Below are 135,781 nucleotides of genomic sequence, written 5' to 3'. Positions count from 1 at the left end.
GGGGGGGGGAGAAGAAAGGAAAAAGGAGGAGGAGGAGCCCGAGGGCTGAGGGAGAGATAGGAAGGGGAGGAGACAGCAAGGGCTAACAAAAATGGGAGAATTCAATGTTCATGCCATCAGGATGCAGACTCCCCAAGCGGAATATGAGGTGCTATTCCTCCAATTTCCAGTGGTGCTCGCTCTGGCCATGGAGGAGATCCAGGACAGAGAAGTCGGATATGGAATGGAAGGGGGAGTTGAAATGCTGAGCCACTGGGAGGTCAGGTTGGCTAATGCGGACAGAATTCAATGTTCATGCCATTTTTGAGGAGGTTGGTGAAAAGTTATGTGACAGCTAACATCATAAAATGCGACGGATATGACTGAATGCAATGGCCAACCTGGAAAACCAAGAGGAAAAAATAAATTAAATTCTCTGAAAGATTGCGCAAAACATATTTTTCCCATAGTAGAGATGCTCATCTATGCGAAACAGCATTCAAAGTTCCAAAAATTTAAGTTTTATAATCGTATTTCCAGAAACTTAAAAGGAGACAGTTACTGCAGAATCACCCAACTATGGGCACGCAAATGGGCCCCAGCTATGCCTGCCTCTTTGTGGGATATGTCGAACAATCCTTGTTCAAGGCATACTGTGGCCCACTCCCCGAACTCTACCTCCGCTACATTGACGACTGCATTGGTGCTATCTCCTGCACTCATGCAGAACTCACTGATTTCATCCATTTCACCACTAACTTCCATCCGGCACTCAAATTCACCTGGACCATTTCCGACATCTCCCTACCATTTCTAGACCTCACTAATTCCATCGCAGGTAACAGACTACTGACTGATATCTAATACAAACCCACTGACTCCCATGGCTATCTGGACTACACTTCTTCCCACCCTGCTTCCTGTAAGGACTCCATCCCCTCCTACCAATTCCTCCGTCTATGCCGCATCTGCACCCAGGATGAGGTGTTCCACACCAGGGCATTGGAGATGTCCTCATTCTTTAGGGAACGGAGGTTCCCCTCTTGTACTATAGATGAGACTCTCACCAGGGTCTCCTCTATATTCCGTAGCTCCGCTCTCACTCCCCATTCTCCACTCGTAACAAGGACAGAGTCCCCCTTGTCCTCGTCTTCCATCACATACATCAGATAATCCTCTGACATTTTCGTCACATCCAACGGGATCCCACCACTGGCCACATCTTCCCATCTCCTCCCCTTTCGGCTTTCCACAGAGACTGCTCCCTCCCCTGGTACTTTCTCTTGCGGCCGCAGGAAATGCTGCACTTGTCGCTTTACCTTCCCCCTTGACTCCATCCAAGGACCCAAGCAGATTTTCCAGGTGAGGCAGAGGTTGACCTGCACCTCCTCCAGCCTCATCTATTGCATCAGCTAGGTGTCAACACTTCCGCTCAGTTCGCATTTTTATTTCAAAATATACTTTATTCGAGAAATAAATATATACAATACATGATCCATACAAAACTCCATCTGACGTTCTCGGAGGCTGTACATACATTTAATACAGTTTCCCCAAATCACAATTTTACCCCACACCGTTGCCACTCATGTGGCCCACTGGCATGGAATCCCTTCCCTTATTTTGAGGGCATCTCCACCACATTCTGCCCCCCATGTCCAGCAGCGGAAGGATCCTAGACTGTGGTCCTCCCCCACCGAGCCTTGGCGTTGGCTGCACCAAGCTTCAGTGCATCCCTCAGCATGTACTCCTGCAGTCTGCAGCGGGCCAGTCGGCAACATTCCCCGACGAACATCTTGCTCTGCTGGGTGGTGAACAACGCTCAGGCAGACCAAAGAGCGTCTTTCACCGAGTTGATGACCTTCCAGCAGCACTCGATGTCAGTCTCCGAATGCGTCCCTGGGAACAGTCTGTAAATCACAGAGTCCTCTGTGACGGAGCTGTTCGGAATAAACCATGACAGGGACCCCCGCAGACTCTCTTTGCGAATCCACACTCTGCAAAGCGGTCAGCAACCGTCTCCTCTCCATAGCAGCCGTGCCGAGGGCAGCGTGCGCTGGTAGTGAGGTTCCGATGGTGCAGGAAGGATCTAACTGGGAGGCCTCCCCTCACCGCCAGCCAAGCCAGGTCTTGGTGCTTGTTGGTGAGTTCTGGTGATGAGGCATTTCCCCAGACAAGTGGGCAGTCTGCTCTGGGATCCACGCCACAGGATCCATGGAGACATTTCCCTGCAGTGCCTGCAGGACGTTCCGTGCTGACCACTGCCCGATGGACTTGTGGTCAAAGGTGTTGGTCCGGAAGAACCTTTCCACGTGGCATCTGCGCCAGGCCCATCCTTCGCAACACCGGGGACAGGTGGAACCTCAGCAGGTAGTGACACTTGGTGCCCACATGCCTTGGCTCTACGCTCTGACTGATGCAGCCACACACGAAGGTGGCCATCAGGGTGAGGGCGACGTTGGGCACGCTTTTACTTCCGTTGTCTGCAAACGTGCATTGTGGCCCGTCGCACCTGGTCCATCCTCGACCCCCAGATGAACTGGAAGGGTCCGGTCTTGTGGCATAGGAGGGAGGGACAGGCTACACTTGCGCCAAGTACAGCAGCCTCGAGAGCACCTCACACCTGATGACCACATTTTTCCCCGTTATAGAGAGGGAGTGCTGCTTCCACAGCTCCAGCTTCTTCCCCACCTTGGCTATCCACTCCAGCCAATTCTTGTCACATGCCTCAGCCCCCCCGAACCAGATCCCCAGCACCTTCAAGAAGTCAGGCTTGATGGTGAAGGGGATGGAAGATTGGTAGGGACATTTGCTAAAGAGCATGGCCTCGCTCTTCCTGCGGTTCACCCTGGCTCCCGTGGCCGACTCAAACTGGTCGCAGACGCTAATCAATCTGCGGACCGACCATGGATCCGAGCAGAAGACGGCGACATCGTCCATGTACAGGGATGTTTTGACTTGAATGCCCCCACTGCCTGGCAATGTCACTCCTATTATGCTTGCCTCCTTCCTGATGGACTCGGCAAAAGGTTCAATACAACAGACAAACAAGAGAGGGGAGAGAAAGCAACTCTGCCAAACTCCAGACCTGACAGGGAAGCTGTATGATAACCACCCATTGATTTGGACTGCACTTCAGGAATCGGTGTAGAGCAGTTGGATCTAATTCCTGATTCCCTCCCCAAAGATCATTTTGGAGAGCACGTCCCTCATGTACATGTGCGATATCCTGTCGAAGGCCTTCTCCTGGTCCAAGCTGACTAGGCAGGCATCCACCCGTCTGTCCTGCACGTAGGCAATGGTATCTCTCAGCAGCAGCAGGCTGTCTGAGATTTTCCAGCCAGGTACAGCACAGTCCCAGAGCAGACTTGACCCGGTTGGCAATGGCCCTTTACAGGATCTTATAATCAACATTCAACAATGTGTAGGTATGTTACAATACTTACCTTCAGCGGCGCTGCAGTTCTGCTACTGGCCGTGTGCGCAACTTTGGTGCCTTTGAGGGGGGGGGGGGGGGATTAAAATGCCGTTTTCTCCTGCATGTCCGAGATATATTTTCTCAGGCTGCCAGCTGATGCTGAAAAATCGTTCTGACTTGCGTACTCGGAGGTTTTTAAAAAAAATCGCGGGACAATTTAATTGCTGGAGTAAAATAAAAAAGCGACTTCTAACGCTGTCAACGCCGACAACGGGACGGATCTCAGGAGACAAAATATAAGCTAAGTCGTTTATTTTACATATAAACTTGCTTCTTAGGATGACTTTAATCAAAATTTCCTTGGCGAAAATGTGATTATGGCCTCAAATGAACTGGCAGTGTTTTTCCTGCCAATATGGGGTTCAAATTCACCGCAAATGCAATGTTCCAAACAATCTCGTTCCACAAAAACCACTCGCAAGATGATTTAAATGGCCATTAATTTACGGGAATTAAACATTAAATTCCTTCCATTTGGCCTATAAATTCATGACAATGAGATTTAAAAATCATGTATTATTGTGAATTATTTTGTGAATGTTATTTGGACACTTAGGCTATTTAAAAATGTTAACCTTTTCTTAAGAAATGGATAGATGTTTAGATCTAGTAATTGAATTTTGTAATTAGCTACAATTAGGTAACTAACTAATTACATGCTTTAATTTCAGGTCATCCAAGTAAGATTGTTTCATATTTGTTTCAGAATGCTTCAATCTATAATAACTGAAAATTTATTTCAGTTCTCTTAATTTTTAAGAAGTTATGGGCTTTAGACTGTCCTCGATCACATCTTTTGTGTTAAGTCAATTTAAAAGCAATAGGGAACAAGATGCTAATTTCCGAGTATGAAAATGGCCATAACTTTTTTAATACTGAAGATATGAAAGTAAATTAGGTGTCAAATTAAACTTCTTTTTACAGGGCTGCCAACATTGGGTGTGAGAAATTGCGAGAGACCAAGCCCGAGGGAGCATAGCGATCGGAGGGGGGGTGTGATAGGAGGGTGTCCCCCTCCCATTGGTACGGAACTTTTGCATTTTTCAGCTTGAAATTGTGCAATATGGTGCATACTGTAGCGAGTCTTTTAACTTACACTTGAATGCAATATATATACTTTAAATTAGATTGGAGCGTTTTTGAAAGGGGGGAGGCTGAGAAATCACTGATCACTGGCCTTGGGGGTACCCGGTGAGGGAGTGGAGCAACCGAGTGGGGAGAGGGTGTGGAAGAAGGGTGTCCCCCTTCCCAGGGTAGGAACATTTTGAAATTTAATGTATTAAAATCATGTTTTAGTGCATTGTAGAAGTATGATTTCAATGTTTTTTGTATGAAGTATTTTTAAGAGGTAACTTTTTAAGGGGTAAATTTATCCACACAAAGGGTGATGGGTGTATGGAACAAGCTGACAGAGGAGGTAGTTGAGGCAGGGACCATCCCAACATTTAAGAAAAAGTTAGACTGATACATGGATAGGACAGGTTTGGAGGTATGGACCAAAAGCAGGTAGCATAGCTGGGACATGTTGGCGGGTGTGGTCAAGTTGTGCCGAAGGGCCTGTTTTCACACTGTATCACTCTATGACTACATTATACCTCCACCATGCATGAATGCTTCAAAATCAAGTGATCGAGTTTTATTGCCATATACTCAAGCATAGAAACATAGAAAATAGGTGCAGGAATAGGCCATCGGCCCTTCGAGCCAGCACTGCCATTCAATATGATCATGGCTATTCATCTAAAATCAGTACCTCTTTCCTGTTTTTTCCCCATATCCCTTGATGTCGTTAGCCCCAATAACTAAATGTAACTCTCTCTTGAAAACATCCAGTGAATTGGCCTGCACTGCCTTTGGTGGCAGAGAATTCCACAGATTCACAACTCTCTGTGTAAAGTTTGCCCTCATCTCAGTCCTAACTGGCCCCCCCTTTATTCTTAAACTGTGACCCCTCGTTCTGAACTCCCCCAACATCGGGAACATTTTTCCTGCAGTTACAGTAAGTGAAAATCTAGCAGGCAAACAGGATGCTTTCTCCAACCACCCCCATTTGAAGTCCACTCTCTTCCACCGTTTCTACCCAGTGCTTGGTACTTACTTCCAGCAGACACAGGTTGTCCTCCAGGATACACCGAGCCTCAGCCTGATCCATGCCGGTCACCTGGGCGAATTTGGCACAGAGACTCTCATGGCAGCGGCGCAATGCTTCCGACGCCTTGCACTGAGGGTACTCCATGGCCGGAGCTGCAGTGAACGACTCGCCAGCCCGGCAAACACTCGCCATCCCCGCTCCCCGTCCGCATCTGTCCCCGCCGCTGCTTCTGCTTCCAACACCCGCGGCCCATGCAGTTGATATGAGTTTCGAAATTTTCGTTGATCACAGAATTTCTCACAACAGAGCGAGAGAAATTTGTGATCAGCGTGAGAATTTGGTGAAATGAGTGATTCTCACGCTCAATGCATGGGAGTTGGCAGCCCTGACTCTATCCCCCTCTCTCCACCCTCACCCCCTCTCTCCACCCTCTCCCCCTCTCTCTCCCTCCCCCTCTCTCTCTCTCCCCTCTCTCTCCCTCTCTCTCTCCCTCTCTACTCTCCCTCTCTCTCTCCCCCTCTCTCCTCTCTCTGTCCCCCTCTCTTTCCTCTCTCTCCCACTCTCTCCCTCACCTCTCTCTCCACCTTTCTCTCCCCTCTCTCTCCCTCCCACCTCACCCTCATCCCTTTATCTCTCCCCTCTCTCTCTCTCCCCCTCTCTTCCGCTCTCTCTCCTCTCAACCCCCCTCTCCCCCTCTATCTCTCCCCTCCCCCTCTCTTTCCACCTTCTCTCTCTCCCTCTCTGTCTCTCCCACTCACCCCCTCTCCCTCTTTCCCTCTTCCCCCTCTCTCTTTTACCACCCCTTCCTCTTCCCCCTCTCTCTCCCATTCTCCTACCCTCTCCTCCCTCTGTCTCTCTTCCCTCTTTCTTCCCTCTCACCCTCTCTCTCTTCCCCCCTTCCCACCTCACTATCCCCCCTCTCTCCCCTCTCCCCCCTCTCTCTCCCCTCTCCCCGCCCCTCCATCTTCTCTCACTCCATTCACGCCCCCTCTGTCTCTCCCGTCTCTCTCTCCCCACTGTCTCCCTGTCTCCTTCCCCTCTCTCTCTCTCTCTCCACCTCCCTTTGAGAGCCTGTCCCTTCGGGACAGAGACTCGCGGAAGCAGCGCTTCCGACGCCTCCGACGGCCCAGGACTCTCGCACTGTCTGGAGTGCTCCATGGCCGGAGCTGCAGCGAGCGACTCGTCAGCCCCGCAAACACTCACCAGTCCCGGCTCCCCGTATCTGTTCCCGCCACTGGTTCTGCTCCCATCCCTCCCTCAGCCCCGGCTCTCCAACACCCGCGGACCATGCAGTTTATCCGAGTTTTGAAATTTTCAATGATCACCGAATTTCTCACCACAGAGCGTGAGAAATTTCTGATCAGCGTGAGGACGTGAGAGTTTGCCTGAGGGCGTGATTCTCACGCTCAAAGCGTGAGAGTTGGCAGCCCTGTTTTTATGCTTTATCTGATGGGATAAATTGCAGACTTGATTTTAAAAATCTCAACATTTTGTAACATTGCTACAATGTGATGTGTCTCCAATTCGTTATATCCTTCATCTCCCCCGTCTGCTTGTAGATTAGGGTGATGCTGCCCTTCCGCATAAAGTCTAACATGTTGCCAGCTAGAAGCATGTCATTTTACACTTCCAGCAGGTCCGGGCCCACCCAATCCCACAGGGCCGAATACACCTCGGCCGGTAAGCCATCGCTTCCGGGAGTTTTACTCAAGTCAAAGGAACGGATGGAGCTAGTCAGCTCCCCTAGGGTCAGTGGTTGGTCCAGGTTCTCCAGCTAGCTGTCCTCCAAGACCTCCGTGATAGAGGACAGGAAGTTCTGGGAGGCAGTGCTCTCTGTGGCCTTTCTGTCTTACAAATCCGTTTAAAAGGATTTGCTGATCCTCAGCATGTCCGTCTGCAAGGATGTTACCGAGCTGTCCTCCTCCCTAAGGCTGTTCATCACAGAGCTCCCCCTGTGAACCTTATGGAAGAAGAAGCGTGAGCACGTCTCATCCTGCTCCACGTGGCGGACCCTGGATCGAACTTAGATGATTCAGAGGTAAAGAGCCGAGCTTGCCGGCCCTTCAACACTCTAAGTTCCTCCCTCACATCCACCCCTCTCGACTGCAGAAGGAGCAGTTGCTGCAAATCTGTCTGGAGTTGACACAATTCCCTCTGTCTTGCTCTCTGAACCCCTTTAAATATGCAGAACCTCTTGATGTCCTTGGTTGCTTCCCACCAGTGTGTCGGGGAGTCAAAGAGGGTCCTCACAGTTCTCCAACATGCCTAGTCCTTTGTTAGCTCCTCAATGTTCTCTGGGGTCAACAGCATCACATTTAACTTCCACGTCCCTCTGCCTGCCTTCCGGTCCTCCCGTAGGTGACAGGAAGCCTGAAGGATGCAGTGGTCGGTGTGTCTGACCATGACGGCCTTCAATGTGAAGAGGAAGTCTATCTGGGACGGGACTGAACCATCCGATCTCGACCAGGTGAACCATAATTGGGACCCGCCTGCAGCGTCACTGAAGGCGTCGTGCAGCTTTGCGTCTTTGACTATCTCCAGCAGGAGCATGGAGGTGCTGTCCAGTCTGTTGTCGACACTGCCGGATTGTCCAGCCGCATCGATGATGCAGTTGAAGTCACCGGCCAGAGCGAGCGGCCGGGACGTGGCCAGCAGCGGTGGGAGCTGCTGGAGAACGGCCAGTCGCTCACTCCGCACGGGTGAGGCATACACATTAATTAGCCGGAGCGGAGAGCCCCGGTACATTACATCCACCACAAGGAGATGCCTCCCAACCACCTCCCTGACCTCAGTGATGGCGGAGCTCCCACTCCGCAGCAAGATTCCAAGACCAGAAGCGCGATTCACTGCCCCCCGACCATAACGACCGTCCATGGGGCCACCATCGCGACTACCTCCAGCAGCAGTGGTAGCCCGCACTCCTGCAGAAAAGTCACATCCGCCTTGACCTTGGCCAGGTACTGCAAGGCGTTTCTACATCGCGCAGTGTTCTTCACACTGCGCACGTTTAGTGATGCCAGTTTTAGCTCCATTGTCCTTTAGTGTCACTGACCCTCATCTTGTCCCCTCATGCCCACCGCTTTGGTGAATTGCAGCACCTTTCACTGGCTTGTATTCGCTGGAGTTTAGAAGGATGAGGGGGTGTCTTATAGAAACATATAAAATTATAAAAGGACTGGACAAGCTAGATGCAGGAAAATGTTGGGCGAGTCCAGAACCAGGGGCCACAGTCTTAGAATAAAGGGGAGGTCATTTAAGACTGAGGTAAGAAAAAACTTTTCACCCAGAGAGTTATGAATTTATGGAATTCCCTGCCACAGAGAGCAGTGGAGGCCAAGTCACTGGATGGATTTAAGAGAGAGTTAGATAGAGCTCTAGGGGCTAGTGGAGTCAAGGGATATGGGGAGAAGGCAGGCACGGGTTATTGATAGGGGACGATCAGCCATGATCACAATGAATGGCGGTGCTGGCTCGAAGGGCCGAATGGCCTTCTCCTGCACGTAATTTCTATGTTTTCTATGTTTCTATGTGTTTCTTCCTCTTCACCACCTGCCATTCCTCCTGCTGTTCCCCGTCTTCCATCAACTCTCCCTCCTGGACAGGGGGCTGGGGGTCCATGTCCGGCGGTTGGGGGCTCGAGGTGGTCGGGCTGTCCTCATCCCTGTTCTCTCTATCTGCTGGGGTCTTGGCAGTGGTGGAGGGCATCTCGCCCACCCTGAGGGTGTTGGCAATAGCCCCTCTTATCACCTGTGCGTAGGTGCAGGCTCTTTTAGGGCAGGTGACCTGCCTCCCCGCACAGGTTGCAGTTCTTGCTGACTTGGCAGTCTTTTGCTCGTGGCCCTCCAGCTTGCAGTACTTGCAGCCAACTGCACTGCATTGGGCCGCCACATGCCCAGGTTTGTTGCATTTCCTGCACAGCCTTGGTTGCCCCGCATAGGTCATGTACCCTCGGTTCCCTCCGATAGCGAACACCGAGGGAGGGTGGATGATGGCTCCCTTCTCGTCCACCCTCAGCTTCACCTTGACTTGCCGCTTGCTCATCCAGATCCCGAACAGGTCCTTCACATCCGCACAGTTCCCTGCTCCGAGCAAGGAAGGTGAGGACATCCAACGTGGGCACATGTGGATTAAACATGTGCACCGTGATCATCCGTTCCTTCTGGATGGGGAGGATGAAGAGCGGCTGCACCTTCAGCAGCGACAGCGGAACTTTGTTCCCCTTCTCCCGGATGTCTTGCATCAGCTTCTGCCATCCCGTCGGATACTTGAAGGTAACCTCAAAGTATCCATTACCCGGGAAGTCCTGGAGATAATAATAATAATAATAATGGATGGGATTTATATAGCGCCTTTCTAGAATACTCAAGGCGCTTTACATCGCATTATTCATACACTCCTCAGTCACACTCGGTGGTGGTGAGCTACTTCTGTAGCCACAGCTGCCATGGGGCAGACTGACGGAAGCGTGGCTGCTAATCTGCGCCTACGGCCCCTCCGACCACCATCAATCACTCACACACATTCACACACAGGCAAAGGTGGGTGAAGTGTCTTGCCCAAGGACACAACGACAGTATGCACTCCAAGCGGGATTCGAACCGGCTACCTTCCGGTTGCCAGCCGAACACTTAGCCCATTGTGCCATCTGACGTCCTTGGCCTCGAATTTGCAAGCCTCCAACAAGACCTTCCTCACGAACAGGTCCCGCTGCTGCCATTGTGACTGGATGAGGTGTTAGGCTGGTTACCCAACCAGCATGGATCCACCTCTAGGCCAGCAACTGACAGACTCCTCATCACCGATGTGACCTCCAATTTCGATCAGTGATCCACGACCCTTGTCCCGGGAGGACCGCCAGAACTGTTCTGATAAGAACAGACAGTCTCTTTTACTCAAGTAGCAACAGATGCTACACTTGATCCATCCTGGGAGAACCGCCTTTGTGATCACGGTCTCTCCCCTGCCAGTTCACATTGACCAACCTGATCTCCCGGTGGCTCAGCACTTCAACTCCCCCTCCCATTTTGAATCCAACCTTTCTGTCCTGGGCCTCCTCCATGGCCAGAGTGAGTCCCACCGCAAATAGGAGGAGCAGCATCACATATTTCGCTTGAGTAGTTTACACCCCAGCGGTATGAACATTGACTTCTCCAATTTCAGATAGTCCTTGCTTTCTCCCTCCTTCCCCTCCCCTTCCCAGCTCTCCCACAGCCTACTGTCTCCGCCTCTTCCTTTCTTCTTCCCGCCCCCCCCCCCCGCCTCCACATCAGTCTGAAGAAGGGTCTCGACCTGAAACGTCACCTATTCCATCGCCCCATAGATGCTGCCTCACCCACTGAGTTTCTTCAGCATTTTTGTCTACCTTCGATGTTTCCAGCATCTGCAGTTCTTTCTTAAACACGTAAGCACATTGAATTGTTACCTTTTCCATTTATGCTGCTTAACCTAACTGCCTTAAAAATTCCAATAATTTCTATTGATGTTTCAGACAGAAATCTGGAATGTATTTCCCAAGGGAAGGCAGGAACTCTGTCAACATTTAATGAGTACTTGAAACATCATGGGATTTGGCCTCTGGCCTAGTGCTGGAAATGGGATAAATAGAGACAAGCTGGTATGGTCATAGTGGACATAGTGCCTGTTTCTGTGTTGGGTGACTCTTCGAATCTTTCCAGAATCTTTGCATCAGCAAGTTTAGATATATTATAGTAAATTAATAGTCGGCTGATCCAGAAGATTAAGGCACATGAGATCCATGTGACTTGGTAGATTAGATTCAAAATTGGCTTGGCTGTGGAAGACAGAGAATAGTGGTGGTGTGATGATGGTGGAGGTAATGATTGTTTAGGGTAGTTGGTGGTCTATCCATGCTTTCCTTCAAACTCAAGTCTGTTCTGGCAACATCCTTGTGAATCTTTTCTGCACCCTCTCTCGCTCAATCACGACCTTCCCAGAGGATGGCATCCAAAACAGCACACAATATTCCAGGTGTGGTCTAACCAACCTCTTGTACAGCAATCAGGCAGAAGTTATCTTTTGCCTTCTTTGCTAATTAATCCAACATTCTTGTTGACTAAAACTCTTGCTTTTCCAAATGCAGGTAGATCCTGACCCTTAGAATCTCTTCAAGCTCTCTTGCTCCTAATAGAAACATAGAAACATAGAAATTAGGTGCAGGAGTAGGCCATTCGGCCCTTCGAGCCTGCACCGCCATTCAATATGATCATGGCTGATCATCCAACTCAGTATCCCGTACCTGCCTTCTCTCCATACCCTCTGATCCCCTTAGCCACAAGGGCCACATCTAACTCCCTCTTAAATATAGCCAATGAACTGGCCTTGACTACCCTCTGTGGCAGGGAGTTCCAGAGATTCACCACTCTCTGTGTGAAAAAGGTTCTTCTCATCTCGGTTTTAAAGGATTTCCCCCTTATCCTTAAGCTGTGACCCCTTGTCCTGGACTTCCCCAACATCGGGAGCAATCTTCCTGCATCTAGCCTGTCCAACCCCTTAAGAATTTTGTAAGTTTCTATAAGATCCCCTCTCAATCTCCTAAATTCTAGGAGAGGGAAATCCCCTCTCAATCTCCTAATGTGTGGGTATATTCACCCTGAGAGTTAAAAATCTAATGAAGAATCTTCCACATTAAACATTTCACTCCATTGCTCTTTCCACAAATTCTGCTTGATCTGAGGGGTGATTGCAGTATTTTCAGTATTTTTCTTTCGGACACTGAGTTAATGTTTCAGATATCTGACCATTTCATCGGAACACAGTAGGTCATGAGCATCATGATCTTTCCTTGAAGATTTTCCCCCCTGAATCTCCTTGTTGCAAGGAGTTTAAAAGAGAACACAAAGTACTGGCGTAACTCAGCGGATCAGGCAGTGTCTGTGGAGGGAATGGTTTTGGATTGGATCTATCTTAAGATTGATTGGGATAGGGTGGCGATCGCTGGAAAAGGCATGGATGGACACAAAATGTTGGAGTAACTCAGCAGGACTGACAACATCTCTGGATAGAAGGAATGGGTGACGTTTCGGGTCGAGACCCTTCTTCAGATTGTCAGGGGAGAGAGAAAATCAGAGACGAGGAAATGTAAGATGTGAAACCGAGATACAGGGGATGGAGATCAAGGAGAAGGTAGAATAGATCCTCTTCTTCTTCTTATCGAGTACACACACAAGATTTGAAGTTGTTCAGCCAGAGATGAACACACTTCTCGGCATCTGCATACAATGGTGTCTGTCTTGTCGTTTCTTGTGCTTCTTGTGCGTGGTGGTGGTGGTGGTGGTGGTGGAAAGATTGGTGGAAACAGGGCCGTGACGTGAATGCTCTTTCCTTGACCCCAATAGATCATTGTTAGCTAGGAAAATGTAACAACAAAGCAAACATAAATAAAAGGCATGGGTCAGGACAAAGTCTGGCAAATGATAAAGAGATACAAGGAAGTGCAGATGCTGGTTTATACTAAAAAGATGCAAAATGCTGGAGAAACCCAGCAGGTCAGCATCTATGGAGAACATGAATAGATTATATTTTGGGTTTGGGGCCCTTCTTAAGACTGATTCCTGTTTCACATTCTCCTGAGATGCTGCCTGACCAGCTAAGTTACTCCAGCACTGTGTCTTTCTCTCAAAGTGATAGGTGGATACAGATGAGGGGGGGGACAGATGGGTGGAGTAAGTGCCAAAGCCTAAGAGGTTGAAAAGACAGAGACTTCTTCTTCTTTAACTGGCAGAAGGGTGAAGTGACAAAGGCTAGAGGTTTAAAGCACCCGCTTCTCCTTCACCTTAATACTATGCATGTTTAACCTTTTTTTTAAATTTCAAAATAGACTTTATTCAAGTAATAAATATATACAATACATGAATCGTGCGAAAAATTCATCCGACATTTTCGGAGGCTATACAAATAGTTCAATACAGTCTATACATTTCTCAAATTTCACAAATGTTTAACCATCGTATGGGCGGATATCCACCCACCTGCTCGCTCCAACTCGAGTGGGCTCGCGGGTCTGGGGCTGATGCTCTATCATCTTTGCTAGGCTGAGGGTTTGGGGCAAAGATCATAATATCTTTGAAGAAGGGTTTCGGCCCGAAACGTTGCCTATTTCCTTCGCTCCATAGATGTTACTGCACCCACTGAGTTTCTCCAGCATTTTGTGTACCTTCATAATATCTTTGGTTTGGGGATCGATGTGAGTGTGTGCACGCTGGCTTGGAGTCGGGACGTGGTGTGTGCTGCCGGTGCTGGCTCGAAGGGCCAAATGGCCTACTCCTGCACCTATTGTCGATTGCGTGCGCGCACGCTAGCGGGTCTGGGACATGCGTCGGCGCGAGTGCGCGCACGCTGGCTGGTGTGGGGCGGCGTGAGTGCGCGCACGCTGGCTGGTGTGGGGCGGCGTGAGTGCGCGCACGCTGGCTGGTGTGGGGCGGCGTGAGTGCGAGCACGCTGGCTGGTGTGGGGCGGCGTGAGTGCGCGCACGCTGGCTGGTGTGGGGCGGCGTGAGTGCGCGCACGCTGGCTGGTGTGGGGCGGCGTGAGTGCGCGCACGCTGGCTGGTGTGGGCCGGCGTGAGTGCGCGCACGCTGGCTGGTGTGGGGCGGCGTGAGTGCGCGCACGCTGGCTGGTGTGGGGCGGCGTGAGTGCGCGCACGCTGGCTGGTGTGGGGCGGCGTGAATGCGCGCACGCGGGCTGGTGTGGGGCGGCGTGAGTGCGAGCACGCTGGCTGGTGTGGGGCGGCGTGAGTGCGCGCACGCTGGCTGGTGTGGGGCGGCGTGAGTGCGCGCACGCTGGCTGGTGTGGGGCGGCGTGAGTGCGCGCACGCTGGCTGGTGTGGGCTGACGTCCCGCAGAGGGGAGAGGGAGGGGGGGGGAAGGGGGAGGGGGAAGAGGGTGGGAAAAAAAATCGGATAAAATAAGCGTCGGGCGCCATCAGGCAGCAACTCGGTGTTCCTGTGAGCCGACAATGGCCAAACTCGAGCAAGTGCTGATACTAGAACCGCCCATCGAGCTCAAATTCAAAGGTGACGGCGACGAACTTTTATTTATATAATTTTAAATTATTTATAATGATGTGAAATGCATTTAGTGAGCGGTTCGCGGCGTTGGGCTTGTCGCTCTGGCGTTTATTTGCAGCTGTTATTACTTTTCTCCTATCTTCTTGCTGGCCGACAGCCGGGGGCGGGTGAGGGGGAGGTGGGGTGCTGTCCAAGCTCGGGCCTCAGCTCCAGCTCCAGCCCCGGGCCGCAGCCAGCGTGTGAGCCGCCGGCTCTGACTCAGTCCCGCCGGGAGCCGCCATTTTGGCCTTGCCGAGTGGGCCTAGTCCGTGTGCCCGGCGCCGCGGTGCCTCGTACACAGGAGCTCCCGGCTCCAGAGGGGCTCCGCTCCCCGCCCCAACGGGATGGCCTGTCAGGAGCTGGGGGTTTGGGGGAGCTGGCCCGTTTGTGATGCGGAGCGGCTGCGGGCACAAGTGGGGACACCAAGTGCATTTACCCCCGTCCTTCACCCATCTCTTGCACAAATACCCCCACCCCCTCCTTTTTATTTCCAGACCCATCTCTCAATTTATCTCCATGGGGTGTTGGAAATATCTAGGTGATTTCAACCTTGAAATGCTTTATTGAAAATAAAATCCGTGCAACTGCATGGTGAGAATAATCGAGAGTTCGTTCATTTTGGTGCATTATTTGCGTGAATGTTTTGTGGGATCATACCTACTCCGCGGTAGAAATACTAAAGGTTTAAATATTTCGATTGATTTTCCTTTTCCAGTTTGTGAAAAAATATTCTTAATATCTCGGAGTGTGTCGAGCCAATCGATTGGATGCCTTAAGTATGGTCGCCTTAATGGAGTAAGGTTCTCTGCTGAAGCTGGAAACAGTTTGTGTTACAGAGTCTGGAGGCTTCGTAGGGTCAGGGTAAAAATAGTCTTGTCAAAATTTTATTTTCAAGACGCTATGCCAAAATTGGGCCATGGCTAATTGATGAGGAGAAACTCAGTACTACACATTCTATTTGGCTGCCTTAATAAGACATGACACTGGCGGTCTCATGAACTGTACACCATGGTAATGCCTAGCTCCGCCCAAAGTGCCAACGAGGCTGTTGGAAACGCAACTGAGCTGCAATCCATGCCCTTTGACACCAGGTGGATTATATTTCTTCTCAATATCACTAGGCTTCATTCCAAAGAACTGATCCAATACACGCATTTTGTGCTCTTGTAAATTAATTACAGACAGGATTTAAGTTTTAATGTTTAAATTTGTGCGACTAACTTGGAAGGAAAAGTTAGGGAAGATATGTGTCATGTGTAACATTATAAATTTTGGATAAGAAAACCCATCAATATTAAAGATGCAAAGGAGATTTATGCTGATTTGCTAGTAGCTATTTACTCCCATATTTATTCTGTCTCTTATGTAATTTTGAAATTTTACACTTTCATTTATATTTATTTTAAGAGTGCATCTCTTGTGTGATTTAAATCACTATTTGGCTAAACAGTTTGATAATTGTAGCACTGCAGATTTCACATAAATGTGCATCTTGACCTATATTAAAATTATATTTCTAATTCTATTGCCACTAAACTGGACTGTATGTACGAAAGTAATTTCACTGTGCGTTTGCACATGTGACAATAAAAGCACTATAGAAGGATTAGTGGTGGAACGCAGGATTTGTGTTGCTGGAATTTGGAATTTCCTTATGAAACTCCCTGCCTTTCCATCTCTTGTTCAAGGAATATATTTTAAAGAAGCAGTTAATACCAAGGGACAGAAAGTAGGAGGCTAATATGGTAATGATTGGAATGTTTAAGTTCTCCATGGAGTTTGAAAGTTTAAGTTTCGCGATTATATGTATTGTGAACAACCCTTGTGATTGAAAGGATATTGGATGCGATGGCAAAGTTATGAATAGTTCATTCATGTAGTTTATGTTGCTTGGATGATGTAACAAATACGGAAAGCAGTTAGGATGGGAACTGAATGAGATAATTTTGGTTCGGATCTTTATTTACAAAGTATTGCAACTCAAGCAAGAGACGATGGACTCGTATAATTTTTGAAAGCTATATCACTGAAAATTTATTTTCCCAGCTCACTGCTGTTGTATCCTTGATTCAGCTTGATTTTGAAACTGTTAACTACACCTTTTTGTTAATTTTAGATTAGAGACTTGTCACTGAAGAGACGTGTGTATTACACTTTGGATTAATGCATGTATATCTTGACTCATTCAAGCTTTGGTTACGAATTTACCTATTGTGCATGTCACCATCAAGTAAATATCTATCCCCAACTGCTTTTGAGATATCAACCAATAGAAGGAATCCTTACAAAGCAGTTAAGTAAAGAGATCTAGGATATTGAAACAAGGGTAATATGATTCCCTTGTTATTTTCCATCTTCATTTGGAGTGCACTGGAAAAACTGAACCTGCACAGAACTTTGAAATAGGTCTACTCAAAAATTCCCCCTCCTTTGAGTGAAGAAATTTCACAATCTCAGCTGTAAATGGCATATCCCATCTTCTGTGACTGATTGTTCAAAAGGGAACTGCAGATGCTGGAATATCGAAGGTACACAAACTTGCTGGAGGAACTCAGCGGGTGCAGCAGCATCTATGGAGCGAAGGAAATAGGCGACGTTTCGGGCCGAAACCCTTCTTCAGACTGATGGGGGGTGGGGAAAGAAAGAAGGAAAAAGGGAGGAGGAGGAGCCCGAGGGCGGGCGGATGGGAGGGTGGGAGGAGACAGCTAGAGGGTGAAGGAAGGGGAGGGGACAGCACAGGCTAGCCAAATTGGGGGAATTCAATGTTGATGCCATAAGGGCGCAAGGACCCCAATTTGGCTAGCCTGTGCTGTCCCCTCCCCTTCCTTCACCCTCTAGCTGTCTCCTCCCACCCTCCCATCCGCCCGCCCTCGGGCTCCTCCTCCTCCCTTTTTCCTTCTTTCTTTCCCCACCCCCCATCAGTCTGAAGAAGGGTTTCGGCCCGAAACGTCGCCTATTTCCTTCGCTCCATAGATGCTGCTGCACCCGCTGAGTTCCTCCAGCAAGTTTGTGTACCTTCTGTGACTGATTATTGGTTCTAGGCTCTCCAGTCTTCCCCGTAAAAAAAGTTTCAGTGGGATTGCCTTCTTTCATTCTTCTAAATGTTAAGAGTGAACTGATTTGCCATAATGCTGAGAGGGGTCAAGGAAAGAGAGTTCACGTCGCGGCCCTGTTTTCACCAATCTTTCCACCACCATGCACAAGAAGTGCAAGACAGACACCATTGTATGCAGATGCCGAGAAGTGTATTCAGCTCTGGATGAACAACTTCTAATCGTGTCTTTGGCTCGATAAGACAAATTTATTTTCTGAGAACTATTTTCTGCACACTGTACCTTTCCCTTCGCTCTATTGAATGAGGTTGACGATTATATTTATGGTATATCTGATCTGTTTGGATAGCATGCAAAATAATGTTTTTCACTACCTCAGGACATGTGATAATAATAAATAGAATACAAACATAGTCTAATCATATCCTACCGGCTTAATCTGCAAACTTAGTCTAAGCGGTCCAGTCTGAAGAAGGGTTCCAACCTGAAATGGCACCTGTTAATTTTCTCCAGAGATGCTGCCTGACCTGCTGGGTTGTTCTAGACCTTTGTGTCTATCTTATTCTACTCAATCTCTCTTCAGTTTTACTATCTGGAATTAGTCCAGTGAAATTGTAGTAAGCACCGCCTTTTTACGGAGGCCGAAACTGTATGTAATGCTCTAGCCAAACGTCTCTGCAAGATTCTGCTCAACTGTAGAGGACGTTGTTAGTTGATGTATCCTTGTGATGAAGGCTTGCCTGTTATTTGCCTTTCTAATTGTCTGCTGAACCATCAAAGTGGCATCCAGTAACTTTTGTACAACGGCATTTGATTCTCTTTGAACATAACTTTGGTTTCAATCTCAAATGTTGCTTTGTTTTGTGTGCTCAAGTGGATGACCTTGCATTTTCCATATCATAAATTGAAGGATTAAGAAATAAATAGGACACATTTAATGCTACACCATGTGCAGTAAAATTGGATTGAGAGTGATAGAAGTTTAAATAGTTTTTAAAACGTCACCATCTTCAATTGACTACTGAAAGGATGAGAATCTACATTCATATAGTTAAATTTCAGTACCAGATTGTATTTGACAATAAACAATCAGCATACGGTTAAAATCGTACCATTGGTTACATCGGCAAGTTTTTACTTACTTCAGTTTTGCAACATTCAGTGCATGCAAATATGAGGGAGATTTTCTAGTACAGGTGCACAACCTTTTATCCGAAAGCCTTGGGACCAGACACTTTTCGTAATTCGGAATTTGTCGGCCTTCGGAATGGAAATTTTTTAGCGTAGATTTTAATGGCTGGCTCAGTGGTAGAGTGCTCGGCTCATATCCGCAAGGTCGTGAGTTTGCGCCTTGATCCCGGCAGTTCCTCGGTCGCGAGTTTGAGTCTTCAATGTAGTTTTTTCTTGCAGAATAAATGTCTGTATGAAATGCAGTGTGTTGAAAGAATTCCTGAATTTGTAAATGTGACCGCAGCATTGAATCACCTCTCGCACTCATGTCACCCTAGCGGGGCTACATGCCCTTAGGCGGCCAAAGGTGACATTTTCACACTCTTATATCCGTGTGCAGCAGAGGCGACGTGCGTTTGGCGCCAAACGTGAGCTTTGGTGTGCAGATGACATCCTGGAAAAAAATGTCCGGTTTCTTCCAGGTAGGCGATATACCCTCCTGGGCAATATACCCTCCACTTCTCTTTTATGAAGGGGATTTAGTTCCCCTTTCTTCCAGGACCGACCGGAGGTTCCGCTGTCACCTCTGCGGGCCGCCCTCGGTGAACGTCCTGTCTCCCTGTCCCTGGGATAGTAGGGGGCGATCAAACAGCACAATACCCCCTCCCCCTCCAACTCCAGAGGAATCCGCTCCCCGATGGGCCGCTACGGCGACAAGTGGCAGTTCGCCCACAGCCCGAGCTGCGCGACCCCAAGAACAAGACGTACCTTGCACACCATCAGCTTCTGCCCATACGGGGAGCGTGTTCCTCTGGAGTTGGAGCGGGGCTGGGCTGGAGTTGCTGATCTGGGATCTCCGTGCTTGCAGTGGGTCTGGGGGTTGGTGTCCCGATGAGGGGGCACAGCTCGGGCTGTGGGCGAACTGCCACTTGTCGCCGTAGCGGCCCATCGGGGAGCGGCTTCTGGTGGTCCTGACGTCTCCGGCCAGTTTGCAGATTTCCTCTGGAGTTGGAACGGGGCTGGTCTGCTGCTGGCTGTGGGTCTCTGGGATCTCCGTGCTTGCAGTGGGCCTGGGGGTCGGTGTCCCGTTGGTCCTGACGTCTCCAGTGACTGGCATCGCCGACGTGAAGACAGTGCAAAGCCCCCGCGCCGGTGCAATGGGCGGGGAGCTGGAGAGGGGAGGGAAGGGGTCACACACATGGCCGGGAAGCAGAGGGGTGTAGGTGGGGTGAATTTGAAGGGAGCGACAATCTGCTGCTGCCTGCCCGCTGAGTTAAAAAGTTCCCACGCAAGACTTACGATACACTGTATCGTGAGTCTACCGTGGGAACTTTTTAACTCAGCGGACAGGCAGCAGCATATTGTCAATTATTAACCCTCCCGCGCAATATACCCTCACCTTCTCTTTTATGAATGGGGATTTAGTTCCCCTTTCTAAATTGGGAGGACCGACCGGAGGTTCCGCTGTCACCTCTGCGGGCCGCCCTCGGTGAACGTTTTCAAGGACCCTTCTTCAAGGACCGAAAAAATGTCCGCTATTCGGAGGTTTTCGTTATTTGGATCTTCGGATAAAAGGTTGTGCACCTGTAATGGAGTGGTACGATAACAGCATCTCTTTTACATTTGCATTTAACTTGCTCATTTGTTCTTGTAATGCATTAGTTCGGGTTAGTGACATTTAGTTATTTTGATAGCAAAATCTGATATTGTGCTTGTGTATGATGACCAACTAGATTAGAGCGATTACAGATAGATGCCAAAGGCAATTGGTCAGAAAACAAATCTAGAGCTGAGAATGCTTTAGATCCATTTTGAGCAGTGCTCGAGGAAAATGGTGAAAACCATGCCAAATCCAGCAGAGAAAATTAAAGTAACTGCAGATAACAAGTAGAAATGTGTGGCACTTAACCAGCGACCTTTGTGATGGTGTTTGGATAGAAATCTGATTTGGAAAAATAAGCAGTTAGAAAGTTGTGAAGTGGGCACAGAATTCAAAAGTGAACTCTTGAAGACTTTGGAGAGGAAAGTTGGGTGAAGGAATGGGAATTTGGAATATAGGCATTTTGATGACTGGGTTTGAAAGGGAAACATACCTGAAATGGGGAACCAGTTATAATATCAGCCAGTGTGGATAAGCAGTGGAGACACTGGGAGATCGTGTGGTTGCAATAAAATATCTGGAAATGGGGATAGCTCTTTTGGATGAGATGAGGCTGGTGAGAACATGCAGAAGATTCTTGAGAAACCTGCCCTGAGCTTGTTTGTTAGTTTTTGGGAGGAAGTGCAGGAGGTTGCCACATGCATAGGGAGTTACTGACAAAAGACATTGAACTTGGTAGTAGTGAGGAGAGAAATAGTTAAGGTGATGGGTTTAAGGAAACATTTGATGTAGAGGGTAGACAAAAATGCTGGAGAAACTCAGCGGGTGAGGCAGCATCTATGGAGCGAAGGAAATAGGCAAAGTTTCGGGTCGAGACTGGATATGGAATGATTTCATATCTTTGATTCTGAATTTTACTGAATGTGCAAAAACACTAAACTAATTGTGTCCATGGTACATGTAAATCATCTTGAATTTGAGCAATTAAAGATCAGGAGTGGTTGGGACCGAGAAGACTGAAGTTCACTGAAGCTGTAGATCGTTATTTTTGTGTAGTATGCTATTGGAAATTGGATCAATTCAAATTGGCTGCTGGCTGCATTTATTATCAATGAACATTGGAAATGTAATAATTCAGCTTTAGGTTATGACTCGGTAAACAGTTGATTTTCTGTAAGTAAATGTTATTATGTAAACTTAAAGATACAATTTGGCCACACCGTTTGTATTCCGTTAAACACTTAATATTTATACGTGGGAGAAAATAAATTATGCATGGACAGATTTCTTTCTTGGGTTTTAAATTCACCAAAGCTATCACATAATCGGAAACAGTTTGCTGAATACTTGATTGCCTAATTCAAATCATTAAGACTTTATAACCATTTTACACATGAGCTATTCTACAAGAAGTATAATAAATATTAAATACATATTAATGCTCGTGCTTTGATATACAGTGCATATTATACAGCTTTTTCCTCAGTTTTTTGGAGAATTGCTTATTTTTTCTAATGAGATTACTAACAATTAGGATAGGTTTGAGGGGAAAAAAGATGGGTAACCATGTTTTCTTTTTGAGGCTTCATAATATTTCAAATGGATATTGCAGCACATTGTAGAAGAAAATAAGATTGGAAATGATATTTGTATGCAAGCTAAGCAGAGTTGTATCTGCCTCCTGTGTTCTTGCCCATCAATTTGAGGCATTTGAGCAAAGTAATATATTACTAAGCTGGCTATTCTTTTCAGAGGAGAAATAAATTAATGTACAGAATATCATGCAAGTTAAATAAAATCAGACTTGCTTAGTCATCAGAATTAGTGTGCTGAAATACTGTTTTACACGTCATCAGTCTGTTATAGAACAGCACATCCTCTGAAAATAACACATGAATTGGGAATAGGCCAATTTATTTCTTCCCGTAACTTGCTCTGCAGTTTCTTAAGTTAGTCACCCAGGATTGAGGGTAACTTGTACAACTCAGTTCTGAGATCACTGAACTCTGTAGGAATCACGGGTGGATCTGGAGGTACTAAATGTAGTGGGTGGATAGTTTGTGTGCACTGCTACTACTCTATGTTTAGCTTTTGTATGTTCCCAGTACATTGAATTTGGGGTCCTTTTTGCCACCCATTTCCATTTTGAACAGGAATTTCATATAATCAGTCTGCCACTGCACAATGTAAACTTATGCTCATTTGTTTGTGGGTGATCTATCTGGCTCTGCAAATATTCAAGGCACTGCTTTCACTACTTTTTTAGGAGGAGCTTTCTGAAGGTACACAAAAATGCTGGAGAAACTCAGCGGGTGCAGCAGCATCTATGGAGCGAAGGAAATAGGCAACGTTTCGGGCCGAAACCCTTCTTCAGAGCTTTCAGAATATTGTTTTTGTTTGAGGCGGAATCACAAATCACTTCCTCTTATTAATTGGGGAATCCCTTGCTCCCATAACAAGAAATATCTCTCTCTATCAAAAAAAAAAAAGACACAAGGTATTGTAGTATCTCAATGGGTCAGGCAGCATCTCTGGAAACCATGAATCGGTGATGTTTTGGGCCGGGTCCAGAAATGCTGCCTCATCCGCTGTTACTCCATTTTTTCTTTTTTTTTGTAAGCTAGCACCTGCAGTTCCTTGTGAAGGGTCCCAACTAGAAACGTCACCTATCTATGTTCTTCAAGATGCTGCTTCACCTTCTGCGTTATTCCACCACTTTGTCTTTTTTAATAATCTAGAATCTGCAGTTCCTTGTGTATACATTCTGTTAAAGGCCCTTTGAACCTTGCCTTCATTGTAATCGAGTCCCCTCTCTTCAAACTCCTGTCCTACCTTTCCTTGGAAGACAGTCTGGCCATTCTAAATATTAGGCTAGTAAATCTGTTTTTAGCAGCTCGTAGGCCTGCAAAAACCTGCCTTGGGTGAGGCAGAATCTCTGGAAATGCTAGTACAGGTGCACAACCTTTTATCCGAAGATCCAAATAACGAAAACCTCCGAATAGCGGACATTTTTTCGGTCCTTGAAGAAAGGTCCTTGAAAACGTTCACCGAGGGCGGCCCGCAGAGGTGACAGCGGAACCTCCGGTCGGTCCTCCAACAAAGGGGAACTAAATCCCCATTCATAAAAGAGAAGGTGAGAGTATATTGGGTGAGTGTATATTGCGCGGGAGGGTAGGAATCATTGTAAATCATTGCTTAAATGTTAGTCAGTTAGTTTGGTGGGCTTTTGGGGGGAACTTTAATTCTTAGTCCCCTACCTGGTCGGAGAAGCGGGGAGCGGGCAATGCCTTACCGGGTCGCCGTGCAGTAAGCTCCGGACCGCTGTGCCGCGGCTCCCAACATCGTGGAGCTGGGGCTGTGGCCGGCTGCGCTGGATTTGGATTTGTAGCGCCGCGCAGCCAGGGGTAGAGTTCGCCGTGGTCGGAGCTACAACCGGCGCCGCCCGTGGCCGGACCACCGCAGCCCCAGCTCCACGATGTTGGGAGCCGCGGCCCACAGCGGTCCGGGCTGCGGTGGTCCAGCCACGGGCGGCGCCGGTTGTAGCTCCGACCACGGCGAACTCTACCCCTGGCTGCGCGGCGCTACAAATCCAAATCCAGCACAGCCGGCCACAGCCCCAGCTCTGTGATGTGGGAGCCGCGGCACAGTACTGCACGGCGACCCGGAAAGGCATTGCCCGCTCCCCGCCTCTCTGACCAGGTAGGGGACTAAGAATTAAAGTTCCCCCCTTCACCCCCACCACATAAAATCCCTCCAAACTTACTGACTAACATTTAAGCAATGATTTACAATGATTCCCCGGTCTCCGGGGAGGAGGCAGCCGCTCCAGACTTTCCAAGCCGCCAGCGCTACCTACCTAATCTACGCTAAAAATCTTCCATTCCGAAACCCGAAAATGTCCGATATCCGAAATGTGTCTGGTCCCAAGGCTTTCGGATAAAAGGTTGTGCACCTGTAGTGTATTTGCATCTTTTAAATTAGGACCTCAAATGTTAAACTGAGTTCTTTTGTCAATCTAAAGTCAACTTGACTCAAACGCATGTAGCTGTTGAAATCAATTATTTATTCAGCTGAGACTAGTCTCTGAACCTTCCAACACAGAGCTGATGCTCTGGGGCGGGTCCAGAGAGGAGTAACTTTGATAGAACTCATGTCATTTATATAGGTATTAGACATTTCAGATACAGAGGGTATGGCAAGCTAGTAACCAATCATCTTAGTCCTTCTGGTGATTTACAACATCAGTCACATGATCCCCCTCCCCTGGCCTCATTACAACCTTTGTTTGCCTGTGGTATAACTTTGTTTTAGAATTATTTAATTTCAACACAGCAAAACCCCAGTAGGCTCAATTATCAAATACCACTCCTCAAAATATAAGATACATATGTAATACAATGATCACACAAGTCATACACACTTTCCATACCAAGAAGAAAGATATTTCTATAAATCCAAACAAAGTCTAATGTTTACAGTCCTACTTAAGACACTACATTTCATAAATTGGTTCACTACAATTTTACACAGTTTGAAATACTATTACCTATGTTTTTAAAACATTAATTATATAAGTTTTCTGAATTACATTTTCTAAGTTCAAAACCCCCAATCTCCCAACCAAGCATACATGGGTCGTAAATCTGTCAACTTAATTAATAAGTGTTTGGTGCAAGGATACAACTCAATTCTAATTTGTAGCCCCTTTCCTGCTATCTGGAAGCTGGATTTCCAATCTCATGTACAAGGGAGATTTACAACTCAAACCATTACATCAGAATTACATCTGCTTCTTCGACTTTCTATAAACATATCCATCAATCTAATTCTCTTCCTCTCCAAGCAACTACTCCCCTTCATATACATCCTACCCCTTATCCCAATCTCATTATAATTTAACATAGCCACGGCTAACTACAGGGACTATTATCTCTCAGCCTTGAATTCTGTCTCAAACTCAGCATAAACCTCACAGCTCAAGAATGTGCCATATAGAAAGAGCAGTTGACTTCTGGCCTAAGAAGAGGCCCCTATTCAGCTATCCATTCTTCAACACAAAGTCATATCAAATACAATTTCCTCCAGTGTTATAATAACAATAAAGTAAGCTATGCAGGTTCAGGTTTCTATGCTTTGATTCATCTTTCCCTGTGTGTATGTTTCATTGTACTTTATTTCATTAGGAGACATATTTCTGAATATCTTAAGCTTTTGTTTTACAAATTACCTAGCTTATATAAAAGTCACTATCCGAGCAGTTCTATTATATAATATTTCCTCACAATGCTGTGCAAGTACTCCAGAAGTGGTCTTACCTCTGAAACTAAAGCGTAACCTTTTGCATTCAGTTCCCTTAACAATAAGTCCCAAACTTTTTTTAGCTTTCTCAATTACTTGCATACTACTGTCTTGTGATTCCCTCATTAGGGCCCTGATCATTGATGTCTCAAGACTCTCACCCTGCAATCTCATTTCCTACATTGTACCGAGTGTCAGACTTTTGTTGATTTTTTTTTTTAATGTCCTTCACTTCATAACTAAATTTTCTACTTATTGTGTTGCAAATTTAGTAACCTTGCCTTCAGTGTATTCATCCAAGACATTTACAGGTGCTCTCCAGGATATAGCAGTTATTTTCTTGTGAACTGTTTGTAACCTACACAGCTTGAAACTTGGGTAATGTAACTGGGAACCAAATTCTCCTTAGCTGGGAACCAAATTCTCCCATGGCAGAAGATGCCTGCAGCCCTGTGGTAGCAAGCAAATCCATTCCACCTGTCTTCCAAATGCTCATGCATATGTACGGGCTGTACAGAAATTGGGAAGGACCTATATATATGAAACTTAGAAAAGGGTTAAGATCTTGCATTGATCCGTGTGGCATACTGTTAGTTGCACCTTGCTGGGAAACTACACCCTTGCCTATTGTGTAAGAAAGAACTGCAGATGCTGGTTTAAATTGAAGGTAGACACAAAATGCTGGAGGAACTCAGCGGGACAGGCAGCATGTTTGCCTACTGTCCAACTAATTTATCAATGTAACTTTTAACCCAGTGATATGACCACTGAATACTCTGATCTAGGGTACCACCTGGGTGTGCACCCATTGCCCCACCCCCCCCTCCCCCACTTTCCAACTATAATCCAGGATGGATGATGTTTAGGGTCTGGCCTGTTCTTCAGACTGATGTAATATGAAGAGAAAGCTGGAAAAGAGAGGTGGGGTTGGGGCAAAGTCTGCCAAGTGATAGGTGGATATGGGGAGGGGGATTGGTAGTTTGTTGGAGATAATGACAAAGGCGAGAGATAAAGGGGAGAAAAGAAAGTGGCAGATAAGAAAAGAGTAAGGCCATTTTCTTATCTGTCTGCTTTGATCTTGCTTTCACACCTTACTATTCCATAGCTCTGGACCCCCTCTTCCCTGGCTGTCTGAAGTATGGTCTTGACCTGAAACGTCACCCATTCCTTCTCTCCAGAGATGCTGCCTGTTCTGCTGATTTACTCCATCAATTTGTGTAAAGCCAGAGGGAGGGGATATGGGTGGAACGGGACAGGGGGAGGGGAAATATGGGATCTGATATGAATGGACGGAGGAGAGAAAAGGAACAGGGTATTCTGGGTATTGGGAGAAATGGGAGGGCACTGGGGTGGGTCCGACTTGGAACATTGTCCATCCATTTCTTCTACTGATGCTGCCTGACCTGCTGATTAACTCCAGCATTTTAATTTTTGTATAGGATGGTGGTCGATTTGTACACAGCAAGATTATTGGAAAGGATTCGTATATCTTCAGGGAGCTTTTAATGGAAAGAGTCATCTGTTGGTTCAGACCCAACATGTATGTGTGCATTGCAGTTTTTATTTTTGTCTCAATTTATTAAGGAACAGAAGTTATACTCAATCAGCATGTGAATCTTTTGCAACATTTTAGTACCGCAAGGGATGTTTGCAAATAAAAGATCAGTTGTCTGCTTTAATCTGTCAAGGGCTTAAAAGAATAGGTTATGCCTCCTTATGGAAAGATCATGCAGTATTATAGAAATAGCAAGACGTGTCCACTATCTCCTGACCTTCACAACTTGTAACTGAAGTGGATTTTGCGGTTTGAAATGGTTTATAATATTATTGGACATGGGCTAAAGATATTTCCATTTGGATTAGTTGAAAGTGTTTATAATATTGTAGAGGGATATTGGAGCGCCGACAGAACAATTATACAATGGTTGTTTCATGGGGCAGGTTGTGATTTAAAAAAAAAAAAAAATCTTCTTTTTTTTTTTCTCTCTCGAGTGCTAGATCTTTGGTTAAAAACCTAGGTAATGTAAACTTTGATACCATGATGATTCAGATTTTAACAGATGATTCGCCGGTTACAAATGCTAGTTTTATGGAAAGCCCGACACGCAAATAACTTCCCATACTATTCAAACGCCCAACATGCATTCCCCTGAATGGCAGAGCTAGTTCCTCTCTCCACTTAGTTTTTATCCTTATGAGTCTTTTACATGCTTTGATGCCAGAATGTCTACAATATTCTAGAGGTATGGTTATCAGATTGAGTTTTTTGCTGTTTATTTTCAGACGTGAAAAATAGGGACTTGTGGACATATGTAAAAATTGAACCTGTTTGTTACTCCAGGAAAGCTTGCATCTGCTTTGTCAAATATAATATGGAAGCAAAAGAAAAATAACTAGTTGCTATGGTCCAGTGGCCAGAAATATACCCGCTGCCTCTAATAGCAGTGCTTTTATTAACTTTTGGAGTCACAAGACTGCAGATGTTGTAATCAATAGCAAAAACCAAACTACTGGAGGAACTTAGCGGGTCAGGCAGTATCTGTGGAGCATGAGATACAGTTGACGTTTCGTGTCAAGACCCTGCTGTCATTTTGTTGTTGTAATGTGGTTTTTGTGAAGACTGGGTACAAATAATACCACTATCGGTACTTCCTGTACATGTTCAAATCTCCGCTTCTCTTGTGTTCCCTGTTGTTTCCTTACTACCTGCTGCGCCCTGGTATTTATTTGTCTTCAATGTGTAACTGTGAATTAATTTGACTTGATTTTTGTTTGTAACGTGGTCGTTTCAGCTCCCTGCTGTTGCCAAGCAACGTGTGCTTAACCCTATGTGACAACAAGAAAACTCCATTCAGAATCTTGTGCATCGCCTACCACAGGAAGGACACATTTTCAATGCTAGGAGGCTTTTCTGTTTTAAGCACATGGCCTCACCTTTGATTTGTTTATGTTTAGAGATACAGCTTGGAAATAGGCCCTCCAGCCCACCGAGTCCACGCTGACCATCAATTATGCGTATACTAGTTTTATCTCATCCCACTTTTGTGTCCTACACATGGGCAATTGACAGGATTAACCTAATAACCTGCACGTCTTTGAATGTAGGAGAAAACCAGAGTACCCAGAGAAAACCCACGGGGTCATAAGTAGAATGTACAAATTTTGCCCCATAGTCAGGATCGAGCCTGGGTCTCTGGTGGTACGAGGCAGCAGTTCTATTGCAGTGCCACTGTGCTGCCCTTTGGTGGTTTATGTCTTAAAAAGCTGCCCTGACAGGCAAAAGCTATAATTGTTTTTCTGAATATTTTATGGTAAGTTAGGTAATCATTGCATAAATGTTTTTTATGTGCTGTCAAGATATTACACAACAGATAATGTTCAATTTATTTCAACAATTTAGTTCTTTTTTAAAGAAACCAATATTAATGTATCCCTAGGCTTGGAAAATATATCCATCACTGGTTTTAATTCAAAAGAACTCATTAGAATTATTGCCAGGATGTTAGTGAGATGAAAATGGTGAATGCTGGATCTTTCAGCAGGCCAGTCAGCATCTGTGAAAAGAGAAACGGTTAACATTTCAAGTCGTGGTCTTTCATGAAATATGGCAAACAGGAGAAAGCTCAAAGGGCAACTTGCTAAGATATCAAGTACAGGCAAATAATAAAATGAGGGAATGGCAAGGAGTGTGGAAATGAGATGAATGACATTTTTCCTTTTTTCTTGGTGACAGTTATCTGGATTAGTATCTTGAGAATTTTGAACAGTTTAGGCTTTGTGGAGCATGTTATCTGTACTAACTATTCTTAAACTCTACCTGTTGGAAATGTTTCCATTTTGGTTTGATATCTTCCATTTGGTTTGGTATCTTCCAGGCGTGAGAGAAAGTGCTGCAATTCATTTGAAGGAATGGAATTTGATTTAAGGAAATTGAATTATCATTGGATTGTAGCAAATGCTGTATTAATATGGATGTGGCACCAATAATTGACAGCATAATTTGTAGGCGTTGATATGTGCAGGACGAGTAAAATAAATTGTATGAAGAGCACTTTTAACAGGCTGAGGTGCATTTGAAGTAGTTGCTTGAAAGTAAATTTCATGCCAGAGCAATTGAAATCATTCGAGGCAGAGTCACTGATGGGTCAGACCAATATGTTCTCAATAAAAGAGAATATCAAGTATCTAGATGCTCATTATATCAGCCAGGTAACTAACTGTATGCAAAATTAGTGTCTACTTCTATTATGTGTAAAACAGAAAAATAGGACAGCCAAAACAGAATGACCTTTATCTATATGCACATAGCATTTTGTAACAGCAGAGGTGACCTAATAGTCCAAAAAGGAATAAATAATTAAAATCTAACAAATATAGCAGAGATATGGCTGCAAAATTAGCAAATATTCCAAGATTTTAAGCTGGAAAGAGTGCAGAGAAGAGTTAAGAGGATGTTGCCAGGACTTGAAGGCCTGAGCTATATGAAAATGATGGGCAGACAGGGATTTCATTCCTTGGAGCGAAGCAGGCCGAAGGGTACTGTTGGGTGGATAAAATCATGAGGGGATAGATATGTGGAATGAATAGTCTTTTTCCCAGGGTAGGGGAATAAAGAACAAGAGGGGAAAGATTTTTAGGAATCTGCGGGGCAACATGTTGGTAGGTATGTGAAACAAGCAGCCAGAATAAGTTGTTGAGGCTGATACAATAACATCTAAAATACATTTAAAATGGCACATGGATAAGAAAGGTTTAGAGGGATACTAGACTAAGTGGGACCCGTTGGGTACCATTCTCACACGGGAGGGCTGGTCCATCAACGCAATGCACTGGATTCTTCCCACAACCCCTCAAACACCACCCCTCCCCCATCCACCCTTAACGACCCTCCGGCGGCGCAGCCATTCCCTCCCATTGGGTTCCCATTGTGACGTAGAACACGCAGGTATTACTGCGCAGGTGCAGTTGACGGGCACGGCAAGTGGAAAAGGGATTTATTATATCTTAAAATGTGATTAACTCTTAAATTATAACAACAATTTAAATGTTAAAGAGGTGATTTATTCAGTCAATTCTTTCTTGTTGTGTCTCTTGTTGCTTTCTGCAGCCGGGGAGGGGCTTCAGGCGGGGGCCGGTGGGGGAGCGTCCTGCAGCCTGGGGAGGGGCTCGGCATCAGGCGGGGCTGTTGGGGGCCGGTGTGGGAGGGGGAGGGGGACGGCTTTATTAATTTATGAAATTAATTAATTAAAGCCAAGTGGTGATGTGGGTTGTGCAGAGGATGCCCGAGGACTTCTGGGGGTAAGGACTGAGTGAATGGGGAAGAAGATGACAGACAGAATATAATGTGGAGAATATGTCCTTTAATGAGATCATTCATAAAATAAAGACATAGTATTTTGTTGTAAATACTGAAATATTCAGTGGTGCAGCTGGTAGCCTCTCGGATGTGGTGACCAAGATTCAAATCTGGCCATCAGTGTGATGTATGGAGTTTGCATGTTGTCCCTGTGAATGTTTTCCCTCTGGTGCACTGGATTCTTCCCACATGTCAAAGATGCATGGGTTAGAAGATTAGTTGTGTTGCGAGTGGTAGAACCTGCGAGAAGTTGATGTAATGAGGGGTGAATAAAACTTGAAATGGTATAAATGAGTGGTTGGCACAGAAATGTTGTGCCAAATGGCCTGTGTTTGTGCTGTATAATTCCGACAACTGGTGGTATTCAATGGGACCTAGAAGTTCTGGTGCCCTCATTACTGAAAAGTTAGCATGTAGGTACAACAAAGAGTTAGAAAGGGAAATGGTATTTTGTTATGTCTTGCAAAAGCATTTGAGTACAACAGAAACATTTAGCTTTAATTATGTGGAGCCCTAAGGTACCACTTATGAATGAAAGAGAGGTGTGAAGGTTCTCCTGATTGATCCTTGACATTCTCATTATTTATTGTAGGTTTACAAGAATGAACAACGATCATAATGAAACTTTTTAAGGGGCTTGATAGGTAAGCTGTAACAATTATGGTTTCCCTGTCTGGGAGGTCACCGCTTCAAAAAGTTGGTGAATATTTGGAAATGTTATTCATGACACCTGGAGCCTCAGTGATTGAGTATATAAAATTGACATTGATATTTTAGATATTGAATTGATCAAAGGTGTGTGGTTAGTGCAGGAAAATGGTCCCTATGCAAACATTTATTTTAATCTTATAGAAACAAAGAAGATGGGTGCAAGAGTAGGCTATTTGACCCTTTGATCAATATGATCATGGCTGATCATCCAAAATCAGTACCCCGTTCCTGTTTTTCCCCCCATTGGTCAGACCAGGCATGATGGGCCAAATGCCCAACTTCTAGTTTTTTTTTAAAGATTAATCTGTAAATATGTGAAGAGAAAAAAAGGAAAGAGAAGACACTTTTAGGCCCAAATTATAGCCTAACCATTTTGCATCTATCATCATTAAAGAGGGAGATGACACAGACTTTGGCATGGAGGAAGAGCAAAATCCTAAACACTTGAAGGGATACATATCTGGTATTTTATTCACATTTGAATAAAATATATCATAAATTCTTAAGTCAGGGTGGAAATAGAAAGTTCAGGCTATTAGAAAAGTGACTGCTTTGGGGGAAGTGAAAGGAAGATAAAGTGAATATAGATCGGTATGCCTTAAACTGGTGGAATTTTGCAGTTCCTGTGGTGGTGGTGGTGGGGTGGGGGGGGGGGGGGAAGAGATCAATGCCAAAATTGGCAGTGCATTTGAACATAAAGATGGTTATAGTCTGCATGAGCAAGCCTGAAGGGAAGTGAGTCGATGCATTTGAGGAGAGCAAACAAAGCAAGGTATCACTTAAATTGCCGGCTATTGAAGATTCAAGCTAACCTTTAGGTTTCAGGCAGTTGATCCTAAATGGAGCTAGGATGTTTAGGCACTTAAAAAACACTGAAATAGGCAGGAAAAAATACATAATAAAATTACAAAAAAGGCACGATAAAGGCATTTATTGACCTAAAAAAGCATTTATTTCCACCACCAAAATATGGTTAAAAATGATAATATGAAGGTATACTACATTAAATGACCAAAGTTGCCTGGATGCACATAATTGCTAGCATTTATTTGAAATTATCTGGTGTTAAATTATGCCGTCTGTCAGACAGAATATGCTTCATTGTGAAAAACCTCTGTCTACCTCAGCTGAGGTCACTGGTGCATACCCGAAACTCTATATTCATGTCAATATCTTGTGCATTATAACTACCTTTGAGAACTTTAGCTATGTTTTGTATTTCTTCAAGATCATTGTTAGTTAAAATCACTCTCTCACATTTTCCTTGCATATCTTTACCTACATCGCCAGGAACTTTACCTACATCGTCAGTTACTTTGTTGAAAACCTGTAAGTTATTCACTAATGTTTTGCCACGTTCCTCAAGGGAAGTGATAGCTTGTGGGAAGTTTGCAAAATTAGAAGCAATAAACACAGAAGCAAAATTAGAAGCAATAAACAATTTCTTTCAAATTTGTAGCATCGTAGAGTACAGCAGAGAACCATGCACCCCACCTAGTCAAAAAGGGCAGAGGTAGCGGAATCTCGGGTGCCATTTCCTTGAACAACTCCACATGTGACTGCTTTGAGGAAGATTTTCTTGACATTGGAAACTAGGCGATCGACATTTTGAAACGAGCTACGTATGTGTTTGGCAATTCTATGAAGTCCTTGAGCTAAGCATGTCAAATGCAACATTTTGGGGAATAAAACTTCACAAACAGAAGAACATTCTCATGCTTTATATCTTCTGGCCAAAGTACAGCAAGTGGAGATGTAAACAACTGAGCAATAGTTGAGCTGTTTGACTTCTCCAATACTTCCGATGTCAACAAATACTCCTTTGATGGTTGACCTGCCTCCAGTATACAGATGACCACATTGGCAACATATCCCCACACAGCATCGGTTATCTCGTTTATTGAGATCCATATTTTGTTGCACGCAACTTCATCTCTAATTTTCTGCACAATAATGTTGAAGTTGCTGTCAACATCATTTTTCCGTAATGTTGACTCGCTCGGTATATGTTCCTCTGTGTATTTCCCCAAAAAATCTCAGAGATTTGTTTTCCAATTTCCACAGTGGAATTCCAGCATCAATGAATGCCTTGCACAGATCACTCAAACTCAGATTTGCGACTGGAGCCAGCAGTAAATGTAGTGAGGAGACCAGCTTGGGTAGTCTACACCCCAGCGGTATCAACATTGACTTCTCTAATTTTAGATAGCCCTTGTCTTCTCCCTCCTCACCCTTCCTAGCTCTCCTTCTAGTCCTACTGTTTCCGCCTCTTCCTTTCTTTTCCCCGCCCGCCCCGTGGAGCCGTAGTGAATAAAGTAGGCAACCTAAATAATTACAGGCCCATAGCTTTAGCCAGCATATTGTCAAAAGTCCTAGAAAGAATTCTGCTGGATAGGTTAAATAAGTTTGAACTCCACAGATAACCAGTTTGGTTATAAAGCTGAACATGGCACTGACGTGTATATATGCCCTAAAGGAGATTGTAAACAAATATAGAAGTAAAAAATCATAAATTCTTATGTGCTTTATTGATGCTTCCATAGTCTTTGATTGTGTTTATGAAAGCTGTTTGTTAAATTGAGTCAAAGAGGGGTGCCTAAAAACATTGTGAGAATTCTGGCTTACTGGTATACCCACCAGACTATGCAAGTAAAATGGGGCAGTAGGGTCTCAGCCCCATTTGGGGTTAGCAATGGTGTTAGACAGGGGAATTTTGTCCCCAGTCCTTTTTAATCTTTATATTGATGATCTGTCCAAGCAATTGAAAGCCTGTAATACTGGGTGCATGACTGGTAATACTTTAGTGAACCATATTATGTATGCAGATCTTGTGGTCTTTAGTGATGCGAACACTAAACTTTGAGGTTTTAATCCTAAAAATAATTTCTGTCACCCAACCCACTGAGAGTTTCCAGCCTGTTCTTAAAACGATTTTCCAATATATTAAATTCTCTTTTTTCCTCAACCGTTTGCCTGTTTTGACTGATTCAACAAGAAGTTCAAATGGATTTCAAGGCCATGATTATAGATGTCCTGATGTTATTGGGCTCAGTTGTTCTTTTGATTTACTACTGACTGCTTTACTTTAATTTACTGCTGGACTATTGCTGGAGTCTGCGTGGAGTTCTGTGGCAAGCGAGACATTTGTTGAGACTTTTTAGCATTTATGGGCCATCCAGATCTTGTGGTCTACCTCGGCACTGCCAGTCTACCTATCATTCCTGAGCTGTGCAGCTCTATGGCCATTGAGGTTTCTGCCAATAAAAATCTTGGGGCTGTGAAGTGCTTTGTTATTAAATGTGAGAGTGAGCAGCTCCTAATATACCTAACAGGAAGTAGATGAGCGAGATTGCAGTATCTTGGCAATCTGTATCTGTCAACACAAGCCCTTGTTCTTGGCACTGAGTGGCTGAGTCACTTGCCCAATGACAGTCTGAAACAAAGTAGAAAAAAAGTTTTTTATGCAGCTGCTGACTGACTTGTTGACTGTTTCTGGAACTTGGTTTTATTGCTGATTTCCTACATTTGCAGTTTATTCCATTGCAGGGAGCTACCCTTCACTGACCCATTGGTGATTTTTTTTTAAAGGAATGGCAGTGGAGGGTAGCTGTTAATGCTAGGTTCCTAACACAGCAGCATTTGCAGCCTGAAAGGATGTCCTTTTGTTTTAAAGCACAAGGGAGTATGTTTCTGTGAGTATTTGGAGTTTAATACACTCCAGAATAGCATCAAGCTTGATACCATTGTGTGGATTTTAAAATGTGATCATTCGTCAAGGTTGAATTTTTTAGCTTTATAATTAAAGGCACAAGTTTAAAAGTGAACAGATTTTACTAAGGTCCTGTAAATGATGGCAGAAAGGTGTTTGATATTGCTATCACATAATAAGGCTTCAAGAAAGAGAGGATTTTTCATTTAACTGGTGCTGGCGATGGGGTCATACAGCGTGGATACAGGCCCTTTGGCCAAACTTGCCCACAACAACCAGCATGTCCCATCTACATTAGTCCCACTTGCCTGCATTTGGCCCATATCCCTCTAAACCTATTCTATCCATATACCTGTCTAATTGTTTCTTAAACATTGCAATAGTTCCTGCCTCAACTACAGCTCCTTCCACACAAAGGGTGGTGGGTGTACGGAATAAGTTACCCCTTGGATTCCTATAAAATCTTTCCCCATCACCTTAAACGTATGCCCCCTGGTTCTCCATTTCCCTCACTCTGAGCAAGAAACTCGGTGCGTTCACCCAATCTATTCCTCTCGTGATTTATAAAACCTCCAAGACCGTCCCTCATCCTCCTGTACTCCACCCAGTCTCAGTTTGCTCATCCTCCCTTTAGCTCAGACCCTCGAGTCCTAGCAACATCTGTGTAAATCTTCTCTGTACCTTTTCTAACTTCACAACATCTTTCCGATAACAATGTCCCCAGAACTGAACACGATACTCTAAATACGGCCTCACCAACGTCTTGTATAACTGCAACATGACCTCTCAACTTATATGCTCAATACTCTGACAGATGAATGCCAATGTGCCAAAATACTTTATGGACCCCCCCCCCCATCATCCTGTGCCACCACCTATGTACCTGCACACCTAGATCCCTCTGCTCTACAATGTCCCAGAGCCCTACTATTCACATTGTACGTCTTGCCCATGTTAGACTTCCAAAATGCACCACCTCACAATTTTCTATTAAATTCCATCCAGATGAAGTAGTTCTATGAAGAGATGTGTAAATCTGCTGTTATCTTGAATATTATTAACAATTTCCCTTAACCGTTGCATCATTCTAGCATGATTGCCAAGATATTATCGATGAAACAAGGCAGAATGATTGGTGTTGGGAAGTCAAGTCAAGAGAGTTTATTGTCTTGTGTCCCAGATAGGACAATGAAATTCTTGCTTGCTGCAGCACAACAGAATATTGTAGGCATAAATGCAGATCAGTGTACACACACACACACACGTACACGTACACGTACACGTACACGTACACGTACACGCACACGCACACGCACATACACACACACACACACACACAGTGTTCAATAGGCTGTTATAGTTCAGAGTATTTTTGAGGTTGTGTTTAATAGTCTGATGGCTGTGGGGAAGAGGCTGTTCTTGAACCTCGATGTTGCAGATTTCAGGCTCCTGTACCTTCTACCTGATGGCAGCGGAGAGATGAGTGTATGGCCAGGATGGTGTGGGTCCTTGATGATGCTGCCATCCTTTTTGAGGCAGCGACTGCGATAGATTCCCTCGATGGTAGGGAGGTCGGAGCCGATGATGGACTGGGCAGTGTTTACAACTTTTTGCGGCCTTTTCCGCTCCTGGACGCTCAGGTTGCCGTACCAAGCCACGATGCAACCGGTCAGCATGCTCTCTACTGTGCATCTGTAGACGTTCGAGAGAGTTCTCCTTGACATAACGACTCTCTGTAATCTCCTCAGGAAGTAGAGGCGCTGATGTGCTTTCTTTATGATATGGCCAAGGCCATGATTTATTTTTATAAACTAAGATGTGGATTTTGAAATCCAAATATGGAGAGAACTGGATTCGGGAACATCAATGCTACAGGAATATGATACAAGGCTAGACACAAAATGCTGGAGTAACTCAGTGGGACAGGCAGCATCACTGGCAAGAAGGAATGGGTGATATTTTGGGTTGAGAGACCCTTCTTCAGACGATTGTCTTATGATACAAGGCAATTGCAGTGTAGCAAATTGGAAGGGCGGAGAATGTTACTCCAGTTAAAATTTAGGGCGAGGTTTGGGAGGATGGCAATTTATTATAATAATCAGGGTGACGAGAGTTATTGGGAATCTGCAGATGATTTGGTTTATTTGCACTACTGCTCTTTCTGTTAAACTAAGTTCTTTTGTCAGTCCAATTCTAGAAAACTTAATTCAAACCATTGCTGGTAAAATCAATTCTTTATTCTGACAGCGCTGGATAATTCTTTAAACCTTCCAACAGCTACAAACTCTGGGGCAGGTCGAAAGAACTACTACTTTGGTACAAACGTAACACATTATATAGGTATTAGACAATTATGATACAGAAGGAGTGGCAAACTATTAACCAATCATTATGGTTTACCATACATTTAGCTTATTTGCATTAACCAATCAACTAAATCCTTTCCAGTGATTGACAACACGTATAGTCGCATGATTTTCCCTTTTCTGGCCCCATTACAACCCTTTTCCCTCTGGTTTTCTTTAACCTCTTTGCTCAAAATCATTTTATTTCAATGAAGTAAAACCACAGAAATATAAAACAAATTCTCAGAGACCACCTCTCAGAATATAAAATACACATCATATAGCAATCACACAATACATACACACAACATATATTTTCACTTTTGGAAAAGAAAGTTATTTCTAAAACTTCAGATTTAAACAAAGTCTAATACTTACAATCCTAATTAAAACACAATACACTTCACAAATAATTTCCCTACTTCATAGTTAAAATACAGTTACTATGGATTAAATATGAGTTTTGCCCCATTCTTACAAAGTGGTAAGGACTTAAGTTATTTCTACAATCCCCACCCACACAAAGGCCACTAATTGTCACACATGATAAATTCTTCCCAAGCTCGGGTCTAGTTTCATTCTGAATTACAACCTCCCCCTTCTATCTCTGGATGAAAGGAATGTAAGGCCTCACTAATTGCATTCCACACAGCAAATGGAAGATTATCAAAACAGAGTTACTTTCTCAGTTTTCTATAAACATAAGAAACCATCCTTATACAAAGGTCACACAACCATCACTTATGCCTTATCTCTTATCTCAACATAAATACATTTAAACAGCACAAACCAGATCACATACTATTATCTAGCCTTGGTGGCCACGACCCAATATAGACTTCCATAAATCCACTTTATTGCACACCTGAGCTCAAAGATGTACCATAAAGAAAGGACATATGATGCTCATGTCCTGAGACATGAGACGTGTCCGGAAACTCATCAATAACCTCTACTCTGTAAACACCAAACTAAACCAAATACAACTTCTGAAAGCGTTATAGCTGCTTCAAAGCAAACAGAGCTATGCTTATCCACATCAACATCTCCATGTTATGATAATAATAATAATAATAATAATAAATTTTATTTGAGGGCGCCTTTCAAAAGTCTCAAGGACACCTTACAGAAATTAACAAGAGTAAAAAAACATGTAATCGGAATAAAATAAATAATAAAGACATCACCAATACACAAAGACAGAATTCGATCCAAAGACCAAAAAAAATCGAAAACACAATGTGAAGAGAGAGCAGCGGCAGCCAAACCGCGCCAGCGTACACTCTCCCTTCCGACAGCCATCTTGGACACAAACTTAAATATTCACTTACATACAAAAATCATCCCCCCACAATGGTTACCACTGTGGGGGAAGGCACAATGTCCAGTCCCCATCCCCAGTTCTCCCAAAGTTAGGCCTAATTGAGGCCTCCGCTATTGCCTCTACGGAGGCCCGATGTTCCTGGCCGTTCTGGCCGGGTGCTGTTGCCCCGGCGTCGGGAGAGTCCACTCAGCGGCTGGGCCACCTGGAACGGCCGCTTCCTAACCGGAGACCGCGGCTTCCGAAGCCGACAAGGCCGCGCCGGTTTGGAGCTCCCAGGCTTCCGATGATGAAGTCGGCGCCGCCCGCTCCGCAGACCCGCAGCCCGGAGGTGATGAACTCGGCGGTCACAGCTCACCGGAGCTCCAGCGCGGCGACCCAGGCAAGGCATCGCCCGCTCCGCTCCACTCCGCGATAGCAGTCCAGCGCTGTGCCGCCACCGAAGCAGAGGTGCTGGGCAGTCCCCGCCAGGAAACGGCACTCCACGCCCGCTGGTAGGCCACGAGGACGGGTCGACGGTGCAGCCCGGAGAAAAAGCTGCCTCACCGACCAGGTAGAGACCTAGAAATTTAGTTACCCCCTTCCCCCCACATTAAAAAGTCTAACTTTTTAACAAACAAAGCACAGGACTCACTAAAACTACAAAAAAAAAGTGAATTAAACGGACGGCTGCTGGTTAGCAGCCGTTCCCCAAGATGGCTCCTCCTCCTGATATCTGTTCCTGATAAGCTATCTGTTCTCCTGTGTGTGTGTGTGTTCTTTATTTCTTTGTGGGGCCATGTATTTCTGAAAACCTCAGCTCCAAGTCCTTCTCTTGCAACAACATATGTTCCTCACACAAGTTATCATCTGATCAATTCTATTGTATAATATTTCCACATTTCCAGGTAAGAATAGTGGAAATGATTGAAAGGTGCAGTTGCAGCCACCTTGCAAATGTTGCAGCACCTCCTGTGGGAGGTACATACTGCAGCCACAATGCACTGCTGGTGCCAACAAAACTAGCTTTTTTACTTTGTGGGGGAGGGGGGGGGGGCGTTCACAACTGGAAATCAAACTGGCCGTGAAAGAATGAAAGTAAGTGCGTGTTAAAATTCTGTTGGTGTCGAGGGAGCTATAGTTTAGAGATACAGGACCTTTGGCCCACTGAGTCCATGCCGACCATCGATCACCAATACCTGAGTGGAGGTGTTCAGCGGAACGATCGACGAGCCTGCGCTTGGTCTCGCCGATGTACAGGACCCGGTCCCTACACATTAGGGGCAATTTAAACAGTTCAATTAACGTACAATCCTATACGTCTTTGGGAAGTGGGTGGAAACCGGTGAAAACCCACGTGGTCGCAGCTGGAACGAGCAAATTCCACACAGACAGCACCCAAGGTCGGGATCAAACCTGGGTCTTTTGGTGCTAGACGCAGCTGCTCTGTTCCTTGGGGCCATTTGAATATCCAGATTACTACTCAATAATCTACATGCTATGTGTGGGAAAGAACTGCAGAAGCTGCTTTAAATCGACGGTAGACACACAATGCTGGAGTAACTCAGCAGGACGGGCAGCATCTCTGGAGAGAAGGAATGGGTGACATTTCGGGTCGAGGTCCTTCAGACTGATGTCAGGGTAGTGGGAGTGGGCGGGACAGAGATGGGATGTAGTCGGAGACAGTAAGACTGGTGGGAGAACTGGGAAGGGCGAGGAGATGGAGAGAGAGGGGAAGCAAGGGCTATTTGAAGTTAGAGGTCAATGTTCATACCGCTGGGGTGTAAGCTACCCAAGCGAAATATGAGGTGCTGTTCCTCCAATTTGCACTGGGCCTCACTCTGACAATGGAGGAGGCCCAGGACAGAAAGGGAATGGGAGGGAGTGTAAAAGTGCTGAATAGCGGGGAGATCAGGTAGGTTAAGGCCGACTGAGCGGAGGTGTTCAGCGGAACAATTGACGAGCCTGCGCTTGGTCTCGCCGATGTACAGGATTTGACACCTGGAACAGCGGATACAGTAGATGAGGTTAGAGGAGGTGCAATAGAATCACTGCCTCACCTGAAAAAAAAGTTGTGGTCCTTGGATGCAGTCGAGGCAGGAGGTAAAGGGACAGGTGTTGCATCTCCTGCAGTTGTAGGGAAAAGTACCTGGGCGGGGGGTGGTTTGTGTGGGAAGGGTCCAAGGAGTTGGGGAGGGAACGGTGTCTGCGGAAAGCAGAAAGGGGTGGCGATGGGAAGATGTGACCAGTAGTGGGATCCCGTTAGAGGCGGCGAAAATGTTGGAGGATTATATGCTGTATGCGACGGCTGATGGGGTAGAAGGTGTGGACAAGGGGTCTCTGTCCTTGTTACAAATGGAGGGGAGGGGGAGCAAGAGCGGAGCTGTGGGATATGGAGAAGGGGAATCCCTGTTTCCTAAAGAATGAGGATATCCCCCGATGCCCTGGTATGGAAAACCTCATCCTGGGTGCAGGTGCGGTGTAGACGGAGGAATTGGGAATAGGGGATAGAATCTTTACAAGAAAGGTGGGAAGAAATGTAGTCAAGATAGCTGTGGGAGCAGTAGGTTTATAGTGGATGTCGGTCAATAGTGTGTTTCCTGTGATGGAGACGGTGAGATCTAGAAACAGTAGGGAGATGTTGGAGATGGTACAAGTGAATTTGAGTGCAATTGGTGGTGAAGTTGGTGAGTTTTGCATGGGTGCAGGAGGTTGCATCTGCACCCAGGATGAGGTTTTCCATACCATGATTCTGCACCATCCTGACCTTGGGTGCTGTTTGTGTGGAATTTGCTTGTTCTAGCTGTGACTGCGTGGGTTTCCACCCACTTCCCAAAGACTTAAGGGATTGTAGGTTAATTGAACTGTTTAAATTGCCCCTAGTGTGTAGGGGGCGGATGAGAAAGTAGGATAACATGGAACGAGTGAACGGGTGATTGATGATCGGCATGGATTCGGTGGGCCAAAGATCCTGTATCCGTACTGTATCTCTTAACTATAGCTCCCACGAAACCAACGGAATTTAACGCGCTCTCACTTTCATACTTTCACTGCCAGTATGTGATTTCCAGTTGTGAACCCCCCTCAAAGTAATAAAGAAGCCAGTTTTGTTGGCACCAAGATATCCTTCAACAGTGCATTGTGGCTGCAGTGCGCACCTCCCACAGGAGGTGTTGCAACATTTGTAAGGTGGCTACAACCAAAGATCCTACAGCAAGCAAGATAGACCACTCGACAAAAAAGACATAGTACGGTCATGGGCAGATTCATGGGTAAATTTCGGCCCCATTTCTGTAACCGGCTTCCGGCTCCGCCATCTTTGTCCGCGATAGCGGAGCAAAGATACTAGTGCGGAGACAGAAGCCGGTTACGGGAACATCCTCGTAAAAATCAAATATCTTTGGTAAAAATCTTCACCTCATTTTCTTTCTGCCTCTCTGCCTCGTAATAAAAAGCAAAATGATGCCTATGTTCCTTCCACAGCGTGTGGGAAGTCTGGCCCGGATCAGCACGGCTGGGATGCCAGGGTAAAGTTGCGGGGAGGTTGCAATGTGATTTTCCGTCATCTGCAGTTCCTTCTTAAACGTGTATGTGTGTCCTTTCCTGCACAATCTAATCAGTTGTATGGTCGCTGAATAAAACCATCCTCAAGTTATACATCGTTTTTTAATCTAGCTCGAAACAAATTTTATTTTGTTAAATACTTCATTTAGATAACCCCACCATTACAGACAGATTTCATTCCACTCTCTGGCTCTTGGGAAGACCAGACCCATTTTATTGTTGAAAAACAATTCCATAGACACAAAAAACCATTAAGGAACATTCCGAGATTCCAAGAGCAGAGCAACTGGAATCTTCATATTGCTATTATTTTCCAAATACCGCAGTTGTGAACAGTGTGATTAGTTGAATTACAGTGCAAGAGTAATACAAAAATCAACTCAAACTCAAACGCAGCACATGTGCCATTTAAAAAATACAAAAGCTTTTTAAAAAAAACATTAAAATAGACAATTAACAGAATCATAATTTGTTAACATATTCATCTTTAACAAAATTTAACAGAATTGATTGAACAGAATTATGAATCTAACCCTATATCACACACGCAAACTGTTCGCCCGCAACGCTGATTACACTGCGAGAGGGATGTACAAAGTAAGGTTGGATTACTGAAATGGACGAAGAAATGGCCCATGTTCAGCTCCGTTGCGTACTACACGGTATGGCATGGTCAGCTTCCTTTATTCTCACTGGAGTTTACATTCCCCCCAAGCCTGCGTACATGAGGCGCAAATGCTCACTGACCAGGTAATGAGTGTAGAGAGTGACTTCCCGGACTCCATGTTCATTGTTTTGGGGGACTTTAACAAAGCTAACCTCAGCCGTGACCGTCCAAAATACAGACTTCATGTTACCTGCCCCACCAGAGGGGAGAGAACACTTGATCACTGTTATACGGCAATCAAGAACGCATATCGCTCTGTTCCCCGGGCGGTTCTAGGTCTCTGATCATTGCATAGTTCACCTTATTCCGACCTACAGGCAGAAACTAAAAGCTGCTAAGCCTATGTTCAGAACAACGAAAAGGTGGACAAGCGACGGCATTGAGAACCTACAATCCTGCTTTGACTGCACAGATTGGAATGTGTTCAAGGAAGCAACCACAAGCCTCGATGACATGATATGATGACACTGTATCATCATATGTCAGCTTTTGCGAGGACAGTTGCATTCCAACTAAGACCCAGACATGGTTCAACAACAACAAGCCCTGGTTCACTGCAGAACTTAGACAGCTCCGACGGTCTAAATAGGAGGCCTACAGGAGCGGGGATGCAGACCTCTGCAGGCAGGCCAAGTACAAGCCGAGAAGAGAAATCAGAGCTGCCAAGGAAAGGTACTCTGAGAAGTTGAGAAGCAAGTTCTCAGGTAGTGACTCTTCAGTTTGGAAGGGCTTGCAAGAAATTACCAGCTACAAGGAAAGCCCCCCCCCCCCCCCCCCCCCCCCGCTCTTTGGACAATCGTCAGCTGAGCAACGACCTGAATGAGTTTTACTGCAGGTTTGAAAATCAGAAACATAACCCTGCTAACCCCTCCCCAACAAATACAGCCAGACCCCGTCTGCAAATAATGGACCCTGTAACCTCTCCTGCCCATTCACCACTTCACACCTACTTAAGGCAAGATTCCAGTATGAAAAGAGTGGACCCTTTCCCAACCCAACCTAACACTTCACAGCCTGACCTCAGTCTGCAAAGACTGGGCCTTTCTACACCCACTCCCCTCCGATCACCACTTCACACCCAATCACCCACACCCTCTGTGCTGCACAACATTACTTATCCAATATCAACAATAAAAATAGACGAGGTGGAGAGGCTTTTCAGAGGACAAAAGAGCCGGAAATCTCCAGGACCTGACAATGTTTCCCCCTCTAATCTTAAGCTCTGTGCCAAACAGCTTGCACCAGTCTATACAGACATGTTTTTACCAGTCCCTGCAAACATGTACTGTCCCTGCCTGCTTCAAAGTCTCCACTATTGTCCCTGTACCCAAAAAGGCAAGGGTTACTTGTCTTAACGACTACAGGCCTGTCGCACTGACCTCTGAAGTCATGAAGACACTCGAAAGGCTTGTGCTGGCCAGGCTGAAAAATATCACAAACTCCTTGCTGGACCCTCTGCAGTTTGCATATTGGGCCAATAGATCTGTGGATGATGCAGACAACCTGGGCCTGCACTTCATCCTACAGCACCTAGACCGCCAGGGGACCCATGTGAGGATCCTGTTTGTTGATTTTAGCTCTGCATTCAACACCATTGTGCCAGAGCTACTACACTACAAACTTTCCGAGTTGACTGTGCCTGAACCCCTCTGTCAGTGGATCACTAACTTCCTGACTGACAGGAAGCAGCACATGAGGCTGGGAAAGCACATCTCGGACTCGCAAACACTCAGCATAGGAACACCGCAAGGCTGCGTACTCTCTCCTCTCCTGTACTCTCTCCACACCAAAGCATTTCATTTCACTACACCTGGGTGTATGTGAATGTGACTAATAAAATACCTTTGATACCTTTGACTGCACCTCCACAGACACCTCTGTCAAGCTTCTCAAGTTTGCGGACGACACAACCCTGATTGGACTGATCCAGGATGGGGAGGAATCTGCCTACAGACAGGAAGTGTCACAGCTGGCATCCTGGTGCCATTGCAACAACCTAGAGCTCAATGCTCTTAAGACAGTGGAACTGATTGTAGACTTTAGGAGAGCTCCTCCTCCCCTCACCCCACTCACCATCAACAACACCACAGTCACATCTGTGGAGTCTTTTAAGTTCCTGGGAACCATCATCTCCAAGGACTTTAAGTGGGGGGCAACCATCGACTCCACAGTCAAAAAGGCACAACAGAGGATGTACTTCCTGCGGCAGCTGAGGAAGCACAATCTGCCACAGGCAATGATGGTCCAATTCTACACGGCCATCGTAGAATCTGTTCTCACCTTCTCCATCATGGTCTGGTTTGGCTCAGCCACCAAGCATGACACCTGGAGGCTGCAGCGAATCGTCTGATCAGCAGAGAAGGTTAGTGGCTGCAACCTTCCCTCCATTGATGAACTGTACACTGCAAGGGCCAGGAAGCGAGCGAGCAAGATCATCTCTGACCCCTCTCACCCTGGCCACAAAATCTTTGAATCACTTCCCTCTGGAAGGCGACTCCGGACTGTCAAAGCTGCCACAGCCAGACATAAAAACCGTTTTTATCCACGAGTAGTTGCTCTACTCAACAGCCAAAAATCTGTAGCCTCCCTTTGATCTGGTATTTTGTTGGTTCAAATGCTTGATCAATGGTGTTTTATCATTAATGTTTTATTTTTATTAATGTTTAGTGTTTTCTGAGTCATTCGTAAATGTCACTATGTCATGTTACTTGTGGGGGGAGCACCAAGGCAAATTCCTACTATGTGAATACTTGGCCAATAAACTTACTTACTTACTTACGTCAGCCCATTGCATTTAGCAGGAGTGGGCTATCTTGCTCGCTATCGGATCTTTGGCTACAACTGCATCTCTCAAAATCATTTCCACTATTCCTGCCTGGAAAGAAGACCAGTAGTGCATAGAAACTAAATTATCTGCAGATTCCCAGAAACTCTCAAACCACCCTGATGATGATGATGATGATGGTTATTATAATAATGTCATCCTCCCAAGGATGTATCATAAGGCAATTATCTGAAGAAGGGTCTCAACCCAAAATGTCACCCATTCCTTCTCCAGAGATGCTGCCTGTCCTGCTGAGTTACTCCAGCATTTTGTGTCTACCTACTTGCTACGAATGACGGCTAGGTAGAAGAGAGCAGAAGGGTCCAGATCTGAAACATCACCTATCCATGTTCTCCTGAGATGCTGCTTGGCCTGCTTAGTTATTCCAGCACTTTGTGTCTTCTCTTCTAGAAAAGATCAAAGTCATTTGTTAGTGAGAGAATTTGCTTGTGTGAGTTATATAGAAACATAGAAAATAGGTGCAGGAGTAGGCCATTCAGCCCTTCGAGCCTGCACCGCCATTCAATATGATCATGGCTGATCATCTAACTCAGTATCCTGTACCTGCCTTCTCTCTATACCCCCTGATCCCTTTAGCCACAAGGGCCACATCTAATTCTCTCTTAAATGTGGCCAATGAACTGGCCTCAAGTACCTTCTGTGGCTGAGAATTCCAGAGATTCACCACTCTGTGTGAAAAATACTGAATTCCAGAGCTTCGGTGTGAAGATATGGCTGTTAATGAAAAATTGCATTTGAACAATGATAAAGTTCAAGATAACTACCATTGACATCGCAAGTACGATACAACCTCTGACATTCGGTATCAGTTGGATCTCCCTGAGGGAGTGTTAAGGGGGTGTGGATGTCGTTTATCGCTAGGAACTTCACTGAAACGGTGAAGTATATATTGTTGATTATGGAAATAGAGGCTGATCCATTTTTGTCAAGTGATTTGCCTCCTGATGCCACACAGTCTGCCAGCACCCTCCAAGCACTAGCTAGGAGTTTGAAAGAACACTTGGGAACATTTTAAAAACCACAGATGCTGGAAATAATAAAACAAAAACAGAAAACGCTGGTAAGCCTGAACAGGTCAGGCTTTCACTTGTGTAAAGAGAAACAGTAAACTTTTTTGATCTGTGAATGGGTTGACTGGGTTTGTATTCGCTGGAATTTAGAAGGATCATCTTCTTTCGTGTCCATCTTCCATGTTTCAAATGTTGACATCGCTATCATCGTCCGTTCTGAAAAGGAAGCTAGCTTCCGGTGACAATCAGTGGGAGCCATAACTTGTTGCAATAGATGATGGTGGTAGCAGAATTAGCTCGGGATATTTCCAGATTCCAGCCCCGCGACGTGGATGCTTCTGCTATGGGGCCATTTAGAAGAATGATCTTCGAGGATTGGACAGGGTAGATGCAGAAAAAAAGTGTTCCCGATGTTGGAGGAGTCTAGAACCAGGGGTCACAGTTTAAGAATAAGGGGTAGGGCATTTAGGACAGAGATGAGGAAAAACATTTTCACCCAGAGAGTTGTGAATCTGTGGAATTCTCTGCCATGGAAGGCAGTGTAGGCCAATTCACTCCAAATTTTCAAGAGAGAGTTAGATTTAGCTTTGGGGCTGAGGGAATCAAGGATATGGGAAAAGGCCACAATGGGGTACTGATTTTGGATGATCAGCCATGATCATATTGAATGGCGGTGCTGCCTCGAGGGGCCGAATGGCTTACTCCTGCATCTATTTTCTATGTTTCTATAACCCCTAGCAACATTTCCACTCGGTGCCATCTTGGACTTCGTTGGCACTGAGTTGTAGTGTGCAACTTCTCCAAGAAGTGATGCAACCATTGCAAGGTGGCTTCACTGCTATTTTTCAAAGCCACCTCCACCACTGCCACGTGAAAGAAAGGGCTGCAGGCACATAGAGATCATGCTATGTGCAGATTCCTGTTAACTCTCGAGGGGCCCTGATGACAATATATTGACATCACTTTGGGGTGGGAGATTGCAACCTTCACGTGGTCCGCCCTGTTTCAACGAATGCAATCAACCTGGTGTGCACAATCAAATAAGATCAAATAGAACAAGTTGACCTACAACTTTAGGCTGTGCACGCCATACGCAAGAAGAAGAAGACATCACTTTTATTGCCATAAATCAACATCCTGGATCTGGCAGCAAAACAGAGTAGCAAGAGTACCCTCTCTTGTTTTTCATTGGTTTCAAAAAATAGGTCATCTCCTTTGGTCCTCCAGGAAATAAATGCATATTTTATTAAAATACCCATAAACAAAATATAAAACTTGAAGAAAAGGTTTTGAGATATCAGCAGCATTCATTACTTATTGTGGCAGTATTCATTATCCCACCCTGCTTCCTGTAAGGACTCTATCCCCTACTCCCAGTTCCTCTGTCTGCACCGCATCTGCACTCAGGATAAGGTGTTCCACACCAGGGCATCGGAGCTGTCCTTATTCTTCAGGGAACGGAGGTTCCCCTCTTCGACTATAGATGAGGCTCTCACCAGGGTCTCATCTATATCCCGTAGTTCCACTCTCACTCCCCATCTCCCCCCCCCTCCCCCCACTTGTAACAAGGACAGAGTCCCCCTTGTCCTCACCTTCTACCCTACCAGCTGCGACATACAACAGATAATTCTCCAACATTTTTGCTACCTCCAACACGACCCCACCACTGGCCTCATCTTCCCATCTCCTCCCCTTTTGGCTTTCCGCAGTGACCGCTCCCTCCGTAACTCCCTGATCAATTTATCCCTTCCCACCCAAACCAACCCCTCCCCTAGTACTTTCCCTTGCAACCGCAGGAAATGCTACACTTGTCGCTTTTCCTCCATCCTCGACTCCTAAGGACCAAACAGTCTTCCAGGTGCGGCAGAGGTTCACCTGCACCTCCTCCAACCTCATCTATTGCATCTGCTGCTCTATATCGGTGAGACCAAGCGCAAACTTGGCGATCGCTTCGCCCAATACCTCCGCACAGTTTGCATTAACCAAGCCGATCTCCCGGTGGCTCAGCACTTCAACTCCCCCTTCCGTATCCGACCTGTCCTGGGCCTCCTCCATGGACAGAGTGAGTCCCACCACAAATTGGAGGAGCAGCACCTCATATTTCGCTTGGGTAGTTTACACCCCAGTGGTATGAACATTGACTTCTCCAATTTCAGGTAGTCCTTGCTTTCTCCCTCCTTCCAAGCTCTCCCACAGCCCACTGTCTCCGCCTCTTCCTCCTGCCTCCCCCCACCCCCACATCAGTCTGAAGAAGGGTCTCGACCCGAAACGTCCGCTATTCATTCACTCCATAGATGCTGCCTCCCCCGCTGAGTTTCTCCAGCATTTTTGTCTACCTTCTATTATTCATTACTATTTCTTTAAATACTTAAACTGAGCTAGAATAAGTGTTGCCATGTATAAACTTGATACAATAATAGCAACAGTTGCTATTTCTATGTTTTCTGCATTGCATTGCAATTATTCTGTTTTTTCAACATTTATTTTGAAAGAGGAAAATTCTAGGTTTATCAATAAATATGGGAGAAAGGCCAACTCAACTGAAAAAGTCAGGTTAAATTTTAAATTTACCGTTATCTGGTATTATGTAGATATGAATTGGTAGGAGGCCACTTAGCCCCACTCTCCTGTTTAATGGAAGCATGGATGATCTGATTGTAATCTTGACTTTACATTCATGTGTACATGAGGTCATTTTTCACCCCCACACTTACCAACTATTTATCGATCCCTGCATTAAAAATTAATGATCTACCTTTCATTGTAAATTCAGAAGTGGCAGTGTTTGCTGATTGCACAATTGTCCACTACTAACACACTAGCTATAGTACAGCCCACAAATTAACTGCATTATCTTATTGCATGCAACTGGGCGGCACGGTGGCGCAGCGATAGAGTTGCTACCTTACAGCTCTTGCAGCATCGAAGACCCGGGTGTGTACAGCTGTCTGTACAGAGTTTGTACATTCTCCCCGTGACCTGTGTGGGTTTTCTCTGAGATTTTCGGTTTCCTCCCACACTCCAAAGACATACAGGTATGCAGATAAATTGGCTTGGTAAATATAAAAATTGTCCTAACTGTGCGGAATAGTGTTACTATGCGGGGATCGCTGGACGGCATGGACCCGGTGGGCCGAAGGGCCTGTTTCCGCTTTGTATCTCTAAACTAAACTGATAAGCTTAATATGGTGAGTCTACTTCTATCGTCTTCTGCCTCTGGGCTCCAGTAGTGCAATCTGCAATGCAATTGGTGCTCTGCACCATCTCTTCTCCCCTTCCTGCCTACCCACCCCAAATCCTCAGTCGTGCTTTGCTAGCTGCGGATGTTGTCATTAATTCGAAGAGGGAGATAGTGATAAGGAAGTGTGATAACGAGACAAAGGCGATTGGGATCAAAGACAATGTAGAGAGTCTGAGAGCAGGAGGAATCAGAGGGGGGCAGCGAGAGAGGATGTTGCAGAACTCTCAGAGGAGTACTTCTTCAAAGTAGACATACTTTGAGGACATTACGCAGTGGAGCAAACAGAATGTGTAGGATTTCAGAACCAGTTGAAGTAGATTGGCAGGCAGATACAAGTGGAAGAAAATGATTTGTGCAGTTTGCTTTTTGTTTTCTCTGAGAAAATTTGAAAGTTATTACAGTAATTTAGAACAATTAATTATCACCATTATCATTGTTTGCTTCTGGAGATATCACCAGAAATGCCTGAAAAGTGTTATTTTTCATGGGACTGGTGCAGCACTTTTGGAAAACTCCTGGAAGCACCAGGGTAGCCTCCATTGTGCACAGAAACTGGTTACCAGGGCAGCTTCCAGATAAAAATGAAGTGTCAGTGCCCACAACGGTTTTAGACATTAGGTGCAGGAGTAGGCCCTTCGAGCCAGCCCTGCCATTCAATGTAATAGAAACATAGAAATTAGGTGCAGGAGTAGGCCATTCGGCCCTTCGAGCCTGCACCGCCATTCAATATGATCATGGCTGATCATCCAACTCAGTATCCCGTACCTGCCTTCTCTCCATACCCTCTGATCCCCTTAGCCACAAGGGCCACATCTAACTCCCTCTTAAATATAGCTAATGAACTGGCCTCGACTACCCTCTGTGGCAGAGAGTTCCAGAGATTCACCACTCTGTGTGAAAAAAGTTCTTCTCATCTCGGTTTTAAAGGATTTCCCCCTTATCCTTAAGCTGTGACCCCTTGTCCTGGACTTCCCCAACATCGGGAGCAATCTTCCTGCATCTAGCCTGTCCAACCCCTTAAGAATTTTATAAGTTTCTATAAGATCCCCTCTCAATCTCCTAAATTCGAGAGGGTATAAACCAAGTCTATCCAGTCTTTCTTCATAAGACAGTCCTGACATCCCAGGAATCAGTCTGGTGAACCTTCTCTGCACTCCCTCTATGGCAATAATGTCCTTCCTCAGATTTGGAGACCAAAACTGTACGCAATACTCCAGGTGTGGTCTCACCAAGACCCTGTACAACTGCAGTAGAACCTCCCTGCTCCTATACTCAAATCCTTTTGCTATGAAAGCTAACATACCATTCGCTTTCTTCACTGCCTGCTGCACCTGCATGCCTACTTTCAATGACTGGTGTACCATGACACCCAGGTCTCGCTGCATCTCCCCTTTTCCTAGTCGGCCACCATTTAGATAATAGTCTGCTTTCCTGTTTTTGCCACCAAAATGGATAACCTCACATTTATCCACATTATACTGCATCTGCCAAACATTTGCCCACTCACCCAGCCTATCCAAGTCACCTTGCAGTCTCCTAGCATCCTCCTCACGGCTAACACTGCCCCCCAGCTTAGTGTCATCCGCAAACTTGGAGATATTGCCTTCAATTCCCTCATCCAGATCATTAATATATATTGTAAATAGCTGGGGTCCCAGCACTGAGCCTTGCGGTACCCCACTAGTCACTGCCTGCCATTGTGAAAAGGACCCGTTTACTCCTACTCTTTGCTTCCTGTTTGCCAGCCAGTTCTCTATCCACATCAATACTGAACCCCCAATGCCGTGTGCTTTAAGTTTGTATACTAATCTCTTATGTGGGACCTTGTCGAAAGCCTTCTGGAAGTCCAGATACACCACATCCACTGGTTCTCCCCTATCCACGCTACTAGTTACATCCTCGAAAAATTCTATAAGATTCGTCAGACATGATTTACCTTTTGTAAATCCATGCTGACTTTGTCCAATGATTTCACCACTTTCCAAATGTGCTGCTATCCCATCTTTAATAACTGACTCTAGCAGTTTCCCCACTACCGATGTTAGACTAACTGGTCTGTAATTCCCCGTTTTCTCTCTCCCTCCCTTCTTAAAAAGTGGGGTTACGTTTGCTACCCGCCAATCCTCAGGAACTGCTCCAGAATCTAAAGAGTTTTGAAAGATTATTACTAATGCATCCACTATTTCTGGAGCTACTTCCTTAAGTACTCTGGGATGCAGCCTATCTGGCCCTGGGGATTTATCGGCCTTTAATCCATTCAATTTACCCAACACCACTTCCCGGCTAACCTGGATTTCACTCAATTCCTCCAACTCATTATTTATGTCTTCCTTAGTGAAGACGGAACCAAAGTAGTTATTCAATTGGTCCGCCATATCCTTGTTCCCCATGATCAACTCACCTGTTTCTGACTGCAAGGGACCTACATTTGTTTTAACTAATCTCTTTCTTTTCACATATCTATAAAAGCTTTTGCAGTCAGTTTTTATGTTCCCTGCCAGTTTTCTTTCATAATCTATTTTTCCTTTCCTAATTAAGCCCTTTGTCCTCCTCTGCTGGTCTCTGAATTTCTCCCAGTCCTCCGGTATGCTGCTTTTTCTGGCTAATTTGTACGCATCATCCTTCGCTTTGATACTATCCCTGATTTCCCTTGTTATCCACGGATGCACTACCTTCCCTGATTTATTCTTTTGCCAAACTGGGATGAACAATTTTTGTAGTTCATCCATGCAGTCTTTAAATGTCTTCCATTGCATATCCACCGTCAACCCTTTTAGAATTAATTGCCAGTCAATCTTGGCCAATTCACGTCTCATACCCTCAAAGTTACCTTTCTTTAAGTTCAGAACCATTGTTTCTGAATTAACAATGTCACTCTCCATCCTAATGAAGAACTCAACCATATTATGGTCACTCTTGCCCAAGGGGGCACGTACAACAAGACTGCTAACTAACCCTTCCTCATTACTCAATACCCAGTCTAAAATAGCCTGCTCTCTCGTTGGTTCCTCTACATGTTGATTAGATAACTATCCCGCATACATTCCAAGAAATCATCTTCCTCAGCACCCCTGCCAATTTGATTCACCCAATCTATATGTAGATTGAAGTTACCCATTATAACGGTTTTGCCTTTGTCGCACGCATTTCTAATTTCCTGTTTGATACCATCTCCAACTTCACTACTACTGTTAGGTGGCCTGTACACAACACCCACCAGCGTTTTCTGCCCCTTAGTGTTTCGCAGCTCTACCCATACCGATTCCACATCCTCCAAACTAATGTCCTTCCTTTCCATTGCGTTAATCTCCTCTCTAACCAGCAACGCTACCCCACCTCCTTTTCCTTTCTCTCTATCCCTCCTGAATATTGAATATCCCTGGATGTTCAGCTCCCAGCCTTGGTCACCCTGGAGCCATGTCTCCGTGATCCCAACTATATCATAGTCATTAATAGCTATCTGCACATTCAACTCATCCACCTTATTACGAATGCTCCTTGCATTGAGACACAAAGCCTTCAGGCTTGTTTTTACAACACTCTTACCCCTTATACAATTATGTTGAAAAGTGGTCCTTTTTGATTTTTGCCCTGGTTTTGTCTGCCTGCCACTTTTACTTTTCACCTTGCTACCTATTGCTTCTACCCTCATTTTACACCCCTCTGTCTCTACGCTCACACATTTAAGAAACCCTTTCCCTTTAACTCCATCTTCCACTATCCCATTCGACACCCCACCCCCCTTATTCAGTTTAAAACCACCCGTGTAGCAGTGGCAAACCTGCCTGCCAGAATGCTGGTCCCACACCTGTTAAGATGCAATCCTTTTGTACAGTTCCGCCTTACCCCAAAACAGATCCCAGTGATCTAAGAATCTAAATCCCTGCCCCGTGCACCAGTTCCTCAGCCACACGTTCAGGTCCTGTATCTCCCTGTTCCTGCTCTCGCCAGCACGAGGAACTGGAAGCACACCGGAGATAACAACCCTGGAGGTCCTGCTTTTCCGCATTTTTCCGAGCTCTAAAGTCACGCTGCAGAATATTCATCCTCTTCTTTCCGACATCGTTTGTGCCGATGTTCACCTTCGCCCTTCAGGATTTTCTGCACTCCGACCGTGACATCCTGGATCCTGGCACCTGGAAAGCAGCACACCATCCTCGCATCCCGTCTGTTGCCGCAGAAACCCCTGTCCGTACCTCTCACAATGGAGTCTCCCACTACAATGGCGTTGCCTGCCTTAGGCCTTTTTGGTTTTGGCTCAACAGCCCTATTCGCATCACAAGCCAGTCCGCCGCCCAGTGTAAACACCTCTTCTGTCCCGACAGCTTCTAAGTGGGTGAACCTGTTCACAAGAGGTACAACACCCGGGGACGTTAGCATTCCATGCTTCCCTCCCGTTCTCACTGTCTCCCACCTTCTTTCTTCCAGTACCTCAGGTGTAACAATCGTACTGTAGGACTTGTCGAGGAACGACTCAGTTTCTCGGACGAACCGGAGGTCATCCACTTGCTTCTCAAGTTCCCCAACACGGCCCTTCAGGAGCTCTACCTGGATGCACTTCTCGCATTTGTAGCAGCCAGAGGCACCAGCGGTGTCCTTGACCTCCCACATACTGCAAGCATCGCACTGAATCAGCTTGCCTGACATCTCCTTCTTTCGTCTCTACCTCTCAAGCGTATTGCGTGGTCTCCTCTCCTCAGCCTCCTCGCCAAAGACTCTCGAGCCAAAGACTGGCACTTTTCTCACAGGGCACTTTTCTCACAGGGCACTTCCCTCACTGCCGCTCCCCAAGAGCAGTCTTGCTTAAATTGACTGATAAATTGCCTGATTTACCAATTTACAAACCAAATTCCTCAGTTTTCAGCTGTTTTCCCGGCACTGACTCACTTCTCTCCTCCCACTTGGGCTAGAGCCAATCAGTCGTATCTCTTGCTTATCTCCTGCTGCTGTTGCTCCCAAAACTACAGCAGTTCTGACTGATCTTGACTGATTATCCCCAATCAGTACCCCGTTCCTGCCTTCTCCCCATATCTCCTGACTCTGCTATCTTTAAGAGCCCTATCTCTCTTGAAGATATCCAGAGAACCGGCCTCCACCGCCCTCTGAGGCAGAGAATTCCACAGACTCACAACTCTCTGTGAGAAAAAGTGTTTCCTCGTCTCTGTTCTAAATGGCTTACTCCTTATTCTTAAACTGTGGCCCCTGGTTCTGGACTCCCCATAATGGCAGGAACCTGTTTCCTGCCTCTAGCGTGTCCAAACCCTTAATAATCTTTTATGTTTCAATAAGATGCCCTCTCATCCTTTTAAACTCCAGAGTATACAAACCCAGCCGCTCCATCCTCTCAGCATATGATAGACCCGCCATCCCAGGAATTAACCTTGTAAACCTACGCTGCACTCCCTCAATAGCAAGAATGTCCTTCCTCAAATTAGTGGACAAAAGCTGCACACAATACTCCAGGTGTGGTCTCACTAGGGCCCTATACAACTGTAGAAGGACCTCTTTGCTCCAAAACTCAACTCATCTTGTTATAAAAGCCAACATGCCATTTGCTTTCTTCTCTGCCTGCTGTACCTGTATGCTTACTTTCATTGACTGGTGAACAAGGACCCCCAGATCCCATTGTACTTCCCCCTTTCCCCAATTTAACACCATTTAGATAGTAATCTGCCTTCCTGTTTTTGCTACCAAAGTGGATAACCTCACATTTGTCCACATTAAACTGCATCTGCCCACTCACCCAACCTGTCCAAGTCGCCCTGCATTTTCATAGCATCCTCCTCACAGTTCACACTGCCACCCAGGTTTGTGTCATCTGCAAATTTGTTAATGTTACTTTGAATTCGTTCATCTAAATCATTGATGTATATTGTAAATAGCTGCGGTCCCAGCACCGAGCTTTGCGGTTTTCACATTTAAAATACGAATGCACAGACGGTTGAGACGAGCCATTGATTTTTGCATGTAATGTGGCATTGTAATGGAAATGTCAAGGTATATTCCTTGGAGGTACTGTGAACGTCGATTCTTTTTCTCTCCTTGCTTCCTATCTTTTCTAACAAGCAGCTGATTTTTTTTGAGTATGAGTTCTTGCATCAATGAATTAACACAGTTTACAGTATTGGATTTCAAAATTTAATTCCTAATTTGAGGCCATACATCTGTTTATTTTTGCAGTTAACCTTGAATTTACCAATATTATCCCAGAATGTGTTAGAATGGGCATCTTTTTTTGAAACCTTTTTAATATGCTTGCAGATTGTGGTCATTGCTGGCAAAGTTAATATTTGTTAACCACCACTGATTATTCTCAGGAAAAGAGTTGGTCGCATCTGTAGCCATAGGTAGACATGACGAGGTAGAATTTACTGGTTTTCACCCGAGAAGAATGTGGGAATCTGGTAATTTTCTGGTTAACGTTACTGAGACAAGTTTTTTTTTTTCATGTTTATCTCATTACTTGAAATGAAATTGCCCAATTGCCATGATAGGCATCAGGCATGTGTATGTGAACTGCATACAGTCTTTAATTATGCAGACTTAATTACTTTCTGGTAGATTTATTTCAATGACCCTCCAATAGAAATCTACCTTTTTAATAAATAAATTACTTGATAAAGTCTTAAGGACAAGCTTTATATTTTTTTTTAAATTGCTTGAATAACTGTAGATGGCATATATTGCTGAATGACTAATAGTGCTGCTTGTCATTTAAACTTCTCAGTTTCACAAGACTGATTTCATCAGATCCAGGCAAGAGATGGAAATGATGGATCATGTGGGGTAGTTCCTCAGGCAACTCTGAATTATTTGGCAGGATACTTCATCAAAAAAAGGATGAAGGAGACCAGGTTGATGTCTGTATGGAGCCACAGAATATGGGTGTGGTGTTAAATTAATATTTCTTATCTGTATTTAATGTGGGGAAAGACTTGGATACTTTCGATGTTGGAGAAATTAATAGTTATGTCGCAAAGATAGACAACATTACAGATGAGGATGTGCTGGAGGTCTTAAAACACATTAAAGTACACATCCCTGGGACCTAATCAAATGTATCCCCTGGAAATGTGGCCTGGTACCTCATCCCTAGGATAAATGCTAGGGATGAGGTGTTGCATTTTGGTAAGACAAACCTGGGCAGGACTTGTACAGTATATAGTGGGACACTGATGAGTGCTGTAGAACAGAGAGATCTTGGGATGCAAGTACATACTTCCATGAAAGTGGTGTCATAGATAGACAGGGTGGTGAAGAAAGCCTTTAGCATGTCTTGTCTTCATCAGTCAGGGTATTGAGTGCAGGAGTTCAGATGACCTGATACAGCTATACAAGGTGTTGGACAGGCCACATTTGGAATACTCTACCTTGCTAAAGGAAGGATGGTGCAAAAAAGATGTATAAGGGTGTTACTAGATCTGGAAGATAAAATTATAAGAAGGAGCTATTGGCTGTGTTTTTACCTGAAGCATAGGTTGCTGATGGTTGACCTTGTAGAATTGGATAAGATGAATAGCCGCAGCCCTTATCCCAGGCTAGGTGAGAGGGATAAGACAAAAGGGAGTTGTTGGACAACTCCTTCACACAGATAGTGGTGCCTGTATGGAACTAGATGTGTGAAAGTCCGATGTTTAAAAGAGACGTGAACACTTGGATAGGAAAAGTTTGGAGGGATATGGTCCAGGAATGGGCAAGTGGGATTAGATCTGGTACGAAACTTGATCGGCATGGGCGACTTGGGCTAAAGGGCTTGTTTCCATGTTGTATAGCTCTACAACATGATGACTTTGACAAAAGATTTCAAACAAATACCAAGATTTAGGGTGGCAAGAAGGACCTTCCTCTTCATATCTTTGTGTGGTTGGAATATTGTTCACACTCATAGCTACCCATATGTTGATGCACTGGAAATGAAATATTACTCATCTCCTTAATTGCATCTTTGCTGGGAAGATCTGTTTAAAGGAAATGCAGAGGTGTTTGTTAAGGTTCATTCTGCGCATCAAAATAAGACTCTTCTGTACAGACTGTTCTTGGGGTGCATATTAAAATAATGATCAGCTGATACTCTGAAACTATCAATGCGATGACGAATGTTCTCTGGTATGCTGAAATTCACTAAGTTCCAAAGTAACCTGTAGTCTGTGATGGAGTGCTTCACAATTATTGGTATCTATTTTTTATTGTCAAGTATACTGAGGTGCATTGAATTTTTTTGCGTGCTATCTAAGTAAATCAGATATTTGAGTATAATAAAACCATATACAAGTCTAACAGGTAGTGCCAAGAGAAAAATAAATTGAATGTAGTTTACATTCATCTTGCTGCTTAAAAAATGCAAGTGTAGCGGCACCAAACGTGGTGAATAAAGGTGAGACCTCAGGCCGGTTCAAACAATGGTTTATTCAGGTTCGACACGTTAGGTTGGTCCGCTAACTATATTAACATTGTTGCTGTAGCTGAGCGAGGTTATTCCCTCGGGCTCAGCTACCGGTTGACTACTAAGGTCTCGAGGTGAGATAACCTTAAGTACCAGGACACTCCCTCTAGCCCATGACGTCACGTGCCCGCCCTCATACCTGCTGATGAGGGTTCGACCATAAGTGGCCTGTGTATAGGCTGACGCCACAGCATTATAATGTTACCTTCCAGAGAAATGTCTTTTCAATGAGGTTGTTTGGAAGATTCGGTCTAGCATGTAGGAAGATTGTTTGGTAGTTTGCTAACAGAAGTGCAGAACCTATTCCTGTCTGGTGGCTTTCAAGTTTCTACCTGATGGGAGAGGGAAGAAGAGGAAATGACTGGAGTGAAAAATGTCCTTGATATATTGGCCGCTTTCCTGAGGCAGAGTGAAGTATAGATGGAATTGATGGTTTGGTGTCTGGTCTGTGTGGTGGTGCTACATCTACAATTCTTTACAATTTACAGTTGTCTTAAAGTCTTAAGTAGGCATGTGCCGGCAAGGTAGGCAGTGCCTACCGTGACTAAAATTATAAAATGATAATTATTAAATATAAATAGTAAAGGCACGGGCGAATTCCCAGGGAAACGTCTTCTCATTTTGCACTGTACAACTGTTGCTTTGCAGGATGACAATAAAGGTTGGTTGATTGATTGATTATGCCTACCTAAGACATCGATCTCTTAGGTAGGCATAATTCTCCCGTTCCTTTCATCTGCAGTACATGTAACACGCGAAAGTATGTGCAGCTCGCGTGCTGTCGACGCTACACGGGGATGTGAAGGCAGCTGAAATTCGGCCTTTGCACCGTGGACTGCGTGCATGTGCTGTGCAGCGCAAGTTTCTTGGAGGGTTTTTCAAACATGGATTGTCATTGTTTTAAGAGTGTCTTAAGAAACAAAGAGACGAATGGAGTTCGTGTTCAAATAATGTGGTAAGTAAATTTGTTTGAGCTATATGTTTTTAAATACCGTATTTCCCGGCAATGAAGACGCTATTTTTTACCCAACAATAAGGCATGATTTGCCTGCGTCTTGGAGGCCAAAGGTTAGGTCGTTAGCCAAGAAAGATAGACTTTGCAAGCACAGGAACATCAAGAACAATGTTGCCGTACCAGAGCTGCCAAGTAGTATGGATTTTCCGTATTTTGTACAGAAATGCGATAAGAATACCCATGTGCGGATTTGCTTTGTAAAATACGTGTTTTTAAAAAATCGGCTTGACTTCCTGTTTCATCTTGCTGCTTAAAAAATGCAAGTGTAGCGGCACCAAACGTGGTGAATAAAGGGGAGACCTCAGGCCGGTTCAAACAATAGTTTATTCAGAAGGTACACAAAATTGCTGGGGAAACATAGTTTATTCAGGTTCGACTCGTTAGGTTGGTCCGCTAACTATATTAACATTGTTGCTGTAGCTGAGCGAGGTTATTCCCTCGGGCTCAGCTACCGGTTGACTACTAAGGTCTCGAGGTGAGATAACCTTAAGTACCAGGACACTCCCTCTAGCCCATGACGTCACATGCCCGCCCTCATACCTCCTGATGAGGGTTCGACCATAAGTGGCCTGTGTATAGGCTGACGCCACACAAGGATATAAAACGTCATACTGTAACTCTAAAAATTATGGCAGATTAAATCTATTAGTATTTTCAATTTCAAGATCTGGATGATTATTTTTGTTAGCTTTGATCTGCCTGTCCCGCTACAGGTTTAAACAGCGCTGTCAGTTTAGCGTGTGGGAATTTAAGTGAACAGCGCTATGGGTTCTAATTACAGCGCTACCAGCTGGAGCACTTTTGCCTTTACACAGCACTATGCGTCACAGACTGCTCCGGGAGGGAGAAGGAGGGAGGGAATAAGAGAGGGAGGGAGAAAAAAGGAAGGAGGTAGGGAGAGGGAGGAGGGAGAGAGCGAGGGAGGGAGAGGGAGGGAGAGGGAGGCTTCCAAAATGGCTTCCACATCATCTACTGGTGCTAAAAGCAGGAAGCAGCCGTTCAAACAGAAGTATACAAAGAGATGGCAATTAATGCACTGTCAAGTAAGGTGCGCAGAAGACATGCCAATTGGTAACAAAGTTATGCATTCTTGTACTCTTACATGGGTATGACCGCACTTAAAAAACTTTTTTCAGCAAAATGGCACTGCGTAAAAATACTGATTTCCTCAGAAAAATATTGGTTTTCAGGTACTAGAATACTGAAGTGCTCTGACAAAACTTGGCAGCTCTGCTGCACTGAGGGATAGCCAAGTCTATCCGTCATTACTGGCAGCTGATGGGAAGAGGCTGTAAAGTGGGGAGCGGCTGTAAAAGGACAGCGCCGCTGGGGGGGAGGGGGGGGAGGGGGAGGATAGTTCCTTTCACTGCGTGTGGGGAGTCTGGCCAGGGGTAAAGTTGTGGGGAGGCCAGGAGCGTTAAGAAGGAGGGGGTCGGGGATCAGGCTCCTGTGTCAGCCCGAGTAACCTCAATTGGTCCCTTGATCGCACTGACACAGGCATAAGCTCCACTGCCCGCTGTCCTGTTATCCATCGCCCGCTGACCCGCTCTTGAGCTGGTCCCCTCACTGTCCGGTCTACATTGAAAGACACGGACCGGTGAGTGAGTGTCACCCAGCGCAGTAAGTGAGGCCATGTCCTGCTCCTGGTGGCAGTCGGAATTAAAGGATTTGCGGGAAGCGGCTGATATGAGCGAGGCCGGTGAGCGGCAGGAGAGAGGTGTTCAGACAGAGAGCACTGCCAGAGCTGAGTGGGCCGGCAGAAGGCCCTGAGGTGGCAGCCGGTTACCCTGTCTGGTCCCGGCGGCAGAGGTGAGTGAGTGAGTTGTTGCCATGATCCCCGACCCCTTCCTTCTCAACGCTCCTGCCCGTGCTGACCCAGACCAGACTCCAGGGCTCGAAATTCACGGTTGCCCAGGTGCCAATGACCACTCAAACTGCTGCCGGGCAACCTAAACGGCGAGTCATTTTGCCTGGCTTGGCAACTTGGTTTAGATAGACACACAAAAACTGGAGTAACTCCGCGGGTCCGGCAGCATCTCTGGAGAAAAGGAACGTGAGGTTTTGTGTCGGTGACGGTTGTGGGAAAGATGCTAAGTGTGGCGTGACGGAGGGTCGGAGCTAAAGACGGACGGCGACGGCGACGGCTCCATCTCCCGCACCCTGCCCCGCCCGGCGTGTTAGCGGCAGCTGCTGCCACTCCGCCAACGGCTCTTTCAAAACAGACCCTTGGAGGAGGGAGGTGTCGGTCAGAGGCGGAAGTAGAGTAGGGGTAGGGAGGGGGGGGGGGGTGATTGGAGGAGGGAGACGAACCAAAACACTCTTGGCAGACCTGCACCGCAGCCAGGATCTATCCCGATCTCCATCGCTGCAATCGATGGACCATCCCCGTCCCCACCCGAGAGCCTCCACACGCCCGGGGATGGCCAGAGGCGTCAGGAGTCAGACGGGCGCAGCGTCCCCAGGCCCCAGCCAGCGCAAAACCCAGCTCAGCTCTGCCTGTCCCGCCAGGTTAACCAACAGCCATGTCTGGATTGAGACAGGGCTGGAGGCGAGACAGGCAGTTCAGCTGCATTTAGCGCTGGATTGAGCTGAAATTACCGTTCACAGAAGCCTCCGAAGCCTCGCGCGTGTGTGTGAGTGTGCGCATGCGCGCGCGGCCGCCAAGATATTCTGTCCGCGGTCCCCTCCATATTTTGGTTGCGATTTCTGTGCCTGACGTGTTGTACGAGGAGCGCTGGCCTTCCTTCCCACCTCCTCTGCTCCCCCTCCACTCCCCTTATCCTGAGACTCCTCCTCTTCATCCCGCACTGATCCCCATTCCTGTCTCTATTCAGTCCTCACTGACATCCCCTGTGCTCCCCACTCCCCCCCCCCCCCCCCATCTATTTATCCTGCACTGATCTCCCTAGCCACCTCGCATTGATTCTCCTGCCACTCCCCCATCAATCCTACACTGGTCCCCCAATTTATCCTGTACTGACCCCCTTCCCATCCATCCTGCACTGCTCACCCCTGCATCCTGCACTGCTCCCCCCATCCATCCTGCACAGATCCCCCCCCCATTCAACCCCACTGACATCCCCCGCGCTCTCCCCTCATAATTTTACCTACTCGAACCAACACTCACTAATTCCCCTGCCTCAATCCATCCAATCCACACCGATTCATATACACACACATCCCCCCCCCCCCCCCCCCCCCCCCCCCCCCCCCCCCGACCCTATTGTGCTGGAAATGTCTTCAGAGCTAACATTGACTATGTTTGATAACGGAATGCAATCAAATATGTTTTAATTCCAAATGTTATTATTTGTTTTAATCCATAAAGATGGATTAATTACATTTTGAACACGTGAAACATTAAAACCGCAGTGTTCGATTGTCACTGACACGTTATTACAGAATTCATTTTAATGGCAAATCAATGCTGTTAATATGGAGTATCAGTACTGTAGTTATTTAATGAGCAACATTCACAACTATACGTTGGATTTATCCAGGTTTTACTTCTACAGTCAGTCATATACATCACAAATTTGGTCGGGTTATTTCAGTTGAAATTTTAACGTTAATTCTGAAGTGGGACTGATGGAAAAAGCGTTTATCAACAATTTTTTTTAAAATGGTGCTTACAAACTGGGTATCTTCATTGCCACATCTAATCTGAATGTCTGGTAATGTGGCGTCTTGACACCTTTAAATATATTACCAAACATTTGCTGCATTTATGTCCTTTGGCCATCTCTTGTTAGTTAGTGTAATGTCAGATGGGTATAGTCAGTTTTGTCAGCTATTATCATAAAATGCCTTTAGAAAATTCCTTGCAACCTGTATATTTTGTTGTGGATAAATTATGTGGGAAGCGAGAGTGTTTCTGTACCAATAGCAATAACGACCCATGCTATGGCCATGTCATGATAATGTTCGGTCCTTCACAGAAAACATGCTTGTAGTGTGCATGGTTAAGCATATATGTTATCAAGGTCCAGGATTTATTGACACAGGTTGATCATAGGCTGAATAATCCAACCACATTTTTGTTTGGAAGTGGAAAGCAATAATAAAAATTGCATTAATTGCAATGTGTAAAAAGAGTTGAGATACCGTATTATAATTTTGCTGCATGTCATTGTGGTATATATCATGTCTTGATTGGTGAATATGTTAGTTTGTGACTTTATTTGAAGCAGAAATAATATGTGAATGCATAATTCCGACTGGTAACTGCGCACTTCGTCCGAGCACGCATCATGCAAGCCATCTTAAATGACCACCTAAAATGTCATTTGGCAACCTAAAAAGCTGCCAAGGTTGCCCGGCTAGCAACAGGGAAAAAAAGTTAAGCGAGAGCCCTGGACTCCCACAGGCTGTGAAAGGAACTCTTCCCCCAATTGGTCCCTTGAACTAGTAGTGGCATTCAATAAGATCACAACTGATTCAATTTGTCCCAGTGTGTTCCCGTTTTCCCCACCATCTCCATCTGTCGTCACTCTCCACCCCCCACCCATTCAGTCATTCAGAATGGAGGAGATTTGGAAGCCTTGGGCAAATTGAATTGTCATTTTTAAAAAAAAATTATGAGCGTGAGAATTTCTCTGCCCTCCAGCCTTTTTTCAAAATTTAGCAACTCAAAGTGGGGGTGTGTCTTCGATGCCGGGAAATACGGTACTTTATTAAGAGATATGGCTTTTGAAGACAAATTACTTTATAAAAGTAGACTGACAGCTTACGGAGAGGAGAACGATATGCGCATGTGCAGTTTTAAGATTTTTAAAAAGATTGACTGCCTACCCTCACGGCACTGGCCTGGTCTTAAGGAATAGGAGTAGAATTAGGCTACTTGACCCATCAAGTCTATTCCGCCATTCAATCATGGCTGATTTATCTCACCCACCTAACCCCATTCTCTTGCCTTCTCCCAATAACCTCTGACATCCATGCAAGTCTCGGGCAGAGCCTGAGGAAGTGGAGAGGTTGGTGTGCTTTTTGGCTCTAGCTTTGTGGTTTGTCGAGGACAAATTTTTGGTGATACCTTTGCCTGGGAACCTGAAGCTCTCGACCATCTCCACTTCAACACCATTGATGTAGATTTGGGCATGTACTGTACCATGCCTCTAACCAGTTGGTAACTAGCTCTTTCATCTTGCTGATAATTAAGGGAGAGCTTGTTGGCTTGACATTAAGCTCTCTATCTCCTTATCATTGTTCTAAGATCCGGCCCATTACAATGGTGTCCTCTGCATACTTCTAAATGGAGTAGAATTTGGCCTTATGATTGTGAGTGTAAAGTGAGTAAGGGGTTGAGAATGTATCCTTGCGGACACCAGTCTTGAGAATTATTATGAATACATTGAGAATAATATCCTTCACACTAAATTTACTGGTGTGACCCATTGGTTTTACCAGTTTGCACTCGAAAACCAACGTCTTAATCAGATTGTACTATTACAGAGATCATACCCCACCTACTGGCCTATTTTATTGTGAGATATGGAAGATATCTGATCTGTATTATCTAAATGTTGGTGGTTTGGGCTGTGTTTGTGTAGAAAGAATGCCAGGTCCGCATCTTTAGTTTGTCTTTAACTTAAGTTGTACTATAAATGGTGGTCTGATTTCAGCTTCATCCACGGTCAGTGGTTTTAAATGGCTTTTTTCCCTTCAAAATCCATGTCTTATTCGTCCAAACAGAAGACGTTGGTTCATTGGAGACCTTGAAGAAACAGCTTGCAGATCGTAGGTTGTATGTTCTGCTTTAGAAACTGAGTAATCGAACTAATTTCTTTAAATGGATTTTCATCTTTTCTCTGAAAAGTGTCAGAATCATCATATATGCTTATGTTTCCAGTCTGAACCTTGAGTTTTTATTCAAAGTTAACTTGCTGGGTTTCTCCTCACTTAGTACAAATTTTAATTTAGGTTTTGGCAAACCTAATATTACTTTCTGGTCACTATTTTATAAGTAATTGGAATATTATCACTGCGATTACTAAAATCCTTACAATTATGAAAAGTGAACCTTGGGTTTTAGCTTGTGCTAATAATACACTTCCTTTGTTACTGTAAATTATCACCTTGCATTGTCTCTATGATAGCAACAGCTGGTGCATTAACCTTGCAGCTCAAAGTAATCTTTTCACCATATAAATTTCCAGGTTCAAACACCATATTCTATCTTTTCTACTAATTCAAATTGATATTAAATGAGCATGTAACATTCAAAGTACAATTTCACTGAAATTAAAATAACAATGAAGAAGTGTGTAGGGAGGAACTGCAGATGATGGTTTGCAAGTATCGGGGAAAATTAATTGGGGAAGACTGTTTGCCACTTAAAGGGGACATCTGTTAAATGGGAGGCTTTTAAATGTAAGATGGGAGAGTTCAGGGCCAACATAATCCAGTTAGAGTGAAGGGCAAGGCTGGCAGTAGGGAAACTTGAATGACAAGAGATATTGAGGTCCTTGTCAAGAAAAAGAAATGTGTCAAGGTATAAAAGTGTGAAAAAGCGCACCTCCAGATTCAGGGACAGTTTCTTCCCAGCTGTTATCAGGCAACTGAATCATCCTACCACAAGTAGAGAGCAGTCCTGAACTATCTACCTCATTGGGGACCCTCCGACTATCTTTGATTGGACTGTAATGGCTTTACCTTGCACTAAACATTATTCTTACTGTGACTGGCTTGATTGTAATTATACATTGTCTTTCTGCTGGTTGGTTAGCACGCAACAAAAGCTGTTCATTGTACCTCGGTAAATGTGACATTAAATGTGACATTAAGCAGACAGCTGTGATCAAGCGAATTCTTGAGGAATACTGGGGGTACATATAGGAGTACACAGGAGGGTCATGACATGGCTTTGGGAGATGAGGTAAAGAAGGTTCTAAATAGATTCTGCAAGTATATTACGGTCAAAGCATAAGTGGGGAGAGAATAGGGGCTCTACATGAAATTCAATTTCCTTCACTTGTATATTGGAATGCAAGAACTGTGGAGTTTAGCATTTCCGTACACTTCATATTATGGTCAATTTCATACTGTCTAGCTCCTGAAGTTCCATACTCGCTTGATTTCAAATTGCTACTATTTGTCCTTGCTCATCTTCTTTGTACTCCAACCTTTAATTTAAAATTGGTATTCTTCCGTTAAATTCCCTTTGCTCTTTCTTTGTTTGATCACAGAATCATCTAATTTTATTTCCTCCTTCGCGCCTCATAATTGGTGACTGTTCCTCTTGCAGCTAGGTTCTGCAATTTCCTTTTAACATTTAATATCCCTTTTCTGTTTAAAAAAAAAAAATAAAACCTACTTCCACTTTTGTGTACCATTCTTTATTTGTCCTGTAACAAAGGAAAATGACACAACTGTTCTAGAAAATCAAAAACCAAGTTGAGAGCTCCATAACCTTTGAATTTCCCTGCATTTATTGAAAGATGATACCGTAGGGATGATCAACCCACAATCAAAAATAATTAACTCAAAGTATGAATTAAAGGTCTTGCTTTTTATTAATGTATTGTGCATATGTATATTTGCATCTACAGGTCCATTTACAGATGTAGTAACAACAAATCTCAAATTGAAAAACCCTTCAGATAAGAGGGTTTGCTTCAAAGTGAAGACTACAGCACCACGCCGGTACTGTGTACGGCCCAACAGTGGAATTATTGACCCAGGATCAATGGTTACTGTTTCGGGTAAGAATGATTCTAAAATAGAGTGCCTGTAATGCATGTAAGAGAATTGAACTATTTTTAACATGATATTGTGAAATCTTGCTTCTTCATTAGTTGAAAATTATGTTGAACTTATTTAGATTACAAGATCATACATCAGTCAGATTTATCACATGTCAGTTTGCATTTTCAGGTTTCTAGCCACAGTGATTGTGGTAGTGTAAATAAGTATACATTTATGAACCAGTAACTCCAGTTTAAACTGTGATGGCATAAGTATTGTGCTGAAAGAGCAAATGTCAATGTTAGAAATGCTCCAAGGAATTTGAGGGTGGAAATTAGTAACAAAGTTGATAAAATTGACAAATTCTGCACGTGCATAAGGGAGGACCAGTGCATTTACCACGGTAGTGTTAAAATAGGACAGATGTGCTATTGGCTATGTGCAACAGTCCACATTCCATACCTTTGCTGTGGTGCTCCTCCCAAACTCTCTCTTTGTTACATTTAACAACTGCATTCTGCACACTTCTCCCACGCCTCCAAAGGATATCTCTATCTTCATCCACCTCTGGAGTCTTGATATTCACTGAGATTTAATAAACCCACTGGCTCCCACGGATATCTCAACTTAGCCTCCTCCCACCCTACCATATGAAAGGCTGCCATCCCTTTCTCTTGGTTTCTATATCTCTGTCGCATATGTTTTTGAAATTAGGCTTTCTGTTCCAGGATAGCTGAAATGCCCACTTTTTGTCAGGAAACATTCCTTCATTTCCTGTACACTCCATCCCCTCGCCAGAAAGAACAGAGATCGAGCACCCCTAGCCCTCACCATTCTCCCTATCCATTTTGCATCCATCTCATCATTCTTCATAATTTCTGCCAGCTGCTGTGATTTCGCCCACAGCCAAGTCTTCCCCTTCCCACTTTTACGTTTCTGATTTGCTCATCAAAATGAAGATTTAGTAGCCTGTTTATCTTTTTAAAAAAAACACAATCGAGGCTATCACTGTCTTTGTGGCCTAACTAAATTAGACAGCAGATTCCGAAGACTGTGTATGCCCAGTGAAACCATAGAAGCTGTGCTTTAACCCAGAGATGTGGCCTTCATATGCCAGGAAGGATGTTGCTTTGTAATACATAGTTACTAAATAATCACAAGCCCAGAAAAACATAACAGTTGTTCGTTCAAATACAAGTAAACTTTCAATGGCACGGTAAACCTTGATGAATCCAACTTATTTTTTACTTTAACTTTTGAAAATTTAGACACTTATTTCTTTACATGTTCCAAAAAGTCTAATTTCAATCTCACCCTGAATTATTTTTGGTAAATGTGTAAGGGAAGCATTGAATTAGAATTTTATTCTTATTTAGATTTGTGCTTCCTATGAAATTTTCAATCTGATTAAGGAGATACATAATTGCTTAAGCTGTAACAAGTCCCAGATAGCTGTTGCTGCTTTGAATTTGTAATATTGTAAGATGGCATGCTAAAGATCTGAGTATGTGGAACAGCACAAGTTTGATAAACGGATGGTGCTTTATGCTTGCAACTGATTATAAAATAACAGGGCTATTACGAGCTTTTGCTATTGACAACTATGACTAGCATTGTCAGGGCTCGAAATTAACGGTTGCCTGGGTGCCAATGGCGACCTAAAGTCCCACTGCGCAACCTAAAAGCCGTGCCATTTTGCCCGGCTTGGCAAGAACCCGAGACACCTATCGTTCAACTCAGTGCTGGCTCCCCTCTCTATTTCTTTCTCTCTCTTTCGCTCTCCCTCCGCCCGCCATCCGTATCCGTGAACGGGCCGCCGTTTCTCCGCTCTCCGCCCGCTCCTTATCCGCCGGCATGGCCGGCCGCCTTGCACATGCGCACTGCCACGGCCTGCAGATCCTCCCCCTGCAAATGCGCGCAACCACGGCCAGCACATCATCGGCCTTGGTTGTGTGCACGTGCTGTCCTGCACACGCGCACTGCCATGGGAACTGGTTGGCGCTGGGCACTTTCTCCCTCCCTTTGCATTGTGGGAGATCTGGCCACCATTGCTGTCCAGTCGCCGCCTCGCCGCGACCGCTGAAAACCAATGCAGAATCACTCCCTGGAGCTGGAATAACTCCCTGGAATAATTCTTGCTTCTTGGTTTCCAAAAATATTCCAAATGGAATTTAAACTGGAGTGGACTCTCCACCTCCAAACTCTGAAAAATAACAGCCTATTGCACTTTAGAGAAGAGGAGGGAAGAGACTGCAGCCCTAAGATTTTTGCCTCCACCACAGTGAGGTGCTTGGAGGACTCACTGTGGTGGTGTTAATTTGTGTTTACTGTTGTTATTATTGTATGATGTATGTATGACTGCAGGCACGAAATTTCGTTCAGACCGTAAGGTCTGAATGACAATAAAGGCATTCAATTCAATTCAATTCAATTCAATTCAAATTTATCTGTTTATTTATGGTCTATGGTATATAGACACACTGAACTTTTATCTCCTGCTCTGTGTTATGTTTACATATTCTGTTGTGCTGCAGCAAGCAAGAATTTAATTGTCCTATCTGGGACACATAACAATAAAACTCTCTTGACTTGACTTGGACTTAAGCAAAAAAGGGTTCTTGTGGAAAAAAGAGCTACCTTAAATTTAGTTGCGCCTGGTTGGGTAATTATGGTAGGGTGAAGACTATTCCATGCTTTAATTGTGCGGGGAAACTCCATGGAGCAACCAGCATCTCTGGATAGAAGAAATTGGGTGACGTTTTGGGTAGAGGTCCTTCATTAGACTCCCTCTGGTTTAAGTGTTTTTAGTTTAATTTAAAGTTACAGCGTGCAAACAGGCCCTTCGGCCCACCGAGTCCACACCGATCACCCGTACACTAGTTCTATCCCACGCATTAGCGACGTGAGTCAATAGTGTTTTATTCTCTCACGTTCCAGTTAGAACAATGAAATCCTTACTTACAGCAGTACAACGGACTATGTAAACATAGTACTCTGTAAACAATGTTATAAAGGAGAAAATAAAACAGTATGTGTGTGTGTATGTATGTGTGTGTGTGTTTGTATATATGCACGTGCATATATCTCTGGACAAAAGGAAAATATTACGTTTTGGGTTGGGTCTGAAAAAGGTTCCTGCACACCTTTGGAATGTGGAAGTAAACAAGAGCACCCGGAGAAAAGCCATGCGATCGAAGGGGAAAGGAGCAAACTTCATACAGACAGCACCCATATTCAGGATCAATTCTGGGTCTTTGGCACTTTTAGGCAGCAACTTTATGGCCAATGTACTGCCCCATAGTGTGGAACTGAATTAAAACATACAGTAGCTGTAAAGGCGGACATAGCGTCACTTAGAGATTTAAGACTGAAAATGGATAGTTTCTTTTTTTTTAGTAACCAAAGTTATCAACGTATAATTTTTTTGTGTGTTGGAAAACAAAATATAGTGGCACAGCTGGTGGACTTGCTGCCTCACACGCCAGAGATCTGTGTTTGATCCTGTCCTCGGGCACTGTCTGTGTTGAATTTGCACATTCTCCCAGCAAGCGTGTGGGTTTCTTCCCACATCCCAAAGACGCATTGGCTTTGTAGGTTAACTTGTCTCTGTAAAATTGCCCCTAATGTGTAGGGAGTGGGTGAGGAAAGTGGGATAACAGAACTTGTGTGAATGGGTAGACAAAAATGCTGGAGAAACTCAGCGGGTGAGGCAGCAGCTATGGAGCGAAGGAAATAGGCGACGTTTCGGGTCGAGACCCTTCTTCAGACTGATGTGAGGGCGGGGGGGGGGGGGGTGGGAAGATGAAAGGAAGAGGCTGAGACAGTGGGCTGAGGAAGAGCTGGGAAGGGGAAGAGAAAGCAGGGACTACCTGAAATTGGAGAAGTCATTGTTCATATCGCTGGGGTGTAAACTGCCCAAGCAAAATATGAGGTGCTGCTCCTCCAATTTACGGTGGGCCTCACTCTGCCCATGGAGGAGGCCCAGGACAGAAAGGTCGTATTCAGAATGGGAGGGGGAATTGAAATGCTGAGCCACCGGGTGATCAGGTTGGTTATTGCGAACCGGGCGGAGTTGTTGGGCAAAGCGATCGCCAAGCCTACGCTTGGTCTCACCGATGTAGAGCAGCTGACACCTAGAGCTGCGGATGCAATAGATGATGTTGGAGGAGGTGCAGGTGAACCTCTGCCGTACCTGGAAAGATTGCTTGGGTCCTTGAATGGAGTCAAGGGGGGAGGTAAAGCGACAAGTGTAGCATTTCCTGCAGTTGCAAGGGAAAGTGCCAGGAGAGGGTATGGTTTGGGTGGGAAGGGACGAATTGACCAGGGAGTTACGGAGGGAGAGGGAGCCTGCGCTTGGTCTCACCGAGGTTGATCATACGCTGAATAATCCAACCACATTTTTGTTTGGAAGTGGAAAGAAATAATAGAAATTACATTCATTGCAACATGTAAAAATAGTTGAGATGCTGTATTATAATTTTGCTGCATGTCATTGTGGTATATATCATGTCTTGATTGGTGAATATGTTTAGTTTGTGACTTTATTTGAAGCAGAAATAATATGTGAATGCTTCATTGAGCATAATTCCGACGGGTAACTATGCACTTCGTCAGAGCACATTATCGCACGCGTCTTAAATGATCACCTAAAGTGTCATTTGGCAATCTAAAAAGCTGCCTAGGTTGCCCGGCTGGAGAAACAGAGGAAAAAAGCCCTGATTGTTTATTTATTTTATCTCCGGTTTCCTCTTCAGTCTTCAAACTTGAGCTAAGGTGTATTCCACGAATACTGGTTCACCTTTCATATTTTGAAATATTTCGTAGAGCTGAAATGGATGGAAATAATAAGCATTTGTGACCTTTCATCAGAGCTGGAGCTCAGTTTTAAAAAAAAGTAATGATTTGATCACTGTTTCAATTACATTTTTCAATAATTATAAGATGATTATTATAATATAGTTCCCTGGAAAACGCTTCTCGAATTTGAATGACCCACAAGAAAATACTTTGCCTTAAATAGAATTCACTTTGAGTTTAAATTCCTCTCTATGATTGTCATTAGCTTCTCTTGTTAATCCTGGCCAAATTGGAGAGTCTAGGACTTTAAAATGGGGTAAAAGCTTCAGGTCAATTTGGAATTGCTCTCTGCAGAACTGGGACAAGCTGCCGAGTGGTGCCAGTGTGTCTAGAGCCTGGATACAAGTTGCAAGAAAAGAATAAGAACATCTGCAGACCCTGTCAATTAGGTGCAAAATGCATAGAATGTATTGGATGGCTGCAAACCAGACATACACCTTGTAAATAATTGTAAATAATGTTGCAGAGTTCTACTTTGCCGAACGTTGATTGGATGAGGTATTGAGCCTTGTCTGGGTTTCTTGCAGATCAGGGTAAATGTTTCTAAATTGGCTTCCTTGAGAAGTCCTGTTTGAATACAATGTATTAAGCTGCTGTATTATTGGGTTAGGGAAATGTCTGTTGAATTACAGTAGTTGAACTGTAATTGTGTTTTGTCAAAATAAAGATTAGTTGTTCAAGTGCTTGTTTCAGTGATATTTGACTGAAACTAGACTTGGGGGGGGGGAGCTTAGAATGAGCAATTTACACTCTTATCTCTTCAGAGTCACTCAGTCCTCCAATCTCTGTGTGCCTTAATTCCAGTGTCTTACATTGCAAGTTTCCTTTTGCCCAAATTTGCCAGGCATTTTTTTTTGGAAGAACTGCCATAAGGAAAGGTGAGGTCAGATTCTGCAAAGGGGAACTTGGAACACATCCTGATATGCAGTTCCTTGTTTCTAGATTTGACTTGCCTGTCCCATCTCTTTTCTGTTTTAATTAATTAATGGAACCAAGTCTGATCTGAATTCATGTGGTTGGGCTTTTGAATCTTCTCAGTATCTCTCATTGTTTCTCCTACAGCCTCAGACTTCATCCTCTTTAATCCTGCACTTCCTCTTCCTCCCCCCTTTCATCAACCTGTCCAGCAGATTGCATACATTACGTATCAGTGGCTGCCTGTTCTTGGGAATCAGCAATTTAGGCAAGATAACTGGGCAATGGGGCTGCCGGAGAGTTGTTGCCTTACAGCGATGACCAGACTTCGATCCTGACTACGGGTGCTGGCTGTATGGAGATTGTATATTCTCCCTGTGTCTGCGTGGGTTTGCTCCGGGTGCTCTGGTTTCCACTCGCACTCCAAAGACGTACAAGTTTGTAGGTTAATTTGGTTTTGGTAAATGTAAGTTGACGCCAGTGTGTAGGATAGTGTTAATGCATGGGGTGATTACTGGTCGGCACGGACCTGGTGGGCAAAAGGGCCTGTTTTTGCAGCGTTTCTCTAAAATCTAAAGACTACGAGGCACTTAATATGCTGCTGCTCTACTTCTTACCCTTCACAATTAGCAAATTTGAGGTAGAAAGGGTGTGGTAATAGATGGGAGCTGTGGAGGAGGATCTGTAGCAATGAGACGGCAATTTGTGCCATGTGAGATGTTGCAGAAGATTTTTTTTTAATCTGCAATGCAGACTTCTCCCTTATTGGTATGTGCTGTTGAAAATGTAAAAAAAAATGATTGTCATAATTGCATGCATTAACACTGATGAGCTGACAACTCTAATTGTGAGCTATTTGTATAATAAATTAGAAGATCTTGTTGATGACAAGGAATATGTGATATCTCATGTAGGTTTCAAAAAGTGAAAGTAACTTCCAAAGGGATTTGGTAGGAGTTCTATGCACGTATATGTTTTAAAAACTCGAAACTCAGATTAAACCGAGATATCAAAGTAGAAACTGGCTGAAGATTAAATGACACAAAATGCTGGAGTAACTCAGCGGGTCAGGCAGCATCTCTGGAGAGAAGGAATAGGTGACGTTTCGGGTCGAGAGACCCTTCTTCAGACTAATTAAATTAAATGACAATGAGTAAGTATTCGTTGGAGAAATTGGATGGCACTTTGAAGGGGAGAAAGAGGGAAGATACTGAGGAAACCTCAGCTTGGTGCTGAATCCACTTTTTGATTTTGAATGCCTCTGCAAAAAATAAGGAAAACAATATGTGATGCTAAATTTGAAGCATCAATGATTAAACCCCACAGAGAGATACAGAATGCATTGGAATAAACAGTTTTTACATTTAGTGCAGGATATACAAACTTAACAAAGTTGGGTGTAACATGCTGTATGTTACTTGAAATAAAAGATTTATTATATAGTGTTCTGATAGATTTGTGACTCTGAAAACGATTCACGGTGAGTGAGTGCTGAGTGAGCAAATATTTCTCTGGACTAATCTTATTAACACACATACCCTTGGGGAAGATTAAGGGAATGGAAAAGTTGTTAATGTGAAACAAAAACAGGAAATGTAAACTAAGCCATTGAAACAGACTGGTTATTGTTTTGGATTCAATGCTTGGATATATTGCTCGTGAATAGGGAACAAAATGAGCATGGCATTCTTTTCTGTTCCTTCCCTTTTTTTAAAGATGTTTTTTTATTAGAATCTGATATCAAGGGTTTGTTCCGAAAAGAGTAATTTACCTGTTTTCTCCACAGATACTGTCTGAGCAACTGAGTGTTAGCAATAATTTTATATATTTTAAAAGTGTATGTGCTAAGAACGTGGATTATTTATCCGTTTCACATTACATTCTTGGACCTTATTACACAGATCGAGGACTGAGTTTCTTCTATTTTTAATGGCATTTTCATTCTCTTGCTGAATATTCAGTTCAATTAACTTGATGTACCACTTTTCAAAACATGGCTGTTCCTGAATAACTTGTATCTTTTTAAATGGTTATTAATTTTTAACTGTTGTGTTATTTTGGGTGCAGCTGTGTATCTGACATTCACAAGTTATAGGAGTAGAATTAGGCCATTCGGCCCATCAAGTTACTCGGCCATTCAATCATGGCTGATCTATGACTCCTAATCCCATTTTCCTGCCTGCTCCCCATAACTCTTGACAGCCGATCCAATCAAGAATTTGTCTATTTCTGCCTTACAAATAGCCACTGACTTAGCCTCCACAGCCCTCTGTGGCAGTGAGTTCCATAGATTAACTACCCTATGACTAAAGAAGTTCCTCCTCACCATCTTTCTAAAAGAGTGCTCTTTAATTCTGAGGCTATGACCTTTTGGTCCTAGACTCTCCCACGGGTAGAATCATCACTTCCACATCCGCTTCTTTCCTTCTAGTGTGTAACATTTATTTTCTTGCATAATACAGAGGCTTCTCTGGTTGCGGATGACCTGACTTGTGGAAATCGAACTATGCAAATTCTCCTGTGTATGTTAAAGCATATTTTAAGCTTGTAATAACAATAATAACATGTTTCATAGTATTCATTAGTGTCTGGATACAGTATATATTCCATTAAGATATGGTTATTGTAATTGTTGAGCCTCAATCAGTGAGGATAGGTGACAGCACCATCTCCACAATAAATCTCTTCACCAGTCCCCTGCAAGGATGTGTTCTCAGTCCCCTACTGCACTCGCGTCTGAACTGCCCAAATCAACTCTTAATTCCATCTGCAATTTTGCAGATGCCATCACTGTGGTGGGCGAGTGACGAACAATGACAAGATGGAGAACAGGAAGGAGATATGGAACTTGTAACCTCCCTCAATGTCAGCAAGTTGTAAGAGCTAGTTATTAACTTCAGGAAGCATGGTGGTGTACATGCTCCAATTGCCTTCAATAGTGTGGAAGTGTAAATGGTTGAGAACTTCAAGTTATTTGGTGTTAATGACACCAATGATCTGTTCACGCAACTACCACATTGATGCAACAGCCAAAAAGGCACACCAATGTCCCCACTTCCTGAGGAGTCTGAGGAAATTCAACATGTTTCCAATTATTCTTGCAAACTTTTACATAAAATCATAGACAACATGTCGTCAGGTTGCTTCATAGGTCTGAAGAAGGGTTTCGGCCCGAAACGTCGCCTATTTCCTTCGCTCCATAGATGCTGCTGCACCCGCTGAGTTTCTCCAGCAATTTTGTGTACCTTGCTTCATAGCTTAGTTTGGGAACAGCCCTGCCCAAGATTGCAAGAAACATAGAAATATAGAAAATAGGTGCAGGAATAGGCCATTCGGCCCTTCGAGCCTGCACCGCCATTCAATATGATCATGGCTGATCTTGCAGAGTTGTAGATGCAGCCCAGTCCATCATATGATTGACTTCTCACGATTGACTCCACCTCAGAAAAGTAGTCAAAAGTAGACATAATCAAAGCAGTCATTCCTTCTCCCTTCAGGCAGAAGGTACAGAAGCTTGAAGCAGACTCATGAACAGCTTTCTCCCCTCTGTGACAGGCTTCTGATCGGTCCTTCCATAAGTTAAGGTACTGTCCAATGTGCCTATATCCCATTGATAACCGATGTGCTACAATGTTGAGAACTATTCTGCAATCTGTATCTTCCTCTTTGCTCTATCTATGGTATTTGAGTTTGTATTTATGTTGATTGTATTTATGTATAGCATTTCTGATCTGTTTGGATAGCACGGAAAACTAAGCTTTTTACTGTACCATTGCACACGTGACAATATTAAACCTAAACATGAAATGAGAGAATTAAAAAAAATATGTCAGATTGGTAAACAATTTTAGTAAATAACTCGGCAAATAATGAATCAAATTTACAGATGAGGGGATTTTTGAAATCATGCCGGAATATGTAAAATTTCACCGATCAGAGTTTTATAAGTTACTAGACGAAGGGGGACCTGTTGGGTCCGGTCCCCACAAAGCGCGGTTGCGGGGGGGGGGGGGGGGGGGGGGGGGTGGCCTGCGGCGTCACACACACAGGGTGGGGGGGAGAGGAGGGGAGGAGGGGGCAAGGGGGGAGGAGGGTGGGAGTGGGTTAAGGTGAAGGGGGTAGTGGGGGGAAGGTGGGGGAGGAAGGGGGAGGGGGAGAGAAGCGGAGGAAGGGGGACGTCACACAGAGAGTGGTGAATCTGTGGAATTCTCTGCCACAGAAGGTAGTTGAGGCCAGTTCATTGGCTATATTTAAGAGGGAGTTAGATGTGGCCCTTGTGGCTAAAGGGATCAGGGGGTATGGAGAGAAGTATGGGATACTAAGTTGGATGATCAGCCATGATCATATTGAATGGCAGTGCAGGCTCGAAGGGCCGAAGGGCCTACTCCTGCACCTATTTTCTATGTTTCTATGTCACTCCTCGAAAACAGTGCCCAGCAGGCAGCGCGTTGAAAACTGCGCAGCTGGCCGCGAGGAGCAAAGGCATTGTGACGTCATCCAGCTGGCTTCAGCATGTTAGATTTTAAAAAGGTGTCAGATTGGTGAAAAATTTTAGTAAAAAATTCGGGAAATAATTAATCAAATTTACAGATGGGGGGATTTTTGAAATCATGGGGTAAATCTCTACCGGAATATGTAAAAATGTTACCGTTACCGCGTCGAGTTTGAGGAGATGTGAATCAAAGAAAAAGTTCAAGTTTGAAAGCAAGCATCCGCACAAGCGAACATCCAAAGTTTTATAAGTTATATGATTGTCCTGCATTAATATGAACAGATTCATTAGGCAGAAATCAGTGGTTTCTTCCAGCACTTTTTACTCAAAATTTCAGCATTGGTGGTCTTGTGCCTCCTGTATCATTTGGCATTCACAGTCTCAATGTACACAAGAATAAAATATTATTTAACATTCCAGTTAACTTACTGGTTATAGCACAAATACTCTTGCCATCTTTTGACTTAAAGTAGAATAATACACAACTTTTAGAGGAGCCTCTTTAGATAATGGATTCAAATGAGTATGCCTTTTGAAGAATGGAGACTTCTAACCAGTATCCCACTAATTTTAGTTACTGATATATTTGGATATCTGAAACTCTTTTACTATTGGTCTCGTAATCTATTGTTATTCTGAGATGGAAACCCTGGTCTTGGAGTATCAAAATAAAATACTCATCTGCCGATTGCTTTTCAAATTGAATTTTTTCCCAATAGACCACTGAAATTTGCTTTTAGATTTGGTAGAAACTGGGAGCTGAAATTGTTTAGGAAGGAACGGCAGGTGCTGGTTTAGTTTATGCTGCTCACGTATTAAAGTGATATATTAATATGGTTGCGGTTTTGCACCAATGGAGAGAATCCACGCGCCACTAAAGGCATCTAGATAGGTATTATTAGCAACAGCAGGCTTGGGCAGCTATTTTGTTTAATATCATCATACAAATTATACATTAATCTGGGATAGGGGGCACTATTGCATCCAGGATCACATGTTAAATAGTAATTCCTGGTTGTCTCAAAACTAACATTTCTTTTTTTCTCTCTCTAGTAATGTTGCAACCTTTTGATTATGATCCAAATGAGAAAAGCAAACACAAATTCATGGTACAAACAGTCTATGCTCCTGCTGGTGCTGCAGATATGGACGCAGTAGTAAGTATTACATCTTACCAGTAAGGATTTGGTGGTAAAGTATTTGTTGTTTTCTGCAAAAGCTGGTAGTGATTATTCTAGGGTTAGTGGAGTCTACATTTTGGAGAAAACATTGTTTTGTGTTGGTGTACTGTGTAAAGCATTACTGACTACAATTAGTGTTACATAATTCTTCCCTGTCCTATGCATAACCTAATGCCACTGAGGATCAGATAGTATTATTTTAGAGAAAAGCTAACCTTCCATTTTCTAACTACTGGTGGGAATATGGATGTAACAATGTGATGATACTGTTTGGCAATAGGGTTTTCTTCAAAATGAAGGCATAGATGCATATTTCAATATTCAAACTATTTTAATTGGGCAATTTTGCAATTTAAAGTTTCTTTAGGTGCAGATATTAAATATAGTGCAGAAATTCCTAGAGTTAATTAAAGTTACAGATTTTTGACATATAATTGTCATTTGCTGAACCAAATGGAAATACAATCAACCCACGGGTCATATAAGGATCCGTTACTGAGAACTGCCTGTAAACCTTTTAAATATCAGTCGGAAGCAACCATTTTCAATGAAGTTCAATCCACATAGATATTTATTTATTGTCTTGCCCTGAATAATTATAATGGTACAAAATTAGAATATCCCACTTCCAATGGATAGTTTTTGTTGTTAAAGTTTCAATGGATACTACATTGTTTATTAAAGTATTTTACAGGTGTGAATAGAAGAGGTTGCCTTTGTCAGTTGTCCGTTTCCAACACACATCTCTCAAGTTGTAAACCGGCATCTGCATTTTTAATGGACAATTGTGCATGATTATTGCGGGGAGGTTGCATGTAAACAATTTATTTTGGAGACTGGTTATCTGTTGAATTAACGATCTGCCAGCCCTACTTTAGAAATCCTAAAGATGTTTAAATATCTGTAACTATCCTATCTTGAAGAATTAAAAGAATTAAGATCTTTTTTCCCCTTTGAACAAGTTTACAATCGGTTTGAAAATTAATTAAATTTAAGGGTGGGTCAGCTGAGTAGAACAGATTGTACATTGTCGTCAGTTTTTGTAGAATGTTCTAGCTTGTGAATTAACTTAAAATAGCTGAATCTTCCCTAATGATTGGCTTGAAATTTTGTTAAATTTTGAATTTTTGGAGCTGCTTTGCTTTCAGTAAAGCATTGCACCCAGGTCTGCGCGGTAATGGGTTTGACCCTGGATCTGTGGCAGCTGTTGAAACTTAAAAGCTCTCTTCTTTGCCTTTTTAAGGTCATTGCTTTCATGTTAAATTATATAATTTAGATAAAATCCTATGTTCTCTTTATTTTAATTTTTGTTTATGTATAATCTCAGATTTTATATTAAAATCTCATTCCATCTAAGTTGTTGTGGCTTTAAACTTGACTTGAGGCTCACCTGTAACGCTGTTGGAATTGGCCCTAGTAAAATAATTTGAATGATGATTGAAGATTGGTTTGTTTGGAGTTCCAGTAGCCATTGTTTGAAAGAGCGCTTTTTATTGTCTTCTGTTTATGGTCGTCGGGTTATAACTCAGCAAATTTGTCATGAATTTGTTTATTGATCTGTATTTTATTGATCTGATTTTATTGATCTGATTTTAAAATAATCAACAGGTTTTATGAAAATAGAACAAAGAATAATGTATCATTCTTTATAATTAATTTCGGAGGCTTACAGAATCCTAGTGGACCTATTCAGTAATTGATGCTTTTGAAGGTCCCTGTTACATTTCAGAACCGTAGTTTCATTATTCGTGGAAGTGATGAACTAATCAATCTGAAATTTAGCATTATGGTGCATTCTTTTAAAAGTAGGATAACAATGATTATTTTTCTATTCTCTCATCCATTTATTTGTCAAAGTCCCCAAAATATCAATCCGATATTGATCCTGTTTCCTTAGTTATTTCATGGAGGTATCCTAAGATTGATTGGGTGTACTATCAAAAGTTTTAAATTTTGAGTTTCTTAATAATACCTCTCTTTTCATATGTATATGTTGTAGATGCCTGAACCAAAAGGACAGGTTGAGGAATTTGTTCAATCTTCACAAGAAAACTGATATAAAGAAAACATTTAAGAAAATTGCATAGTCTTCTAGTAATTTTACCAAGCTCGTCTATTTAATCATCAATAACTATCATCCACCTACGTTAGCTGTAAGAATTTTTAGATTCCTTCTGCTGATATCTAGTCTTTTCTCATGAATAATTTTGGTCACCATTATTTATTCCCTTTATCATTAAGCAATGCATTGAACAAATTGTACCTCAAACATTTGCCATGTGTCAACTTGCTAACTCATTATTTTCCCACAGAATAATTTATGTTTTCAGGGACTATATATGCCCAAAGTTAATCGGCTATGGATGACTATACTGGTGGATTGCTTATAATTAGCTCTCCCATGTACGTAACTGTTCATCATTTCCACCTTAACACTTACAGATGGAATTGATGTTAAATTTTATTTTAAATATGTAGTACAGTGCATTCAGAAAGTATTCAAACCCCTTCACATGTCCACATTTTGTTATGTCACAGCCTTATTCTAAAATTGATTAAATTCTTTTTTTTTGTCATCAATCCACACACAATACCCCATTACAAAAAAGCGCAAATGGGTGATTAGAAATTTTTGCAAAGTAATTAAAAGGAAATAACTGAAATATCACATTTATGTAAGTATTCAGACCCTTTACTCAGTACTTTGTGGAGGCACCTTTGGCAGCGATTACAGCCTCGAGTATTCTTGGGTATGATGCTACAAGCTTGGCACACCTGTATTTGGGTAATTTCTCCCATTCTCTGCAAATCCTTGAGCTCTGTCAGGTTGGGTGGGGAGCATCGATGCACAGCAATTTTCAGGTTCCTCCAGAGATGTTTGATCGGGTTCAAGTCTGGGCTCTGGCTGGGCTACAAGGACATTCACAGACTTGTCACGAAGCCACTCCTGCGTTGTCTTGGCTGTGTGCTATGGGTCATTGTCCTGTTGGAAGGTGATCCTCCGCCCCAGTCTGAGGTCCAGAACACTCTGGAGCAGGTTTTCATCAAGGATCTCTCTGTACTTTGCTCTGTTGATCTTTCCCTCGATCCTGACTAGTTTTCCAGTTCCTGCTGCTGAAAAACATCCCACAGCATGATGATGCACCACCATGCTTCACAATAGGTATGGGAATGGCCAGGTGATGAGAGGTGCCTGGTTTCCTCCAGAGGTGACACTTGGCATTCAGGCCAAAGAGTTCAATCGTGGTTTCATCAGATCAGAGCACCAGAGAAAATAACCCTTTTGGCAAACTCCAAGTTGGCTGTCATGTGCCCTTTACTGAGGAGTGGCTTCCATCCGGCCACTCTACCATAAAGGCCTGATTGGTGGAGTGCAGCAGAAATAGTTGTCCTTCCAGAAGGTTCTCCCATCTCCACAGAGGAACTCTGGATAGTCAGAGTGACCATCGGGTTTATGGTCACCTCCCTGACCAAGGCCCTTCTCCCCCGATTGCTCAGTTTGACCGGGCGCCCAGCTCTATGAAATGTCCTGGTGGTTCCAAAGTTCTTCCATTTAAGAATGACGGCGGCCACTGTGCTCTTCGGGACCTGAAATGCTGCAGAAATTGTTTTATACCCGTTCCCAGATCTGTGTCTAGACACAATCCCGTCTCGTAGGTCTCCAGACAATTCCTTCGTCTTCATGGCTTGGTCTTTGCTCTGACATGCACTGTCAACTGTGGGACCTTATATAGACATGTGTGTGCCTTTCCAAATCATGTCCAATCAATTTAATTTACCACTGGTGGACTCCAATCAGTTGTAGAAAAATCTCAAGTATAATCAATGGAAACAACATGAACCTAAGCTAAATTTTGAGTGGCATAGCAAAGGGTCTGAATACTTAGTAAATGTGATATTTCAGTTATTTGTTTTTAATTACTTTGCAAACATTTCTAAACACCCGTTTGCGCTTCTTTGTTCTGGGGTATTGTGTGTAGATTGATGATAAAACAAAATAATTTAATCCATTTAAAAATAAGGCTGTAACGTAACAAAATGTAGAAAAAGTGGTCTGAATACTTTCTGAATGCACTGTAGGTTGCAGACCATTTTGTTAATGGAGGCAAATTGCAACTGTTTCCTCTAATGGAAGGTGGTGATGTTTAATTTAATGGGCTGCACAGAGACAGAAGAAACAGTTTCTAATTGATGAAAGCCTGCTTGAGGCCCTTGGATGTATATACTAGGCTAATTTAATGGGCTTTCAAACTGCAATTCCATTTTTTAAGTTGCTGAAAACGGTAGATACATCTCAGACTGAAATGCCAGGCTGCTACTGGAGACACACAACTGTTTGTGTGAGGGTGAACAGGGAGGTTCCTAGTGAGGGAAGCTTCACAGGACAAGGAGGACCGATCCTTAGGAGGCATATTTATGCAATGTCAACCATAATCCTGCTTGTTTTGTTTTTTTATATCTCCCTTCGATTCAACAATCTAGTAGTTACAGCTTCAGCCACAGTTCAGTGAAATATAATGTCTTCACCTTTGCTAAAATACTGAACAATCATGTTAGGATATGTGATATAAGTAGTAAATGAAATGCAGTGACTTTAAATCCATGAGTTTACTGCAGATTATTAGGATATTGACTTCATACTGGTATCCTGAGAGCCATCAAGAATGAGTGATAACCTAACAGCAATGTGAGATACAAAACTCCAGCAACATCTCTTATGAACCCCAAAGGTGTACCAGTGATGATTTCCAGTCATTAACATGATAGCGTTTTGTGGGAGCATTCAATTCTGTTAACTTTTATTTTAGTTGAGATATTTTGCTACTGCTTTTCATGCCTGCAGCTAATTAAGATCTGGATGTGAGGAATGTTTAATTGCTTTGGAGTAATTGGAGAAACTGTGTTGTGCTGCTCGACTCAGTGTTTGCAGTAGGGCATGGTGCTATCTACTGCCATCAGTGGATGCTTGGAATAATGTGAGAAACTTGTTACAATTTAAGCTAAGTTCATGCATTAATATATAGAAATGCACCCTTTAGGATTTCTTTGTTTGGGTTTAATTTATTCAAATGTCAAGGTAACCATTGCGTCACATCACCTGAAATTTTGCATGAAAATTAAAAACGTCTTGACCAATTTGAGTACACGACTTCTTAAAATCTACAGTTTACAAAATGAAGGTAGACAAAAATGCTGGAGAAACTCAGTGGGTGAGGCAGCAACGATGGAGCGAAGGAAATAAGCAACGTTTCGGGCTGAAACCCTTCTTCAGACGGATGCAGGGTGGGGGGTGGGAAGAAGAAAGGAAGAGGAAGAGCCCGAGGACCGAGGGAGAGCTGAAAAGGGGAGGAGACAGCAAGGGCTACCGGAAATTGAAGAAGTCAATGTTCAGGCCACTGGGATGTAAACTGCCCAAGCGGAATATGAGGTGCTGCTCCAATTTCCGGTGGTGCTTACTGTGGCAATGGAGGAGGCCCAGGACAGAAAGGTCGGATTCGGAATGGGAGGGGGAGTTGAAGTGCTGAGCCACAGGGAGATCAGGTTGGTTAATGCGGACCGAGCGGAGGTGTTCGGCGAAACGATCGCGGGTCCAACCAACTATCAAAAAAAAAACCCTTGCCTGTAGTTGCCCCTTACCTGCCACGATTTGTCCTGCCACGATTTGTCCTGCCCCTCCTGTCTTCCGGCTTTCTTTTTCCCCTCCCTATAATGGGTCGGAAGAAGGGTCCCAACCCAAAATGTCATCTATCCATGTTCCCTGAGATGCTACCAGAGCCGCTGAGTTTCTCCAGCACTATTGTGTTTGTTTTGTAAACCAGCTTCTGTGGTTTCTTTTCTCTACATCTTGAGATTTGTATGCTTCATCTTGTGCATCAATTTCTGCAGACAATTTTAAAATCTAACTATATATGTTCAGATAGAAGTTATTTATTCATTATTTTTTATTTTTTAAGTGGAAGGATGCAAAGGCTGAAGATCTGATGGACTCCAAACTCAGATGTGTCTTTGAGCTACCTTTTGAAAATGAGAAATCGGTAAGAGGATATAAAGAACTAAAAATAAGATGTTACTGAATTAATCAAAGTTGGATAGCTGTGTCAGTGTTGTGGTTACAGTTGGATTTTATTTTCCTTGTCACAGCGTAACTCGTTCTGTTTATGCTTCCTAAATATTTGTAAAGGTAAAAAAAAATAGTTGATAATTCATTGCTGAGGTACATACTGTATTTTAAGGTTTGGTTTAAATTTTATCCTCCCAGATTTTATTTTCTTAATAAATGGAAACTTGAAATTTGAATATTGAATTAATGTAGAAATGGTCCTATGACACACATTTAGAAATATTCCACAAATAATCTCTACTTCGGTTCAACCCAAGTGTTTGTCCAGTCTGAAGAGATGGGTTAACAAATCATAAGTTACCATAGAGTTATACTACAAGAAAACAGGCCCTTTGACCCAACTTGTCACGCTGACCAAAATGACTACGATATGATTCTATGTTTGACCATGTATTTGTCCAAACATAATTGTACCCCTCTACCCCCACCTCTGGCAGTTTGTTCCATATACCCACCACCCTCATGAATGTGATCCCAACAATTATTCCATCACTTTCTAATCTTCTAACAATTATTATGTGAATTTAATTTTAAAACAAACTAGACCAAGTGGGACCCATTGGGTCCCGTTCCTTCAACGCGTGGTTGCACGGGGGGAGCGGCCTGCGACGTCACACACGCACACGCACACGCACACACTCTAAAACCCTCCCCCCCGTGAAAGGTAGAGGGGGCGCGCGGCGTCACAGGGGAGGGCTGCTCCCCGAACGCAATACTCCACCACTCACCCATAGGTCCCAAAACTCACCAATCCCTAGAGGAGGTGCAGAGAGGGAGAGGGAGGGGGGACAACGTATGCTATTTGATTGTGCACGCCAGGTTGATTGCAACCTTCACGTGTTTTCACAAATGCAATCTCCCACCCCAGTCCCATTGTGATGTCATATGTAAACGATATCCAATGTGATTAGACGTCTGTGAGATGGCATTGTGACATCATCAATGGAAAGTGCTGCAAGAGTCTCCCACTGAAAAGCAGTTAATCTTTTGAAATAAACAAAACTTCGGAAATAATGGTTGGAATGTGGCGGTAAGAGTTTTAGTATAATACTAGACCAAGTGGGACCCATTGGGTCCCGTCCCCTTAACGCGCGGTTGCATGGGGGGGGGGTGGCCTGCGACGTCACACACACACTAACCACCCTCGACACACGCACATGCACACACAAACACACACACACACTAACCATCCCCCTTGATATTATATTAATATTATTCATTCGCTCCTTTTACCCCATCCCCGCCCTATCCACTCGTGCATAACCCCCAACTCGCAGGCATGGCAGGGGCGGGGGGGGGGGGGGGGCAGGGGCAGAGGGGAGGATGCAGAGGGAGAGCGGGCAGAGAGGGAGTGTGAAGGGGGGCAGAGAGGGAGGAGGATAGAGTTTGAGGGGTGGGGGGCACGCGGCATCACAGGGGAGGGCTGGTTCCCGAACGCAATACTCCCTCGCTCCAGGCTCTGCTTTTGCCTAGGTCCGGTCGCCGGGCTCGGCCTGCGGCAGCAACCTTCCCACCATGTGCCAACCCGGGGTGAGTACAGGGCTCGACTTGCTCGTTCTTTCTGCGTCTTTTGAATAACGGGGGGTGTGCTCGCAGCACGTGGAAGACGGCAGCAGACCCTTTGTGACTTCATCAACGAAAGACAGTCGTTTTTAAATTCAAAGTTTTGTCAAATTTTTTAACATTTTCAGTAATGACTCAAGAAATAAAGCATGAAATTTTCAGATAAGGCAATTTCGGACTCCACAGGAAAAACCTCTACCGGAATATGTAAATTTTTTACCGTTAGCCTGTCGTTTTTTTTGAGAAGATACGATTATAAACAAAATTATAAACAAAATAGACACTCACACACACACACACACACACAAGATCGGACTTTTAACAGGTATATGATAGATAGACAGACAGACAGACAGATAGATACAAATTGCATTATAATTTTTCACTTCATTTTATATATCCAATATAAAATATATATAGAAGTGAGATTGACCAAACGGTGCCAGCACAATAACCTGCCCCTCAACACCAGCAAAACCAAGGAAATTATTGTGGACTTATGGAAGGGGTAGGATAGGGACCCACAATCTCGTTTGTATCAACGGGATGATGGTGGAAAGGGTCAAGAACTTCAAATTCCTGGGAGTGCATATTTCCGAAGATCTTTCCTGGTCCCAGCACACTGATGCAATTATAAAGAAAGCACATCAGCGCCTCTATTTCCTGAGAAGATTACGGAGAATCGGTATGTCAAAGAGGACTCTCTCGAACTTCTACAGGTGCACAGTAGAGAGCATGCTGACCGGTTGCATCGTGGCTTGGTTCGGCAACTTGAGCGTCTAGGAGCAGAAAAGAATGCAGAAAGTTGTGACCACTGCCCAGTCCATCATTGGCTCTGACCTCCCCACCATCGAAGGGATCTATCGCAGTTGACCTGTACAAAAAGGATGGGTTGCACTTGAACCTGAGGGGGACCGATATCCTGGCGGGGAGATCTGCAAAGGCTACTGGGGAGACTTTAAACTAGAATGGTTGGGGGGAGGGACTCAAATAGAGAAAGCTATTAGACAGTGTGTGAGGCAGGAGGCAGAGAAGGAAAGCATTCAGACCCAACATGTAGGGGGGAAAGAAGAAAACAATAATAAACAGAGAATAAGAGGTGGTGGGGTTCTTAAATGGGTGAGCAGAGAAACAGAGGGGTGTAAAATGCGGGCGGAAGCAATAGGTAGCAAGGTGAAAAGTAAAAGTGGCAGGCAGACAAATCTAGGGCAAAAATCAAAAAGGGCCACTTTTCAACATAATTGTATAAGGGGTAAGAGCGTTGTAAAAACAAGCCTGAAGGCTTTGTGTCTCAATGCAAGGAGCATTCGTAATAAGGTGGATGAGTTGAACGTGCAGATAGCTATTAATGATTATGATATAGTCGGGATCACGGAGACATGGCTCCAGGGTGACCAAGGCTGGGAGCTGAACATCCAGGGATATTCAATATTCAGGAGGGATAGAGAGAAAGGAAAAGGTGGTGGAGTAGCGTTGCTGGTTAGAGAGGAGATTAACGCAGTGGAAAGGAAGGACATTAGCTTGGAGGATGTGGAATCGGTATGGGTAGAACTGCGAAACACTAAGGGGCAGAAAACGCTGGTGGGTGTACAGGCCACCTAACAGTAGTAGTGAAGTTGGGGATGGCATCAAACAGGAAATTAGAAATGTGTGCAACAAAGGCAAAACAGTTATAATGGGTGACTTCAATCTACATATAGATTGGGTGAATCAAATTGGCAGGGGTGCTGAGGAAGAGGATTTCTTGGAATGTATGCGGGATAGTTATCTAAACCAACATGTAGAGGAACCAACGAGAGAGCAGGCTATTCTAGACTGGGTATTGAGTAATGAGGAAGGGTTAGTTAGCAGTCTTGTTGTGCGTGCCCCCTTGGGCAAGAGTGACCATAATATGGTTGAGTTCTTCATTAGGATGGAGAGTGACATTGTTAATTCAGAAACAACGGTTCTGAACTTAAGAAAGGTAACTTTGAGGGTATGAGACGTGAATTGGCCAAGATTGACTGGCAATTAGTTCTAAAAGGGTTGACGGTGGATATGCAATGGAAGGTATTTAAAGACTGCATGGATAAACTACAAAAATTGTTCATCCCAGTTTGGCAAAAGAATAAATCAGGGAAGGTAGTGCATCCGTGGATAACAAGGGAAATCAGGGATGGTATCAAAGCAAAAGATGATGCGTACAAATTAGGGTGAAAAAGCAGCATACCAGAGGACTGGGAGAAATTCAGAGACCAGCAGAGGAGGACAAAGGGCTTAATTAGGAAAGGGAAAATAGATTATGAAAGAAAACTGGCAGGGAACATAAAAACTGACTGCAAAAGTTTTTATAGATATGTGAAGAGAAAGAGATTAGTTAAAACAAATGTAGGTCCCTTGCAGTCAGAAACAGGTGAGTTGATCATGGGGAACAAGGATATGGCGGACCAATTGAATAACTACTTTGGTTCCGTCTTCACTAAGGAAGACATAAATAATCTGCCGGAAATAGCAGGGACCCGCGGGTCAAAGGAGATAGAGGAACTGAGTGAAATTCAGGTTAGTCGGGAAGTGGTGTTGGGTAAATTGAATGGATTAAAGGCCGATAAATCACCAGGGCCAGATAGGCTGCATCCCAGAGTACTTAAGGAAGTAGCTCCAGAAATAGTGGATGCATTAGTGATAATTTTTCAAAACTCTTTAGATTCTGGAGTAGTTCCTGAGGATTGGAGGGTAGCAAACGTAACCCCACTTTTTAAGTAGGGAGGGAGAGAGAAAACGTGGAATTACAGACCAGTTAGTCTAACATCGGTAGTGGGGAAACTGCTAGAGTCAGTTATTAAAGATGGGATAGCAGCACATTTGGAAAGTGGTGAAATCATTGGACAAAGTCAGCATGGATTTACGAAAGGTAAATCATGTCTGACGAATCTTATAGAATTTTTCGAGGATGTAACTAGTAGAGTGGATAGGGGAGAACCAGTGGATGTGTTGTATCTGGACTTTCAGAAGGCTTTCGACAAGGTCCCACATAAGAGATTAGTATACAAACTTAAAGCACACGGTATTGGGGGTTCAGTATTGATGTGGATAGAGAACTGGCTGGCAAACAGGAAGCAAAGAGTAGGAGTAAACGGGTCCTTTTCACAATGGCAGGCAGTGACTAGTGGGGTACCGCAAGGCTCAGTGCTGGGACCCCAGCTATTTACAATTTATATTAATGATCTGGATGAAGGAATTGAAGGCAACATCTCCAAGTTTGCGGATTACACTAAGCTGGGGGGCAGTGTTTGCTGTGAGGAGGATGCTAGGAGACTGCAAGGTGACTTGGATAGGCTGGGTGAGTGGGCAAATGTTTGGCAGATGCAGTATAATGTGGATAAATGTGAGGTTATCCACTTTGGTGGCAAAAACAGGAAAGCAGACTATTATCTAAATGGTGGCCGATTAGGAAAAGGGGAGATGCAGCGAGACCTGGGTGTTATGGTACACCAGTCATTGAAAGTAGGCATGCAGGTGCAGCAGGCAGTGATGAAAGCGAATGGTATGTTAGCTTTCATAGCAAAAGGATTTGAGTATAGGAGCAGGGAGGTTCTACTGCAGTTGTACAGGGTCTTGGTGAGACCACACCTGGAGTATTGCGTACAGTTTTCGTCTCCAAATCTGAGGAAGGACATTATAGCCATAGAGGGAGTGCAGAGAAGGTTCACCAGACTGATTTCTGGGATGTCAGGACTTTCATATGAAGAAAGACTGGATAGACTTGGCTTATACTCGCTAGAATTTAGGAGATTGAGAGGGGATCTTATAGAAACGTACAAAATTCTTATGGGGTTGGACAGGCTAGATGCAGGAAGATTGTTCCCGATGTTGGGGAAGTCCAGGACAAGGGGTCACAGCTTAAGGATAAGGGGGAAATCCTTTAGGACCGAGATGAGAAGAAACTTTTTCACACAGAGAGTGGTGAATCTCTGGAACTCTCTGCCACAGAGGGTAGTTGAGGCCAGTTCTTTGGCTATATTTAAGAGGGAGTTAGATGTGGCCCTTGTGGCTAAAGGGATCAGGGGGTATGGAGAGAAGGCAGGTACGGGATACTGAGTTGGATGATCAGCCATGATCATATTGAATGGCGGTGCAGGCTCGAAGGGCCGAATGGCCTACTCCTGCACCTATTTTCTATGTATCTAAGTTGCTGCATCAAAAAGGCTGCCAACATCATCAAGGACCCACACCATCGTGGCCACACACTCATCTCTCCGCTGCCATCAGGTAGAAGTTACAGGAGCCTGAAATCTGGTACATCCAGGTTCAGGAACAGCTACTTCCCCACAGCCATCAGGCTATTAAACTCGCCATCAAACAAACTCTGAACTATAACGGCCTATTGCACTTTATCTGTTTATTTATGTGTATATATATGGTCTATGCTATATAGACACACTGAACGGTTCTGTATTTATGCTTGCAATACTCTGTTGTGCTGCAGCAAGCAAGAATTTCATTGTCCTATCTGGGACACATGACAATAAACTCACTTGATTTGACGAGATTAGGGATAGAATTAAGGAAGTTCAAGCTTGTGAGAAAGGAATTTTTCATCACCCTCCGAATCATTTGTTCACTTTTTTTTCCCTAGTTAATTTAAGGTTCATTGAATTCTTGTTTGATAAACATTTATCCCGTTTTGCATGACTTGCTGATTTGCCCAAACCTTTGTCTCCCATTTGGTGGGCTGCTTTGTCACCATCATTAATCGTCATCTTTTTTTCCTGACCTAGGTCTTCACTATATTGCATTAGCCAAAACAAAAATAAAATCAGATGTGTGTGTATATATAGTAGATTTTTCATTTCTATTTTCTTTTCCTTGTATCAGAGTCTTGCCATGTAATCGAGTTGCCTAGTATTAGTTCTTTAATAGTGAAAGTTATGATCGTAATAGTTTAACTATCAGAGGTGCTGTTAAGGGTCAAGTCAACTCAAATCCCACTCATTGGTGTATTCTTAATGCTTCAGGACTTAGAGGGAGCAGAAATCTATTTTATAGTGCAGGGTAGCTTTTAAATTTTATAATTGTTCCAATGCACACTGTATAAAGTTATGTCCAGTATTTTGTTGTATTGAAAGCCTTTCAACCTTATGGAAGTATTGATTTATGATTAATGGATGTGATATAGTGACTTGTGTAAGAGAGGATTGGCTTATAAGAAGGGCATGCATTTTTGTAATAAACTTGTGTAAATGTTTATAAATACGTCCCCTTCTGTATATATGCGATCGGTAACAGTGGACAAAATATTTTGTCTATTTATTGGGTTATTTGAATCAAAACCAGCAGAAGAGTGTGCCGCATATGTTTTAAAAAAAAAAAACATTCTTTCAAATTATATTCGCCTTTTAGGCCTTCAAGAAATGCAAGCTCTGCTTATAACAGTCAAAAGAAAAGTTAGTTATTATTGCATGCTTTCTACCTGGTTTTTTTTTTCCTATGTAGCAGAACGAGATTGTAGAGTGCGACCCAATAGTCAGTGATTTAGACACCCCAGTAGATACAGCAAAGATGGATCTGCACAGCTTTGTGCACTATTATGACAGTGCTCGACTACCTCCACGTGCTGTATCCACGCCAGGAAGTGGGCTCAGGTCTCATACGCCAGTCCGTGGTGGCATCCGTCAGACTCTCATCAGTGGTAGCCATAGAAGTGACCTGCAGGGATTTATATCTGCTGCAACCAGTGAAGTCAGAGTGCAAAAGGTCCAGGTCTGTTCTAGTGAGAGGATTATTCAATGCAGCAAGAATTGTACAGTGGATTCCTGTTGTCATTTTATTTTGGGACGGTGAAATCATTTCCCTTTATCTGAGGTAGACAAATTTTCATTCAAATCAAAATGCAATGGCCTTGATTTCCCCAGATGATTGCCTTTTGAGTGCAAAGGGGACTTTCTTTTACTGTTTTTGAGAGAGCTTTGAGCACTCATCTGGCTGGTATGGCAATAACAAATTGTGCTGCAACAACATTGAGCAATCAACTGTTAAGAAAATGTACAAAAAGACAATAAGAGGAGTCCACTGTTCTATTGTTTGCATATATATTTGACATTTTTGGAGAAGGTGGATAGGGTTTTTTGGATTGTGAAACCTAGGGCTTATAAGATAATACATTAATAGAGGCAGTACATTTGCAGTAGCATACAATTAGTAGATGGGTGTATACATCATAAATTGTCAAACATTGAATATTATTGGACCAGTATGGCAGTTTTGATCACCCAATGTAATTTAAAGTGGTTAAAAATATCAAGGTAAAACTTTTGTGCTTTAAGTTATTACTATTTTACAAACATTGCTGCATTGTTACTGCTGAAAATAACATGAAAATTTACTCATAAAATATGCAGCGGATCTTTATAACACACTAGTTAACTGTTTGCACAATGGGAGCTATCAAGATTATTCATAGGAAAAATGTATTACGATTATCTGTGGTGTTTTTTTTCAAAAGTTAATACAAGCTAAAATGCAACATTTAGAGGGAGGATCACTTTTTGTTATTTTACACTTCACTACTACATTGATAAATTGATTTTTATAAATATTATGTATATTATTGTATAATTAATACTTCTGTCTGACAATGTTCGCAGAATGATCTAGAAACAAGCAAATCTGCAGCAGTAACGAATGCTCCTAAATCTGAAGGTCTGCCAATGCCAAAATCTGTCAGTACTTCACTGGATGACATTGAAGTGAGGAAACTAATGGAGGAGTGCAAGAGGCTTCAAGCAGAATTGGCGAAAATAACAGATGAGAATCGACAGTTGAAAGTAAGTCTTTTTGAATTGGTGCGAAAAGCTTTGGGCATTTTAAAACACTAATTCCTAAAGATGATAAATCTTAATCCAAGTTTCTGTACCATGCAAGTGAAAGATACAATCATTGAGCGCTGAGGTTTTGATTTCCAAGAGACTGAGATGGGAAGTGATGGGAAAAGGCAATGACTTTGTTTTAACTTGACATGGGAAGGGAAGAGATTTGAATGTGTGTGCAAAAGCATCAATTGTTTTTAGGTGTAATTACCTTTATTACAAACTTAACAGTAAATCTAGCCATTTTTTTCCAGGGCGTATTTTATGCTGCCCATGATTCATTTGCTAAAGCATGTATATAATTATGAATGCATGCATATAGTTTCCCTGGCATTGGTGTGATCAGCTGGCCTTGAGGATGTAGAAAGTTTAGACCATTATTGGAATATGTAGACAAAGTCAAATTAGGTTGACGCGCAACATAATTGCAGCTTCAGGCTTTCAAGCCTATTTTATTGCATTGTGGAAATACTTCAACTTGAATGAATGGCTTGAAAATATCCTCCAGCAAAAAGATCCAGTGATGCCAATGCCAAAGCATGCATTTAAAGATAAGCTGCAGCCTCACAGTGCATGAGACCGGGGATTTCTATCCTGACTGCGGGTGCTGTCTGTACGGAGTTTATGTTCTCCTTGTGACCGCGTGGGTTTTCTCTAGGTGCTCTGGTTTCCTCCCACATTCCAAAGATCTGCAGGTTTGGAGGTTAATTTACTTTTGCAAATGGCCCCTATTGTGTAGGATGTAAAAGTGGAATTACATAGAACTAGTATATGGGTGAACAATGGTTGGCGTGGACTCGATGGCCTGTTTCCATGTTGTATAACAAGTTGTATAATGTAGGCTCTATAACATCGTTTTTTCTTGTGCTTGAATAGTTATGAGGCTGATAATTAGTAGTCAGATTTTTATTTGAATGCTGTCTGGGGTATTTAGGTTAAGCTCAATATTCATGTGATTTGAATGTCTGTTGATTTATGAGAATGAGGTCCACCAGAATGAGGTCTGTGCCAGTTCCCCATAGCCCTTGATTCCCTTTGAAAATGTATCTATCTCCGCCTTAAATATTCCCAATGTTTTAGTCCCTGCAACCCTCTTGAGATAAGACTTCCAAAGATTCCCCATCCTCTGCAGAAATAAATTTCTATCCTAACTCCTCCTGAGTTGCTTTGCAGGTAGATCGGGTGGTAAAGGTGGCTTTTGGCACATTAGCTGCGCCTTTTCTCACCTGGTTAAACTAATTTCTAACAGTTATAAGGTAATGAGGAGCAAACACCCCCTGTCCTTGCATCTCTACATATTTCTTTGTCAGCCCTCCTAAATGGATATTCATCTCCCCCCCCCCCCCCACATTATAAAAGCAGAATAATTGGTAGTATTGCTCTTTTGACTTGCTTGAGGCAAAAAGTTTATATTGTTGTTGTTTAGAACAGTTTGTGTTAGCAATTTAACAGCTGAACAGTTTTTGATCGATTAAACTAACTGTGCCTTTGGAAGAGATTAATCTTTTATTGTGCTAACAAACTCTTTAAAATTATTAACATTTGTCAAAAGCATACAGATTAAAATAGCTAGCAGAAGGACAAAAATGCTGGAGAAACTCAGCAGGTAAGGCAGCATCTATGGAGCGAAGGAAATGGGCAACGTTTCGTGTCGAAACCCTTCTTCAGAATAACTAGCATTCATTTATGATTTGACTGTTGATATGAAACGGCTGTCCTGGTTTTTTTCCCCCTAGTTAGATGGTTGGAATTGCTATCATTGAGACAAGTTTTGTTTCCGTTCCAGACAGCTTCTATAATGACTCTCTACAGGCCACAAGAAAGCAGGAGTAGGTTACTTAGCCCCTTAACCTGAATTTACTATTTTAAGAGGGAGGAGGGTGTCCCCCCTCCCATTGGTACGGGGTTTTTGCATTTTTCAGCTTGAAATTGTGCAATATGGTGCATACTGTAGCGAGCCTTTTAACTTACACTTGAATGCAATATATATGCTTTAAATTGGATTAGCTATGAATAAGGTTAGACTAAATTACATTCCACAGTAGAGCCCAGGCTCTGATCAACACGTGCAGCACATGACTGATCTTAGCATATTCATGGATAGAAATCAGATTATAATCAAACACGGCCCATGTTGACCAACCTGGGTCTCACTGCACACCGGGTACTGCTCCTGACCCTGACTCCAGTTGCATACCTTCTCTCATTCCTGACCCTGAGTCCAGCCTTACACCTGGCTCCCTATTCTACCCTGATCGTAGCTGCTTACCTGCTTAGGTTCCCAGTGCTGAACACTCCCATTGTCCCAGCTTTGACTGCACACCTAGTGCTATTCCAGACCTTGACTCTGGATGCACACTTGGCCCTGCTCCTAGACCCTCTGCACTGACAATATATCTGGCCCACACATAAAGCCCCATATCTGACTCCCTGGACTTAACCGTTCAAGTCCACAGGTGCTTATCGAATGCGGTTATCTTTAATGGGGCACTTCACAGATCAAATTTTGTATAACAAGATTTGCTACATCCATTGGCTTCCTTGTTATCTAACATGATAGTTTCTTTGTCAAAGAAATCATCAATTGGTTGAACATAATTTCTCATCCATAAAATTATACTCACTCAGCTGTATAAGTATTCTGTTACCATTTCCTTTATTTTCCTAACAAACTGTCCTGAAGTTATTTTCACCCCCAATATTTTCAGTATTTTGCTGTCTTCCTCTCAGCTGGGATTTTTCCAAAATGCAAAGTCCAATAACTATATATTTAAGCAATATTATTCTATTAAATGTGATCTTGAGAGTACATCATATTTTCTGTGGTATTCATAACACAACAATGATAAAAAGATCTTTGTTTTGATTGCACCTACCAACATGCATACATTATTATATTACAGTTAATATGTACCGAGGGCAAAGTTTTGTTCCAATGCTCCCCATTCCCAATTACTTTTACATTGAAGTGATTGAAATCCAAGTGTAGTTTAAATGGCATCATAAAAGTCAAACCTCTGGAATGGATGATATTCATTATGTGGTTGGTTGGGATCAGTATCAGTACAATTACTATATTAAAATTTGAATCTTCAGATGTCCTGGTTCAAGCTAAAACTAAAGACAAATAATTATCTCGTCACACATTCCCCTGCAAGTATCTCTGTCACTCCTTTAAAATATTCCCCTTCTTTGAACAAGCTCTTAAATATCGCATCTGAATCAGTTTCCATCTGATTACACTCTTTGAGGATGTTCATCTACGTGTTCAATTAATAAAACAATGAGATTGGGGACATTTCTATTCAACCTGTTAAAGGAATTTAGGGGGGGGGGGGGTTAGAAATAGGGTCAGTGAGGTAAACAAACATAATAGTTGAGTGGCCAATGACAATAGTGCTACATTCCCAATATTTAACTGAAGGAAATAATGGGTTATCGGGGCTGTATGTTGTGACAGACAGCCTGACACCTTGCATGTCATTTTAATATTACACTTATCCCAACTCCCTGGATATTTCAGATTAATAAAATAAGGTTTTGTCAACTAATTACAAATCAGGCTAATTACAAATCAATAACGTTAGTCAACTCCGAAACATGAAGCGCTGAGCATTGGTATCCAGACATCATGGACAACTGGCCTCTGTTCCCCACTCACATCTGGCAGTGTTCTCCGTCTGAACCAGGGACCGTGGAGCGATTTTGAAAGTGGGGGGGGCTGAGCAATCACTGATCACTGGCTTTGGGGGTAACTGGTGAGGGAGTGGAGCAATCGAGTGGGGAGAGGGTGTGGAAGTGGGGTGTCCCCCCTCCCAGGGTAGGGGCTTTTTGAAATTTGATGTATTAAAATCATGTTTTAGTGCACTGTAGAAGTAAGATTTTAATGTTTTTTGTATGAATTATTTTTAAGAGGTAACTTATTAACAGGTAACTTTTTCCACACAAAGGGTGGTGGGTGTATGGAACAAGCTGCCAGAGGAGGTAGTTGAGGCAGGGACCATCCCAACATTTAAGAAACAGTTAGACTGATACATGGATAGGGCAGGTTTGGAAGTATGGACCAAAAGCAGGTAGCGTAGCTAGGACATGTTGGCGGGGTTGTAACTAGTGGAGAGGATAAGGGAGAACCAGTGGATGTGTTATATCTGGACTTTCAGAAGGCTTTCGACAAGGTCCCACATAAGAGATTAGTATGCAAACTTAAAGCACACGATATTGGGGGCTCAGTATCGATGTGGATAGAGAACTGTCTGGCAGACAGGAAGCAAAGATTAGGAGTAAACGGGTCCTTTTCACAATGGCAGGCAGTAACTAGTGGGGTACCGCAAGGCTCAGTGCTGGGAACCCAGCTATTTACAATATATATTAATGATTTGGACGAGGGAATTGAATGCAACATCTCCAGGTTTGCGGATGACACGAAGCTGGGGGGCAGTGTTAGCTGTGAGGGGGATGCTAGGAGGCTGCAAGGTGACTTGGATAGGTTGGGTGAGTGGGCAAATGCATGGCAGATGCAGTATAATGTGGATAAATGTGAGGTTATCCACTTTGGTGGCAAGAACAAGAAAGTAGAATATTATCTTAATGGTGGCCGATTAGGAAAAGGGGAGATGCAACGAGACCTGTGTGTCATGGTACACCAGTCATTGAAAGTAGGCATGCAGGTGCAGGAGGCAGTGAAGAAAGCGAATGGTATGTTAGCATTCATAGCAAAAGGATTTGAGTGTAGGAGCAGGGAGGTTCTACTGGAGTTGTACAGGGCCTTGGTGAGACCACACCTGGAGTATTGTGTGAAGTTTTGGTCTCCTAAACTGAGCAAAGACATTCTTGCCATAGAGGGAGTACAGAGAAGGTTCGGCAGACTGTTTCCTGGGATGGCGGGACTTTCATATGAAGAAAGACTGGATAGACTCGGATTGTACTCGCTGGAATTTAGAAGATTGAGGGGGGATCTTATAGAAACTTACAAAATTCTTAAAGGGTTGGACAGGCTAGATGCAGGAAGATTGTTCCCGATGTTGGGGAAGTCCAGAACAAGGGGTCACAGTTTAAGGATAAGGGGGAAATCTTTTAGGACTGAGATGAGACAAACATTTTTCACACAGAGAGTGGTGAATCTGTGGAATTCTCTGCCACAGAAGGTAGTTGAGGCCAGTGCATTGGCTATATTTAAGAGGGAGTTAGATGTGGCCCTTGTGGCTAAAGGGATCAGGGGGTATGGAGAGAAGGCAGGTACAGGATACCGATCATATTGAATGGCGGTGAAGGCTCGAAGGGCCGAATGGCCTACTCCTGCACCTATTTTCTATGTTTCTTTGTCTATGTTTCTATGTGGGCCAGTTGTGCCGAAGGGCCTGTTTTCACATCGTATCACTCTATGACTACATTATACCTCCACCATGCATGAATGCTTCAAAATCAAGTGATTGAGTTTTATTGCCATATTCTCAAGCATAGAAACATAGAAAATAGGTGCAGGAATAGGCCATTCGCCCCTTCAAGCCAGCACTGCCATTCAATATGATCATGGCTCTTCATCTAAAATCAGTACCTTTTTCCGGGTTTTTTCCCCATATCCCTTGATTTCATTATCCCCAAGAACTAAATGTAACTCTCACTTAAAAACATTCAGTGAATTGGCCTGCACTGCCTTCTGTGGCAGAGAATTCCACAGATTCACAACTCTCTGTATGAAGAAAGTTTGTCTTCATCTCAGTCCTAACTGGCCTACCCTTTATTCTTAAACTGTGACCCCTGGTTCTGAACTCCCCCAATGACAGAGCGTGAGAAATTTGTGATCAGCGTGAGAGCGTGAGAATTTGCCCAAATGCGTTATTCTCACGCTCAAAGCGTGAGAGTTGGCAGCCCTGCAGCTGCATAAGACATTGATGAGGCCAAGCTTGGAGCATTCTGTTTAGTTTTGGACACCCCGATTTAAAAATGCTATCCGGAAAAAAATTGCTATCTCCGGTAGGGTAAGAAACTGGGGAAAAAAGTTTCCCTCACACCCTCGCCCCCCACCCCCACATAAAACAAACTGAATAAATGGGGTTTAAGTACATTATTTTCCCCCATGGTAGTGAAATTAAGAACTAAAGGACATAGATTTAAGGTAACACTGCTGTAATTTCCAAATGGTGAAACCAAATTGTATAAAAATGGCCTTTATTAAAATCAGACAATGTGCACTTTAACCACATGTGATTTAAAAAAAAAATTACATATCGCAAATTGTGTCGTACAGAGACAAATAAATAAATGATGGGTCTTTGTTCCAAACATTATGGAGGGCACAGTAATATTGTGTGTAAATGTGCTTTTATTGTGATGCCATTTTTTTTTAACCAATGCATTTAATTGAAAATAATTAAATTCGTTAAATTGATCTCTGATATAACCCTAACCCTAATATAACCCTAATATAGTTATTGGGATAAATAGTTTGTTATTGTTAATAATAAATCTCCCTTGGGTAGATCTTGACGACTGCTCTTAACCTTTTCATTGCTTATTATGTATACCAGGAGAGCCTTTTACATTTTCATCACCTGTGTTCTGTTTGCAGCCCCATAATTAATCCATCTAATTAAATGCATCAATTCTACGAGCATTTAAAAACATCCCAAGCTAAATTTAAATTGATGTCTCAAAATCCCAAACAACTTTCATGTTCTTACAGTGTCTTAATATAATTGACTTTTCCTCCCACGTAAGTGCGGTTATGCTAGAGAGGGTTTATTTTGCTTCCCTGATATTTATTGTTAGGATCTGTATGCTGTGAACACATTTGGTATCCAGAAAAATGCTTCCAATCATTTTTCCTATATTAAATTGTAATTGGCTTTAACATATTTTCGCTCATTTTGTAAATATTTGCTGCCCCTATTGACTTGGATGGCATTGTCAGAATTACCCAAGTCCTCACTTGATTTCGAACAAAGTTTCTTTGTTTACTTTACCATATACTTTACTTTAGAGGGAGAACACCGAAACAGGCACTTTGGCCCACAGAGTCTGCACTGACCAGCAATCACCCATACACTAACGTTATCCTACACACTAGGGACAATTTTTACCAAAGCCAATTAAATTGCAAACCTTTAGTTTTGGTTTAATTTTGAGATGCAGCGTAAAAACAGGCCCTTTGGTCCACCAAGTCCGCGCACGCACTCTATCGTGCACTCACTAGAGACAATTTACAATTATACCAGGCCAATCGGCCTATAAAAACTGTGCGTCTTTGGAATGTGGGTGGAAACCGGAGCACCCAGAGAAAACCCACGGGTCATAGGTAAAATATACAAACTCTGTACAGACAGCACCCATAGTCAGAATCTAACCTGGGTCTCTGGCGCTGAAAGGCAGCAACTCTTCCACTGCGCCTCTGTGCCGCCCCTGAAACAGTCTATTGGATTTGGGTGACATTTTTGTTTTAATGAGATCAAGGTGCTCTGAGTGAGCTTACCCTAGAATGTCACTTAAACACAGTTTGTGCGTTTTGGTTCTAATTTAGATTTTGCTTTGCTTTTATGAATGTTTTCAGCTTGAAATTTTGAATGTATTTACTCTTCCAAGTGTCTAGGATGCTTTGCTTTTATGTGTAAGGCCTTTTGGAACAACAATAACTGAAGACTAAACTTGGAAATTGTTTCACGCCAAACATTGCTTAATTTTTTCTCCAGCTGCAGAAATAGTTTTTCAGGCATTTAAGCCAATAATGTGATGCGTGTCCCGGTGCTGTTTTTTTTCTTTTCTTTCTACACTAAGCCCCCTTCCCCACCCCCAACCATCTGGCCTGAGCAAAATGTAAAGTAATGCAAATATTGTTAGAAACCATTCTAACCTACAGAGCAGTAGTATACAGCACAACAACAATCTACACATTTACATCAATCTGATGCATGGCGGCCCAGTGGAGCAGCTGGTAGAGCTGCTGTCTCACAGTGCCAGAGACACAAGTTCAATCCTGACCTTAGGTGCTGTCTGTGTGGAGTTTGCACGTTCTCCCTGTGACTGCATGGGTTTCTTCTGCATGCTCCTCTTACCTCCCACTTTCCAAAGATTTTCCGGATTGTGGGTTACAAGGCTTCTGTAAAACTGCCCTTAATGTGTATGGAGTAGATGAGGAATTGGACTAACATAGAACTAGTGTAAATGGTGAGCATGGACTCCGTGGGCCAAAGGGCCTATTTCCATGCTTTATCTCTAATCTAAACTAATCCAGTTTAAAAAAAAAAATTATTCTCCCCATGTTCCCTTCAACATTCTTCCAGATTCCACCACCCAATTATATAATGTGGCTAATCATCTGTCAGTCACACGTATCCTGTCTCTGTAGGTAATGAACAGTGAATGGCACTTCCCCCTCTTGCTACTAGCTGGCACCTCACGCCAGTGGTGCATCTAGTCGCACTGGTACGTGACAGCTCCCGTGACCCAGGTATGGTCCTGAGCTCAGGTGCTGTTTGCCATAGATACTCATGCGGAGAGAATATTTGCACTCTGCAACCAAGTCACAAGAGTCCGAGAGATGACACTCAAAACCCATCCGCCAAAGGCCTGGCAACTTCAAATGCACGCAGGAATGTGTTAGCTCTTTCTCTGAACTAAGCAAGCTCAGCAACATTTCCTGAATTTAACTGAAAGGATAGAATTAACTTATTATTTCCAAGTTCGTGAATTTGGGTAACTACCTCCCTCCCCCCTACAATCAGACTGAAAAATAGCCCTGACCCGAAACATCACCTATCCATGTTCACCAGAGATGCTGCCTGACCTGGGTTTCTCCTGCACTTTGTCTGTTGTTGTAAACCAGCATCTGCATTTCCTTGTATCTACAAGTATTCTGCACATTTGCTCTGCCCCCTCTTCTATTCCCACCACCCTTGCAAAGTACGCATACTCTTAATACATTAAACCTCAGAAGTTAAAATATTTGCCTCTGTTAATTAATATATTTGTGTGTTCTTTAGAATATACTGTGCACTTTATCAGTATTTTATAGCTTTTCAAAACTAGGTGTAATTCCACAACCGAAAGCACAGCTAACTTGTTTCAAGTGTCAAATCTGTTTTCTAACTGACCACTAGGCGATGCCCTGAACAAGCAATTAATGAATCGTTCCCAATATTTGCAGTTGATCTGTTTTGAATTGTGTATAAAATTGTAGAAGGGTAAGATGCAGTTTTCACTGTGCTTTTCCGAGGCCTATGCGACCTATTTGATATTGAGAGCCAATTGACGGAGGGGAAAAAACCTGAATTGTCATGGCTCAGACTAACTGAGGATTTGTAAAATATTGCCAAACACTGTCTTTCTTTTGTAACACAACTGTTTTGTTCTTTTTAGGATGATGGACTGAGGCTGAGGAAGGCTGCCCAGTCAGGCAACCCAGTGTCATCCACATCTAATGCCGCAGTCAGAGACCACGGTTCCACTGCTCTTCCTTCCCTCCTTGTTGTAATTGCAGCCATTTTCATTGGATTCTTTCTAGGGAAATTCATCTTGTAGAGAAAGCATGCAAGTTATTGGGGCCTGAAATGTTCTGTTAATCTGCCATATCGTTGGTAGTATGGCTCACAGTGACCATGTTCGTGTACAGCATCTTACAGGCCTTGCCTTTAATGATCTCACACAATTAGAACACAAAAATACTTTCAGTTCTTGGATAATTGGAGTTGTATATTGTCAAAACATCAATAGCAGATGTCTCAAGGTTTCACATAAGTCCTTGGAAAATAATGACTTGTTCTCTCTGTGGTTTAATAAGAGTTGAATGAAATGTTAAGTGTCTTGTAAATGTTATTTTAATCCTTTTAAATTTTGTTACCTGTTGCTGGATACCTCTTGAAATTTTTCATTTTATAGTCAAGTTGCTCATGCCACTTGTTTGCCAGTAATGAGAGATGTACTGAAATACAAAAAAGGTGCCTCCTTGTAAATTATCCCCCATTTCCTTGCTGTTGAAGGCCGACAAGTTTATCAATGCAGAGTTTCTCCCTAGCCACAGAAACATCCCCGTGAGGCAAATGTTGATTGAAAGCTCTTCATTCTTACAATCCTGTCCCATGGTATTTAACAAAAATAAAATCTTTAACATGTTAAACTTTGTGTATTTTTCTGTCTCGTTTGAAAAATTATACTTTAATTCCTTATTGGTGAATACATGTAAATTATGAACTGAAGTGTTATGTTGCTTTGATTTTTCCTCGTTTTTCCATTCCTGCCTGAAGTCTCAACATACTCTCTCCTTGTGCAAAGGTGACTGCACCACCACAATTCAGGCAGGAATTAAACTGCTTCCTTGTTTTCTTTACGTCCCCAGAGAGACCATCTATTGAGAAGATACTGTATTTAATCACTTTCTATAATGTTTGAATCAGTCACCATCTTTTCAAGTAAATGTTTCCAAAATGTGTTGACAATGTATACATAACTGGGTAGTTTATTTTTGAAAGTTTTGGTCAATTATTACTATTGATGCTGAAATTAATAATGCCCTGAGAATATATGGATATGTTTTATATTTTAAGATGTCCCATTACATCTCTAGCAGTGCGCTAACACAATGTGTAATTTGTTTAGTTTATTGTCACGTGTACCGAGGTACAGTGAAAAGCTTTGGTTGTGTGCGAACCAGTCAGCAGAAACAATACAATCGGGCCATTCACAGTGTACAGATACATGATAGAGGGAATAACGTTTAGTGCAAGATAAAATCCACTAAAGGTCAGATTAAAAATAGTTTGAGGGTCTTCATTGAGTTAGATGGTATGTCAGGACCGCACTCTGGTTGTTAATGGAATCATTCAGTTGCCTGATAGCAGCTAGGAAAAAACTGTCCGTAAATCTGGAGGTGTGCATTTTCACACTTCTCCACCTCTTTCCTGATGGGAGAGAAGATGGGGTGACTAGTGTGAAACTCTTCCTTGATGATGCTGGTAGCCTTGCTGAGACTGCGTGAGGTGTAAATGGAGTCAATGAAAGGAGGCTGTTTTGTGTGATGGACACAATTTGTCTGATCTTCAGGAGAGGAGTGAGGAAGAACAAGGGCATTCAAACTAAATGTTAATTACAACATGGAAAGAAGGAAATCCAGAGTCCAGCTGAGCCAGGTGGTTCCTTAGAGGGTTGGAGGATTCATTAACTGCCTGACTCTCGTATCACTGATATACATCCATTCGAACTGAGAGCCTCTCCTATGTTGACTGACTGTATGGTTGTCTTATCTCATTCGTTTTTCTCCTCCTTTCCTCCTCCCCCCCCCCCCCCCCCCCCCCAATCATGTATCATAAAACATGCCCCAAACTATTGCTACAAATTCTTCTATCCTAATCCTATTGTAACTCTAGCATCTTTTCTTCCTGCTGGAGCATGTGTTTGCGGTGTGCTATCCCATTAGTCAAATCAAAAGCCTTTCCATTAGTAAAATCTTGCTGACGATTTTATTCTCTGCAATGCTGCCAACTTCCAAGACCATTCGCTCAATGTTGATGACCTCAACATTCTTTCACTTGCCCTCAAGTACCTACATTAATCTAACGTTGCTTTTTTTTTAGAGGACAATAGTTAAAATCATTAAATGCGAAGCTTGCTGTAAGTATCAAAATAGCCTTGAGAATTGAAGATTGTGAGCTTAGCAGTTTCCGGTGACATTTGCAAATACTTTAACCATTGCTCTGCAATTTTAGCAGCCTGTAGATACTAAATCTGAGGGTTTACTGTTCTAACTATTCCAGCTACATCATCTAGGCGAAGCAACATCATTGCTGCAGTATCAGATGGTGGGAATATTTGCTCCTTTCGTTCAGCCACGAATGGTGACTATAAAGGGTCTCGACCCGAAACGTCACCCACTCCTTTTCTCCATAGATGCTGCCTGTCCCGCTGAGTTACTCCAGGTTTTTGTGTCTGTCTGATATTATGATTTCCATTAACCTATTATCACAAAGCTAAAGGATCCATGTGTTGTAGGATGATGCTCTTCTGGAAAACCTATGGTTTGCTCATTGTATGATTTTATTTTGTTTCAATGCATTTCCAATCCTGTTGGATTATTTTGAGTATCTATTCAACCCCCTAGGAGTAATAGACCAGGATCAACAATTAACATGCATAATAGGGGTTTTCTTTGTATGGAGAGTCCAAAACTAGCGATATTGACCTGGAGTGGTAGGTTGATCGTGATCCTGTTTGGAATAGTTATTTTAATTACTTTGACTTTGGTGCCTTCCCACACAGTGGGAACTTTGATTCTGCTGTGTGGGGATGTTTTATGTTAAATTCTATAGTGTGTTGTGTTCTTTATTTTTATTGTATGGCTGTATGGGAATTTCATTTCACTGTGCCATCTGGCACATGTGACAATTAAATGTATCTTGAATCTTGAATCTTGTACATGAATCATTTGGAGCTTTAACCCAAATTCTCATGGCAGCTTGGTTAGTTATTTAAGATTGAAATCAATTAATTTTTGAACTTCATTCCTGCATTCACATTCACATAGAGTGGATCAACGAAGATAGGTAACAATGAAAATGATTTGGCCATAGCTAGAGTACTCTATGCTGTTCCCTTCACCACTTTATAGGAAAAATGTGATGGTACTGGAGAGATTGCAGTGATTTTATAGGATGGAGAATTTAAGCTACGTGTGGAGCCTGGATAGGCCAAGTTTCTTTTCTTTGGTGAGAATGTGGATTGACCTGATTGCGGTATACAAAATGACACAGCACATAAATGGTGAGGAACTTTTCCTCTTGGGTGAGGACATTAGTTTAATGTAAAGGGTAGTAGAATGAATGTGATTTATTTTACCAGGCGATGGTTGACATTTGGAATGCACTGCTTAGGGGTGATGTAGAGAGTGTGACAGCACCCTCTCCCTTGGTGGTCACTTGGAGAGGCCAATCCCCAGCATTAATGCTATTGGTTGGCCACTTGATCCTTGTGAGCTTATCCATCCTTGTAACTGTAAAACTTTGATCTTGGATGTGGATGTGTGTGTGTGTATATGTATTTATTTGTTCGAGTGTTTTCACATCTTCTCGAAAAAACGACCCGCGAACGGGGTAATGTTTACATATTCTGGTAGAGATTTACTCTCTGGGATCCAAAATCAGCTTAACTGAACATTTAGTGCTTCATTTCTTGAGTCATTAATAAACATGTTCACTAATCCGATCAAACTTTGAAATCAAAACGCCTGTTTTTCGCTGATGACGTGACAATGGATCTGCCTGCCAGCCAACCAATGGATCATAGTTGAAGACTGCGTCAGCCCAACCGGCGCTCCTTTTGTCGATACTCGCTCGGGGCTCTCCCCCTCCCCTCTCTCCCTCCCCCTCCTCTCTCCCCTCTCTCCCTCCCCTCTCTCCCTCCCCTATCCCCCGCCCTCGCCCCCCTTCTCACCCCCCACCCGCCTCTCGCCCGCCCCCTCCCCGTCTCCCCTCTCTCTCCCTGTCTCTCCACCCCCCCCCTCCCCTATTCTAGTTCCCCCCTCTCTCCCTTCCCCTCTTGGGGTAAAAGGAGTGAATGAATAATATTAATATAATATCAATGGGGGCGGTTAGTGTGTGTGGGAGGTGATTAGTGTGTGTGACACCGCAGGCCGCGCCCTACCCCCGCAACCGCGCGTTCAGGGGACGGGTCCCACTTAGTCTAGTATATGCTTATTTTGAATATAAAACTCTGATCTTGGATGTATGTGTGTGTATTTATTTGTTCGTGTGCGATTACACCTCGAAAAAAACGACGCTCTAACGGTAAAATTTTAACATATTCCAGTAGAGATTTATCCCGTGAAGTCAATCGCCTTATCTGAAAAATTAATGCATTATTTCTCTATTTATTAATCAAAATGTTCAAAACTCTGATGAGACTTGGAAAAAAACCTGCTTTTTCCCTGTGCTTACAGCTGTGACGTCACAATGGAAGTGTAGTCCTACTCGCAACAATGCTGCTATATTGTTATCCAATTACGAGTCCTGCTAGCCCTAGCAAGTGCAAATTAAATTTTTTTTAAAGTCACATTACACTGAGTTCTGCTCGCTAGCAAGTGCAAACGCATTTTTTTTTAGGTTTAAAAATGAGGGAGGGTGCACAAGGCGAAATGAGCTGCCCCTGCGCAGTTGTCGGCTATGGGTGAGTGGTGGAATATTGCGTTGGGGGACCCGGCTTCCCGTGGGAGCTATGGGTGAGTGGTGGAATATTGCCTTGGGGAACGGGTTGCGTTGTTGGACCTGGCCTCCCATGTGACAGGGACCCAATGGGTCCCACTTGGTCTAGTACTCTATAAAACCCAGGTTTGTGAGCCAGACTGAAAGAAGGGAGAGGACCATTCCGGTGGCGCTGCGAATTGGTTGCCTTGCCTGCAGCGGGTTTGTTTTTACTTTTTTGTATTTTTAGTATGGCCAAAAGTATGTTTTAGTGTTTCTCTGTATGTCTTGTGGGAGGTGGTGGGGAGGGAATAGGGGGAAACTGTTTTTCAGGTACCTACCTCGACGGAGATTCGACTTTCTTGTTGCTTCTTCGCCCCCCTCCTTGTGGCCTTACAGCTGGTTTGGTGCAGCCTTTCCCCGAGTCGGGCCCAGCGCTTCCGCGGCTGAGCAGCGGGGACTTTAACATCGTGGACCCCCTTGTCCGGGGTTGCCGGAGAAGCGCACTGACCTTTGGTCTGCGGCCTACAACATCTTGGAGCCTCGGTCTGTGGAGATTCTGGCAGCAGGCCGGACCTTTCATCGTGGAACGGGGATCCCTCGCTGGGGGTCGCCGGGGAAGAGCTTCAGCCTGCGGCCTACAACATTTGGAAGCCGAGCTCTCCGGGAAGGAGGTGGCCGACTCTGAGCTTCGGGCCGCGGGGTGTGCTCAACCTGACTCGACGTTGGCGGTCCGACCATCCCGACCAGAGGGCTTCAAGTTCAAGTTTATTCGTCACGTACACATACGAGATGTGCAGTGAAATGAAAAGTGGCAATGCTTGCAGACTTTGTGCAAAAATAAACCAAACAACAAACAGAATGGAACAGAATCACATATTATTTTACATATTACATATTGTGGGAGGAAGGAAAAAGGGGAAAAAACCCCAGCAATTTTGAAAAAACAGAATGGTACAGTAAAGTTAGTCCCTGGTGAGGTAGGAGTTTACAGTCCTAATGGCCCCTGGGAAGAAACTCCTTCTCAACCTCCGTTCTCGCAGCATGGCAACGGAGGCGTTTGCCTGACCGTAGCAGCTGGAACAGTTTGTTGCAGGGGTGGAAGGGGTCTCAAATAATCTTATTGGCTCTGGAGTTGCACCTTCTGATGTATAGTTCCTGCAGAGGGGCGAGTGAAGGTCCCATGGTGCATTCGGCCGAATGCACTACTCTCTGCAGAGCCTTCTTGTCCTGGGCAGAGCAGTTCCCAAACCAAATCGTGATATTTCTGGACAAGATGCTTTCCACGATTTCCTCAATTGCCTGAGGTGGTAAAGGCGCTCTTGCCTTACTCACGAGTGCTGTAGCGTGTGATGCCCATGTCATATCCTCAGAGATGTGGACTCCCAGGTATTTAAAACTGCTCACCTTATCCACAGTATCCCCATTTATTCTCCATTAAGTGTACGTCGGATGATGTGCCCTCCTAAAGTCCACGATCAGCTCCTTTATTTTTTTTTGATGTTCAAGAGGAGGCTGTTCTGACACCAGAGTGCCAGATCAGCTACCTCCTCCCGGTAGGCCTTCTCATCGTTGTCTGAGATCAGGCCCACCACCACAGTGTCATCAGCAAACTTGATTATCGGGCCGTCCGTTGCGGCAACTAAGGAGGGTCAGAGCCCCGACCACAGGTGAATAAGGGAGGAGGACTGTCTGAACTGTATTGCCTTCCACCACTGTGAAGAATGCTGTGGTGGATGTCTGTTGAATTATGTTGTGTATTATGTCCTTTTTTAATTGTAAGGCTGTATGGTAAATTGATTTCATTGCACCTTATGGTGCATGTGACATTTGAACTTGAACAAGAGAAAGCTGGAGAGAAAGTGAAAGAAAAAAGGAGTGAGGAAGGGAGCTAAAGTGGGTTGCTTCCCTCCTAGTTGTGTTCCTCTGTCGCAGGTTGGAGCAAGACTGAGCCACTGGGACAGACCTGAGACGACCAGTGCTACCGTGTGGTGAAGACGAGTACTGGGAAAAGAAGCCCTAGACAGCCAACGTCTCTACCTGAGGTTAAGACCAAGTGGCTGGGACAAGCCTGAGATGCCACAACCTCTTCCTGGCCACAGGCAATGAGGGACTGTGCCCGCTCACACACAGAGACATAGATTGGTCTCCAGAATAATCCAGAGACACCAGCATTACCTCTCCAAGTCTGAAGCTAACCTGCCAGGAAGAACTCGAGGCAAGGGTGTACAGCAGGAAGAGGCCTGATGATCGCCCCACCTCTTCCTTCGAAGAACTGGGTAAAGCCCACGATCGCTTTAAGAAGTTGTTTGACCTAACCTTGTTTCTGCTCCTTTGCCTCCACATAGTTCGAGGGGGTGCCGTCGAGTATGGCTGCTCTGCCTGCAGCTGTCTGTCCTTTTCACCCTTTTTTGTTTTTAGTTTCTTAAAAGTTTTTGATTTGGAGCTCTGGGGGGGGGGGGGGGAAACTATTCTCGGTCCCTACCTGGTCGGAATTGCGGCTTCCGAGCCGCATCTTCGCCCGTTCCTCGCGGCCTACCAACGGGCCTGGAGCGGTGTTTCCTGCCGGCACCGGCCAGAACTCCAGCTTCGGCGGCGGCATAGCCCTGAAGCACCATTGCGGAGCAGCCGATGCCTTACCCGGGTTGCCATGTGGTAAGCTCCGGAGTGCTGTGACCATCGCGGAGCTGTCGTTGCGGAGCGTCCAGCTGCGGGCGGCGCTGATTTTAAACACCGCGGAGTCTGGGGTCTCTCGCCGAGATTGCCAGTGTCGGCGCTCCGACCAGCGCGGCCTGTGGACTTCGGGAACCACGGTCTCCGGGGACGAAGCGGCCGTTCCAGACACTCCAAGCCGCTGAGAGTGTTCTCCCGACGCTGGAACTCCGTCATCCGGCAGGAGGGCCTGTAACATCGGGCTGCCGTTGCGGCGACTGCGGAGGCCTCAATAGGCCCGACCATGGATGAACAAGAGGAAGAGGACTGGACTTTGTTGCCTTCCTTCACAGTGGAAACCATTGTGGGGGGATGTTTTTATGTTTTATGTTCAATTCTTTAATGTGTTTTATTTTTATTGGTGGCTCGGAAAACATGGCTGCTGGAGGTGAGAGTGAACGCTGGCGCGATTGGCTGCTGCTGCTCTCTCCGAATTGTGTATTGTTGCTGGATATGTTTTTGTCTCATGCTTGTTTAATTGTACGGTGTCATGCTTGTTTTAATTGTAAGGTGTCCTTGAGAGTCCTGAAAGGTGCCCATAAATAAAATGCATTATTATTATTATTACAATGCTGAATTGGAAGTTGAATCTTAATATGAATCTGGCCCTCTGGCTCAGTGATGTGTCGGAAGCGCACGTTTCATACCATTACCGCACCTAAAGGACTTAAACTCGATCTGCATATAAAGAGACGGCTTTAATGATAGCATGCAATCATTGGGTTGCCAGTAAAGAATTTGTTTGTTTAGGAAGGAACTACAGATAAACGCAAAGCTGGAGTAATTCAGCGAGTCAGGCAGCATCACTGGAGGAAAAGGACGGGTGACCTTTTGGGTCAGAACCCTTCCTCACTCGTTTTGTTCTATTGTGTCAATTTCATTTCCTGTCCTCGTCTGCTCTAGCACACTTGTTCGTGGACAATATAGTAGTCATGCACGCGATGCCCGTATAAATTATTCGCAGAGGCTTCAGACTGTTGCTGACAATTTCAATAAACTAAATGGCTAAGATATGGGGATGGTGATTTGTGCCATTATACGCACAAAACAAAATACTAGAAACAGACGGTCAAGCAGCAATTGTCGAAAGACAAACTAACATTTCGGGTATTAGGTGAATATCAGAACGTTTGCTTGCAATTGTAATTAACACTTTTTTAAAGCATTCTATACAATAGTTCGTCAATCGATCTAATTTTCTGTTGTATATTCCGAGGCTAAACACCAGCCCTTCATTTTTGTGTTTTGATGGCTAAATGTTTAATAAAAGCTTGGTTACGAATAAGTGAATGTACAGTCAAATATGGTTATATTAATGAAGGTTCAACATATACTTTTCGGTAAAGATTTCTGACTGAATTGGGAGCAGAAATCCTCATTTTTGAAGTTGCACATTCCCTGCTTCTGTTTACGTAATCTGCCTGACGCTCATCCAATCTGACGGCCTTTCCTTACGCTGACAACAATTAACAATGTGAAGCAGGTCAGGCCATGTCTTGGGAAGAGGCCCTAAATTGCCGGTTATAAGTGACAGGAACGGTATTGGGCCATTTGGCCCATCAAATCTATTCCGCCATTCAATCATGGCTGATCTTTCTCTTCCCCCCCCCCCCCCCCCCCCCCCCCCCCAAAGCTATTCTCCTGCCTGTTTGTGGGAGATATTGCTGGAATTTCCAGTAACTGTCGTACCTAGCTTTGGTGTGACTGCAAGGTCCGGCAGACAGTGGAATGGAGGACAAGACCTGAAGGATCGGCCAACCACGGAACCGGGCAGGAGCTACTGGAGAGGTGGACGCGAGGAGCAAAGGTCAGTAGGAGGATGAACTGGCGTAATATAGAAACATAGAAAATAGGTTGCAGGAGGAGACCAACCGGCCCTTTGAGCCAGCACTGCCATTGTGATCATGGCTGATCGTCCCCAATCAATAACCCGTGCCTGCCTTCTCCCCAGTGGACGACATCGTCGGGATCTCGCAGGTCACAGGTTGGTGACCTGTTCTCCGGAGCTCCCGCTACAACAGCTGCGTCCGCTGGACTGGAGGGCCGCAGCTTCGGCAGCTTCGACCACCCCGGGCCGCGGAGTTGAACCGGCCCGTTCGTGGAGCTCGGATTCAGCCGCGGGACTGACATTACCTACCATCGCCCGGCGGGGTCACAACATCTGAAGCTTGGGTCGCCTCAGCGCAGAGGGAGAATAAGAAGGGATGAGACAGACTTTTGCCTTCCATCACAGTGAGGAGGTGCCTGGTGAACTCACTGTGGTGGATGTTAATTTGTGTTTATTGTGTGTTTTTGTCATTTTTACTATATGTAGGACTGCAAGGCAACAAAATTTCGTTCAGACCGCAAGGTCTGAATGACAATAAAGGCTACTTTGACCTTGACTTTGATATCCCTTGATTCCACTAGCCCCTCGAGCTCTATCTAACTCTCCCTTCAATCCATCCAGTGATTTGGCCTCCACTGCCCTCTGTGGCAGGTAATTCCACAAATTTACAACTCTGGGTGAAAAAGTTTTTTCTCACCTCAGTCTTAAATGACCTCCCCTTTATTCTAAGACTGTGGCCCCTGGTTCTGGACTCGCCCAACATTGGGAACATTTTTCCTGTATCTAGCTTGTCCAGTCCTTTTATAATTTATATGTTTCTGTAAGATTACCTCTCATCCTTCTAAACTCCAGTGAATACAAACCTAGTCTTTTCAATCTTTCCTCATATGACAGTCCCGCCATCCCAGGGATCAATCTCGTGAACCTACACTGTACTGCCTCAATCAAGGATGTCCTTCATCAGATTAGGAGACCAAAACTATACACAATACTCCAGATGTGGTCTTACCAGAGCCCTATACAACTGCAGAAGAACCTCTTTGTTCCTATACTGAAATCCTCTTGTTATGAAGGCCAACATTCCATTAGCTTTCTTCACTGCCTGCTGTACCTGCACGCAGACCTTCAGTGACTGGTGTACAAGGACACCCAGGTCTCGCTGCACCTTCCGCTTACTTAACCTAACCCCATTGAGATAATAATCTGCCCCCTTGTTTTTGCCGCCAAAGTGGATAACCTCACATTTATCTATATTTAGTCACCAGTCTCCGTGCGGGACCTTATTAAAGACTTTCTGAAAGTCTAGATACACTACATCCACTGTCTCCCCTTCATCCATTTTACACATCCTTAAAAAATTCCAGAAGATCAGTCAAGCATGATTTCCCTTTCATAAATCCATGTTGACTTGGACTAATCCTTTTACTGCTACCCAAATGCCCCATTATTACCTCTTTAATAATTGACTCCAGCATCTTTCCCATCACCGAAGTCAGGCTAACTGGTCTGTAATTCCCTGTTTTCTCTCACACCTTTCTTGAAAAGTGGGATAACATTAGCTATCCTCCAATCCACAGGAACTCATCCTGAATCTATTGAACATTGGAAAATGATCATCAATGCGTCCCCTATTTCTAGAGCCACCTCCCTGGGGACCCTGAGATGCAGACCATCCGGCCCAGGGGATTTATCATCCTTCAGCCCCATTAGCCTACCCAATACTATTTCTCGCCTAATGAAAATTTCTTTAGTTCCTCTACCCCCTTGGATTCTCTGTCCTCCAGTAGATCTGGGAGATTGTTTGTGTCTTCCTTAGTGAAGACAGATCCAAAGTACCTGTTCCACTCTTATGCCATTTCCTTGTTGCCCATAATAATTTCACCCGTGTCTGCCTTCAAGGGACCCACATTTGACTTTGCTACTCTTTTTCCCTTAACATATCTAAATAAGCTTTTACTGTCCTTCTTTATATTCCTGGCCAGCTTTACCTCGTACTTCATCTTTTCAGCCCGTATTGCCTGTTTTGTTTCCTTCTGTAGTCCTATGAAAGTTTCCCAATCCTCTGTCTTCCGGCTACTCTTTGCTGTGTTATACATCTTTTATTTTAGTTTTATTCGATCCTTAACTTCTCTTGTCAGCCATGGTTGCCTTCTACTTGGAATGAAATGATCCTGCGTCTTCTGGATTATGCCCAGAAATTCCTGCCATTGCTGTTCCACCATCATCCGGAAGTGGCGGCGCTGCCCTGGCAGCAGCGGCTCGCCTGCAGTCCGTTTGTTTTTACTTTTTTGTGTTGTTTCTTTTCGATTTGTCTAGTTAAGTTTTTGGTTTTTAGGTTGTGTTTATGTGGGGGGGTGGGGGGTTGAAACGGGGCTTGCTGTCTCCCTTCGGGGGAAGGCGACTTTTTTGTCGTATCCCCCTTCTCTGCCTCTGTCTGCGCTGAGGCCTAATGGCAGAGCTGGCGACCTCCAGACTCCGGAAGCAGAGCCAGTCAGGACTTGCCCTGGGCTCGCTCCCATGAGGGCGGCCCGGCTCGGGGCTGGAACGGCGCTCCCATGAGGGGCTGTGACGCTCCCGTGAGGGCGGCCTGGCGCGGGGCTGAGACTCCCGTGAGGGGCTGTGGCGCTCCCATCGGAGCGGCCCAGCCCGAGGGTGGAATGGCGCTCCCGTCGGGGCGGCCCAGCTCGAGGGAGGTACGGCGCTCCCGTCGGAGCGGCCCAGCTCGAGGGAGGAACGGCACTCACGTGAGGGCGATCCGGCTAGGGGCTGGAAGGGTGCTCCGGTGGCTGGGATGGCGTTCTGGCGGCGGCGACCTGAGTCCGGGGTTTAGCCGCGGGCCAGCGGCTGCGTCCGCTGGACTGGAGGGCGGCAGCTTCGACCACCCCGGGCCGCGGTGTTTGAGCCAGCCCATTTGCGGGGTTCGGTGAGCCGCGGGACTGTTTGTACCATCGCCCGGTGGGGTATCGCCTCAGCGCAGAGGGCGAAGAGGAGGGAGGAGACTGCAGCCCTAAGATTTTTGCCTCCACCACAGTGAGGAGGTGCTTGGAGGACTCACTGTGGTGGATGTTAATTTGTGTTTATTGTTGTTTATTATTGTATTATTGTATGTATGACTGCAGGCACGAAATTTCGTTCAGACCATTAGGTCTGAATGACAATAAAGGTAATTCTAATTCTAGTTCTAATTCCTGGTTGGATCCCTTTCCAGTCTACCTTGGCCAGCTCCTCTCTCATGCATTCATAGTCCCCTTTGTTCAACTGCATCACTGACACTTCCGATTTAACCTTCTCAAATGGCAGATTAAAATACCTCCAGCGCCTTCAGGGTCGGCTGCAGGAGACGACCACGGGACACAAAGATGGTCTGGCGAGGAGAAGAGGGACGTCGGATCGCGGGCCGATCTGATTGAAGGTGACAGAGGGAGATCCTTCCTGTAGGAGCCCGGGGCTCAGGGACTACTCCAATAAACTGAGCATGGGGGTGGACGGGACTTTGGAAATGGCACCACAACATGGCGAAGCCTGCATATGTAAATATGCCCACACGCATCACTGTGCAGTTGCACATGTGACAAAGTGAACCGCCGTTGCAAATCAGCTTTAAAAGAATCATCTGAGCTGAAAGTGACCTATTTTGCCACCAGGTGGTGCACAATGCAAGCTCGTGAAAGTCTTTGTAAGCTGGTGAGATAGAGCATGGAAACGCATTTGACCATGCTGACCATTGATCACCACATTTCACAGTTCTAGGTCATCCCAGTTTGGTTTAAAAATGCAGAATGGATACAGGAGCCGCAGCCCACCGAGTCCACATTGCCCATTGATCACGGGTGGTCTTTATCCTTCCACTTTCTCATCTACGCCCCCTACACAACGGGGGCAATTTATAGAGGTTGATTAACCTACAAACCCACACGTCTTTGGCATGTGAGAGGAAACCAGCGCACCCGGACAAATCTTCAGTCTCTGGGAGAACTCAACACAAACATCAATGGTCAGGATTGAGCCCAGGTGTCTAGTGCTGTGAGACAGCAGTTCTACCAGCTGTGCCACTGCTGCATATCCTCTTCCATTCCCTACACCAGGAGCATTTTTTTAGAGGCCAGTTAACCTACAAACCTGCAAGTCTTTTAGTAGGTAAAAGTCCTTCCATGTGTTTGTAGTTGGTCAGTTTCAAATGAGCGTTTCATTAAAGTATAAAGCACTACAGTTTTTGCTACACAAGGTTGCGAAGTGCTGAAGTAACAGCATATCAGGCAGCATCTCTGAAGACCATGGACGGGTGACATTTTGGGTCGAGACCCTTCTTCAGACAGATTGTAGGGGAGGGAGAGGCAAGATCTGCGTGGCAGGTAATAGATTGGTCAATGGTTAATTGACACATGTACCAGATACAGGAAAATACATTTTTTGCAACCCAGTACATAAGTATTACCACCCAATCAGTACAGTATGCACAGAACAGCCCACTGAGTCCATATGCAAAAGGCATCATTTCAGTGCCAGCTGCAATTGGCTACAAAGCCCGTTGCAGCCTTTGCTTCCATTCGGGTCGTCCTGCCATCTGATGTCCCTCTCCACACTTGGCCCTCTTCCGCCAGTGTACCCCCCGGGTTGGGTGGGCGGGTGGCTCCCGCAGCCAACCTTGAGGGCACAGAAGGCAAGACCCCCCCCAGTTCCTCTCTCTGGGCCCATTGTGTAGTGTCCATCACCATCTCCCTCCATCTCCTCTCCGATTCCCAGACCACTAAGTGAGCAGAGGATGGGCTTGGCGGCCTTCCTTCCGAGCGAGCTGGGCCTTCGGTTGGGTTGCAGCCGATCTTTAGAGAGTGATGTTGAAGCTTCTGTGAAGAAGGATCTCGACCCAAAATGTCACCTAACCATGTTCTCCCATGATGCTGCCCGACCTGCTGATTTACTCCAGCACTTTGTGTCCTTTTGTGTATTAGTCTGGACTGACTCTGGACTCTGGTCCTGTCCACGGGGGGGAAATTGAGGAGGACTGGCCAAATTTTGTGCCTTCCACCACAGTGATGAATGCTGTGGTGGATGTTTGTGTTACATTTTTATTGTGGTTGTGTGTTCTTTATTATTGTATCGCTGCTGACAACCCAAATTCCACCGACCCTGGTTGTGTGGCAAATAAATAAATTCTATCTATCTTAGTCAGCATCCACATTCTTTGTTTCTACAGTTATAGCTGGCTGTGTTTCAGTGATCAATACTATATATTGGACATTGCTCGTTTATTAACTGGTAATTGAAAAGCTAAATTCTCACTACACAGTCATCCTGAAAGTGCTGAACTTTGGAATAGATGCCATAATAAAATTTAGAAATGTGAATGTTCATGATTCTAACGTATTCCTGCATTACACCCACTTTAATTGTGGAATGAGAAGGAAAGCATAGTTAACTTAATTTCAGTGCTGTAGTGGATTTGATCTCTAACATTGCAAGTTTGCTAAATTCAAAAATGTACATTTGAGTAATTCATATTAATAACACACATTTAGCATCAAAGTATAGGTCCATTTTTTAAAATGTGTTTCAAACAATGTGATGTGGGAATGCGCTCGGTTTGAGACATTTGTGATGTTATCTCATTGCTGCATCTTTCGCAATAAATGACATACATGAGTGATTTGCTGAAAATACTGTTGAACTAGTCTGTTTTATTCATGTGCATTTTGGATAGAAAATTGTCTTTAGATTAAAGATTTGATTAAATGTTAGCCTTGTAAGTCCAATAAAACTTCAGAATAGCTTCCATTAGCAACCACATGGGTGCCTATTATTTGTAGTATATAGAATCATATACAGCACAGAAACAAGCTCTTTGTCCCAACTCGTCCATGCTGACCGAGACGCCCCATCTAAGCTAGTTCTATTTGCCTGAATTTGCCCATACATCTCTAAACCTTTCCTCTCCATGTACCTATCCAAGTGTTTTTTTAGATGTAATTATAGTACCTGCTCAACAACCTCCTCTGGCAGATCATTCCACATACCCACCACCCCCAGAGTGAAAAGGTTGCCTCTCGGGTTCCTATTAAATCTTTCCCGTCTCAACTTGAACCCATATCCTCCGGCTCTAGATTTCCCTATGGTAGGTAAAGACTCTTGTCAATTCCCTTCACTATTTTATACACCTTGATAAAATCACCCCTTAGCTTCCTGCGCTCCAAGGAATAGAGTGCTAACCTGCCCAGCCTCTCCCTCTTGCTCAGGCTGTCAAGTCCTGGCAACATCCTCGTATATCTTTTTACTCTTCCAGCTTAATGACATTCTTCCTACAGCAGGGTAATTAAAACTGAACACAGTACTCCAAATGCAGCCTGACCAACATTTTGTAAATGAGGTGCATTTTATTTCAAAATGATTTTGGTTTTACATTCTATAAATATCTGATTCTAATATTTATGTACTACAGACTGTACAGAGCCTGTTAAATTCCTGTTTTACCATTTTAATATCACTTCCACTGGCATCTTGTGGATAAAATAATTCTCAACCAACACAGCACCAGATGGGAAATATTACAGGCTGCATATCCTTCAGTAGATAAATTACTAGTTTTCCTTCAGTTCCTTTGAGCACACAATTTAATCAAATATTCAGTGTTTAAGTTTCAAACAGACCATAAACTGCTCTTAAGAATCATTAAGTTCAAAGCCAAAGTTCAGTGCACGGCTAAGTACAAGGAGTCTCTCTAGTGGATGTCATCTATTTGCAGATCTGCAAAAACTGCATACAGAGTAATGTAAAACACTTGTTTAAACAATGCTTCGAAGTGCAGTTATGCTGCAGATTTTCATTTACAGTTTATGAACGATTCTCCCTAATGCATGTAAGATGAGCAGCTGTATTTGTGTCCACGAATGAACTCAAATATGTTTCAACAATGCTCTTGCTGATCAGACAGCCATCGTAGTCTGTCCTCACCTTCTCCATCATGGTCTGGTTTGGCTCAGCCTCCAAGCACGACATCCGGAGGCTGCAGCGAATCGTCCGATCAGCTGAGAAGGTTATTGGTTGCAACCTTCCCTCCATTGATGAACTGTACACTGCAAGGGCCAGCAAGCGAGTGGGTAAGTTCATCTCTGACCCCTCACCCTGGCCACAAACTCTTTCGAATCACTTCGCTCTGGATAGCGACTCCGGACTGTCAAAGCTGTCACAGCCAGACATAAAACAGCTTTTTTCCATGATTAGCAGCTCTACTCAATAACCAAATATCTGTAGCCTCCTTTTGCTCTGGTATTTTACTTAATTCACATGTTTAATCAATAATGTTTTATTATTAATGTTTTATGTGTCATTCCTGTCACTATGTCGTTGTCACTTGCGGGCGGAGCACCAAGGCAAATTCCTTGTATGTGAATACTTGGCCAATAAACTCATTTATTCATTCATAAGCTCATTCATTCATACTATTGATCCACTCAGTTGATATTGTGAATAAACTCATCCATGTATGATATTTCGGGGACAGTGATGGTAGATTTTGTAGACTATTGGATATCCAATACATCCAACTCGCTTTTTAAATTTACCCTGGATTTATGCAGTTGTTAAATCATTATTTTTCCATTTAATTTAAATTCCCCAGCAGTCTAATGGGATTTGAACTCGTCCGTAGATCAGGGAACCACAGTTGTTATGGCTAGTTGAGTAAATTAACTCTTATTGTACTTCCCAGGTTCAGTTTGATTAAAATTAATTAAACACAATTTCAGGAGTGCATTACTGCTGAAGCAGCGACATGGTGGTGTAGCGGTAGAGTTGCTATCTCACAGCACCAGAGACCCGGGTTCGATCCTGACTATGGGTGCTTTCTGCACAGAGTTTGCACGTTCTTCATGTGACCGCGTGGATTTTTTCTGGGTGTTCTGGTTTCCTCCCACATTTTAAAGACGTGCAGGTTTGTAGGTTAATTGGTTTTGGTAAAATCGTGTAGGATAGTGCTAGTGTATGGGGATCACTGGTGGGCTGAAGGGCCTGTTTCTGCGCTGTATCTCCAAACTACGCTATGTTTGTTCTACCATATGTAGGCATTTGACTTGTGCTACTACAAATTAATTTTGTGCATGGTCTCAAGCAAGTTGGATAAATATAGCCAGCTTGCTTCTATAGGGAGAGGAAATAACTTCAGAGATCGTGCAGAGATACGATAAATTTGGTTTACTGAATGGAATTCTTAAATATGTGTAAAATGAAGGTATGGGAATAAAATGAGATTGGATGCAAGCACAATACAAAGCAAAAGCTTTTTCAATAAACTTTAAAAAAACTTGGAGGTGAGGACCATAAGACTTGGCTGTAAAGGACAGGCTTGCACACAAGAGATCTGTCTGACTCTTCCAGATTTTCTCAAATGATTTATTTCTTTTCTGGGAAGAAGTATAGCTGGCAAGGCCAGCTATTACAGTCTATCGCTAATTCACCTTGAGAAGTTGGTGGTAAGCCCGTGCCTTGAATTTCTGTGGAAGATGTGGGCAAGGTACTTAAGATCATGTCATAGGAGTAGAATTAGGCCATTCGGCCCATCAAGTCTACTCATCCATTCAATCATGGCTGATCTATCTTTATTATCACCACCCTCTGAGTAAAGAAATTCCTCCTCATATCCTTCCTAAAAGATCGTTCTTTAATTCTGAGGCTATGACCTCTAGTCCTAGACTCACCCACAAGTGGAAACATCCTCCCCACATCCATTCTATCCAAGCCTTTATTCCGTACGTTTCAATGAGGTCCCTCATTCTTCTAAACTCCAGCGAATATTGGCCCAGTGCTGCAAACGCTCATCATATGTTAACTTACTCATTCCTGGGATCATTCTTGTAAACCTCTGGACCTTCTCCAGAGCCAGCACATCCTTCCCAATATGGTGCCCAAAATTGCTCACAATATTCCAAATACAGCCCGACTGGAGCCTCAGCATTGCATCCCTGTTTTTGTATGCAAGCCCTCTCAAAATAAAATGCTAGCATTGCGTTTCTTTCTTGACTTCTGATTTGACTTTTTGGGAATCCTGCACCAACACTCCCAAGTTCATTTGCAACTCCGATTTCTGGATTCTCTCCCCATTTAGAAAATAATGTACACCTTTATTCCTACTACCAAAATGCATGACTCCACACTTTGCTATACTATATTTTGTCATGTCACTTCCCTGCCCACTCTCCCAACCTGTCCAAGTCCCTGCTTCACCACACGACCTGCACCTCCACCTATTTTCGTATCAACCGCAAACTTGTCACAAAGCCTTCAATCCCCACCTCCAAATCATTAATATACAACGTGAAGAGTAGCGGCCCCAGCCCTGCTGAACTCCATTCAAGCCCTGCTGAACTCCATTAGTCACCGGCAGCCTACCAGAAAAAGCCCCCTTTATTGCCTTCTGTCATCCAATCAACCTGATATCATGCTAGTTTGACACCATGGGCACTCAACTTCCTTAACAGCCTCCCATGTCGCACTTTATCAAAGCTTTCTGAAAATCTAGGGAAACAAAATCTACGGACTCCTTTGTCCTGCTATTTACTATAAAGAATTCCGGCAAATTTGGCAGGCAAAACCTCTCCTTCACAAAGCCAAGTTGACCGTGGCCTATTTTATCGTAGCCTCATCCTTTATGACTTATGACAGAATGCTGAAGGAACATTGGCAATCACCCTCAGTAAGATTAATAGTTTAGAGATCTATTGAACTATTGAAGTTAAAAAGATCTATGCAAGTACAGACTATCATTATGAAGTCAGTAAATACTAGTTTGAAAACTGACAGGGTCTTATTGAAGGAGTAAAAAAACAATCACAATTTCTTGCTCCATAATTTCACTTGAAATTATCTTTGCAAGAATGAATTAATAAGCAGTTTTCAACCTTGATTTACAACGGTGAAGAATTTACTTTTAACTTCATAATTTTTATGAGAGTGATATGACTCAAAGTGGCCCATATTTTAATGCAGTGAAACCTGGGATAATGCTGATGCAAAGTTAATAATTAAATGCTTTTCATTTATAAATTATCTTGTAAAACCATCTCAAAGTGCCAAGTACAAGCATTTTCAATCTAAAGGGCATAGAGGAGATTTATAAAAATGTTGCCAGGACTCGTGGGCCTGATTAATAGGTAGAAGTTGAGCAGGCTAGGCCTTTATCCTTGGAACGCAAGAGGATGAGAGGTGATCTTATAGAACATGAGAGGAATAGATCGAATAGAATCGCTTGTCCAGAAAAGGGGAATTGAGAACCAAAGGACATTGTTTTAAGGTGAGGGGGGGGGAGATTTAATAGGAACATGAGGGGTAACTATTATCCCCAAAGTGGATGGAATGAGCTGCCAGACGAGATGGTTGAGGTAGGTACCATAACAACATTCAAGAAACATTTAGACAGGTACATGGATAGGATAGGTATAGAGGGATATAGGTCAAATGCAGGCAGGTGGGACTAGTATAGATGGGATATGTCAGTCGGTGTGGGCAAGTTGGGCTAAAGGACTTGTTTCCACGCTGACCCTATGACTGAACTACTGAAGGGCTTGTTGAACATGTTCAAAATTTATCAATGGTTTGTTATTCAGGAGTATCATAACAGAGTGAAAAGAGACCCAGAGATTGAGGGAGGGAATTTTGGAGCTTGCAGCTTGGGAGGTGAAAGCACACTTTGCTAAATATGGTAACAAAGTAATTGCCATCTTCAAAAATAGGAGTTTAACAACACCCAAATAAAATTCAGGCTGTTACTATTATTGAATTCCATAGTCTATTGACACTGTGTGAGCCCTTGTGTGAATGAACATAATTTAAATTCATTTTATCCCATGTTATGTTACAACAGTTTACTTAGTTTCCAATTTCTTACTGACAGCACCAGGGCATAACTGAAGAATGACAGTATCTTTCCAAAATGTTTATTTAAATGGATGCCTCCATTTATTCTGATTGGCCTCCTAAGTATATACCCAAATGGGAGCCTGTATAATAGAGAAGTTTAGTTTAGTTTAGTCCGCACCGACCAGCGATACCCGCACATTAACACTATCCTACACACACTAGGGACAATTTACACATACACCAAGCTAATTAATCTGCATATCTGTACGTCTTTGGAGTGTGGGAGGAAACCCAAGATCTCTGAGAAAACCCATGCGGTCACGGGAGGAACATACAAACTCCATACAGACAGCACCCATAGTCGGGATCGAACCCGGGTCTGTAAGGCAGCAACTCACCTTTGCTCCACTGGCTGCCCAGTGGCCGCTAATTAAATTATAAATGTTCTTAAGTGGCACAAACTGATAGATCATAGCATCGGATCTGAGGTCCAGCTTCTCAATCTCAGCTGTGCCAATCACACAGAGTTACGAAAATATATTTCTTCACAGTGAGAGGCATGAAAACAGATTTGGCATGTCTCCGAATACTCTTCACAAACTTCTACATAAAGTATCCTGATTGCTTGCATGAAGATCTGGTACGGCAATTCCAATACACAGGAATGCAAGAGGCTGCAGAGAGAGGTGGACTCAGTCCAGTCATCATGGGTACAACCCTCCCACAATTAAAATCCCCTCCATAAGGTGCTACCTTAAGAAGACTGCATCTATCAAAGATCCCCACCATTTGGGCCATCTGATGCTGCTACAAACAAGATTGTCATTGTACCTGTAAATCATTGTATGTATAGAAAGGAACTGCAGACGCTGGTAGGTACCAAAGACGGTCACAAAATACTGGTGTAACTCAGTGGGTCAGGCAGGATCTCTGGAGAAAAAGGATGGGTGACGTTTTGGGTCGGGACCCTTCTTCGGAATGAAAGTAGAGGGGAGGGAGCTGTAGGCAGGTAAAGGCCAGAACAACGCTGGGCCAGCAACAGATGACCAAGGAAGGGTGGAACCGATAATGGGCCATTGTTAGCTGGGGAAGATGTGTTAACAAAGGGATACAAGGATGAAAACAGTTAACTAGTAGAATGATTAAAGAGGGGAGAGAATGAATGCAGGGGTTACTTGAAATGAGAGAAATCAACGTTAATACTGCTGGGTTGAAAGCTGCCCAAGCGAAATATGAGGTGTTCCTTAAATTTAAATTGAACAGGTGTCAGCGGTTATGGGAAGAAGGCACGACAATGGTTAGGAGGGAGAGATAGATCAACCATGATTGAATGGCGGAGTAGACTTGATGGGCCAAAATTCTACTCCTATCACTTATGACCTTATAATTTGCATGTTGCCACATGCCAGTGGAGGAGGCCCAGGACAGAATGGTCAGTCTGGGAAAGGGAAGGGAAGTTATACTGGTAACTCAAATCAACTAACGTGTGATTTAACAAGTGTGTTACTACTTACCTGCTGAGCAAGTTACCACCCTGATTATAGCAGTGCAAAATAAATTAAAGGGCTTAAATGTAATGAAGTAGTCTATCCAATCCAATCTATGTGGTCTGAGTTTAACCAATATGCATTTGTAGCTGGCAGGGAAACTCGTACAAAACCGACTGTAGTCTTGAGCTGGGTGGGCTCTCAACTGGCCCTGATGCAGGGTCTCGACCTGAAACGTTGACAAATCCTTTCCCTTTACAGATGCGGCTCGACACATTGAGTTTGTCCAGAAGTTTATTTTTCTGCTCCAGATTTCAGCATCTGTCGTATCCTCTGTCTTTATATTTTCTTTCTTTGCTGCTGCACCTCAGAAGTCTTATTTGAGAAAGTGGTCTGTGATTCCATTTTGCAATTTTATTCAATACAGCTTAAAATATTCACCCTTATAAGAAACTCACAAACTACTTCGATAATCTGAAATAACTCATGATAGTTGCATTATTTTGTTGGAATAATGCTAAACTCATAAATAATGCACCTTTAACAATAACTAAATGCTTTTCCCTCCAGTACAATGCCATTTGCATCCAAAAATAATCCAATAACGATTTAATTTGAAGTTTCTTTTTATATATATGTAGAAATTAAGAGAATAACAGACAACTTGTGTAAATCAGAAAATATTTAAACCATAGCATAATGATTTAGTTGCTATCTAATTACCCAAACGCACATTTAAAAAATATGATTTTAGAAATTACCGTAAGCATGTACAAAAATTAATTATGCAAAAAAAGTTAAGAACAAACCAATAGAAACATCTGATTACTTGGAATATAAATAATGTCAAACCTACATCTAGATTTATAATGAAGAAACTGGAATCAAGTGCCACACAAAATCCACAGCAGAAACATCGCTGATTTATATAGACATTGTACAATTATTTACTTGTATCCTTATAAGGAAAAATAAAATGTAGAAGCAGTATTTTTTTAAATACCATACTTTTTTTTACTAGTATTGATGGAAGATAGTAGTTACTTGTTTATTCTCATCCATTGTTTGCTTTTGCAACTGCAGATTTTGCATGTTGAAACTTCTGATTCCTTTTAAATAAACAAATACTTTCAATTTGCCAATTAAAATTAACCTCCAGAGTTGTGTGAAACAGAGTCCTCAGGAGGAGAATGCCACAGATGACGTTGCTTGGCAAACTAGGTAAATATTTTACAGTGCGAATAAAATCTTCCATCTTAATAAAGTGCGTTTACTGTGTGCAGTGGATGCTACTAGTTCCATGCCTGAAGTTGACTGCAGGGAGTTCAATGTGGAAAATTCATATTGACACCTTCAAATGGAGAAACAGTATTTGGCCATTGAAGTGAGTCAAGTAAATAAACTGAATGAAGAAAGAAACTCTATTTTTTAAGAGTTGGAGCCACTGAAGATTGAGGCTGTGCTTAGCAGTAAACGTGCCTGACCATGCAAATAAACAGTAATACAGCAGCACCTGCAGAGTGGTCGTATCTCACTGATCCATTGTTGATATTTTTGCTTTGATTACTGTTTTCCGTTGACTCATCCAACCTGTCCACAGATACAGCACACTGGACCAAAGGGGCCTGGTAAGATGTAGCCCTCTTCTCGGGTCTATCTGGACTGGATCCGTCGCTCGGTCTCTGCCCATTGAAGAGCAGGTACCGGCCTTTAGCGTCCTGTTCCATCTTAAAGAGCTCGTACTCGGTGTGGGGAAGACCGATCCCCAGAGCCACGCAGCCGTTGGTGTGCGTTACGTCTTGTTCCACGCCAATATGCCACGATCCCTCAGCCCCACATGCATTGCCACTAAAAACGTTCAAGAGCGAAACGGTAGCTGCATCCATTGGAGTCACCTTCATGTGGTTCACTGAAACAAGATTTTAAAAGGTTATGGGGACGCAAGGAACTAGGTGGTGGTTTACAACAAAAAAACAAATGTTAAGAGTAATTCTGTGGGTTAGGCAGCATCTCGAGAGGATGTGGATAGATGGTGTTTTGGGTCGGGATACTTCTTCAGTCTGATACTAAGTATTTGACTGATATTTCTTCAGTCAGCAATACTGCCTTACCTGCTGAGTTACTCCAGCACTTTTTATTTAAGAAGGTTATGCTAAATATTTAATATAATATATTAACTTCTGCCCATATGTTGAGGCTGCATTTATGGGAAGAGAAACACATTCAAACCATTTCAAATTCAAGTATTTCATCCAGACCACAGTGGCACAGCTGGTAGAGCTGCTGCCTCACAGCGCCAAAGACCCGGGTTCGATCCTGACTTTGGGTGCTGCCTGTGCGGAGTTTGCACATTCACGCGGGTTTCCTCGGGGTGCTTCTGGTCACCTCCGACAACCCAAAGACATGTGGGCTTGCAGGTCTATTGGCCTCTCTGAAATTGCCCCTAGCGTGTAGAGATTGGATGACAACGTTGGATAATAGATAACTAGTGTGAACAGGTGTTGAATGGTCAGTGTGAACAGTGGTGAATCTGAATGGTGGTGAATCTGTGGAACTCATTGCCACAGAAGGCTGTGGGGGCCAAGTCATTGGATATTTTTAAGAGGGAGATTGACAGATTCTTGATTAGTATGCATGTCAGTGGTTATGGGGAGAAGGTAGCAGAATGGGGTTGAGAGGGAAAGATAGATCAGCTTTGATCAAATGGCAGAGTAGATTAGAATTAGAATTAGAATTGCCCTTATTGTCATTTATACCTTACGGTCTGAACGAAATTTCGTGCCTGCAGTCATACATACAATAATACAATAATAAACAACAATAAACATAAATTAACATCCACCACAGTGAGTCCTCCAAGCATCTCCTCACTGTGGTGGAGGCAAAAATCTTAGGGTTACTGTCTCTTCCCTCCTCTTCGCCCTCTGCGCTGAGGCAATACCCCACCGGGCGATGGTACAAACAGTCCCGCGGCTCACCGAACCCCGCAAACGGGCCGGCTCAAACACCGCGGCCCGGGGTGGTCGAAGCTGCCGCCCTCCAGTCCAGTGGACGCAGCCGCTGGCCCGCGGCTGAACCCCGGACTCAGGTCACCGCCGCCAGAACGCCGTCCCAGCCACCGGAGCACCGTTCCAGCCCCTAGCCGGATCGCCCTCACGTGAGTGCCGTTCCTCCCTCGAGCTGGGCCGCTCCGACGGGAGCGCCGTACCTCCCTCGAGCTGGGCCGCTCCGACGGGAGCGCCGTTCCACCCTCGAGCTGGGCCGCCCCGACGGGAGCGCCACAGCCCCTCACGGGAGAGTCTCAGCCCCGCACCAGGCCGCCCTCACGGGAGCGTCACAGCCCCTCACGGGAGGGCCGTTCCAGCCCCGAGCCGGACCGCCCTCACGGGAGTGAGCCCAGGGCAAGTCCTGACTGGCTCTGCCTCCAGAGTCTCGAGGTCGCCAGCTCCGCCATTAGGCCTCAGCGCAGACGGAGGCAGAGAAGGGGGATACGACAAAAAAGTCGCATTCCCCCGAAGGGAGAGACATCAGCCCCGTTTCAACCTCCCCCCCCCCCCCCCCCCCCCCCACATAAACACAACCTAAAAACCAAAACCTTAACTAGACAAAACAAAAAAAAACAACACAAAAAAGTAAAAACAAACGGACTGCAGGCGAGCCGCTGCTGCCAGGGCGAATGGCCCAATTCTGCTCTTATAACGTGAACTTTTGACTCGATGGGACAAAGGGCCTGTTGCCATGTGGTATCTCTAAACTAAACTAAACTAAACCAGGCTATTTCGGATGAATGGTCATTGACCCAAAATCTTCTGTTCTGTGGTCGTGACAGAAAAAGTCGTTTCAATCTGTCATCGTGGGAGCCAATTTGGAAAGTGCAATGTTTTCAATTGACATTCTATATAAAAACGTCCACAGTTTTCTTTCCAATATTTGAATGGCTGCATTGTAGATTAAGGAACATTCAGGCTTTCCGCTGCTAAAGCTGATTCCACAAGCAAGTATGTGATGCCTTTTCACAATTCTGTCTGCTGATCACTGAAAACATTCATAATGTAATATTAGCATTATGGTGCAGATGCGCAGTGTTCATACCTTCTCCTTCACACACACACAAAGGCTTTACATTTTACTTTAGAGATACAGAGAGGAAAAAGGCCTTCTGGCCCAATGAGTCTGCCCTGATCAGCGATCACCATGTACACTAGCACTATCCCACATACCAGGGATGATTTACAATTTTACCAAAACCAATTAACCTACAAACCTATATGTCTTTGGAGTGGGGGAAGAAACTGTTTTTAAGGCAGAAATAGATAAATTGTTGATTAGTGTGGATGTCAGGGGCTATGGGGAGAAGGCAGGATAATGGGGATAGGAGGGAGAGATAGATCAGCCATGATTGAATGCCAGACTTGATGGGCCAAATGGCCTAATTCTGCTCCTATCACTTATGACCTTGTAAACCGGATCAAGCAGAGAAAACCCTTACAGTCACAGGGAGAATGTACAACTCCATACAGAGAGCAGCCGTAGTCAGGATCGAGTCAGGGGGACCGATGCAGACATTGGAAAAAATGATTCTTTTCTGCATCTTTGTTTAGTTTAGAATGGAGATATAGCGTGGAAACAGGTCCCTTTTGTGCAGCGAGTCCATGCCAATCAACACTAATTCTACCCTACATACTGGGGACAATTTACAGCAGCCAATTAACCTACAAACCTGTACATCTTTGGAGGAAACCGGAGCACCCGGAGAAACCCCACATGGTCACAGGGTGAACGTGCAAACTCCGTACAGACACCACCCATTTTCAGGATTGAACCCGGGTCTCTGGTGCTGTAAGGCAACACCTCTACTGCTGTACCACTGTGCTGCCCTGAATCTGCTCTGAATGCTTTTATTTATCCTAAATTTAAAAACTATTTTGATCAAGAGTCAAGAATGACACAAACATTTTCAAATTGATTCAAGGAGGATAGTGCATTTTGTGATGGATTCTGGGGGCGAGAAGGCAAAGCAGGAGGTTAGGAATACAGCCATCAAAGCTGACAATCACATCAACAGCACTGCAGAATGTACACACTCTCACCCACTTTCCCACAGTCAGTCGCTCACTCTTACTCTCTCACATCCACTCGTTCACACCCACATGCTCACACTTGTGCCTTGAAGGTTCCTGAAGAGGAAGAAGAACTTCCAGTCTAATCACTATCCCGAAACCTCTCCAGGCCAAGTTAAAACATTCTTCCTAATGATGTAATTTGATTGGAACCAGGCCTCTGGGTAAGGCCAAAGCACTGGTGATTCCGTCCAAAACTAGAGATATTGTTAATCTATATTGAGATAAACAGCAACTTGCTAGATAGGGAAATGTCGTGTAGTCTAAAATGTCCTCTTTATCACAATTTTATTTCATTACCTCGTTCAAGGTTTGTGGTAGAGGCCCTCATTGACCCTGACTTTCCTTCCAGACCACCTTACATGAAAACTAAGACATAAATCACATTGGTGTGTGGATCTGTTGCCAACTGGATATGGAGGACAGATTTTCTCTTCTGACGCCATTCAACAAGTTGGGTGGGCTTGTACGACTACTATTTACATGGTCACCATTAATTAGACTCGTTATTTTTTTCCTTTTGATTTTTAAAAGATCTGTGCAGCAAAGGTGGGAATTGAACTAATTACCACTATGCTGAATCCAGCAGAATATATAATGTCCACCTAATTTATAGAAATACAAAATGCTGGAGTAACTCAGCGGGTCTTGCGGTACCTCTGGAGAGAACAGATAGGTGATGTTTCGGGTTGGGACGTTTCAGTTTGAAGAAGGGTCTTGACCTGAAACATCCCCTATGCGTTCTCTCCAGAGATGGTGCCTGACTTGGTGAGTAACTCCAGCAATTTGTGTTTTGATCAATATTCCAGCATCTGCAGTTCCTTGTGTCACCTAATTTATAGAATCCAGCTATTTTCCAATCATTTGATTTCATGATGAATTGGAGAACCAGTAAAGTGGTGAAAATAAAACTTAGCTCAAAATCACAAAGGGTATTATCAGGAAGACCGTCATTTGGTCAATTTTTTTGTGATCACGCAAAGAGGGAGGCGAGAGACTAATAAAAGTCTGAAGTCAGTGATTCTGGTACCGCTGATCGCTGCCATCTGCCCAGGACCTTTGTTGTCTTGCATGTTGGCAATTTGATGCAATCTAGTTCAATGGTGCTTTTACTGTCACATGTGTGAAGTGCAAACACACAGTGAAATTGTTTTCTCACAACCAGTCCAGTAGAGTATTGTCATACCCGAGCACATCCTCAATTAGCAAACTGTGCAGAAATAGTCTACTGATCCCCCATGCAAGAGGCGCCATGTTTTGTGCCATTTTCAAAGTCCAGTCCGTGCACCAGTGACCATGAGCCGTGCCTGTTTCAAGGTAAGCCCCAGGCTGCTGCAGGCCTCTAGCCACTGCCTTCCCATGGGCGTGTGGGTCGACCTGCGAACCGAAGTCCCTCTCCTTGCTCATCCATCTTTGGGCCGCTAGATTTCACTAGATTTAGTTCGCCTTGCTGAACTAAAAATGTCGTTGCCAATTAATAATTTCTGTCTTGACTTGTTTAAAACACAACCCGGACGGCAAAGTGGCGCAGCAGTTGAGCTGCTGCCTCACAGCGCCAGAGACCCGGTATCGATCCTGACCTTGGATGCTGCCTTTATGGAGTATGCACCATCTCCCTGTGTGACCGCGTGGGTTTACTCCAGGTGCTCCGGTTTCCTCCCACATCCCAAAGACGTGCAGGTTTATAGGTTAATTGGTCTTTGTAAATTGCCTCTTAATTTGTAGGAGTGGATGACACAGTGGGATAACATAGGAGTAGTGTGAGCGGGTGATCAAAGGCCAGCGTAGACTCGTGGGCCAACGAGCCTGTTTACATGCTGTATCTCTAAACTAAATTAAACGGTTGTAATAAAATAACAGCTGCATTAAATACAATATCAAGGGTGGGAACATTTATCTCATGTCTGGTTTCAGTAGAATTTCTTAAAGGAACATAAAACAATCTCTATAGGGTTCAGACACAAAAATAAAATCATCAATGTCCCATAGATAAGCAACACAGACATAGGCCCTTCAGCCCACTAGGTCTATGCTGACCTTCTCCACTAATCCCCTTCACCACCACTTAGTCCGTAGCTCTCTTAGTTGCAGTCTAGTTTAGTTTAGAGATACAGTGCGGAAACAGGCCCTTAAGGCCCACCGAGTCCGCACCAACCAGCGATCCTCGCACACTAACACTATCCTACACACTTGGGACAATTTACAATTGTACCAATCCAATTAACCTACAAACCTGTGCATCTTTCAAGTGGGAGAATACTGAAGATTCCGGAGAAAACCCACGCACGTCATGGGGAGAATGAGCAAACTCCGTATAGTCTGGATTGAACCCGGGTTTCTGGCGCTGTAAAGCAGCAACTCTACCACTGTGTCACTGTGCCGCCTAGTCATTGAAATAATGTTTGTTTTCTGTATCTTACTTTATCTTAATTTAGAGATACAGCGTGGGAACAAACCCTTTGGCCCACTGTGTCCATGCCGACCAGCGATCACCCATACTCTAGTTCCATCCTATACACTAGAGACAATTTACAGAAGACAATTAACTTTATAAATCCGCATATCTTTGGAGTGTGGGAGTAAACCGAAGCACCCAGAGAAAACCCACGTGGTCACAAGGGGAACGCACAAACTCTGTACAGACAGCACCCGTGGTCAGGATTGAACCCGGGTCTCTGGCGCTGTAAGGCAGCAACTCTACCGCTTCACCACCTAGCTGCCCTTCTATGCAATGTTTGTTGAGATACTTATTAAACATAGTGAGAATAACGGTCTGAAATTACCTTTAAACACAAATTCTGTTCCTCCCATCACCTTTGCAGACGGGATTCTGTGGCTGTAACGGCCCTTGGCGTAGATGGTGAAAGTTGGGTGCTTGCACACGGGGTCTGAGAAATGATAGTAATGCCCTTCCCATGTGTTGTTGTTGTCATGAAAGACGAAGTGCCGGCTGAGAAAGAGTACCTCGGGCCGTACCTCGCACCGTTGACTCACCCAGTGTCCGTACAGCCCCACAGGCAGGTCTGCTTTGGGCGGTAAAATAGGAGGGCGATACTCATCGGACTGGGAAATAGTGCTGCACGCCATACTACCATGGGCGTGGTTCTGTGATGATACAAGAAATAGAAACATTAGGCTGCACGTCACCGAACTGAATTATGGCTTATACCAAAAATAGACACAAAAAGCTAGAGTAACAGCATCTCTGGAGATATGATAATGTTTCAGCACCAAACGTACAATATAGTGGAGGCAACTGTTGTGGCCTGCCTTTAGACTTTAGAGAGAGAGAGCGCGGAAACAGGCCCTTCGGCCCACCGAGTCCACGCTGACCAGTGATCACCCCATACATTAACACTATAATACCCTCTGTGGACAATTTACAATTTTACTGAAGCCAATTAACCAACATACCTGTACGTCTTTGGAGTGTGGGAGGCAATTGGAACACCCAGAGAAAAGCCACGCGGTCACAGGGAGAATGTGAAAACTCCTTGTAAGCAGTACCAGTAGTCAGGATTGAATCCGGGTCTCTGGTGCTGTAAGGCAGCAAATCTACTGCAATCCCCCACTATGCTGCCCCTCTGCCTCTAAAACCAAGTTCCATTGAATGAATTTCACAGTCTGAGTACTAAGTGCTATTGACTGGTTGGATGAATCTTGAGGAAAGTATACCAAAATTAGATGCTGTTGAGTCTGAAGCAGAGTTCCAAACTGAAACATCATCTGTTAATTTCCACCATAGATGTTGCCTCTTCCTCTGAGTTCCTCCAGCACTTTGTGTTGAGCTACAACCCAACTTCTTCCCCTTCCCCGCCCCCACCTCTATCTCCAATGTTAACGGACTGTGGGAAACAATAAGAATCACTGGCTTTAAAGAGACAATTTTCTTATCTAAGTTAGAGCCTTTCTCTTGTGCTCTTATGTTTATACAAAACATTCTATCACGGGGTCTGTGCTAAACTCGTTCTGGGAAGAAGTTAGCATTCCACGTGCATAAGTCATTGTGCTAAAGACCAGACTCACTAATATGGCAGAACTTCAAAGACGTGTGCCAGAGAATGTCAATGGTTTTGCATGGGAATTTATGATGTCAGTTGTACTTGACGTTTTGCTCAGTATTTTTTACTTATCCTGCTCGTTTTCTTTCTATCTAGAAACTGTTCATAATCCGAGCCAGACTCCAAAACATTCATGAACTTCTTAAATGTTGCACCATGTCCAACCCTTTAACAACCCACCACTTTCACCCATGAATGAGACAGCACAAAAATAGAGTGAAAAGCAACATTCAAATTCCTCTACAGTCCAGTTTCTTGCACAAGAGGCAGATACCATCATATTGTTTAAGAGACATTCGGACAGGAACATTGATAGGATAGGTTTAGAGGGTACTAGTATTCTTGGAGCATGTTGGTCAGCGTGGGCAAGTTGGGCCGAAGGGCCTGTTTCCATGCTGTATGACTATGACTATGGTGAACACAAAGACAATGCTTTATTACCAGTTGATTTATAGGATTTGATTGTCCCTGACTATGTCAGCATTTATTCTCCATCCCAAAATGACCTTGAAAGGGGGTGGTGAAAAGCTGTCACTTTGATTCCCTCAGTTCTGAAGAGGCTATTACCAAAGTGTTAATGGAAACAAAAAAAATCTGAAAATACATAGAAACATAGAAACATAGAAATTAGGTGCAGGAGTAGGCCATTCGGCCCTTCGAGCCTGCACCGCCATTCAATATGATCATGGCTGATCATCCAACTCAGTATCCCGTACCTGCCTTCTCTCCATACCCTCTGATCCCCTTAGCCACAAGGGCCACATCTAACTCCCTCTTAAATATAGCCAATGAACTGGCCTCGACTACCCTCTGTGGCAGGGAGTTCCAGAGATTCACCACTCTCTGTGTGAAAAAAGTTCTTCTCATCTCGGTTTTAAAGGATTTCCCCCTTATCCTTAAGCTGTGACCCCTTGTCCTGGACTTCCCCAACATCGGGAGCAATCTTCCTGCATCTAGCCTGTCCAACCCCTTAAGAATTTTGTAAGTTTCTATAAGATCCCCTCTCAATCTCCTAAATTCTAGAGAGTATAAACCAAGTCTATCCAGTCTTTCTTCATAAGACAGTCCTGACATCCCAGGAATCAGTCTGGTGAACCTTCTCTGCACTCCCTCTATGGCAATAATGTCCTTCCTCAGATTTGGAGACCAAAACTGTACGCAATACTCCAGGTGTGGTCTCACCAAGACCCTGTACAACTGCAGTAGAACCTCCCTGCTCCTATACTCAAATCCTTTTGCTATGAAAGCTAACATACCATTCGCTTTCTTCACTGCCTGCTGCACCTGCATGCCCACTTTCAATGACTGGTGTACCATGACACCCAGGTCTCGCTGCATCTCCCCTTTTCCTAGTCGGCCACCATTTAGATAATAGTCTGCTTTCCTGTTTTTGCCACCAAAATGGATAACCTCACATTTATCCACATTATACTGCATCTGCCAAACATTTGCCCACTCACCCAGCCTATCCAAGTCACCTTGCAGTCTCCTAGCATCCTCCTCACAGCTAACACTGCCCCCCAGCTTAGTGTCATCCGCAAACTTGGAGATATTGCCTTCAATTCCCTCATCCAGATCATTAATATATATTGTAAATAGCTGGGGTCCCAGCACTGAGCCTTGCGGTACCCCACTAGTCACTGCCTGCCATTGTGAAAAGTACCCGTTTACTCCTACTCTTTGCTTCCTGTTTGCCAGCCAGTTCTCTATCCACATCAATACTGAACCCCCAATGCCGTGTGCTTTAAGTTTGTAAACTAATCTCTTATGTGGGACCTTGTCGAAAGCCTTCTGGAAGTCCAGATACACCACATCCACTGGTTCTCCCCTATCCACGCTACTAGTTACATCCTCGAAAAATTCTATAAGATTCGTCAGACATGATTTACCTTTTGTAAATCCATGCTGACTTTGTCCAATGATTTCACCACTTTCCAAATGTGCTGCTATCCCATCTTTAATAACTGACTCTA

The 135,781-nt window shown here is 44.0% G+C and overlaps 2 protein-coding genes across 3 annotated transcripts; one reads left to right on the top strand and one right to left on the bottom strand.

Annotated features, from left to right (window-relative positions):
* Positions 1 to 14,436: 14,436 nt before the first annotated feature.
* On the top strand, positions 14,437 to 103,704 carry vapa (VAMP associated protein A). 2 transcript variants are annotated; one of them, XM_033019822.1, is made up of 7 exons: positions 14,437 to 14,579; positions 67,487 to 67,639; positions 78,940 to 79,043; positions 85,022 to 85,102; positions 86,662 to 86,718; positions 93,375 to 93,554; positions 102,948 to 103,704. In XM_033019822.1, the coding sequence occupies exons 1-7, from the start codon at positions 14,522 to 14,524 to the stop codon at positions 103,107 to 103,109; spliced, it is 795 nt and encodes a 264-aa protein (XP_032875713.1). In that variant the 5' UTR covers positions 14,437 to 14,521; the 3' UTR covers positions 103,110 to 103,704. The 2 variants fall into 2 exon arrangements, with proteins under 2 accessions (XP_032875713.1, XP_032875714.1); XM_033019823.1 differs by lacking the exon at positions 86,662 to 86,718.
* Positions 103,705 to 125,029: 21,325 nt separating this feature from the next.
* apcdd1 (APC down-regulated 1) lies at positions 125,030 to 132,901 on the bottom strand. The gene is made up of 2 exons (XM_033019821.1): positions 132,531 to 132,901; positions 125,030 to 126,536 (listed from the first exon to the last, which is right to left on the bottom strand). Exons 1-2 carry the CDS (start codon positions 132,877 to 132,879, stop codon positions 126,091 to 126,093), a joined length of 795 nt encoding a protein of 264 aa, XP_032875712.1. The 5' UTR covers positions 132,880 to 132,901; the 3' UTR covers positions 125,030 to 126,090.
* Between the last annotated feature and the right edge of the window lie 2,880 nt (positions 132,902 to 135,781).

This window comes from Amblyraja radiata, chromosome 4 (assembly GCF_010909765.2).
Source record: "Amblyraja radiata isolate CabotCenter1 chromosome 4, sAmbRad1.1.pri, whole genome shotgun sequence".
NCBI lineage: Eukaryota > Metazoa > Chordata > Chondrichthyes > Rajiformes > Rajidae > Amblyraja > Amblyraja radiata.
Note: the sequence above shows the minus strand (reverse complement) of the source record. Positions and strands in the feature narration are given on the sequence as shown.

Bases quoted from the DNA above. Each gene is read 5' to 3' on its own strand.
- vapa (XM_033019822.1), top strand. From the start codon at position 14,522: ATGGCCAAACTCGAGCAAGTGCTGATACTAGAACCGCCCATCGAGCTC. The intron at 67,640-78,939 runs GTAAGAATGATT...TTCTCTCTCTAG, and splicing joins ATCAATGGTTACTGTTTCGG to TAATGTTGCAACCTTTTGAT. The intron at 79,044-85,021 runs GTAAGTATTACA...TTATTTTTTAAG, and splicing joins CTGCAGATATGGACGCAGTA to TGGAAGGATGCAAAGGCTGA.
- apcdd1 (XM_033019821.1), bottom strand. From the start codon at position 132,879: ATGTTTCTATTTCTTGTATCATCACAGAACCACGCCCATGGTAGTATG. The intron at 126,537-132,530 runs GTAATTTCAGAC...ATCTTGTTTCAG, and splicing joins AACAGAATTTGTGTTTAAAG to TGAACCACATGAAGGTGACT.